Source organism: Wyeomyia smithii, chromosome 1 (assembly GCF_029784165.1).
Source record: "Wyeomyia smithii strain HCP4-BCI-WySm-NY-G18 chromosome 1, ASM2978416v1, whole genome shotgun sequence".
Lineage (NCBI taxonomy): Eukaryota > Metazoa > Arthropoda > Insecta > Diptera > Culicidae > Wyeomyia > Wyeomyia smithii.
The window spans coordinates 85,106,350-85,250,528 of record NC_073694.1 but is presented as its reverse complement, the minus strand read 5'-3'; the positions used below and the strand labels follow the sequence as shown (position 1 = coordinate 85,250,528).

General features: G+C 41.1%; 1 protein-coding gene and 1 long non-coding RNA gene across 3 annotated transcripts in view; both read right to left on the bottom strand.

Annotated features, from left to right (window-relative positions):
• Nucleotides 1–1,217, bottom strand: part of LOC129725713 (uncharacterized) — a 3,481-nt gene extending 2,264 nt beyond the window's left edge. Inside the window, exons 1-2 of the long non-coding RNA XR_008728150.1 lie at nt 1,078–1,217; nt 633–1,004 (exon numbers count right to left, since the gene is read on the bottom strand). This is a non-coding gene — a long non-coding RNA (uncharacterized LOC129725713). The remainder of the gene's footprint in view (nt 1–632; nt 1,005–1,077) is intronic.
• A 39,479-nt stretch (nt 1,218–40,696) lies between these two features.
• LOC129725682 (run domain Beclin-1-interacting and cysteine-rich domain-containing protein) lies at nt 40,697–132,986 on the bottom strand. 2 transcript variants are annotated; one of them, XM_055681756.1, is made up of 8 exons: nt 132,925–132,986; nt 132,198–132,456; nt 131,521–132,143; nt 130,450–131,445; nt 63,870–64,037; nt 63,615–63,812; nt 63,364–63,517; nt 40,697–40,946 (listed from the first exon to the last, which is right to left on the bottom strand). In XM_055681756.1, the coding sequence occupies exons 1-8, from the start codon at nt 132,969–132,971 to the stop codon at nt 40,770–40,772; spliced, it is 2,622 nt and encodes an 873-aa protein (XP_055537731.1). In that variant the 5' UTR covers nt 132,972–132,986; the 3' UTR covers nt 40,697–40,769. The 2 variants fall into 2 exon arrangements, with proteins under 2 accessions (XP_055537731.1, XP_055537741.1); XM_055681766.1 differs by lacking the exon at nt 132,925–132,986 and adding an exon at nt 132,516–132,787.
• Between the last annotated feature and the right edge of the window lie 11,193 nt (nt 132,987–144,179).

Genomic DNA, 144,179 nt, shown 5'->3' with positions numbered 1-144,179 from the left:
TGCGCTATCCCCGTTGCCACAGTAGTGGACGCTTCCGTTGCCATTGGTATCCGCTGCCCTGCATCACCTGGTCCTGCTTCCGATGCTGAGACGCGCTCAGCTATCCGTTGCCATACCACAGCTGTGGCCGTTATCCGGTGCACTGCTACTGCTGCTGTATCCACTGCTGCTGCAAGGGAGGACTGCTCCTGTTGCAGTCTAGAATTATAATGAGCGGCTTCGAGTGGAACAGGCTCTTATATAGGCCAAATTGCACATTTCAAATGGCAAGGTCTATGATTCAGTCGACCGTGCTTGGGAAGCAATCATATAACGACCAATCAGAGGCCGAATTTTTCGTTTTGACAAGGCTTGACCATTTTCAATAGTACAATAGTTTGAATAATAAAATTACAATTATCTGCATTTGAGAAAAATCTTAGAAGATTTTCCAATCTATTGCTGCAAGAACGAAGGAAATCCATCGAATACTAACCGATTTATTAGCATTTGAAATTGGACATATTTTTCACTTTTTTCGGTTTTAGATTTTCATTTTACATCCCCATGTAGCCGAACTTCCTGAGAGAAGTATTCTACTTCAAAACTTATCTCGAATATAATATACCTATCTAAATTTCAAGGCTTCTTACCGAAAGATTTCGCAAGATATTGATTGAAGTCCATGTCACTTTTTATAGGATTCGTTTGATGATTGAATTGATGTGTGCGTTTCAAACGAGGTTTTTTCGGGATTGAAGGGCCAGCATCGGAAACATCTGTTGTAGCACCGGATAAATTTGCTGCTGCCTCTTCCGCTTCAAAAAAGTTATTTATGCGTCGCTCCTTTACTGAGCATACTATTTTATTCCAGCTGGAAGCCGGACGGGATGACGGGTCTTTGTTTAATTTTTCAGCATTGCGATCTGGCCAGAATAAATACTTTCCCTGCACCCATCTCTGAGGTACAACCGAAAGAACTGGTTTACCTGCCTCAATGGTTTGCAGTACGCTGAAAAAGTTCTCTGTAAATAAATTATGATGTGAATGTATATAGTTGTTAGTATTATTAAACAGAAATGATTATAGAGAACTGACCTGACACGGTTCCGCAGTTTTTTTTCATTCTTCACTGTTTTAAAATCACTTTCAAACCTACAAAAGAACAACTGAAAAGACGCGATAGTTGGCTTCTCAGGGAATTTTCATTCTTCTAATGAAACATTTTTATTTTTCGTCAAGCCCATCAAGCCGTTTGTCAGTGTTGCCAAATATATTCAGAAGAGAAATTATTTATATCTAGAGTATTTTCAAGTCGAAAATTGAATATAATTAATTTGTTTGATATTGCTTGTTCATTAAATCTTGCCTGTCGAAGAAAAAAAAAACAAATCGGCAACTAACGTTGATTTTAACGTGTGCTTTGACAAAATTTCGAACGATGCTATGTCACGTTCATCCTCTATAGTATATGTATCATCCACAATAAGATTTCAATTCAATTTCATTGATCAACCGGCACATTGTTTCGGATGAATACCTTAATGCGACAACGACCACAAACACCCTAGAACTTTATATTGCGTAAAATTAACATGGCAACGGAGAAAATGGGCAAAATTTCTAGAATCAATCGTAGTTCATCCACGTCGCATAAGAAACAAACTTTGCAAACTTTTGCAACACGGCCAGCTGTATGTACTATAAATGAAATTAAACAGGGCGCTAAATTGTAGCGCTTGTTCAGCTACAATTCAGCATATGTACAGCCAATGTAAAATTGTTTATGGAATAAACTGGAAATAGATGTACGGGTTAAATCGATACGTATGCATGTATGTCAAGATAGACGAATCGGCAACGCGTTCTACCGGCAACCTCATGAGCATGAGTTCGAGATTCGAGACTGGCAGTAAAGTAATTGGATACGAAAATTACCTTTAATTTTCACTAATAATATAAAAAAAACGATGAAAATACACACAAAAGTGCAAAAAAAAAAAACAAAAGATTTACATGTGTTCGAATCGCCTAAACAAAAAATGTCTAATTTAAGACTATTATATATTTTGAATCACATTTATCATAGCTGTTAGAAAGCTGAAAAAGCACTTATTTATAAGCCAGCTACTGTTGACTGTAAAAGAATTTTTCTACAAGCTGTACAAAGAATGAATAATCGCTTCTACAGAACCGATCAGCATGTATAAAAGCTGTTCAAATGGCTAAGTTATTTCTAATTAAGCCCTTGTTCGGCTATTTAGGAAGCCGAATGTAACAGGTAGCTGATTTAGTTCTCCAAAACCGACTGATTAAACACTTAGAAATACATTATTCGTCCTATGTTCAGCCGTCAGCTGAATAAGATTAGTTATAAAAGCGCTTATTTAGCCAAAAAATGTTTCTTGGGGAGTATTGGCCTATACTCAACATCCATGAATACAATTACATTTAACCAATGGTTATTGGGATCTATGGTGGAAAACAAAAACTCAGAGATTTAACTACTTTTCTTGGACAATTCGTCGTAAAAATGTCTGATGTCTGTGAAAACGGTATAGTAGTAAATGGGCATAAAATCACCATTTTCTTCCGCTGCTTCGTATGTGATTCACCAGCTAGAGCTTTTGTGTAAGGTGAGAATGAACCCACACGATTTAAATTTCAACTTAGCGAAACATTCGTTATCTTTCATGGGTTGCAAATTTGAATGCTCAGAATGGAAGCCAAAAACGGGTAACGCAAGGTGAATATTCATATGTGTCAAGACGAGATTAACTCGTCTGAGTGTATTTTTTGAAACACCAATCCGATCCAGTGTACTAAATATATTTCAGTCTGGTTGTAATAAGAGTGCTGCTGAGACATACGGCCTTCAAAGAGTCAAATGTAAGATGGTGAAAGTTGCACTTGATAGTTCTTACTCTGTATTTTTATCGTTACTTTATACCTTGTAGCCATAGCTTTTCCAGAAATTAAATACAAAATTAGCAGACTATAACACATGGTCCAATTTTATTCAGAAAACAAAACGTCTTAGATCTAAAAAAAAAAACAATCAACAAAGTTTTTTGGAAATACAAGTAGAGTTCATACATCATCAATCTTTTTCTTGTCGCGGATTGTATTTCAGATTTTTCGATCGATTCTTGTGCTTAGACACGGATTTGGATAGCAGTCGTTGTTTACTGTTTTTGAGAACTCTTCACATTTTATTGCCGTGAAGGTATTGTCTGCCAGTAAAATTGACTTCAAAAAAAGGTTGCGAATATTCCTGTGGATTACAAAGGGAATTTTCGTGTGAAGATCAGATTCTCCGCTCGACAAATCTGATGTGCGATTTTCTCTCGATATCCCTATCCATGTGCATGTTGTTAAAAATTGCCGCGTGAAAAGGTTGTCAATAAGTCGATAGCAACAATCGACACCATCCTCTCTGCCACTAGTGCCGCAGATGTGGCTCATTATATATATTTAACCACAATTGCCGGATCCTTCAAATGTTGCTCTAAATCATGCAACATCGCCAATGAATCAACAGGCAATAAAAAATCTGCCTGGACAACAGGTACACTTTCACGATTAGTAAATTCGATTTCATGCACCTTTTCATGATAATCAATGCTCGCTTTCAATTGGGCAAGGATAGAGACAATTTTTATAGATTTCCAATTATACGTGTTTGATTGGCAGCAATCATTTCCATTGATACCGGTTCACAGTAACTTTCCTGGACGGACTCGATCAATGTTGTACCATCATTCACGGCTCCTCTGGAGACTTGATCTATCTGTGGGATAAAAACGAAATCCTCAATATTTCCATCTGTTAAAGCCACTATGACCTGAAATCAAATTACGGGTTATAATTATTTATTATGCCAATGCAAATATTTTTTCAACGCACCGCGGTTTGATGACAGTCCCATTTTTTAGTGCATGGCATCAATTGCCACTTTGAATTTGGACGCGAATATTCATACCGCAGCAATTTTGCAGCGCCTGTTGCTTTTGGCCACCACAATACACCGTCCTTTTCCCACGCTGAAGGCACAATGCTAAGACAATGCTCACCATCTTCGTATGTTTGAACTATTCTGTAAGGCATTTTACAAATGCAACAGTCACAAAGAAATTCAAAGTCGATTGAAGTCTAGCTTTTTTCTTTTTATTCGATAATGTATGTTTCAGAAATTGTGCCTGTCAAATCGATAACTACAAGTATACCAGAGCTGCCAGAATAAATTACAGCAAGAGTGGAAATGGAAACGTTCATTTGCCTGTTGCTGTTTACCCGCGCAAAGCATAAGGGTTGTAGACCAAAGATGTGTTTATAGATTTTATTTGTATTATAACAATATAACAACATAAAAATAATTTATAGAAATTAGAAACACAAAGTATTTTCCGTTGTCATAAATATTATTCAACATACAAAAATAAATCTGCACTGTAAAAAATCGACACGTTACTGCCATGTGGATTCCACTTACTTCTGTGTGTGTAAAGCTGGCATCTCTAGTTTAGAGTTAAACCACAGAACGGAAGGTCATCTGTGATACGAAAACTGCTAAGTGCTCAGTGAATTTTGCAGCGCTCCCTAGGAGTGGAAAGAACGCTTTTTACACGGAAAATAAACAGAATTTATACTACTTTTATCGAAATCAATCAAACGCACTGGTATAAATCTGTCGGCGGAAACACACAGGTTAACCCTGCTAAGCATCTGTGAGAAGGAAAACACATTATTTCTAGGGGCTTGACAACTTTATTTCATGAAAAATATTTCGGTAATATTACACGATATTGGTTATTATATTTATTAATATCTATCATTAATTTATTTATTTATTTACATTAACTTCCCAACCATAGCGACATGTTGAAACGGTTTGATCAACAAGTAGGCACGAGCGGGGAAGCGTTTTTTTGTTTTGTACGGTTGGAGACGAAGCATCACCAAGCGACAGCAAATAACTTTTTCTACTTGTTAATAGATTCTTACTAACTAAGCAAATGAAAATCGCAAATTCATGTGTTTCAAGCTGTGAATTGCTTCTAAAATGAATGAATATCAGTAGCAAGGTATGTAGCTTTACCGGATTTATAATTTGAATGCATCGAAATAGTATATTATAAGATGCGATGAATTTTGGTCATCGGTTGTTTTAATAAACAACTTTAGTCATTGGCTTTTTTTTTTGCAATATTGTACTTTTGGCATACCGTTTTACTATGTTTCTATACACCAACATCACAACGACGATAATATGACTTCAAAGAGTTTTGATGTAACTAGAGGTGTGTCTGAAAATGCAACGATAAACACTTAGTAACAATGAATACAATCGAATTTTGCTAGTTGCACTAAATTCGTAGCCCAACTAGTGAAGGACTTTCACGCGTTGGGTTGAGCTATCCAGGTTGCAAGATGACACCGGTTGTTTCTTTTTGTTAGGATTACTAATCACCTATTGGGTTACGCAGTGTCTTGCCCCTAGCATCCTTCAAAACAGCTGACTCAGATAGCGGCATAGATAATTGTAGAACTGTTCCTTTATTGGTTTTTTAGTAATCTACTCCTTTTAACTGTGAAAATAATCAGATTATTAACACGAGTTACATAAAGTGAGAGTCGCATCTTTTGTTTCAAGTCTCTAATTACCACCTCGTTCAGAGTCCTCTTGAAGAATATTCGTATATTACGTAACGTGAAGTTCGGAAATTTTCAAAACCCCATCAACTAAGTAACGCAAATTTGCATGGTGGTCTTATGCAGTTTAACACTTCGCTGGATACCTTTCTTCCACCTCTCCCCTGAGCGCGTTATTTATTATACGAATGTTTCCATATATGAACGAACGCTAGGGGTAAGGCACTATTGATATAAAATGGTGATTCGCTTACCGGTTGCTCATTAGTCGGGGGTTTGTTAGTTGGGCCCTCATCCATCTAAAAAGCGCTCTTATGTCAAAATTGAACGTCATTCAAATGCATGCAAGAAACCCGAAAAGTGAATAAATAATAAAATAAATTTTGACTACTCGTACTTGAGTTTATTTGTCATTGATTGTTGATGGTTACCTTGGATTACTCGAAAAAAATGACATTGATTACTTCGGAGTAATCTCAGGTTACGACGCATTTCGAAACCTCTTGAAACGAACCTCTTGAGATCCTTTTTCAGTGTTCTGTAAGGTTGTCAATTTCGGTTGTCAGCAGGGATACCAGATTTGTTAGCAAAACGCTGATTTGTTTTGATTCGCAGGTATGTGCGGTTTTTTTTCAATCTCCATCCCGCATAATCAATAACCATAAACGGATGATAATCCATATGGTTTAACGATACCCCATACAGTCGAAACTATATCCCGAACTAGTTGTTAGGCACGTTCTATGGTTATTGATTATGCGGGATGGTTAACTACATTTTTTTCCCTATGACTTTCTCAAAATGTGTGCAGATTTTTACAGACTTCTGCCTGCTCGAGCGCATTTTTTCGAATCACGATTAGATTTTTATCAGATTTCAAAAAAAAGACTGCACAATGGAACCAGTACCTCTTACAATCGCATTATTCGTTGCCCTAGAAGCTAACCTGATTTTACTAAACCTTATCCTGCTTATATTTATTTAAATGGCATGTCGCATGTCGCATCAATGAGTAGAAAATCTATATTCTCCAGAATGGACTAGAGTCAATCGGCAAAATATTTAATATAATCTAATAAGAGGATGAAACTAGTTTAAAAATTTTATTTCCGAATAAAGATGTGATTCATTTATTATAAATATTCGGAAAATTTGCGTTAAAAAATCCATCTGTGCCATGATTTTTAAAAACTCAAAGTACTTTCTCGAGTTGAAAAAAAAACTCACGAGCTGCATTTTATATTTTAACAATTTTCAAAAATAACCATCAATAATACATGGTACAATTGTAAATGGAAGAATTGCAACATTAACGGTTTAAAACGCACGATTTTTCAATAACATTGATTGTTGCTCGTGTTTCAAATCAACACTTGTCGATTACAATACCTTCGTTACACTATTGTAATATGACAAACTCCACAAATGTGAATAATTGCGAATTTTTCCCAAAACGTTTTTGCATCGAACGTAATAGATTGTATTAAACGGGTTAAACTGTTGAAATAACCGTCAATTCAAAACATCGAATAAATTTTGCCACATTATACCACTGGCAAAGCGGCATAAACGTACACGACAAATATATATTGCCCGAGAGCACAGAAAATTCAATTGTCATTTTCAGTCCTTTTTGTGTGCACTTTCTGTTCGATCATATACCTGAAGTTGACCTTCCGTTCTGTGGTTAAACCTAAGACGAACAATAACCAGACCGATGTCATGACAACTGTTTCCTGAAGCCGCCGCCGATGATGATGGCGCTAGTGTTGAAAATATGATCATAAGCTCTGTTCATTGTGCCGCATGTGTTACTGTACGGATTTTTTGCGTGCTTCTAACTATATTGAATGTAGGGCTCTCCAGAACGTGTTAAAACATGTTTGAACGTGACCATTTATGTCCTGCACAAAATCCATAAAACGTTCAAAACGAAACAGTCGTTCTTCGCTTTATGCATTTCTACACACCACTTGCAGCCACAGTTGATCTCGCATGGACGGAGCTTATTCGGCTGTTTCGCAAGCATTGACAGCCTCTTGACGTATAATTGAGCCAGAGAGCCAGAGAAAAACGGCTTCGAGCAAAATGTATGGGGATGATGTCCGTGACAGGGATGTGACAATAACAAGACACACAGCTCCCTGAGTGTGACAGTCAACAAGGTCAAAGCGCCCTCAACGCGTCCTAGAAACTAGGGATGGGAAACCTATCGATAATTATCGATAGTATCGATAGTTGCCGGCTATCGATAGAATCGTTGAGCTTTCCGCGTTATCGATAGTTATTGATATTTTCCTCGCATTGGCATTTATACTCCACAATGATGCCAGAACTGAAAAAATATATTGGCCTAGACTTTGTCTAAAGAGAATTCGATGATTGTTTGCTTTCACATGAAATCCTCTTTAAAATTGTTAGAAAATTGAGGGATACTCATTTTCGCTCACTCTACCTTATACGGACAACGACAAGATTTCGCCTAAGTGCGAATTATGTGTGCGAAAAAACTTTTAAATATTGTTCCTGTCCACAACAAGAGCAACATTTTGTTGTTTTTCTTCATCAGGTTCTAGTTGTCAAACTATCGATAATTATCGATAGTTATCGATGGCATTAGGGAATTTATCGATAATTATCGATAGCCTTTTTAGTCGATATTTCCCATCCCTACTAGAAACATCAACTGTGTCTGTGTGCGTGTTGTCGATTCGAGACGTTTGACAAGACATTTTCGTAGTTGTTATTGTTAAGCTTGTCTTTTCCGAAATAGAAAAAAACACAATTAAAAACATGGGACGTAAAAACTGTTGCGTACCAGGATGTTTTAGCACCTCGGTTTCCGGAAAAAAATCATTCTTCAAAATAATCGAGACACACAGGTATTAAAAAGTAATTTATTGCATCATGGCAAAACTTAATTTATTTTCGCACAGAGATACGAATACTTGGAAACTCTTTTGTGGAGCCGATAACCTCTCGGATAGCAGTGTAATCTGCGAAGATCATTTTTTAGACGATGATTTTGCTAATTGTGCAAACAAAAGCCAAGGGTAATTATTAGAATTTGTTGAGCATGAGCATGAGCATGATTGACCGCCTGCGGTTGCTACTCCGTTATTGCCAGATCAGCTGTAATTACACAGAGAACCAACAGATGATGCTTGGGACCAACATGCATCCTCAATGTGTAAAAACTGGTGACCTTAATCTTTATATTAGGCAATACCAGCGCCGGCCGCATCCGAATGCAGGTCAAAAAAGGAATTTGTATAGGAAAATGTTGACGTGACACTCGCTTATTGGAAGCCGAGAACACCTCTGCACTTCCACGAGAAATCACTGGGATGTTGGAGAAAGGGCAAGGTACACAGCAGGGTTCGTTTTGGTAAACGATGCGCTGGTTTCGAGTGTCGGGTTCTTTAGAACAAGTATCGCGCGAACAGGTTCATTATATCCGCCACGATGATCATAATGCGATTCGAACTTATTCAGTTTAACAATGTCACACCGCAACAATAAATCGTACGCAAGGATACTGGACCTTTGATCGAATTGGGACAACTTCAAATGATATGATATCTCCTCGCAAGGTGATCCTCTTTACACCGGAATCAATTGCGCGATGTTGATCTATCTGTAGATAATTCGACCTCATAAAGGCATCGACGCAGAGTCTCTAGGGGTTCGGTCAACCGGACATTTTCTACCTAACAGATCGACCAACGACGTTTCTCGTACCGCTTTGTCTGTTCTAAAAAAAGCGATACGATCCCGCGAAAAACACATCTGAAAAACAGAATATAACAATGTTGCGCGCTTATCACGGAAACTAACCATGAGTATATTTCTTGCCAAACGTCGCGATCCTCTGCGTACGACGCACACGATGTAGCCTATGTTACTCGTAGCAATAAGCTATTTGTCAATCCCGAGTACTTTCGAAGAAACGAACGCACGTCGGCCGACGCGATTCTTTGGAAGGTATACGCGTTTTCGTTAATCGCGATATTTATCGACCGGACGAAATCTTCGGTTAAACAATGACAGTGAGACATGAACAAGTATCTGGGTATACCCCTCGAAATCATTATATTCCGAAAACGTTCATATAAGTAAAATTCTCCCGAGCCGGAAACGCGGTTTACATTGAAGCACTATGCACGACCGCTCTATTTCCTCCTACCGACGCAGGTACTCGGGGACACGACATTTCACGCCGATTCTCTCTTAGTTGTCGATGTGAATGTTGCCTATTAAATAGAAAAATTGGCAAAGTTTCATGCATACAAAGCCTTAATAATTTAAAAATGTAAATTTCCATACTGTCCAATATATAGTCTTGAGTTTGTTAACAAAATGCCAACCTAGTCATTATTGGGACATAGTATACAAAACATGAACAACCCAAAAGCTAGGAAAATCGAAAAAGTGAAGCATAAGTTTTAGGTGCAAACATCAGGTGTAGATGTACATACTAATCAAAAGTCTTAAAATTATTGACAAAACCAAACCAATCATGGATATTTCAGGCTGACTCAATAATCTTCGAAAGTCAAACTCAACTCCATTGAACTTTCTATTACCTGTCATGCGAGAGTCAGTGCGTTCAAGAATTCATGGCACTCGACACATCAGTAAATACAACTCAATTAATCTATTCCACCATAAATTCTAATAAACAACACTGATTGCTACACCTTTCTAGGAGAAAGGCAAAACTATATAAGTGTACAACATAATAACGTTACTTCGTTATTTCATAACGATTGTGTCCAAACGTCATGGTAGTCAAAACCGGAATTAGAATTTTAGACAAAGTCAGGATTAAAGTCAGGGTGGCAGTCAATCGACGTATATATTCAGAGCCAAAATTAGTATGGAAGTCAGATTCAAAGTTAGAATAGTAGGGTTTCATGATCAAAATCAGAGCAGCAATCGTACAATTCAACGGTAAATAGTTCGGAAATTCCAGAAAAACGAGACGAAAAAAATGTTATTGATTTCAAGGAAAATTAGTATTTATTTTCGATTAGAGGGCAGATGATTTTTCCCTATGAGTATGAATGTATTGTTTTCTAAACAATATTTTATTTTTTTAAATACATTGTCGGTTACTTATTTTCCGCGAAATCGCCCAATTCAAATCTAAATCGAAATCAGAATCACAGTCAAACTGATAGAACACCTATATTCATATCCTTTTTGAGAATTGAGTAATTTTAAAGATCAATCGAAAACTTTGAATTTATCACTTTCTACCAACGTTCCTGGCCCGGATATGTCTCATTAGTCACAGAAAATATATTTGTAAATTATAAGCTGAATGCAACACACACACGGACTCGCAAGTTTAAATTTTATTTGCCATTAGTCACGGAATAACCAGCGGCGATCGAACTTGGTAGCGGTTCCAAGGGTAATTATTAGAATTTGTTCTATAATAACAGCTCTTACACATGGGTTATGTTTAGATTGCGCCGATATGCTGTACCGAGTTTGCGAAGTGCTCTCTCTAGACAGCTTGATGTAGAGCCAATGGATCTAGAAGGCAACGAGCACATCCATGTTGACATTGAAACCGAATGTGCGGATGACGGTTGCTTCCTAGAAGTGGTAGGTGAGGTGGAAGTTAGTTCAAGTCGAACACAAGAGCTTCCAGAAGTTTCCGTCACCAACGCGAAAAGTACCAAGACCACGGATGTTACGGACCACGATTATTTACACGATCCAATTCGATGTGTACTAGTGGCGGAAAAAAATTGTTGAGCAAGAGGAAGTAATCATTGGATTGAAGAAGGAAATGCGAAAGAAAAGCCAGGAAATTAGTAAGCAAACATTAATCATACGAAATCTTAGCACCGAGTTAAGGAAACTCAAAGATACTCTAAGTCATAATACAACGAAAACATTGGTGGGTCCAATTTTGTTAAAAATACAGGCCAATAAGTTACGAAAACATGGCGGTGCTCGGTATTCGGATAAAATAAAAAATTTGGCCATTGTTCTGCAATACTGCTCAAAGAAAGCTTACAAACAAATGCGACAAGTGTTCGCATTGCCTTCTATTAGTACGCTGCGGAACTGGTTAGCCAATGTAGATGTACAAGAAGGCTTCTCTATAACTGTCTTGAATATTTTGAAGATCAAAGCCAAATCGCTTCCGGAAATGAGAAACTGGTTTCAATTTTTTTCGATGAAATGACGATTACAGAAAGGGTATCTTATTTTGGCAACAGTCAACCTGATTACTTTACTGGTTTTCCGACCAAGTTGCCCGGTATGTCACAGGTAAACGTAAGCTCACGAGCCTAGTAAGTTTTGGTTTTAATGATCAAATCGTTGAAATCGGGCTTTAAACAGGCAATTGGGTATTATTTCTGCCACGACCTTAAAAGCAATGACCTCAAAACTATAACGGATGAAGCCATTAAACATGTGTTTGATGTTGGTCTAGTTCCTAAGGTATTAGTTTGTGATCAAAACTCGGTTAATCGTGCTTTATTTCTCAAAGAATATATGATAACACAAGAGAAGCCATATTTCGAAGGATCATACAATCAGAAGGACTACCGAATATACTGCATGTACGATGCGCCACATTTGCATTAATCTGCCCGGAACAATCTTCTGAAACACAATGCGATATATAATGGCCAAGTATGCAGTTTTTAAGATGTAGTCAAATTATATTGGGAGGATAAAAAACACACACCGCGTACAGTTCCTTATCTATCGTACAACCACATAAATTTATCTCAATTTTCGGAAATGAATGTAAGTTTGGCGGCATAAACATTAAGCTGGTCCGTAGCTGTTGGAATCAGAGCCTACGTACACACAGGAAAACTTCCAGAGGCAGTATTGAATACTGCATCGTATTGCGAGGATTTCGACAAGCTGTGGTTTGTAGGTCCATTTCATATGATTCATAAGACAATGCTTGAAACAGAATTAACGACCAAAATATGGTTTACTTACCCTATTGGAGTCTTGCTATAGTCATATAAAAATGTAATTATCTTAATTCTCCTAGGCACACATGCGTCCTTTGCAACCGAGTCGGTACATTGGAGTTTTCTCGAACAAATGAAGATGCGCCTGAAGACCATGCGGTTCATTGATAGGACATGCGAGGATGTATCAGCAGTAAGGCATATAAATCTCAACTCCCTTCTTATCATTTAATTTTTCTTTTTTTCTCTACGAAAAGGATTTCAAAGCATTGCCGAAAAACTCTCGAACACCTTTTTTCATTGATGGTTGGATTTTATACATATCTGCTCTTAAACAGTTGTTTGAGGAATTAATTCAAGTTCACGGATTCGCCTTTCTTAGAACTCGTAATCTATCGCAAGATTGCCTAGAACATTTTTTCTCCGTAATCAGATGGAAAATGGAAACAATAATCATCCTGATGCATCGTTTTTTTAATTCTGCGTATAAGTCGTTAATAATTAACCATATCATACTGCCCGACAAGGTCGGAAATGTTGATGCAGATTTGAGTAAATACATAGGGAATCGAGAAGAACTATCTAAAATTCAAATTGTGAAGCCAGTGCATAAACGCCCCGAATATGATGAAAGCTTTTCGGTAATACCAATTGAGACTTGTGAACTTAACAAACTTGCTAACATCCATTACACGACGGGATGGGTATCCAGTAAGCTTACTCATAAAGATTGCATAGAGTGAGTTACATCTACAGGCAATGAAACATTGGAAGCGTCATTCTTGATCCAACTCAAAAAGTATCGCGTTTCTTCGAGGCTTGTTATCCCTGGGCAGAAAGTTGTGGAATACTTTGAAGGCGTTTGCAAAGTATTTGATGCACATTTGATGGCTCTACTTTCTCGTGATACAAGAGGAGTCAAGAAGGAACTAGTTGACATTGTCCAGGCACTGTTTGAATTCCCAAGCGTGGTAGCCTACGAGATGCTGGAAGAAGACAGCAACGAATTGTTCATTGAAGAACATCAAAAACTAATAATGGATGTGTTGTGTGAGTCTTGTGCATTAAAAATTACGAACAAGTACATTAATATGTTAATAGCATGCAAATTGGGAATTATGAATAACTCCTTTCAAAGCGAACGCACCACGAAAAGGAAGACAAAGAGGAACAATAAAGCCAGAAAATTGAACATCGTTACGCTATCGACATTGTGACTCCATCTATTAAGGAAGAGCAACCTGTTTTGGAAAAGGTAATGTTTTACCACAGACTAACAGACATAACACGTCGAAGAAATTTTCAATAAAATCATCGTTTGGATGATTCCCGTACTTTACTTTAGTAACACTAGCACCATCTGCTGTCGTGTTCGCGCTGCGTCATGTATTTCAACATCAGCGACAGCGTTACTGCATGTGTCAAATGGGGAACTACAAAATATGTATGAGATTGCATGACAGCGCCCCAGGCGACGTTTTCGCGCGATGAGTGTTATTCGACTGAAAATTTGAAATGAACGTTTTTTGTGGCGATGGAGCTAGGTTCCAGTGTTACGTCTGTTAGTCTGTGGTTTTACGTTCTAACCTTACTTGAAGCTATTTTATAATCATGTTTCAAATTTCAGAAGTAAAAGTGAACGACAGAGTTGCTCTTTTCAACGAATCTATGTTATGTACAACCTCAAAATGAAATGGAAACACAGGGAAATGTTAAACCGGTAAATTGAATCTATCTTATGCACATCTTTCTCTATGTATCTTCATTACTTTTTGTATGATACTCTGGAAAATTGTTCTTCTTTTTACACCACAATACAATAAATAATCATAACACTGATGATTCTATTTGTGTGTTTGTTAACAAACAAAAATTACCATTGTCACACAAGAAAATGTTCTTTGCGTCCTTTCTTTTTTTCTCTGTGTGATTTTTCGTACGAGCGACGAGCTTTTTCTACGCGGTGAATAGAGCGCCACCAAGAGCATTACGGGCTGGTTTCCATCACGGAAGCAACAGCCGCTTCCTTTTATAATTATCCTTATCCTATGAGAGAGTTGCCCGACGTCCAGCGGCCAGATCGTCCAGGACCATCTTGCGATTTCAATACATTTTCAGTTTCACTATCAGGCATTTGAATGGTTGCACATCGTCGTACACTTGGCCCTCTTGTATTGGATCCGTTTCATGTAGACGACGATTTTCTTGCATAACGCTATTACCGATCGGTTGCACTTGAAATAGCTGCAAAAGCACATTCATCGTTCATGCAGATTGTCATCGAACGGTTGGTATACTTCTGTCGCATTAGACGACGGTGACATCTACTTCTTACGGATGACTGGGAGATTGAAAGTGCCACTTGTGGCTCCTGCGCCGCGATAAAGAAATTTTGTTTCAGTCCCACCTTGAATGTTTAAGAAGCTTCCACGGAAAAACCTGTTTTACGTCGTTTATATCGTCAGGGTAGTTGTTGTGTTGATAGCCGCTATTACTAAAACACTTTTCCGTCCGAAAGTATCAGGCAATGATGAATATGCAATAACACCCGCCTTATCTCTATTCTACCTATCGGCAAACGGCGGCACGGCAGAATCCGAGTGTAAAGTTGTGGTGATTCACTGGAAAACTTCCTAGGACGGCAACATCCTTCGAAACAGCAGACTGAGTTTTCTATTGTTGCTGCTAGAACGAAGTGAAATATAATTTAATTGATTTGATGATTGAAGGGTGCGGGAAATAATTCTACTATACCTACTTACATCATTAATAAATAGAAAAATGTTTGTCTTGCTACTCCTTCATTCGTTTTCTTCTTCTTCTTCTTCGGTTTGATTTTGTTGGCCTGAGGGACAGTTGCCTCATATTATCCAATACAGCTTCATTCGTTTTGATCCATCACAAATCTACCTGAAATTTGGAAAGAACTATCCGTAGCTCGAACAAAATTCGCTTCCAAAGGCAAAAGTCTGCAAATATCTGCACACATTTTGAGAAAGTCTGGGACACCAACAATAACCGGCAGAAAATATAAAAAAACTGCAAATATCTGCGAAACAATAAAACTCTGCAAACGAACTCCGAAAATAAGCATTTAGCTGACAAATCTGCACATCTGGTATTCCTGGTTCATGCACATTACACACACACACACATTCAACATCATTGTTTCTGGGAGTCGTGCGGGGGCGCCACATTACTTTACGTTTACAAAGTATATGAGAAGATCTGACACTTGTGTATCTTGTTATCTGGTCTTTGCTTAAACGTAGGTTTAACGTTGTCGGTGTATAATACTGAAATAAAAATAATGCACCCTTCCAATTATCTGAATTGAGTTTCGCGGTAGGCTCTAGCACTCTTGTTTCCAAATCTTCTGGATAAATGAGACGTAATCAGGCAGAGTTTTATTTACAAGCGAACATCAATGGTTTTGAAGGCATTGTGTGTAAATGTATATCGTTCAAAGAGCCGTTAACTTTTTTAGCCGTTCTTTTGAAGTAGAATACTTCTCTCAGGAAGTTCGGCTACATAGGGATGTGAAATGAAAATCTAAAACCGAAAAAAGTGAAAAATATGTCCAATTTCAAATGCTAATAAATCGGTTATTATTCGATGGATTTCCTTCGTTCTTGCAGCAATAGATTGGAAAATCTTCTAAGATTCTTCCCAAATGCAGATAGTTGTAATTTTATTATTCACACTATTGTACTATTGAAAATAGTCAAGCCTTGTCAAAACGAAAACTTCGGCCTCTGATTGGTCGTTATATGATTGCTTCCCAAGCACAGTCGACAGAATCATAGACCTTGTCATTTGAAATGTGCTCCCTAGTAACAATACTGGTTTTATCAAAGTTTTATAGCGCCTAATACAGCCAAAACAGCGCTATAAAACTTTGATAAAACCAGTTTTGTTACTTGGGCTATTAGGCCTATATAAAAGCCTGTTTCACCCGAAGCCGCTCATTATCAGGGTTGCCACATTTAAATCTGTGTTTTCCCTTGAAAAAATCTGAGCATCTGTATCTGGAACAAAAATATCTGTAAAAAAAATCTGTATTGTTTGAACTTTGTATTTTTTAAGTTTTTATGGTACATAAACAAAATTTTTAGCTTAAAACGTGTGAGGAGTTGAAAATATGTTCAATTTGCTTAATATTTATTGAAATAAAATTTGGAGTGTTTTTAAAAATTAATGTCAAATTCGAAAAATCTGTAAATCTGTACTTTTCGACGAAAATCTGTATATCTGTATATACAGATTCTGTACCGTTACTTCGGCCAAAAATCTGTAAAATACAGATTAATCTGTACATGTGGCATCCCTGCTCATTATAGTTCTAGACTGCAACAACAGCAGTCCTCCCTTAGCAGCAGCAGTGGATACAGCAGCAGAAGCAGTGCAGCGGACAACAGCCACAGCTGTGGTATGGCAACGGATAGCGGAGCGCGTCTCAGCATCGATAACAGGACCAGGTGATGCAGGGCAGCGGATACCAATGGCAACGGAAGCGTCCACTACTGTGGCAACGGGGATAGCGCAGCGGTTGACGTTGGTCTCAGCATCTATATAAGCAGGGCCAGCTGATGCAGTGTGGCATTTTAGTGAAATGCTGTCTCTGAGCGATAGCAGGCACACTAGCAAATGCATCCAATGAAAAGAACGTTCTGGAAAACTTTTCACTGTTTTTTTCTCCAAGGAATACATTATTCGCACTGCCAGTGATAACGCAAAGATGTGATCGACATCTTATCAAACATTGAATTACACAACAAATTGTCCTTTTCAGGATGAAATAAAAACCTAATTGAAATGTTAATATTTTCTCTTAAATCAATTTACACTTTCAAGAAATTTGGAACAGATATATATTTGGCTTCATCTCCGTATCTCAGAACGTACTAAATTATCTTTTCCTTCAGTCATGAGCACCGAAAAGCTTTCATTATCAGCATAAAAATCAATTTTTCGCATAATCAAAATTTAAAAATTATCCAAATCATGACAAGCAACTATATTATTGAGAATGGTCAATCCTTGTTGAAGCGCGAAATTTGACTGATCTGATTAGTCGTTAATATGATTGCTTCCCAAGTACGGTCGACAGAATCATAGACCTTGCCATTTTGATTTGCTATTTGTCTGTATAAGAGTAAGGAAGGGAATTATCGACTGAAATGGCTATCGATAGTTATCGATGATTTCCTACTACTATCGATAGGTTTTTCATCCCTATATAAGAGCCTGTTTCAGTCGGAGCCGCTCATAATAGTTCTAGACAGCGACAACAGCAGTCTTCCCTTAGCAGCAGCAGTAGCAGTGCAGTGGATACCAGGCGAATAGCGGCCACAGCTGTGGCATAGCAATGGATAGCAGCGGATCTCAGCATCGATAGCAGCTGGGACAGCGGATACCAATAGCAGCGTATAGCGGCCTAAACATTAGCATGGCTACGGATAGCGTAGCAGTTGCAGCGGGTTTAGCATCGATAGCAGCTGATGCAGTAAGGCACTTTAGTGAAATGCAGTCTCTGTGCGATAGCGGGCACTAGTAAATGCATTCAATGAAAAATTGACTCATTTTGACAACACATGAGCCGTCTAGTTTTGAGTGTTAAATCAGCTTTTCACTGTTAATTTTATCACAAGGAATACTTTATTCGCACGGTCAGTGAGAACGCCAAGATGTGATCGGTATCTTACCCGATATTGAATTGAATAACAAATTAAAAAATGACTGACACGCAAACAGCCGGGTTTCCTTGTAAATGTATTCTACTTCATCCTTGCGGTCGTGGCTTTGCACACAACCCTCCTGTGATTTTTTTTTTCTAAGGGTTTCAGTTTAGACGATGCTGCATGACTGAACAAGTAGGAGGTTGTCAACGCAGTTGAATAAAACTTAGAAGTTTTAACACAAACTAACAAATCCTTCCTCGAGACCTTCAAGTTTTAAGTCGTCATCCGAGTTTCCCAACCATGAGTTTATTTTTAACGAAGCATTCATAGAGCGGTGCAGATTGTAACAAAAAAAAAAATCAAATGTCGTCCAAGACTAATGATATTCTCCAGACACTGAGCGACAGCTTAGTCTGATACCAGCTAGCACAAACAAATTTGGTGATCAGTTAAATCGCTTATGGCATGTTCCTGAATTTCACAACTATATTTCCACAGTTCATAAAATAATATATATATATATATATATATATATATATATATATATATATATATATATATATATATATATATATATATATATATATATATATATATATATATATATATATATATATATATATATATATATATATATATATATAGACCGCACGCAAGGATGAAGTAGAATACATTTACAAGAAAACCCGGCTGCTTGCGTGTCAGTAATTTTTTAATTTGTTATTCAATTCAATATCGGGTAAGATACCGATCACATCTTGGCGTTCTCACTGACCGTGCGAATAAAGTATTCCTTGTGAAAAAATTAACAGTGAAAAGCTGATTTAACACTCAAAACTAGACGGCTCATGTGTTGTCAAAATGAGTCAATTTTTCATTGAATGCATTTACTAGTGCCCGCTATCGCACAGAGACTGCATTTCACTAAAGTGCCTTACTGCATCAGCTGCTATCGATGCTAAACCCGCTGCAACTGCTACGCTATCCGTAGCCATGCTAATGTTTAGGCCGCTATACGCTGCTATTGGTATCCGCTGTCCCAGCTGCTATCGATGCTGAGATCCGCTGCTATCCATTGCTATGCCACAGCTGTGGCCGCTATTCGCCTGGTATCCACTGCACTGCTACTGCTGCTGCTAAGGGAAGACTGCTGTTGTCGCTGTCTAGAACTATTATGAGCGGCTCCGACTGAAACAGGCTCTTATATAGGAATGAAAAACCTATCGATAGTAGTAGGAAATCATCGATAACTATCGATAGCCATTTCAGTCGATAATTCCCTTCCTTACTCTTATACAGACAAATAGCAAATCAAAATGGCAAGGTCTATGATTCTGTCGACCGTACTTGGGAAGCAATCATATTAACGACTAATCAGATCAGTCAAATTTCGCGCTTCAACAAGGATTGACCATTCTCAATAATATAGTTGCTTGTCATGATTTGGATAATTTTTAAATTTTGATTATGCGAAAAATTGATTTTTATGCTGATAATGAAAGCTTTTCGGTGCTCATGACTGAAGGAAAAGATAATTTAGTACGTTCTGAGATACGGAGATGAAGCCAAATATATATCTGTTCCAAATTTCTTGAAAGTGTAAATTGATTTAAGAGAAAATATTAACATTTCAATTAGGTTTTTATTTCATCCTGAAAAGGACAATTTGTTGTGTAATTCAATGTTTGATAAGATGTCGATCACATCTTTGCGTTATCACTGGCAGTGCGAATAATGTATTCCTTGGGGGAAATAAACACTGAAAAGTTTTCCAGAACGTTCTTTTCATTGGATGCATTTGCTAGTGTGCCTGCTATCGCTCAGAGACAGCATTTCACTAAAATGCCACACTGCATCAGCTGGCCCTGCTTATATAGATGCTGAGACCAACGTCAACCGCTGCGCTATCCCCGTTGCCACAGTAGTGGACGCTTCCGTTGCCATTGGTATCCGCTGCCCTGCATCACCTGGTCCTGTTATCGATGCTGAGACGCGCTCCGCTATCCGTTGCCATACCACAGCTGTGGCTGTTGTCCGCTGCACTGCTTCTGCTGCTGTATCCACTGCTGCTGCTAAGGGAGGACTGCTGTTGTTGCAGTCTAGAACTATAATGAGCAGGGATGCCACATGTACAGATTAATCTGTATTTTACAGATTTTTGGCCGAAGTAACGGTACAGAATCTGTATATACAGATATACAGATTTTCGTCGAAAAGTACAGATTTACAGATTTTTCGAAATTGACATTAATTTTTAAAAACACTCCAAATTTTATTTCAATAAATATTAAGCAAATTGAACATATTTTCAACTCCTCACACGTTTTAAGCTAAAAATTTTGTTTATGTACCATAAAAACTTAAAAAATACAAAGTTCTTTATGTTTAAACAATACAGATTTTTTTTACAGATATTTTTGTTCCAGATACAGATGCTCAGATTTTTTCAAGGGAAAACACAGATTTAAATGTGGCAACCCTGATAATAAGCAGTAGCAGTGCAGTGGATACCAGGCGAATAGCGGCCACAGCTGTGGCATAGCAATGGATAGCAGCGGATCTCAGCATCGATAGCAGCTGGGACAGCGGATACCAATAGCAGCGTATAGCGGCCTAAACATTAGCATGGCTACGGATAGCGTAGCAGTTGCAGCGGGTTTAGCATCGATAGCAGCTGATGCAGTAAGGCACTTTAGTGAAATGCAGTCTCTGTGCGATAGCGGGCACTAGTAAATGCATTCAATGAAAAATTGACTCATTTTGACAACACATGAGCCGTCTAGTTTTGAGTGTTAAATCAGCTTTTCACTGTTAATTTTATCACAAGGAATACTTTATTCGCACGGTCAGTGAGAACGCCAAGATGTGATCGGTATCTTACCCGATATTGAATTGAATAACAAATTAAAAAATGACTGACACGCAAGCAGCCGGGTTTTCTTGTAAATGTATTCTACTTCATCCTTGCGGTCGTGGCTTTGCACACAACCCTCCTGTGATTTTTTTTTCTAAGGGTTTCAGTTTAGACGATGCTGCATGACTGAACAAGTAGGAGGTTGTCAACGCAGTTGAATAAAACTTAGAAGTTTTAACACAAACTAACAAATCCTTCCTCGAGACCTTCAAGTTTTGAGTCGTCATCCGAGTTTCCCAACCATGAGTTTATTTTTTAACGAAGCATTCATAGAGCGGTGCAGATTGTAACAAAAAAAAAAATCAAATGTCGTCCAAGACTAATGATATTCTCCAGACACTGAGCGACAGCTTAGTCTGATACCAGCTAGCACAAACAAATTTGGTGATCAGTTAAATCGCTTATGGCATGTTCCTGAATTTCACAACTATATTTCCACAGTTCATAAAATTATATATATATATATATATATATATATATATATATATATATATATATATATATATATATATATATTTATCTATATATATATATATATATATATATATATATATATATATATATATATATATATATATATATATATATATATATATATATATATATATATATATATATATATATATATATATATATATATATATATATATATATATATATATATATATATATATATAGATATATATATAGATATATACATACATATATATATATATATATATTTGTTTTTTGTTTTGTTTTTTTTTGTTTCAGGTGAAGGGGAAATTTGCATCCAAACCCCTGAGGTGACCAACCTCAGGGAGTGTGGGGTTGGTTTGAATCAGTGACCGGGCCCACTAAAACCCCTTCAGTCTCCAGCCCATAATACTCCCCGGGACCACCGCTAGGTATTGCTTCGGGGAGCGGCTTTTGTGCTCTGTGCACCCTCTTGGTTCTTTAGGTCTTTTTGCTAGCTTAGCTAACTAACCTGGAGACTGGCCGTTAGCTAACACTGCTGCTAAGTAGCACTCCTGCTGCCATCTGATCATCGAGAATGATCTTCTGGTACCTCGTATGCCCCTTGTGTCACGTTGATCGAAGCATTCTACGTCCTCCTTAATGGCTATGCTGATAGGCATCATGTCGGACAGGACGCAGATTGCGTCGTATGACACAGTTCGATACGCGCTCGCAACCCTCAGGCACATGAGCCTGTAGGTACTATCCAACTTACTCCGATGTTTACTAGTACCTAGTGCTTTGGACCACACTGGCCCGCCGTATCTCAGTATGGACGAAGTCACGCTAGCTAGAAGTTTCCGCTTGCTGCCGTACACTGCTGAGCTATTGGACATCATGCGAGATAATGCTGCAATAGCCATTGAAGCCTTCTTACAGGCATATTCGACATGGCTGCCGAAGGCGAGCTTGTCATCGATCATCACCCCCAGCAGCTTCAGGGAGCGCTTAGAGGCGATGGTGCAATTCCCGACACTGATCAACGCCTGTTGCTTCGACTTGCGGTTATTGACAACTGAAATCTCCGTCTTATGATGCGCCAGCTCCAGTTTTTTGGAGCGCATCCAGTCCTCGACGACGCTTATAGAGTGCGAAGCCGTCAACTCAACCTCCTCGATCGACTCGCCGTAGACCTCAAGTGTGATGTCGTCCGCAAACCCAACGATCACAACCCCTTGGGGGAGCTTTAGTTTCAGCACTTCATCGTACATGATATTCCACAGTACCGGGCCCAGGATGGAACCTTGTGGAACCCCTGCGGTAATTGGGACACATTTTTGACCCTCGTCTGTGCTGTAAACTAGCACATGATTCTGGAAATAATTTCCCAGAATCCTGTACAAAGACACCGGAATGTCTAGTTTCCGAAGCGAGTGGGCTATGGAATCCCAGCTAACACTATTGAACGCATTTTTCACGTCCAACGTGACGATTGCGCAATAGCGAATGCCCCATCTTTTACGCTGGAGTGCTACCTCTGCTGTTTTGGTGACGGACAGAATAGCATCCACCGTAGACTTGCCTTTTCGGAAGCCGAACTGGTTACTCGACAGACCGTTTGCACTTTCGGTGTACCTAACCAGTCTATTGAGAATAACCTTCTCGAGCACCTTACCCGCCGTATCGAGCAGACATATCGGTCTGTATGCCGACGGGTCACCAGGTGGTTTCCCTGTCTTCGGCAATAAGACCAGCTTCTGTCGCTTCCATCTCTCTGGGAATGTACAGTCATCCAGGCACTACTGCATGACTTCCCGGAATAGTCTGGGGGCCTCTTTGATGGCCTTCTTCACAGCCAGATTCGGAATCCCATCCAATCCCGGTGCCTTGCTCACCTTCAGGGAGTTGGCGATCGCGATGAGTTCCTCATTCGTAACCGTTTCCGCCTCCTCTGCCTCGGCACGGCTAACGCCGTCACTCATATATTGGGTGTTAGGCAGGTTGGCCGACCACCTCTGGTCTGAGTTTGAGATACTGGAACGTCGGTGAAGTGACTCGCCAGCCGGAGGCCAAGGATTTGGCTCGTGGCGTGGAAAGAGTCCCTCTATGATCCGCTCAAGCATCGCTGGTGATTTTTCTGCGGGCGCCATCGCACCCTTAGTCTTGGCCATCACCATCCTATAGGCGTTACCCCACGGGTTAGTGTTGGCACTAGCGCACAGTCTTTCGAAGCACGCACGTTTACTAGCTTTTATTGCTCTCTTAAGCGCCGCTTTTGCGGAACTGAATGCCCCTCGACGATCTTCCCTTTCTTCGTCGGTTCGCGCACGTTGAATCCTTCTTCTCGCTTGAAGACACGCTCTGCGGAGGTCCGCTATCGCGTCGGTCCACCAGTAGACTGGTGGCCTTCCATGCCTAGGCTGGCGGTTCCTAGGCATAGTGGCGTCGCACGCCTGCGAAAGTAATGCAACAAGTTGATCAGCGCTCAGGTTACGAGTTCTGCTCGCCTCGTGTTCTAGTCTAATTGCTTCCGCAAATACCTCTTCGTTGAAGTGTGATATCCTCCACCCGCGAGGAGCTGGAGTGTTGATTCTACTCGCCACATGCGGTCTCGTTTTACAGTCTACGCTATAACAGACCGCCAGATGGTCGCTATGAGTGTAGCCATCGTCTACCCTCCAGTTCGTGATCAATCCTGGACTACAGAATGTCACATCGATGATCGACTCCGCGCCGTTTCTACTGAAGGTGCTCTTCAAGCCGACGTTGGCCAGATCTATGTTGAGCTTCGCCAAAGCCTCCAACAAGATCCGGCCTCTCTGGTTTGTGCGTCGACTTCCCCACTCAGTTGCCCATGCGTTGAAGTCGCCCGCCACTACCAACGGTGATAGACCGATCAGCTCCCCGGTGGCTCGGTCGATCATCCTTGCGAACTGCTCGGTAGACCAACGAGGCGGAGCATAGCAGCTGCAGTAGTACACTCCGTTCACCTTGGCAACCGCGTATCCTTCGTTTGAAGTTGACACTATCTCTTGAACCGGGAACCTGCTCGTCGTCCATATTGCCGCCATACCGGACTCGTCCGAAATCCAGTTACCGTTTCCGGAAGGAATTCGGTAGGGGTCCGAGATTATGGCGATGTCCGACAACGACTCAGTGACTGCTTGGTATAGCAGTTGCTGAGCCGCGAAGCAGTGGTTCAAATTTAGCTGTGTCACTCTCACGCCCGTGGCTTGCTAGTCGGCTTACCGGCCGTGCACCTCGGGCCTCCCATTATGTGCTTTGCGTCACGCTTCCCGGCGCACGCCAAGCACTTCGGGGGCTCTCCGCAGTCTTTGCTTTTGTGGCCTGCAGCACCGCACCGCCTGCATAGGGAGCTCCTGTCAGGCCCCTTGCAGCTAAAGGACTTGTGTACTTGCTCGAAGCATCGAAAGCAGGCCTCCGGCGGCTGGTAGATGCTGAGTGGGCACATTGACCAGCCCACTTTGAGCCTCGCTACCTTTAGCGCCTGGTTTGCGTCTACTGACGGAAGCCTGACAGTGGCGGTCTGGGTTCCTACTGGGCCTTTGCGCAGTCGAACTGCCTCTGGTGCCACAACCACTTCGCACTGCTCCTTGAGGGCATCCACGACTTCGCATGCCTCGGTGACTTCGTCCAGGTATTTAAGTTGTAGGGTTACCTGCGACGTGAGTGCCTGAACCTGCACTCTATCTCCAAGCGCCTCTTGGGCCAATGCCCGATAGGCTGGGCCCTTGTTTCTGGCTTCCTTGCGGAGCTCGACGATCATTTCTCAATTGCGGGATCGGCGGATGCTACGCACATCTGCCCCCAGATCTTTGAGCTTCGCATCGCCTCTCATTGCCTTAAGGACTTCCGAGTACTTTGACTCTTCTGTCTTAAGTTAAGCGGTGTTTGACCAATAAATAGTTAATCGGTTCAATGATGGCAATTTCGGTCACGGGTTTCTTTAAAACACGTTTTATTATGTCGTTGGCTTTGACATAATAAAACGTGTTTTAAAGAAACCCGTGACCGAAATTGCCATCATTGAACCCATCTTCTGTCTTAAGGATGAGTGCGTCGCCCTTATTTTTAACTTTCTTCGTCGCAGGATTTGTAACCGGGTGCGGTTTTTTGGCCACCACTTTTTGGTTCCTACTCCTTCCCGGAACCGTTACCCACGGGTTACCGGGAGCCTTCTGCTCCTTGGCTGCCACCGTGGGCGTTGCTTGCGCCACTCCTACACCGGTCTGAGGGCTGTTTGCGATTAAACGCTTCTTGGTGCCCCCGGGGGCCGTCTCTCCCGGGGACTGTCGCGTTCGTTTGGCAGCTGGTCCTGCCGCGCAAACCGCCGCAAACGTGCTGGCGTCCGTTTGGACCGACTTCGTCGCCAGCTCGGTCACCTTCGTCTCCTCTTTCTCCGCAGCCGCAGCTTTCATTTCGAGCTCGGCATGCTCCTTTTTCGCATCGACGGAGGACCGAAGCATGTAGAGAACATGTTCGCATCGACGGAGGACCGAAGCATGTAGAGGGCCTGCTTCAAGTACTTCGTTGTATTGCTGCGACTTTTCGCAAACTCGATTATACCATCGAGCTGCTCAGACAGGGCCACTACCCTCGGTAGCGTGTCCCGCTGTCTTCCGACCGCCTTTAATAGCTGTGGACCAGCCACCGCGATGTCTTGCGTAGATCCGGTAGGCGTACTGCCTTTACCGTCTTCGCAGGCGACCTTCACTGCATCCGTCTCCACTTTTGTAGGCGGAGACCGCTGGATGCCATAATGGAGTAGTCGCCTAAATGGTCCCAAGGTAGTCTATGCCGGAGCAGTGAGGCCATGGCTAGGGACGGCTGCCATAGCGCCTTATGGGCAACTATGACACCCTCGACCGGCGCAAGTCAGGAAAAGACATCTGATACTACTCCTGCCGGGTTCCCACCAGGCAATGGACTCGGAACGTACTGGAAGGCCTGCCAGGTTTTACGGGACGGAGACCCCTGCACCGGTTGTACTCTCGCCGTTTCAAGCCGTTATCACACGACATTACTAAGGGAGCTCGGCGCAGGTGCCAGCCCAAAATCATGGTACGAAAACGAAATCCGACTCTTATCCTATAGTGATGCGACCAGTTGCCGTAATTGGGAACATTACTGGCATCAGTCCCAATGGGCGGTATAGTGCATTTGGGTAGTGGGAGCGGCACTACTCGCTCCGTCGGAGCTGCTTCCGGCCAGTGTGGCTTTTGCGAGAATTCAGCGGCCCAGTGCCTGAATCTCGCCACGACCTAGGCTAGCTCCCGCTGATGGTCCGGGACTGCTTGCTAGCAGTGAGCACTTCCGTGGCCTTCGGTAATCGCCAATTACCGACCCGTGGTGGCATACAGCTCTGCCATAATATATATATATATATATATATATATATATATATATATATATATATATATATATATATATATATATATATATATATATATATATATATATATATATATATATATATATATATATATATATATATATATATATATATATATATATATATATATATATATATATATATATAATATATATATATATATATATATATATATATATATATATATATATATATATATCCGCAGTTGTTAAAATAATAACGCAATCATTATATTCTAATATTACAGAGGGGCGTTAATTTTGAGTAAATATTTTGTACAATATACACAGAAAATTTTAAATGGCATACTCGAGGACACATAATGTTATACAGATAATATATTTTTTTAGAACAAGTTTGTTCATCATTCTTCTCATTTTGAATACATGGCTAGCATCCTTTTAATAAAACTATTTTGTATCTGTATCGCGTGACAACAAAACAAAAGAATGAAAGCAAAATAAAACCTTGTTCAAACATCATATCATTCGCTTCTCAGCTACCGTTGCGAAAGGAAGCATTTGAACACAGCTCCGTTATTCTTTGCTCGCTCGAAAAAAAAAATACCGTTTGGTGTGCGCGTCGCTTGTTTTCTCGTTACAGTGCTAAGTATACAATAGACGCCCAGCAGTCGGAGCAAATCCACGCGCCGCCGGGCGCTGGTTACCCCTTGCGGCACAGGAGACTGTGCATTAGGGTGGGGCTTATTTTCAAAAATGTTCGTGGGACCTGTTTTCCCAGGCAAAAAGACCTTCTTCGGGTTAAATAAGCAACATATAAAAAATTGGTTGAATTTCATTAAGGTCTAGAGGTGGCGCAGAGGGCCTAAAGGTCAAATTTTGAACGAAAGCAATTATAAAACAAAACATATGCCTATATAGGTGAACAGGTGATTTTGTGACCCTGTTGGGCGTGAATTTCGTCCGTTTTGCGTTAAATTCAACCGTTTTTGAGATATTCGTAATTTCAGTGTACACTCTTGCAATCTCGGGGTACGTGATTATAAGGAAATGCACAAGGTGCCTGTATAAGTTAACACATCATGTTCATGAATATATTCTCGCAATAGACATCATTGTTCCTCCGAAAAGAGTGCAATAGAGAAAGAAAAAGAATAGGGAAAGCGAAAATATGGAACGTCACAAACTTGAAATTTACTTGTTTCTTAAGATCAAATACAAGCAATACACGCATTTGACTTTTCTTAGAGGGCCTAAGCCCACCTCTATACCTTAATGAAATTCAACCAATTTTTTTTATGTTGCTTATTGAACCCCAAGGAGGTCTTTTGCCTGGGAAAGAGGTCCCGCTAACATTTTTGAAAATAAGCCTAACCCTACTGTGCATTGTCTCCAGACGATACACGTGCTACATGTGTTTTCGGAGCCGGTACTGTGAGCTAAATCAAAAGCCGTTCTGTATTTTGAGCATACTCCCCGCGCCGCTGGACGCCGGCTATCCCCTAGTGGTGTGGTTATTGTGAAGACTGTGCATTGTGTGTAGACGATCACATGTTGTTTGTGCTACCAGTGCAGTACTATATAAACCGTTCAGCTGCCGAAGGAAACTTCCCGCACCACCAACCGCTGGTTAGCCCCTAGTGCTGGCTCAGCTGAAGGAGACTGATTGCTATTCCTGCCAGGCCACCTACTGGATTAACCCAACTATCAGTCAGAGGGGCGCGTAGGCCAAAATTCAAAAAGTCTGGTGAAGTATTCACATTTGTTTTAATTATTATTATTATTTATATATATTTCTTTCTCAATACAATTGTCATTTTTTTATTCAAAACACCTTATTCTGGAAAATTGTTTTCACATTTTACAAACATTGTTCGATCCCCCCCCCCATATACGCATATTTATAGTCTGCGTGCGGTAGAGCAAAACGCTCCCGCAAAAAAATGGACAACATGCAGGTGGAATTATTCCTGGATGTTGAAACAAATAGGGAAGAAATTGAAATCTCCCCCACCACATCCCCTCTACCGTCCCCTATACCTTCCCCTTTACCTAGCCCGTTACCAAAGGCTACGGAGGTACGGGTGAAAGCTTACCCAGATGCCGCTATAGGTCCATTTTTTGTCTTTTATCGGCCCCTAACGAAGCCAACATTATACAAATTGGCAAGGACCTGGCAAAATAGTTTTCGGCCGTAACCGAAATAACCAAGGTGAGGCCGAATAAACTGCGAGTTGTTGTGGGATGCTTGAAGCAAGCAAACGCGATTGCTAGCTACGAGTTCTTTACGTGAGAGTATCGCGTATACATTCCTGCCAAGGACGTGGAGATCGACGGTGTTATTACCGAAGGGAATCTCACAATCGATGACATTTTTCGTAATGGGGTTGGCTGTTTCAAGAATCCCTTAATGAAAAATGTAAAAATACTGGATGTCATCAAGCAATTGCATTCAGTATCCATCGTAGATGGGAAGAAGAAATTCTCCCCTTTAGATTTTTTTCGGATAACCTTTGCCGGATCTGCACTGCCGAACTACGTCCTTTTGGACAGGGTTCGTCTGCCTGTATGCCTGTTTGTATCGCGTGTCATGCATTGCTAGAACTGCAAGCAGTTAGGTCATACAGCCACCTACTGTTGCAACAAGGCCCGCTGCAGCAAATGCGGAGGCAATCATACTGAGATCGCTTGCAATGAGGACACTGAAAAGTGTCTTTACTGTGAAGGACCTCGGCATGACCGTTCGTTCTCTCAAGGAACGATCAAAGCGCTCTTTTGCAGAAATTCTAAAGAGAGCTGAGCCACCCTCGACAGGAAACATCTTTTCCTTTTTGCCAACCGATGAGGATACATCTGACGATTCCGTCTTATGCCATGCCAGAAGGATCTAGGAAGGGGAGAATAGTGAACTCTCCTAATCTTTCGCGCAAAGGTCGTAAGATAGCCCCAAGCGGAATGACCAATAAGCCTACACAAATAGTAGGAGGGTGGTATTCAAGACACGACCGCATGACGTTGACTACCGTATTCTTATATTCCATTAAAATAAATAGTAGAGGGAATTGCAACGCTTCTGTAACAAAACTTCGAGTCACCAAAAGGTACCAGTTGCCGATTATTCTTGTTTACTGGTTAGTCCGTCCAGAATTTCAGACATTTCAATATTTTGCAGTAGCCATGTATTACTAACAGCCACCAGCATTACGGGTGAAATCGGCCCGAGATGACTGGTACTATTTTGTCTTTTCTCCTTTCAGTTGCTAACACCTAGCGTCCGTATGTAACGGGTACGGTTTAGTAATGAAACTGATGGGGTTTGATTGATTGGTTTCTTTTGAAGGGACTTTAACCCCAAACGGTCATTCGTCCCTCTGCTTTGCTTGAGGAGAAACAGTCTCTTATATAGCCCAAAGACATACGCTGGATGATGGTGGCTTCTCAAACCTGGCGGTGCCACACGCAGTGATGCCACATTTTCATCTGTATTTTGAAGCTCAAAAAATCCTATCACCTTGGTAAAATTTGAAAAAATCTGTAAAATAAAATCTGCATACAGCCGAATTTCTCAATTACGACAATTTATATAGCAACAAATCTCTCTATAGCGACATTCTCAATGATCCCTTCTACTCTATATTCATAAAAATTATTCGTTTTATTGCGACATTTCTCTATAACGACGGTCCCTTGCGATGTCGCTATAAAGCGATTCAACTGTATGTACTGGACATATCCTTCTCGAAAATAAATGCAATATAGCTTGTTTAACATTTTTTCCGCGAATTCATGCATGCACACGTTTATGCGTAGCATATGAATATAATAAAACCTCCGACACGTTTCACCGCATTTGAGTTAATTTATATTTTTCAGCTATATAAAGAAGTTTAATTTACGACCCCATGAAAACCAAAAAAATCTGTATAAATCTGTATTATTTACAGAAAATCTGTAATCTGTATATGCAGATATCTTTATGAAAAATACGCAAAAAATTTGTATAAATGCAGATAACTCTGTATATGTGACATCACTGGCCACACGCGCTATAAACATGCACACACGCGCTACAGACATGCATACACGCCATAAACATACACACACGCTATATAGCAAGCCACACACCTTATATATTAGGGGCACACGCTACAGATATTCACACACGTTATGTGCATACACCCTATATATATACATACGCTGGATGATGGTGGCTTCTCGAACCACCTGGCGGTGCCGGTGGTGGTGGCGGTGCAACACGCGCTATGAATATGCATACACGCGCTACAGACATGCATACATGCCATTAATATACACACACGCTATATAGCAAGCCACAGACGCTTTTATATTAGGGACACACGCTACACATATTCACACCCTATATATGCATACGCTGGATGATGGTGGCATCTCAAACCCCCTGACGGTGCGAGTCTCTTTCAGTTTCGGGTTGTATTCACCCAACGATATCTGAATCGGATTACCGCTGGTGGAGTCCAACTCAGATCGAAGGGAAGCCGAACTGAAAGAGGTAAGAACTGCAGCCAACCACTACCACCGCCGCTGTTGCCCGCTGCTGATCCACTTCGCCTACTGCCATCGGTGTTGATGTCCGCTGCTGCTGCCTGCTGCTAGTAAACTTAACTGATGGGGTGAAATGTTCGAACGGTACCTTTATACCAAGGCTTCGTCAGTTAGTTAGAAAGGAGGGGCTAAGTAGCTAATGGAATGACAAGGAACGTAAATAAGCATCGGAAACAGAAAGTGACAACAACAATAACAACAAAGTCAGATCGATTGTATCCGTTAGTGTCGACTGTGCTTGGGAAGAGAGGTAGTGATTAGCTGCGCGGTTTGATTTAGACAATCGATATTAATTACCATTTTTTCAATAGTGTATCTCAAACAATATTTTGTTTTTGTTACATGAATTGAACCGTAAAAGAATTTCTGATCGATTGATGCTAAAACTTCGAAAACCTTATTATAAATGACTGGAAAATAAGCGCTCAACACCTGACCACTTTTCCCGGGTTTATCCTGGTTGAATTACTAGATTTTCAAATTCAGGTGCCTAACTTCGATATAGACGTTAGTCAACGTCAAAAGGGAGCGGTGAAGAAAAACCGAAGCAAGTACCTCGGTTTTAATTTCAAATCCAACCAGGAGTACCCACCGCTTTCTGGGGTACCAAAAACCCATTGTGTACCCATTACTCGATCAGAAGATAAAAAAGAAACAGGGTTCATTAAATTTTTTGACATCGTGGGCTGGATATTTACAACGTTCAACCTACCAGATCCCCTTCAAAATATTCTTCTTGCCCTTCTACCTACAGTAAAAACATTTTTAAAGCAACTTACTACAACTTGGCCCCTCATTTCAGCCATCATATCTTTCGACGACTAATACGTCGAAAGAGGTTAGGGATTTGATCACTGTATTACAGTGGAACTGCAAAAGTATCATCCCCAAATTCGATTTATTTTCTCATTTAATAAACACTTATAATTGTGGCGTTTCTGCACTTTGTAAAACTTCTTATAATCAACCCAATTTCCACGATTTTAACATAATCCGTCGAGACCGAGACTCACATGGTGGAGGGTTACTTTTAGGAATCAGAAAGTGTTACTACTTTTTTAGAATCAATCTCCCTCGGATCTCGAATATTGAAGTCGTTGCCATTCAAACCAATATGAATGGAAAAGACCTTTGCCTTGCTTCGATATATATCCCTGCGGAGGAAGAATACGCGTTTCTTTCTGGCTTGATCATCGACGCCGCGACTCTGTACCGGAACGGAAGACCTTTCGCGACGCGTTATTAGTAACAACGGAAGAGCCTTCATTTTCGATGTTGAAATTTTCAATGGCTCTCCTTTCGTGCAACAATAACGCTCCAGGGTTAGATAGAATTAAATTCAATTTGTTGAAGAATCTACCCGATTCTGCAAAAAGACGCTTGTTGAACTTGTTCAACAAGTATCTTGAGCAAAACATTGTTCCGCATGACTGGAGAGAGAAAAGTCATTGCTATTTAAAACCCGAAAACCTGCCTCTGATCACAATTCTTATAGGCCAATTGCGATGCTCTCTTGTCTCCGAAAATTAATGGAGAAAATGATCCTCTCAAGGTAAGGCAAATGGGTCGTAACAAATGGTTTACTTTCAGATACTAAATTTGGCTTCCGCCGGGGAAAAGGAACGAACGATTGCTTAGCGTTGCTTTCTACTGAAATTCAACTCGACTTTACTCGAAAAGAGCAAAAAGCTTCCGCATTCTTGGACATAAAGAGGGCTTTTGACTCTGTCTCTGTAGAAGTTTTAAGCGAAAAACTTCATTCGCAGGGACTTTCACCAAATTTGAATAATTTTTTGCTCAATTTGTTGTCAGAAAAGCATATGTATTTCTCACATGGTGATTCGACAACTTCCCGAATTAGTTACATGAGTCTTCCTCAGGGCTCATGCTTAAGCCCTCTCTTATATAATTCTTACGTCAATGACATTGATGAATGTCTTGCAAATTCATGCACGCTAAGGCAACTTGTAGGCGACAGTGTTGTATCCATTCTTGGAAGCGAGGCTATAGATCTGCAAGGACCATTGCAAGATACTTTAGACAATTTGTCTGAATGGGCCCTTAAGCTGGGTATCGAATTCTCTCCGGAGAAAACTGAGCTGGTCGTTTTTCTAGGAAGCATAACTCAGCCCAGCTGCAGCTCCTACTAACAAGTAAAACGATCTCTAAGGTTTTAGTCGCTAAATATCTCGGGGTCTGGTTCGACTCTAAATGCACCTGGGCTTGTATCTAACACAAAAATGCCAACAGAGGATTGATTTTCTTCGTACGATTACCAGAACCTGGTGGGGTGCCCACCCAGGAGACTTTCTAAGGTTATACCAAACAACGATACTGTCAGTTCTTGAATAAGGTTGTTTCTGCTTTCGCTCCGCTCCAAAAACACACATATAAAACTAGAAAGAATACAATATCGTTGTTTGCGTATTGCCTTAGGATCATGCAGTCGACCTACACGATGAGTCTTAAAGTGCTAGCGGGTATTCTTTCGTTGAAACATCGTTTTTGGAATCTCTCGTACCGGTTACTTATGCGATGTACGGTCATGAACCCGTTAGTAATTGAAAATTTTGAGAGGTTGGTCGACCTTCAATCTCAATCCAGATTTATGTCTTTATATCTTGACTCCATGGCTCAAGATATTAACCCTTCTTCATACGTTCCCTTCAATGTCGCTCCTTTAGATACTTCTAACAATGCTATATTCTTCGACACCACCATTAAAGAAGACATTATTGGTATCCCGGATCAATTGCGATCGCAAAAGATTCCCAAGATTTTTCAAAAAAGTTTAGACATGTGAGTTGTGATAAAATGTTTTATACTGACGGATCTAATCTAGATGAGTCCACTGGCTTCGGTGTTTTCCACGAAAATTTTACTGCCTCCTACAAACTCGATGCTCCTGCTTCTGTGTACACCGCAGAACTTGCTGCTATTCAGTACTCTCTTGGGATCATCGAAACCATACCCATAGACCACTCCTTAATCTTCACAGATAGTCTCAGTGCCATTGAGGCTCTGCGATCGATGAAGACTGTGAAGCACACCTCGTATTTCCTGGGGAAATACAGTCGAATCCCTATATAGCGACATCGCAAGGGACTGTCGTTATAGCGAAATGTCGCAATAATACGAAGAATGTAGAACAGAAGGTACCGTCGAGAATGTCGTTATAGATTTAGCAATGTCGTTATAGAGAGATTCGACTGTATTATTGTCGCAATAAAGAATGACAAGTATTAGTTTTGTTATGCCGTTATAGAGGAAGTTCGTTATAGCGAAATGTCGCAATAAAACAAAGGATTTTAGTATAAAACAGAAGGGACTGTTGAGAATGTCGCTATAGCGAGATTTGTCGCTTTGAAAAGTGTCGTTATAGAGGGATTTGACTGTACGTCGGTTTTTAAGTGCTTTAACAGATAAAAATTATCAGGTTACCTTAGCGTGGGTACCTTCTCATTGTTCCCATTCCGGGCAATGAAAAGGCTGACTCTTTAGCCAACGTGGGTGCTATTGATGGCGATATTTATAATAGACCAATTGCTTATGATGAATTTTTTATTGTTTTGCGTCAGAGAACACTCAATGGTTGGCAATTATCATGGAATTCAGATGAACTGGAACGGTGGCTACATTCCATTTTTCCTAAGGTATCGACGAAAGCATGGTTCAAGGGGTTGGATGTAAGTCGGGACTTCATTCGCGTGATGTCAAGACTTATGTCCAATCACTACACGTTAAACACGCATCTCTTTCGAATAGGAATTGTGGAAAGTAATCACTGCGTTTGTGGCGATGGCTACCACGACATCGAGCACATTGTTTGGCCGTGTGCCGAATACTCTGATGTTAGGTCCAAGCTAATAGATTCCCTTCGGGCCAGAGCAAGACAAGCAAATGTACCCGTTAGAGACATTCTGGGAAGTGGTGATCTCCAGTATATGTCAGAGCTATACTGTTTTTTTGAAAAATGCGGATATTAAACTCTAAAATAATTTTTTTTTTGTATCTTATCAGATTACCCATCCTTCTTACACTAAGTGGCTGATGTACTTTGTGCTGGAGACACAAAAACTCGAAACCTGATTGGATACAGTGCTGTACCTTTTTCGAGATCATGATAATTCGGTGCAATGGTGTCACTAGTAATTAGAAATTAGTTTTGATTTATCTCAGAATAGTTATAGTTAATGATTACTTAATAACACAAACAAACTCAAGTTCCGACCCAACAACCCCCAACCAGAAAATTGTAAAACCATACTAACCGTAGTAAATCGAGTGTAGCGATGACTCTCTGTAACAAGTTTGTTTTTAGCCTGTAAAAATAAAATGTATTGTAAACACTGCTCCGTCAAGCTAACGCAAATGAGCTAGAAAATAAACAACTTAAAAACTTAAACATCATATGTATGATGTGCATAAGTTTTTGTCATATAGCTTCCCCAGGAGGGGAATCAGAAGGTCCGCTATAGTTATATAGCTTATTTCAATCATTTGTTATAACCTAACTACTAGCATGAGTAATGCGACGGTTTCAATAGGTCATTGCTAAATCTTTTTTAAAACCATCGCTCCTAAAACGGATCGCTTGCAACTTTTTATTGATTGCAACAAAACTGGGCCAAATTATTATAACGTGGTTTTGTAGTGGTTGGTGAATATTTGTTATAATAGTGTAGTCGTCAAAGGCAGTTTTAAAAATTGTTTCTAGCATTCGCTTCAAAACCAAAATAGAGATAAAAATGTTACTTGGGACCGGACCACCTACTCTGCGAATGCAGAGTATTAATACAACGCAGATGACGTATCCTCAGTAAGAAATTTCTAAATCCTTCGGAAATATGGAACGAAGGCTCTTCTCAGATATAACACTTCATTCGGATTGTGATACCTGACTGGGATACACAGGCAAATCAAAATTGGACATCAACTCAATAATAGCTATGCACCAAAATTGAATGGACCTAGATTAAGGCGAAGTATACCACAATAGATCTACTATCAATGCTTGCAGTTGTTCAGTCTCCTACAGGAAAAAAAACCTAATCTAATCCACCTAGCGGTCATACTCAGCCTTTCTCATTCAAACTTATTATTTGTAAAAATAGATTTACATGAATGCATAAATCCAATAAAGATATATTCACTCTTTGAGTTCTAAAATATTGATGTTGTAATTAAAGTATAAAATAAGAAATTTGACGTAATGTTAGTGCTTAAGAAATAGCGAAATAAAAGAAATGACTCTCAATTTCGAACAATTTAATCACGAGCGATACCGGGAACGTTCAAATAGTACGATGCCACATTTAAATCATGTTGAGGCCATATATATTGATCAAAGCAGGTATAGTATTGAATAGTCTTTGATTTTCTTTTCTTTCCAAAACTTTTGAACAGCATTTCAAATTGTTAAGAAGTTTGTTATTTGTAAGTTTGAGAGATGACTCGTTTGTATGACACTAGTTATGTTCAAATAAGTCGTGTTATACTTGAGATAATAGACTTTCGTTGTTTTACAAATTGAAACATAACGGTTGCTTAAGTTTGATTACAATCAAATGAAAAGGTAACGTATAGGACAGCCAAACTTTGAAACCACGTGTTCAATCATAATTCATCAGTTAACCCTTAACAAGCCCGTTCATCTGATTTCAATATTGTTAAAATCGGTTGTGTAGTTTCAAAGATAATGAAATTTCAATAGGGTGTTATGAGGCAGCTAGACCTTTCATTTGTTACTAATCATTTGATACTAACACACACACACACACATACACACACATACAGAAAATGCTCAGCTCATCGAACTGAGTCGAGTGATATACGACATTCGGCCCTTTTGAGCACTTTTATTCTTTTAGTTTTTGCAGTGATTGTTATACCTTTCTAGGAGAAAGGTAAAAAGGTATACACACGTACACACCCACACCCACACACACATGTACACCTCTACATGCATACGTGTAGAAAATGCTCGGTTCATCGAACTGGATCGAAATTTGGATCATTTTTCTACCTTTTAATTAGCCAGTGATCGTTAGGAGAAAGTCAATATGTTTACTTTCATTATGTGATTTCACATTTTTATGAACAACGTACCAAGTTACAATCCGATTGCACTGAAATTCAATAGCAACCTATAGGGCAACTAGACCTTTCATTTGACACTAATTTTGTGAAAATCGGTTCAGCCATCTCTGAGAAAAATGAGTGAGTATAAATAATCTCAGGATAACTTTTCTTTACATAACTTTTGAACCATATGTTCAATCATAACGAAATTTAAAAGTTAAGGGTTTTGGAGACAGCCCGATCACTTGAAACCAGTTATATTGAAATCGGTTGTGTGGTTTCTGAGATATTGATGTTTCGTGATTTTTACATTTTGATACATAACCTCTAAACTAAAAGTCCGATTACGATGAAATTCAATAGCAACCTATGGCGCAACAAGACCTTTCATTTGCAATTAATTTTATGAAAATCGGTCCAGCCATCTCTGAGAAAAGTGAGTGAGAAAAAAATAGTTGCACATACACACACACACACATACACACATACATACATACATACAGAAAATGCTCAGTTCGTCGAAAGGGGTCGAGTGGTATATGACCTTCGGCCATTGGGACCACTTTTATACCTTTAGTTTTTCCAGTGATTGCTATACCTTTCCAGGAGAAAGGCAAAAAAACCTAAATTAATCCACCTAGCGGTCAGACCCAGCCTTTCTCATTCAAACTTTTAATTGTGAAAATAGATTTACATGAACGCTTCAATCCAATGAATGTATATTCACTCTTTAGGTTCTAAAATAATTTTTGGATGTTGTAATAATTTAGGATGTTGTAATAATAATTGTAATAATTTAGGATGTTGTAATCTATACATAAAAAAATGCAGTCCGGTCTGTCTGTCTGACTCGAAAACTACCGAACCGATCGACGTAAAGATTTGTATGTAGGGGTAGGGGTCCCCCTCTTCTGGAAGGGAGGGGTCCCTTACAAATGAAACATAAATTTCTGCACAACTTAATAACAAACCAAGCAAATAAAACCAAATTCGACATGTGGTTGCTTTAAGGAGTAACAAATATGTCCATAATAGTTGGACGCCCTTTCCTTTTCTGGAAGGGAAGGGTTCCATACAAATTAAACACAAATTTCTGCACATCTCGAGAACTAATCAGCTAAATGGAACTAAATTTGGCTGGTAAATGTTTTTAGTGGTAACAAATATGTTCCATAATCGACCTCAGGCAAGATTTTGGATTGTAAGATGGCAACTCCCGGTTTTTGGAAAACAGCCAAAAATGGCCGATTTCCACTCAATATAATAATATCCGGATCTAGAATGATACACAGGAGCTGAAATCGACCACAGATACCATTTTGAATTGTAAGATGGCGACTTCCGGTTTCTGAAAATCAGCTGAAAATGACCAAATACCACCCAACATCAGTGTTTCTTTAACCAGTATGACGATAACAATCCAGAAATTGTCTCCAAATGCGGTTATGAAATTCAAAATGGCGACTTCCGGTTTCGAAAAAACAGCGGTAAAGCCATTCAATATGAATGCTTTCGGAACCAGAATGCGCCCAGATGATAGAAATTGATTTCACAGGCAATTTCGAAGTCCAAAATGACGACTTTCGGTTTCTGAAAAACAGCCTAGAATGACCAAATACCACCCAATATGAGCATCTTCGGAGCCAGAATGATGCAATTAGCTAACAATTGACCTCAGGCACCATTTCAAATTGCTAAATGGCAGCTTCTGGGAAACAGTCGAAAATGACCGAATAATACTCAATATGGATATTTCCGTAATCGAGATGATGGCACTTAAAGAACGCCGCGAACTTTCAATGTTTTATTTTATCAATGACATTATTTCTCAACGCGTGCAATCTTTTAAATTATCATCGCAACTAAATTTTTATGCACCCAGTCGTCAATTAAGAAATCGTAAAATATTTTCGGAAAACTCTCACAGAACTGACTACTCAAAAAATGGCCCAATAAATCGCATGATGCGTCACTATAATCAGCACTGCGAAACAATCGACATCACTATGGGCAGAAATCAAATCAAAAAACGACTAACTACTGGAAATAATGTATAGAATATAAGAAAACATTGTATTATCATAACTGTAGTCAACATTTGCTTGACGAAATAAATAAATAAATAAAAAGGAGCGCAACGTGCGGGATGTCCCGGTAAGGTAAGTAACCATCGAATATAAGTGTTTTCAAAACCAGAATGTGACCTTAGAACAAAATTTCACACGGACGCCATTCTGATATCCAAGATGATGGCTTTTGGTTTCGGAATGATACTCAAAAGCCGAAAATGGAATGTGATGTAATATTCCCGAAGTGAGTTGTGCTAGTATGTGAGAAATGATTCTTAATTTTGAATCCTTTGATCCCGAGTAACGCCGGACACGTTCAACTAGTATTCGATACAAAGAACTATTAAAATATATCTATAAACGCAAAAGTTGCATGTTTGGAAAAAATTTCACCAACACAAGTATCGTTTTATACGTTTGTCTATGCAAAGTCAAAAATTTGGAAAAAACTGTCAAATCAGCGTTGAGCTTGTTTACTGTATTTGCTGAATAACTATTGCGTCATGTGTAAGAAATCAGATCATCGCTTGTGCGAATTGAAAGAACGCGATTATTGCTCAGACTACAACTTTTGCTTGTATATATATATAACATTCTTAGAAAAGCTGAAATAATAAAAAACTCAAGGGAACTTAAAATATTTATAGTTGTCTGTCATAAAATTTTGCGAATATTGGATGTATAATAACAAATCTAATATGAAGTTTTGTAAAATTGTATTTTATGAATGTTTCTGTTCAACCCAGCGTCATGAGACAATTTTTTTAGGACAAAGAATATCAGTCCAAAAACAATTGTCGTGTAGTTTGAATGTGCATGTGTCATTTAAACCGACTGCAGTAACATAGCTGTTCTGTGATCAATATTGTTTCCACAAATCACTTCTATAAACTATATATTGAAGCCCCACAAAACCTGAGCAATCGTGTCGGATTTTCGGATATTTTTAAATTTTAAAAACGCTATAAATATGTCAATAATCGTTTATATAATAATATAACTAGAAAATACTGAGAATATGGATAAAATTTTAAGTTAAATTCTACTTTCTCGACAATCGTCTCCTCAGCAAACGATCACATTTAACACAGTCGGGGAGCCAGCATGTTTCATGGAAGCATGCGCCGCACTTGCTACATTTAACTACACGATTTTGCCAAGGAAATATAATCTCCTTTCGATCACAGTTTTCGCATAAAAACCCATGTGCAAGGCAAAGCTGTAAAAACAAAAACAAATATTAAAAACCTAAATTAATCCACCTAGCGGTCAGACCCAGCCTTTCTCATTCAATTTTTTATTTGTGAAAATAGATATACATGAACGCTTCAATCCAATAGATGTATTCACTCGTTAGGTTCTAAAATATTGATGTTGTAATCTTTACATATAAAAATGCAGTCAAGTCTGTCTGTCTGTCTGATCCATGTAGGCCTGAAACTGCCGAGCCGATCGACGTAAAAATTTGTATGTAGGGGTTTTTGGTGCCGATAAAGGTTCCTATGATAGTTTGAGACCCCTCCCTCTTCTGGAAGGGAGGGGTCCCATACAAATGAAACATAAATTTCTGCACAACTCAAGAACAAACCAAGCAAATGAAACCGAATTTGGCATGTGGATGTTTTAAGGGGTAACTAATATGTCCATAATAGTTGGATGAAACACAATTTTGTGCACATCTCGAGAACTAATCAACCAAATGGAACAAAATTTGGCAGGTAAATGTTTTTAGTGGTAACAAATATGTACATAATGGTTTGACACCCGACTCCCTCTTCTATAAGGGAGGGATCCCATGAAAATAAAACACAAATTTCGCATAGCTCAAGAACCAATCAAGAAAATACAACCAAATTTGGTATGTGAATGTTTTTAGAGGTAACAAATATGTCCATAATGGTTTGACGCCCCTCCCTCTTCTGGAAGTACATGTTTCTTCACAAATTTCTGCACATCTCGCGAACTAATCAACTAAATGGAACCATATTGGCAGGTGAATGTTTTTAGTGGTAACAAATATGTTTCATAATCGACCTCAGACAACATTTTGGATTGTAAGATGGCAACTTCCGGTTTCTGGAAAACAGCCGAAAATGGCCGATTTCCACCCAATATAATAATATCCGGATCTAGAACAATACACAGGAGCTAAAATCGACCACCGATAGCATTTTAAATTCTAAGATGGCGACTTCCGGTTTCTGAAAACAGCAGAAAATGACCAAATACCACCCAATATGAGTTTTTCTTTAACCAGTATGCCGTTCAAAATCCAGAAATTGTCTCCAAATGCCATTATGAAATCCAAAATGGCGACTTCCGGTGTCGGAAAAACAGCGGCAAATGACCAAATACCACCCAATATAGGTATTTCCGGAACCGTAATGATGCACTGGAGCCACAAATCGACTTCAGACAACATTTTGAATTGTAAGATGGCAACTTCCGGTTTCTGGAAAACAGCCTGAAATGGACGATTCCCATTAAATATTAGTATTTCTGGAACCAGAAAGATGCACAGAAGCTAAAAATTGATCACAGACACAATCTTGAATTTTAAGATGGTGACTTCCGGTGTCTGGCAAACAGCCGGAAATGACCAAATACCATTCAATATGAATGTTTTCGGAACCAGAATTACGCCCAGATGACAGAAATTGATTTCACAGGCAATTTTAAAGTCCAAAATTACGACTTTCGGCTTCTGAAAAACAGTCCAAAGTAACCAAATATCACTCAATATGAGTTTTTCTTTAACCAGTATCCTAAATACCATTTTGAAATCCAAGATGGCGACTACCGGTTTGTGAAAAACAGCCTAAAATAAACAAATACTATCCAATATGAGTATCTCTGAAACCAGAATTATGCAAGGAGCTAACAATTGACCTCAGGCACCATTTTGAATTGCTAAATGGCAACTTATAGGCAACAGTCGGAAATGACCGAATAATACTCAATATGGATATTTCCGTAAACGTGATGATGCATAGTAACCAAACATTGACCCTGGACACCATTTTGAATTTGAAGACGACCACTTTTAGTTTCTGGAAAACAATCAAAAATACCTCCCAATATGGGTATTTCCGGTGTCAGATTGATGTCAGAAAGTCTGCTGATAATGACAGAATACCACCCAATATGAATATATTCAGAATTAAGGCGATGTACAGAAGCCAAAAGACGAGGATGATGTCATTTCGATAAAACCAATTATTTCAAACGATTTGTTATTTGACTTTGATCATATCCTATGGCCGATTCGTCGTGCATTTGCAGACTTCAAACGAACCGCAAGGAATCAATGAACTTGGAACGTTTAAATAGTACGACACCACATTTAAATTATGTTGAGGCCACATATATCGATCAAAGCAGGTATAGTTTTAAATAGTCTTTGAATTTCTCTTCTTTCCATAACTTTTGAGCCACATATCAAATTGTTATGAAGTTTGTTATTTGTAAGTTTGCGAGTTGACTCGTTCGTATGACACTAGTTATGTTCAAATAAGTCATGTAATCTTTGAGATAATAGACTTTCGTTGTTTCATTAACAATTTAATACATAACGGTTGCTTAGGTTCGATTATAATCAAATGAAATGGGAACGTGTAGGGCAGCCAAACTTTGAAGCCACGTGTTCAATCATAATTCATCAGTTAATCCTTAACTAGCCCGCTCATCTGATAATAATAATCAAATCGGTTGTGTAGTTTCGGAGATAATGAAGTTTCGTGATTTTCACAAGTCGGCACATTGGAAATGAAATTACAGTTCGATTACAGTAAAATTCAATAGGGTCTACTGAGGCAGCTAGACCATTCATTTGACACTAATTTTGTGGAAATCGGGTCGGCCATCTCTGAGAAAAGTGAGTGAGTCCAAGTAGTCTTCGGAATATGTTCTTTTGCATAGCTGGATTTCACATTTTTAAACATAACAGGCAAAGTTATAGTCCGATTGCAAAACAAATCAATAGGGTCTTATGGGGCAATTAGACCTTCCATTTAACACTGATTTTATGAAAATCGGTACAGCCATCTCTGAGAAACATGAGTGAGATTAAACAGTCTTCAGAACACGTTTCTTTTCATAACTTTTGAACCACAAGTTCAATCTTTATGAAATTCAAAACTTAAGGGTTTTCTAGGTAGCCCGTTCTTTTGAGACCAATTTTGTTCAAATTGTGTAGTTTCTGAGATATTGATGTTTCATGATTTTCACATTTTCAAACATAACCTCTAAACTAAAAATCCGATTACAATAAAATTCAATAGGGTCTTATGGGGCAACAAGACCTTTCATTTGCAATTAATTTCATGAAAATCGGTCCAGCCGACTCTGAGAAAAGTGAGTGAGAATAAAAATCTGCACATACACACACACACACACACATACACACACACACACATACAGAAAATGCTCAGCTCGTCGAGCTGAGTCGAGTGATATATGCCATTCGGCCCTTTGGAGCACTTTTATACTTTCGGTTTTGCAAGTGATTGCTATACCTTTCTAGGAGAAAGGCAAAAATAGATACAAAGCGTGGGTCAAATACATCATTATCACATATCTTAAATCATCATCCTGACTATATTGAATTTTAACACTTCTTTTGTTTTATTGCTTAAGAGCACCGCAAGTAGGGAAAGGGGGAGGGGGGAGGGTGATCAAGACCGACTCCCTAGATATTATTGCTAATAGAAAGACGGAAGCAAAAATAACAAACGACTACTATTACTACCCTTCCAAGCATAGTTGTCCCAGTTTGCATAAGGTTTGTGTAGAACATGGGACTACTATGATTGGAACGGCAGTATACCGCAAAAGGTTCTACAGAGCTCAATCAATATCTGTAAAATATCAGATTCCTTAACAATTGCACCATGTTTCACGATTATAGATTTGTTTTGTCACATTAGGTGGCATACTTTAAACCCGGAAAGAAGCCATACTTAGGGGCCGTTCTATAATTATGTAACCATATATTTCCAGTTTTTGTAAGATATTCCTAATTATTGAACAGCCCCTTATACCGGATTCTTTCCATGAAGCTAGCAAACACCACTAGAACACGGTCACCAGCCGTTTTATAAAAGTTGGTCAGAGCTTGCTTATATTAGCATTAGTCATCCGCTTGGCTTGAGTGTCGAAAACAGCAAAAAGTCACCCGTAAGCGCAAGTAGAATAAACAGTATGATGTTTATTCGCCGTGTAACTCATCACCGCAGGTGCGAGGATGATATATATATATATATATATATATATATATATATATATATATATATATATATATATATATATATATATATATATATATATATATATATATATATATATATCTATTAAATAAAAATAAGTTGGTGTCTGTTAAACGGCGTTTCACTCGAAATAGAATCAACGGATTTGAATGATTCTTTTTGTGTTTGTATTGTCTTGATTTTCGACGAGTTAATAAGCCATAAAAATTACAATAATCAACTGATAAAGTTAAAAAAAAATATATATATATTTTCGCCTTTTCCCGCCTTTTACTCCAAGAACAACGTCATTAGATTACTATGATTGCAGGCTATGAGCGGTAGACAAGCTGTTGTAGCGTCGTTAACGAGGCGTCGTTGTTGAGTAAACAAGCACCTTTTAATGATTCACATATAAAGTGATATTCGTTTTCGCTGCCTGCAATGCAAAAGAACTATAGCGTGGTAGCAACAAACTCGACATGCATGTGAATACTCTCAACGTGGCTTCGATTTTATTCAAGGGCATATGCTTGATAATGTAAATTAAATTACTGGCTTATTTGAACAAAGTTGCAAATAATTGTTTTATTTATCTGATAAATGAAAAGAAAGAACAAGAATAACACTACATGTGCGATGATTTAATTTACCATTGCTCGGATCTAATCAATCTGTTCAATTTTCTCTAAAATGCACACTGGCTTAGATCATTGACATTTGCTCATGCTGCAATGATTCTGTTAGCTGGTAAAATGAACGTGTAATTTTTGCTTCTCAAAAACATTGATTTCCGTTCATGTTTCGTTTAATAGGCACTTTTGCATTCCTACAAATCTCTGGACAGACTTGGTTTTCTTCTCCGGGCGACCGAAGAGCAAAGTGTATTTTTCACTTGCACTACGCGGGAATCAAAGGACTCCGCGCGCGCGATTCATTTACGCTGAACCTGACAAGCAACTGCTCACTCCTATGCATTCTGCACGGGAAAAAACGAATCGTTTACACTTCAGCAAAAGAGAAAGCCGAAGTTTTACACCTAAAACCAAAGTTTTACTCCGCAAAGCCGAACGATGGCACACGGCGTCCGTCATATAATTGCCATGGCTAGTGCGATTGATTTTTAAAGCCACTGTAATTTTTCCCAGCATTCAAATGAATATTCTAAGCATTTTTACTGCCTGATGAGCCGACAGTAGCAAAATGACTCAAGAGATAACATGTTGGTCGCAAATGCAACTGATGTATGACGATAAATGTATATATGGGTGCTTATTACGGGAGTCACTTCACGGTGAAATATATTTCACTCTCACGCTCACTTCACTTTTTTAGACCTAATCCCGATTCCACCTCAAGTGAGGTAACAAAAATCACCTCCGTGGAGTGAGATTGACAGTGAAGTGAAATTGAGAATAGAACAAGTGAAATGAGATTGATTCCCAGTTCAAAAATGTCTAAGTCCCAGAAAGTCGTTTTTTCCCGTTTTTTTCTAGATAACACCAGATCTTGACGTGTTCTGCATTTCTAAGACATTCGGCATCAAAAAAAATGTTTTTTTCGGTATCGAAAATTTCCTGAACTAGTTTGAATTTTTTTCATCGGGCAAAAAAATGGAAAATTTACCGCTTTAAGGCACGGATCAAACTCTGATTCGCTTCGTTACTGAAGAATAAATCCAATATTTACCATTAGATCACAAATCAATCAACTTTAAGACAGGCAGCTTCGTGGAATCATTTCACCGTTCAAAATGGTCGTAAAATAATTTCACGCGAAACGTCGCTTTTTCCGTTCTCACTTCACTTATATGACACTCATAATAACCCAGATTTCACGCAGATGTCACTTCGCGACGTTTTTCTCACTTACGTGAGTCCCGTAATAGGATTCCCATGAAAAATGAGTACTGAACTTTGATTAGCCACTCTAGTTTTTCAGCTTTTTACAGCCTTTTGCAAACGATCGCAGCTTTTCTTTGCCAGTTCTTCACATCTCTTATTTTGTTCAATATGTCCTTTTTTGTATTCTCAGGTCAGTGTGACACTTGGTGGTATAAATAAAAATATAGTGATTGTAACGAAGGAATAAGCACGTATGGTCCAGATGCTCATCCACTACAACAATAGTGAATATTCCTAATTGCTACTTATTTCAAACAATTTTTTAAATTTATTTCTAATAATTCCTACAGAAACCAGATAAATCCTATTTCGAGGATGTCTTATAAAGGCTAAACAAATTAGAACTAAACCTAAAACTAAAACTAGCATGTTCTTTTTTAATTACCGCGCGGTTAGATTTGTTGTTTGATGACCCCCCCTCCCCTGCTTTTCAAATACCGTCAGGCGGGATCAAATTGTGAGGTTGTGACTTCTAACCCGTGACTATTCAGTCATCTTACTTATTAACTTATTAAAAAAAAGTTTGGTCGTTTGAGCGCCATGAGATAGCTAACAAACAATGGGTTTGTATGGCACAATTTCACCCCACTGGCACAATCCTACTCCGATTTACGGAAGTCATAAATCAGTATCGTTCATGCCTTGTTTCCTTGGTCCAGGATACCACAAACTGGAACATGGGTATCCAAAAGTAACGATCTGGTGCCTCGGAGTTCAGCACCACCAAAACCACCAAAACGTACATATTGTCATGATGGTTCAATCCACAAACGCATTGATTACTATCTGTGAGCCTGATTCGCAGTAGATGTGCGTCTTTGAAGGCGTACTCTGACGAGAAAATTGCAAAAGCTTATTGTAGGCAATCGTAGGTCTATCATAAATATCATATTTGTTGCGCCTACCTAAGCCAAAGTGTCCACCTTCTTATTAACCGGAATGGAACAACGAAAAGGGATCCACACTAGGGTAACCTAATAAGATTTTTCGGATAAAACATTCTGATGTTCCTGTGCGTGTACGGAGAGTGCTTCATCGTTTTCATCGACGAAGAGCCTGAATAGAACTGAGACTGTCCGTAAAGATGAAATAATGGTCCGGGGGCATTTTTTGCGGCGTAAAATCTCTGTAATACTTCTGTTTTCTAGTCATTATGGCACGAAAATCAAATACTCAACAAGTGTGACTGAACTTTTTTTCCAATATAAAGTAGACAAAGCGTAGGTTATTAGTTTTCTCATTCGGTTTCATTCATCTACACGGTGCACCCGCCGTGTACTCGAGAAATAACACACGCGCACCTCCGAACTAATGCGTGTTCACGGCGTGCGAAAAAAATTCTCTTCGCGCGAATCGAGTAGTCTGCTCCTCGTGCGAGTCGACGGATACACCTGGTGCAGAGAAATGCCAAGTCTGTCTCTGGATTTACAATTAATTGTTGAATGTTGAATTGAAAACTTTAATGTTGCGAAGTTTCAATTGCACTGTGCTTAGGCAGCAGATCTGCCTAAAAAAACATATGAAATATTAAGATATTACCTACCAATTTACCATTAAATTTCAAACGTCTGTATGTACCTTCGCGCTCCGCAGTTGCGTGATATTCAATAATGCCCTAAGCCCTGATAACTGGTGGCATTAAACCTCAAACATGCATATTCTCGCATAAACAGCTTTATGTCACATGGTCACGTGAAAAACAATTGGTATCATGTATGTTTGAAAAAAAAAAGATACCCGAAAAATGGTTGGCCATTAGCTTTTGCGAGAATTTTTGGTCAGGACAAAACCAAATTGTCACTATGCCATGGCAATAACGAAAATCAACTGGAAAGGTTATTAAACGTTAAAAACCAACCCTTGATATTTCCCGCCCTTCGTTGCAAGAATTGCAAGATTGCTGTGAAACTGGGTCACGCGAGGTAGTCAACAATATTTTATATTTTATGGAATAGTTCTAAGCGATTTTCGGATTGGTTTCTGTAGATTAAATATAATAATGTGTGTTTGCAAGAATTCTGAGGAGTATTCATGCTGGTTTCAGTTGGTTTCGATAAATTTTCTTCCACATGTAGTGGGAATGATTCCTAACGAAGGTGCCGCTAAGGGTATGTTATAAAAGGAATGTTTCCTAATCTATATGATCAAACTGATTCTTGCATATCTTCCAGTTGACTTTGAAAATAACAGGAGGGATGTTACAAAGGCACAACCGCAAGGTTGAAGTAGAATACTTTTACTTTTTTTTCGGATGTCGTGCTCATGACTGAAGGAAAAGATAATTCAGTACGTTTTGAGACACGGAAATAAAGTAAAATTTTCAACTTTTACAAATTTAAAATGTAAATTAATTCAAGAGAAAACATTAACGCTTTATCATCAGGTTTTTATTTCATCCTGAAAAGGATTTGTTTGTATTGTATTTGTTGTTCAATTTAGTATCGGATAAGATGCCGATTACATCTTTGCGTTATCACTGACAGTGCGAACAAAGTATTCGTTGTGATAAAGTAAATAGTGAAATGCTGATATAACACTCAAAACTAGACGGCTCACGAGTTGTCAAAATGAGTCAACTTTCCATTGAATGCATTTACTAGTGCCCAGTATCGCACAGAGACTGCATTTCACTAAAGTGCCTCACTGCATCAGCAGCTATCGATGCTGAGATCCACTGCAACTAGTGCGCTATCCATAGCCATGCGACAGTTGTGGCCGCTATACGCTGCCATCAATATCCACTGTTCCTGCATCACCTGGCCCAGCTGCTATCGTTGCTATCGTCCGCTGCAACTAGTGCGCTATCCATTGCTACGCCACAGCTGTGGCCGCTTTTCGCCATCGCTGGTATCCACTGCACTGCTAGTGCTGTTGCTAAGGGAGGACGACTGCTGTTGTCGCTGTCTAGAACTATTATGAGCGGCTTCGGCTGAAACAGGCTCTTATATAGGCCAAATAGCATGTTTTGAATTGCAAGGTAAATGATTCTGTCGACAGTGCTTGGGAAGCAACCATATAACGACCAGAGGTCAAATTTTTCGTTTTGACAAGGCTTGACTATTTTCAATAGTACAATAGTGTGAATAATAAAATTACAATTATCTCATTTTGGAAAAAATCTTAGAAGATTTTCCAATCTATTGCTGCAAGAACGAAGGAAATCCATCGAATACTAACCGATTTATTAGCATTTGAAATTGGACATATTTTTCACTTTCTTCGGTTTTAGATTTCATTTCACATCCCTATGTAGCCGAACTTCCTGAGAGAAGTATTCTACTTCAAAAATTTCTGCTGTGGTCGAAGTGTTTTTTCTTCAGATGAAGTTGTTGTAAGTGGAATGTTCAAATACTTAACATGCCGTTGAATTAAAATTAAATTCGTTGTTTTTGTTCCAGTTTTGCGAGTTAAGACACGAGTAGTAGCAGGTCAATAAAAGTGTTAGGCTTCGCAACACTGAAGATACAGTATTAGAAAGTCAGGCAATATACGAGTCCCGAAGGGAAGTTGATCGGTTAAGAACAAGACGATCTCGAAATGTGCCGACGTTCGACACCCCATATATCTCAGAATCGTCAGTTACACACTTAGTTTCCATAGTCTTTAAACGAGTCTTGAACAAAAGAAAAATAAAGTATAGTAACCTAAACACTCAATTAAGAGAAAAATGCCAATCAAATATTTTCAAATACTACTACTTTATAGATTCAAGGTCAAATTTACCACCGAACAGGTGCATTGCTGCCACTACCCGATGGCAAATGTCCTTGAAGCGACAATTCTGACAGGAAACTACAAAGGAGAAGTCGTAATACTCCCGCGTATCCCGATTACTCCTACCGATGTGCCGTTCAATTTCAAACGTCTGCAATTTCCCGTGCGTCGCGCATTCGCGATGACTATTGATAAACCCCAAGAATAGACACTGAAAATTTGTGGCATAAACTCCGAGTATTCATGTTTCTCACATGGACAGCGCTGTGTTGCATGTTCACGTGACCCGGACCCCGACATTGTGGAATATATAGAATTGAGTGGCTACGACCGACTTGACCACTTTCACATGTTTCGTATATTCCGAATTTTGAGCTTGAATTATTTAGAATTCTGAAGCTTTTTATAAACTCTGTTCCAGTGAGATTGGCCAGGCAGAAGGGTATTACTATATTTGCATTAAGCCAAGATTTTGAATAATTGAATAAATAACGTAATAATTTCCTTCAGAATATTTGAAAGAATGACTGTTTATTTTCAGAAATGTATTGCAATAATTTGATTATGGTTGAAAGGTGCTTCATAATGTTCAATCAAATAAAAACTCAGAATTGTACTAGCGCTGGATTGAAAAAAAAACTAAAAACAAATCAGAGCTAAAACATATCTTGGGTATGTTTTTTTTAGCAGAAGTTAGATATTTCAGTTTTTGCAATACAACAATCAATAAAACTCAAGGCGGCGGTACGAAGTTTGCCGGGTCAGCTAGTATATATATATATATATATATATATATATATATATATATATATATATATATATATATATATATATATATATATATATATATATATATATATATATATATATATATGTATATATATATATATATATATATATATATATATATATATATATATATATATATATATATATATATATATATATATATATATGTATATGTATATATATATATATATATATATATATATATATATATATATATATATATATATATATATATATATATATATATATATATATATATATATATATATATATATATATATATATATATATATATATATATATATATATATATATATATATATATATATATATATATATATATATATATATATTTGGCAGAGCTGTATGCCACCACGGGTCGGTATTTGGCGATTACCGTAGGCCACGGAAGTGCTAACTGCAAGAACGCAGTCCCGGACCATCAGCGAGAGCTAGCCTAGGTTGTGGTGAGACTCAGGCATTGGGCCGCCGAATTCTCACAAAAGCCACATTATCCGGAAGCAGCTCTGACGGAGCGAATAGTGCCGCTCCCACCACCCAAATGCACTAATTCGCCCATTGGGATTGATGCCAGTAAGTTCCCAATTACGGTAACTGGTCGCAACGCCATATGATAAGAGTCGGATTTCGTTTTCGTACCACGATTCTGGGCTGGCACCTGCGCCGAGCTCCCTTAGTAAGGTCGTGTGACAACGGCTTGAAACGGCGAGACAACAACCAGTGCAGGGGTCTCCGTCCCGTAAAACCTGGCAGGCCTTCCAGTACGTTCCAAATTCATTGCCACCGGGCAGGAGTGGGATCAGATGTCCTTTCCTGACTTGCGCCGGTCGGGGGTGTCATAGTTGCTCATAAGGCGCTATGGCAGCCGCCCCTAGCCATGGCCTCACTGCTTCGGCATAGACTACCATGGGACCAGATAGGCGACCACTCCAGTATGGATAAGGATAGCGGCTGGAAGGGGGACCCAATTAACAAGAATGAATATTGAAAAAAATGAAGATCAACAATTGGGCGCAGATGGGTTGAAAAACCCGTTTGCACGAGGAGGCATCCAGAGGTCTCCGCCGAGAAAGGCGGAGATGGATACAGTAAAGGACGCCTGCGAAGACGGCAAAGGCAGTACGCCTACCGGATCGACGCAAGACATCGCAGTGGCTGGTCCACTGTTGATAAAGGCGGTCGGAAGACAGCGAGACACGCTACCGAAGGTAGTAGCGCTGTCGGAGCAGCTCGATGCCATAATCGAGTTTGCGAAAAGTCGCACCAACACGACGAAGTACCTGAAGCAGGCTCTCTACATGCTTCGGTCCTCCGTCGATGCTGCGAAGAAGGAGCACGCCGAGCTCAAGGCAAGAGCGGTGGCTGCAGAGAAGAATGCAACGGAGGTGACCGGAAGGGCGACGAAGTCGGTCCAAACGGACACCTGCACGTTTGCAGCGGTTTGCGCCTCCGGGTCAGCCGCAAAAAGAGCAAGGCAGTCTCCGGGGGAAGCCCCCGAGAACAGCAAGAAACGGTTGGTTGTGCTAAGCCCGCGAGATAGCACACCAACGGCCTCCAAGTCCGCCGAAAAGTCTGCCGAAGTGGCAGCTACGGGAAACCCTTGGGTTACCGTGGGAGGAAGGAAGCGCCAAAAAGACAGCAAGCGCAACGACGAGAAGGCGACAAATCGTCCAAAAATGGGAAAGAAGGCGCGAAGCAGGGGCGACGCCCTCATACTCAAGACGGAGGGGTCCAAGTACTCCGAAGTCTTGAAGAAAATGAGAGGCGAAACCCAGCTCAAGGATCTGGGAGCGGATGTGCGGACCATCCGTCGTTCTCGCACCGGCGAGATGATCCTTGAGCTCCGTAAGGATGCTAAAAACAAGGGCGCTGCCTACAAGACGGTAGCCGAGCAGGTCCTCGGGAAAGATGTGCAAATTCGGGCACTCACCTCAGAGGTGACTCTCCAGCTCAAAAACCTGGATGAAATCACCGAGAGGTGCGATATTGCACAGGCCCTCAAGGAGAAGTGCGGAGTGGAAGTAGCCACTGAGGTAATTCGCCTCCGAAAGGGTCCAGCGGGACCCAGGTGGCCACTTTCCGGCTTGCATCGGCCGATGCAACTCTGGCCCTGAAGACAGCCAAACTTAAGGTTGGCTGGTCAGTATGTCCCCTGAGCATACTCCAGCAGCCGGACGTTTGCTTCAGGTGTTTCGAGGGAGGACACAAGTCCTGGACCTGCAAGGGGCCCGATAGGAGCCAGTTATGTAGGCGTTGTGGTGGTGCTGGCCATAAAGCTAAAGACTGCGGGGAGCCTCCCAAGTGCTTGGTATGTACTGGAAAACGGGACGCCAAGCACTTTATGGGAGGCCCACGGTGCCCAGCCGGTAAGGCGGCCACGAAACCACGGGCGTGAGGGTGACACAATTGAACCTGAACCATTGCTATGCGGCACAGCAGCTGCTATACCAAGCAGCGTCTGAGTCGCGGTCGGACATCGCAATCGTATCGGACCCCTACTGCATTCCTCCCGGAAACGGTAATTGGGTTGCAGATAAGTCCAGTACGGCGGCCATATGCACGACCAGCAAGTTCCCGGTTCAGGAGGTTGTGTCAACCTCAAATGAAGGATACGCGGTTGCCAAGGTGGACGGAGTGTTCTACTGCAGTTGTTATGCTCCGCCGCGTTGGTCTATCGAAAGGTTCACCCAGATGGTCGATTTGTTATCTATGGAGCTGACGGGACTAACACCCTTAGTAGTGGCGGGCGACTTCAACGCTTGGGCTGTTGAGTGGGGAAGCCGCCGCACGAACCGGAGGGGTCAGATCTTGTTGGAAGCTTTGGCAAAGCTCAACCTAGATCTGGCCAACGTTGGAACCAAGTGTACATTCAGCAGAAATGGTGCGGAGTCGATCATCGACGTGACGTTCTCCAGCCCAGGACTGATCGTGAACTGGAGGGTAGACGATGGCTACACCTATAGTGACCACCAGTCGGTCTGCTATAGCGTAGTCCAGAACGTGAGGCGGCAGGCGACGGGTAGAGCCAATACTCCGACCGTCCGCGGGTGGAAGACATCGCATTTCGATGCCGAGGTATTTGCAGAAGCAATGAGAAGAGAGCGCGAGGGGGGCAGTTGGCTCCGCCCTAGTGCTGACCAATTAGTTGCCACATTATCGCGGGCGTGCGACGCCACCATGCCTAGGACCCGCCAACCTAGGAATGGTAAGTCACCGGTATACTGGTGGACCGACGCGATAGCGGACCTCCGTAGCGCGTGCCTCCGTGCAAGACGGATGTTGCAACGTGCACGTAACGATGCACAGAGGGTAGAGCGCCGTGTAGTATTCGGATCTGCAAGATCGGCGCTTAAAAGTGCGATAAAGGCGAGCAAAAGGGCCTGCTTCGATAGGCTATGCGCGAGTGCCAATACGAATCCGTGGGGCAACGCCTACAGAGTCGTAATGGCGAAGACCAAAGGCGTGTTGGCGCCTGCAGAGCGATCACCAGCGATGCTGGAGCGCATCATCGAGGGACTCTTTCCACGACACGAGCCAAATCCTTGGCCTCCGGTTGCTGAGTCTCACGTCCGACGTTCCAGTATCTCAGACACAGACCAGGGATGGTCGGCCAACCTGCCGGGCATCCAATCCGTGAGAGACGGCAGCCGTGCAGAGGTTGTGGAGGAGGTAAGGGTTACGAATGAGGAACTCATCGTGATCGCCAACTCCCTAAAGGTGAGCAAGGCACCGGGACCGGATGGAATCCCGAACTTGGCCATCAGGACGGCCATGAAAGTGGCCCCTGATCTATTTCGAGCAGTCATGCAGAAGTGCCTGGATGACTGCCTCTTTCCGGACAGGTGGAAGCGACAGAGATTGGTGCTGTTGCCGAAGGCTGGGAAACCGCCAGGGGACCCATCGGCATACAGACCTATCTGTCTGCTGGACACTACGGGCAAGGTGCTTGAGAGGATTATCCTCAACAGACTGGTGAAGTACACAGAGGGTGTAAACGGTCTGGCAAGTAACCAGTTCGGCTTCCGGAAAGGTAGATCCACGCTGGATGCTATTCTCTCTGTCACCAAGACGGCAGAGGTAGCACTCCAGCATAAGAGTTGGGGCATTCGCTATTGCGCAATCGTCACGCTTGACGTGAAGAATGCATTCAATAGCGCCAGTTGGGACTCCATAGCGCTCGCGCTTAGGAGCATCCACGTACCGGTGTCGTTGTACAAGATTTTGGAAAATTATTTCCAGAATCGGGTACTAGTTTACAACACGGAGGAGGGTCAGAAGTGCGTCCCAATCACCGCAGGGGTACCGCAAGGTTCCATCCTGGGCCCGGTGTTGTGGAATGTCATGTATGACGGGGTGTTGAAACTAAAGTTCCCTGTAGGGGTTGTGATCGTCGGTTTCGCAGACGACATCACGCTAGAGGTCTACGGCGAGTCGATCGAAGAGGTCGAGTTGACGGCCGCGCACTGCATACGCAAGGTCGAAGACTGGATGCACTCTAGGAAACTGGAGTTAGCGCACCATAAAACGGAGGTTACGGTTGTGAACAACCGCAAATTAGAGCAACAGGCGGTGGTCAGAGTCGGTGACTGCACCATTACCTCAAGGCGTTCCTTGAAGCTCTTGGGAGTTATGGTTGACGATAAGCTCACATTTAAGAGTCACGTCGACTATGCCTGTAAGAGGGCTTCAACGGCCGCTGCAGGACTATCTCGAATGATGTCCAATAGCTCAGCGGTATATGGCAGCAAGCGTAAACTTCTTGCCAGCGTGGTTTCGTCCATACTTAGGTATGGTGGGCCAGCGTGGTCCAAAGCGTTAGGTACCAACAGTCATCGTCGAAAACTGGAAAGTACCTACAGGCTCATGTGCCTGAGGGTTGTGAGCGCGTACCGTACAGTGTCATACGACGCAATCTGCGTCCTGTCCGGCATGATGCCTATCAGCATAGCCATTAAGGAGGACGTAGAATGCTTCGATCAACGTGACACAAGGGGTATACGAGGCACCAGAAGGTCATTCTCGATGATCAGATGGCAGCAGGAATGGTCCAATTCCGCAAAGGGTAGATGGACGCATCGACTTATTCCGGACGTATCCGGATGGGTCGGGAGGCGCCATGGAGAAGTTAACTTCCACTTGACACAGATTCTGTCAGGTCATGGTTGCTTCAGGCAGTATCTACACAGATTCGGGCATGCGGGGTCCCCCATGTGTCCCGAGTGCGCGGATGCGGAAGAAACTGCTGAGCATGTCTTCTTCGTGTGCCCTCGTTTTGTGCATGCGCGGAGCGACATGATGGTAGTGAGCGGGCCAGACACCACTCCGGACAACCTAGTTCGGAGGATGTGTAAAGACCCAAACATTTGGAGGGCGGTTTGTACAGCCGCCTCTCAAATAGTTTTAGAATTGCAAAACAGGCGACAGGTTGATCACCGACACGCCAGTGTTAGCTAACGGCCAGTCTCCAGGTTAGTTAGCTAAGTTAGCAAAGAGATCTATAGAACCAAGAGGGTGCACAGAGCACAAAAGCCGCTCCCCGAAGCAATACCTAGCGGTGGTCCCGGGGAGTATTATGGGCTGGAGACTGGAGGGGGTTTTAGTGGGTCCGGTCACTGATTCAAACCAACCCCACACTCCCTGAGGTTGGTCCACCTCAGGGGTTTGGATGCAAATTTCCCCTCCACCTGAAAAAAAAAAAAAAAATAAAATATATATATATATATATATATATATATATATATATATATATATATATATATATATATATATATATATATATATATATATATATATATATATATATATATATATATATATATATATATATATATATATATATATAAATATATATATAAATATAGTATATATATATATATATATATATATATATATATATATATATATATATATATATATATATATACATATATATATATATATATATATATATATATATATATATATATATATATATATATATATATATATATATATATATATATATATATATATGTATATATATATATATATATATATATATATATATATATATATATATATATATATACTTACTTTGAGAGCGACAGACCGATTATCGATCCAGTGCCGAATCCAGAATACGTCGCCATGTCCTTCGGTCTTGGGCTGCTATCCTCCAATCGCCCCTAACACCTATTTCGCGTGCATCCTCGTCGACAGCACACATCCAACGAGTGCGGGGTCTACCTCGAAGTCGACGACCTCTATCGGGATTCCTGCTAAATATAGCCTTCGCTTGACGCTCATCCGGCATCCTCGCTACATGCCCAGCCCACTGAAGCCTGCCGTGTTTTATCCGCTTTACTATATCCGCCGATTTGTATGCCTGGTACACTTCATGGTTCATGCGTCTGCGCCAAACACCATTTTCTAGTTTTCCGCCAAGGATTGAACGCAAAATCCTACGCTCAAAAACACCAAGAGCTCGCCGATCAGCCTCTTTCAGCGTCCATGATTCATGGCCGTAGAGAGCCACCGGAAGAATCAGTGTTTTATAGAGTGCAAGTTTAGTACGGATTTGCAGACTGCGGGACCTTAGCTGGTTACGTAGTCCGTAAAAGGCCCTGTTTGCGGCTGCTATCCGCCTCTTTATCTCACGGCTAACCTCGTTGTCACATGTCACTAATGTTCCCAGGTAAATAAATTCGTCGACTACTTCAAATGTTTCCCCATCTAGCACCACCGCAGCACCAACATCCGACGGACTACCACGCACTCTGCCAGCCACCATGTATTTCGTTTTGGCAAAGTTTATGACGAGCCCAAATCTCGCAGCTTTCCTCCTGAGAGGTCCGAAGGCCGCTTCCACAGCTCTACGGCTGATACCAATGATGTCGATATCGTCCGCAAAACCGAGAAGCATGTGCGACTTCGTAATGATGGTGCCGCTTCTCTGCACACCAGCCCTCCGTATAGCACATTCCAATGCGATGTTGAACAATAAGTTCGACAGCCCGTCGCCCTGCTTCAAACCATCTAACGTCACGAATGAGTCCGATATCTCACCGGCTACCCTGACGCTTGATGTAAAACCTTCAAGCGTGGCACGAATCAGCCTAATCAGCTTTGTTGGGAAGCCATGTTCAATCATAATCTGCCATAACTCATTTCTCTTGACTGAATCGTACGCTGCCCTGAAGTCTATGAACAGATGGTGCGTCTGCAAGTTGTATTCTCGAAATTTATCGAGGATTTGTCGCAAGGTAAACATTTGGTCCGTCGTGGAGCGTCCCCCTCGAAAACCGCATTGGTACTCGCCAACAAAGGTCTCCTGCAACGGCCTCAGTCTGTGGAACAGGATGCGGGAGAGAATTTTGTACACGGTATTGAGAAGAGTTATGCCCCGATAATTGCTACAGTCCAGGCGATGGCCTTTTTTGTAGATCGAGCATATGAGACCCTCCAACCAGTCCGAGGGCAATTCTTCATTAGACCACACTCTTAGCATGATCCGATGGATGGCACGATACAGCTGTTCGCTCCCGACTTTGAAGAGTTCGGCGGGAATGCCGTCCTTCCCAGCTGCTTGCAGTTTCTCAGCTCTTTCACTGCTTTCTTCACCTCGTCCATGGATGGTGGATCCACAGCTTGACCATCATTCTCAATAGTCATCCAACAGCACACTGAAGTGTTCCTTCCAACGCCTGGCCACCTCTGTTTTATCGGTTATCAGGTTCCCCTTCCTATCGTTGCACATGACAGGGGCTGACACGTTTCGATTCCTGATTCCGTTGACCTTCTTGTAGAAGCTCCTCGCATCGTGCCTGGAGAAGCAACCTTCCGCCTCCGCAAGAATACGCTCCCAATGCTGTCGTTTCTTCCGGCTATGGAGTCTCTTTTCAGCGGCTCTTGCATCTCGATATCTACCCATGCTCTGACGAGTCACAGCCGTGGCCAACATGTGACCCCTGGCGCGGTTCTTCTCTTCCGTCACTCGCTGGCACTCAGCGTCAAACCACTCATTGGGCGCAGCTGCCGCAGTTGTACCCAACACTTCTAGCGCTGTAGTGCTGATCGAACTGTGGATGTGCCTCCACTGTTCATTCAGGTTCCCTTCAAATCTTTCCTCAATCCGTTCATCAACTTTCTGCGAGTACTCTGCAGCCACTCCTTCAGTTGATAGCCGCTGGATGTTCAACTGCATCCTCCTCGTTGCCTTGGATTTCAGCACGTTGGACAGCCGGGCGTGGATTTTGGCTACTACGAGATAGTGATCCGAGTCAACGTTCGGTCCTCTGAACGACCTCACGTCTGTAACGTCTGAAAAGTGCCGTCCATCAATCAGAACGTGGTCAATTTGAGAGCAAAGCTCTCCATTCGGGTGCATCCAGGTGTGCTTACGTATGTTCCGGCGTGCAAAATAAGTGCTACATATAGCCACCCCCCTAGCTGCAGCGAAATTAACAAGCCTCAGGCCATTGTCATTCGTAGTAGAGTGGAAGCTTTCCCTACCAGTTACGGGGCGGAAGAAGTCTTCCTGCCCGACCTGTGCATTTGCATCTCCGATGACAATCTTTATATCGTGTCCTGGGCACTCATTGTATGTCTTTTCCAGGAGCTCATAGAACTCCTCTTTTTCGTCATCGGGTTTCTCGTTGGTCGGTGCGTACACATTTATTAGGCTGTAGTTGAAGAATTTGCCCTTAATTTTCAACACGCATATACGGTCACTGATCGGCCTCCATCTAATGACACGCTTCATCTGTTTTCCACTTAGCACGAAACCGACTCCTCTTTCTGCTTTCACGCCGCCGCTATAGTAGATGTGGTACTTAAATGAAGTGTCCGCAATAGGATCTACTGTTCGGAATTCGCGTTCTCCCGATTTCGGCCACCGCACCTCTTGGATAGCTGCAACCTCCACATTCACCTTCCGCAGCTCTATAGCCAGGATACTACCCTTACTAGGGCTGCGATACCTAGTCTCGCGACGGGGCTGCCGTCTTTGATATAGCTGGCGAGACACCGCGTTTCATGATTCAGCCGCCCGCTCCGGATCAGACGCTGTTGTACGCCGCCCCTAACATGGGGAAAAAGCCGCGTACGTTCCCCCTTCCCAGTCAGCATACGACCAAAGTTTCCACCGGGGTTGGTTACCCGATCTCCGCTAAGGTTACTCGTATCCCTGTATATATATATATATATATATATATATATATATATATATATATATATATATATATATATATATATATATATATATATATATATATATATATATATATATATATATATATATATATATATATATATATATATATATATATATATATATATATATACTATATATATATATATATATATATATATATATATATACTATATATTTTTTATATACTATATATTTTATATACAGTCAGGTTTTATTTTACGCGGGGGATACGTACCTCGTAAAAAAACCGCGTTAATTCGAAAATCCGCGTAAAAAAAAACGCGTTAATTCAAAAATCCGCGTAAAAAAAACCGCGTTAATTCAAAAATCCGCGTAAAAAAACCCGCCGTAATTCGAAAATCCGCGTAAAAAACCGCGTTAATTCAAAAATCCGCGTAAAAAAAACCGCGTTAATTCAAAAATCCGCGTAAAAAAACCGCGTTAATTCAAAAATCCGCGTAAAAAAAAAACGTTTTTTTTAAAATCCGCGTAAAGTAGTCCACCAAGAAGGGCTTTAGAAAAAACCCTAGACGCTCTAGAACCAGTATTAAAAATTGTCCTCTTCGACGGTCATTCCGGATCTTTCGGTGGGCGGAGAGTATTTTTTGGACTAAGTCTTTAACTAGATAAACATTTAAACGTTTTTGGTTCCAACCCACGTTAATTCGGAAATTCGTGAAAATTTTTTTGAATTAGCGCGGTATCGCGTAAAAAAAAACCGCGTTAATCCAAAAATCCGCGTAAAAAAAAACCACGTTAATTCAAAAATCCGCGTAAAAAAAACCGCGTTAATTAAAAAATCCGCGTAAAAAACCTCGTAAAAAAACCGCGTATAAAAAACCGCGTAAAAAAAACCTGACTGTACTATATATTTGATATATACTATATATGTAATATATACACTAAATTCGCTTTTTACGCGGGGAATACGTGCCGCGTAGAAGAAAACCGCGTTAATTACGGAATCCTCGTAAAAAAAACTAGTAATTTCCGGAATATGGAGAATCCGAGCATAAATTCTGCAATCCGAGTGAAGAGAAACCGAAATCCGCGCAAAAAAAATACCGCGTAAATTCCGGAATTCGCGTAAAAAAACCGCGTACATTCCGGAATCCGCGTGAAAAAAACCGCGTAAATTCCTGAATCCGCGTAAGAAAAAATCTGCGTATAAAAACGCGCAAAAAGCGACCTTAGTGTATATACATATGTGATAGTGTTGATATGTCACCGTTTGTGGAAGAACACACAATATAAATTCTTAAGAAATATAAGTAAATAATTAATTCATCACAAAACATCCCCCTTATTAAAAAAAAGTGGAACCAAGCCCACAAGTAGAGTACTAGAATAGAGAAAGGCCGAGAAGAGGCCATTAGGATAACAGAGATAGGTAGTGGTTCTGCGAGGGGAAATCGTCTCTCGCGAAATGCACACTAGGGCTAGCAAGTTTTTATTATTATTTAATCTTAAATTAAACGCGATTCCGTGTGGTCCTTCTGGCCGCACTTACGGGATCATTAGTTTCGCATCGGAAAATATCACAAGTTCCCGGTAGAGGGTCCGGAGTAACCCCTACACAATAACCAATGTTATCATTCATGCACGTCTCGCATATAATATTATAATTTTCAAGCGCGGAAAATAAGAGTTTTTGATATTTTAACAGTTCAAATGAATAATGCAGTGTTTTTGATGAAGCATCATTTTACAAACAGTTTTTTTTTTTTCATGAGTATTTCTCATTGGGTAGGTTGGGCACTGCCGGTAGATGCATAACCTAAAAAATCAGAAAGTGTTGTCAGAAATGTAACATCCTACTAGTAGCAGCACATAGTAAAAAGCTACGTAAATATAAACGATTGTCAGGGCGCAAGTAGTGGCAACAATCATCACTGGCCGCTACTATAGAAGCGTTTTTTCGCATCAAATGTCGTTAATGAATAGTGAAACAGGAAAAGAAAACTCTGTTTTGGTTTGACACATTGCACATTGTTCGTTATTTGCTTAGAATTGAATTGAAAAACATGCCCTCTTGCCCCGTACCGCGATCAGCATCATGTTTTTAGCTTATTAAATAATTCAAATATGACAAAAGAATCATTTTCTTAAGTTTCTAATGCAGTAACTATTGAGTATTGTTCTCACTCCATGTAGTTAAAATGTTTTCAGTAGGTTTTAAATATTTCTCGTCAGGTATGGGAGAGTTACACGATTTTTTTCATGCAATTATGAGTTACTTTTCTCGTGGTGTGGGATTTTGGAGAGCGAATTGTGAATTTTGGAGAGTGAATTGTCCTGCCGAAATAAAAATGGTCAATTTACTCCACACCCCGTCCAACTTATCGCACCTTAGGGGTTAGTTTATTATTTTGACATCCTTTCAAAAAACATAAAACATCCGCAAAATTGCAAGCTGTTCTGAGCAGATCATATTTTTTATAGAAGCTATATAGAGTTAACACAACATTATCATGTACATAATGAGTTTTTGACATAATATTTCCACAGGTCACAGAACATTATGACCAGAAATGATCAACTAGCCCCACATTACCCTAATACAAACTTGTCAAATATTTTATCTATCTAACGTAATATTGATAAATATTATCTATCATGTGGTTATTCGGTTATTATCGTTTGAAATCATTGTTTCCAAAGTCTGATTAAGCTAAAATATTGTATGAGGACATTTTTCAAAAGAGGAAACTTTTGAGCCCTTCTATCAATCAAAATTCGAAGGTCAATTTTTTCCGAGGATCAAAGAATACTTACCTCACATTCCAAAATATGCGTTTCGCAGCACCTTATCAAATTTGTTTTTTCCCTTTGAAACGAACCATTTCTAACTGAAATAAAATCCGTCATGGACCAACTATCTACATCAGATGTTAAATGATCTGGTATTGTGTTTAATAAGAGTTTCGCGCTGCAAAATAAAATAACATTATTTTGAAGAAAAAGTTTGTCTACCGTAACCGAATATCATAAGTTATAAACAAAGAACAAGCAATTGTTGTACTTACTCTTCAGCAAAACGACAATTAATAATAAAATCTCGTATATATTTCAAGTTTATCCTTACGGACCGTGCAGCATATAAAATACGAACTTTCTCGTATAACTTTGGGTTTAGATGATTAATTCTGTACAGCGGACATGCCGCAATATCATTTAGCAAATGGTATGAGAAACTACTCACAGGATGAAATGTGAAATCCCACCTACATTTTTACAATACGTGATGAAAATTCATTAACTGGATTAAAAACACAAATTACCGTTCGATAACTTTGGCCGGAATTGCTGACATTTGGTTTTTATGGCAACCAGAGCAGTTGTATTTACCCAAGTAATGGCAGTATCTAAATCGATTAGAATAGGCAGGGGCTACCTTCATACCACATCCAGTACAACGAAAATTTTGCTTTGCCATTTGTGTTCGACGGCTAAAATGAAAAAAAAAAAAACACGTAGTTCAAACAAAAAAATGTATAATTTATATTACAACAAATAAAAGGCTCTTCTACAACTCTGGCTAGCGTAGTTCAGTTAACTATTTCATCGGTATGGCTAGCTATAACATAAGCAACAATATTTATGAAAACTACAGTTTTCGCGGATTTCGACTCAGAAAGCTTCCATTTACTTATTGGTGATTCAATATCACTATAATGAATTGCTTATATGTTGATGCGGGCATCAACTTATTGGTTGTAATAATTTTTTATATACACCAACAACAACAACAACATTTATTTAAAATTAATTTTTTTTAAATATTTAATTTTTAAAACTCTGACGATTTTATGTCGATATTCCGAAATATCTTAAATCAAAACAGTTGATCAGATTTTACACAATGTTTAAAAGTAAAGACCAACAGCATTATTACTACGATTTGGGGGTAAAATATGTGCAGCATGTCTGTGTACGTTAAATGTCTTATTTATTTTTCAAAATTGAAAAAAAAAAATATTGCTCTATCTTGAAGTACAACTTCTTGAGAACATTTTTGTAAATTTTCCTAGAGCCTGATGCTCAAATCAGGGAAAAAGTTGGATAGATTCCAAGTGCACCTCGTCACGGTTGCCATTAGCCAAACTTGAAACTCGATATGGTGTTTTGCAAAAAAATGGCTTTGCCGAGTTATAGCTGGTTTTCCTCATTTTTTTTATAAATGATCGTTATTAACGTTTTCGGTCGTAATCGATATTTTTAATCAACAAATAACTTTTCGTTATCGAATAACTGTACTTTTAGAAAACTACAATTTCAATGCATATGAAAATTGCTACACACTTTTAAAAAATCCAAACTGCTTGTTTTCTCGAGCAAAAAGGTTTACAATCCCCATCATGTTTTTGAGCTTTTCATAGTCTATCCTTAATGAATTACAACGGGTACTGCCTTACTCCATCACTTGACAACCTAATTTTAATGGCAATGCCATGACATTACAGAACTTATTGTAGCTATAAAGAAACGTTCATAATCAACGGACAGTGGATATTATGTCTTTCTTACATCTCAAAATTGCCTGGCGCCCTTCATTACGTTTTTGTCGATGCACCTGCATCAGAAGTTCTTCAGAACCTTTAGCCATGTGCTAATTTAACACGTGTGGTAACTTGTAGTCAGAACAGGAGTGTTTGCGTTGCCACACACAAAAAAATAACAAACTTTAGCGTACTTTAGGTTCAGAGTTTGCTTGGTAAAAAGACAATTTGAGTAACTTTCGATTTTCGTGCGCGTGACTGAAAGACAAGCAAACTATATATATATTCCGATAATATAATATATGAATAATATGAAAAATGTAAATTTTTTTTAAAACTTGAAAGTTTTTAAAATTCATTGATATAGCCAAAACTGGTGCACTTGCCATAACTGGCCCACCTACCCTGACTATAAATTAATTATATCAAGATGGACGTTTTCTTAAATCCTAGCTTTTTTATGAATTCTGCAAATATATTTAGCTAATATTGGAATTCTGCAAATATATTTAGCTAATATTGGAGGGAGAAAACACCAGATCTCGACATTTAAATCACTTTAAGACATTTGGCATCAAAAAAATTTCGATATCGACAATTTCAAGACAGTGTTGAAGATCTGAACCACACATTCTGCGAGTGCCGACGAGTAACTGCATTATGGACTTACCTTCAGCGGCAAATAACGATAATCTTTGGCAACTGGTTGAAACTTACTTCCAATCTCTTTCAATCAGTGGATCATACATACAATATATATATATATATATATATATATATATATATATATATATATATATATATATATATATATATATATATATATATATATATATATATATATATATATATATATATATATATATATATATATATATATATATATATATATATATATATATATATATATATATATATATATATATATATATATATATATATATATATATATATATATGTATATATATATATATATATATATATATATATATATATATATATATATATATATATATATATATATATATATATATATATATATATATATATATATATATATATATATATATATATATATATATATATATATATATATATATATATATATATATATATATATATATATATATATATATATATATATATATATATATATATATATATATATATATATATATATATATATATATATATATATATACGTTACACCACGACCGACCGGCCTAGGCGCACCCGGAGCCGAGACGTCAGCAAAAACCCAGCTGAGGCCCGTAGCAACAAGCGGAGGAACCAAACCAGCAACGAAACCATAAATTGACAATCGATGACGACTGCAGGATTCGATCGAACCACGCGGACAAAGGCTGCATCAGAATTGAACCACCGGAGGAACGACGAGTCAGCGGATTTAGTTTATTTAAGCTTTCTAGATTTAATTTTCAATTCAGTCTTGTGTGTAATTCAGTAGTGATCGGACATTAAAGTGTTAATCGTAGTAATAAAGTTTTTTTTAGTTCCCGCGATAAATCACGGAATAATTGGCGCAGTCGCAAGGCCAAGTGGTTAGACAAAGTGAACAGTGTTAACAGAGTGAATATCTAGTATCACAGTCACCGAGTTCTACAAAGAGGAACAGCCCACGTCTATGGCAGACAACTGATACACCCAGCAAGAACAACCCCTGAGTGAACATCAAGGACTTGCGGATATCAGAGGACCGATCCCGCCATTTGGAAACCTACCCCATCCATCCGTCACTTCACACCAAGACTCCAGGAGATGAAAGCAGTAATCTTCCTGTAAGTAACCACAATCATTTTTCTAAGATTAACACAAACAAAACCATACTAATTCAGAGGTGCGAGCCCCCACCAGCGGTAAGCGGACACCTGAAATATCACAAAGTGAAAAAACAAAACTAACAACTAACCGTGAAAGTGCAGTGTAAGTGAATACTGACAACAAATCTATACGCAATACAAAGCAAACGAAGTTAATTTATTATAATGGCCGAGCGCGACTTAATGATCTCACCAGATCTCGCAGCCCCAGAACTTTATGAAGAAGAGCCACAACCAGCTCCTCAACCAGCCCCACAACCGGCAATCACAATTGAGGGTTTACTTCAGCACATAAGAAGTTTAACCCAGAACCAAAATGAGTTGATTGAACAACTCAGAAATTTAAAAGAGAAGGCGGATGATCCTTTTATGCAATTCAGGACTCCAGACCCAATCAAAAATCTAACAACATTTAGTGGAAATAAAAAAGAGACCCATGCATGGCTGGAAGACGCGGAAAATACTCTCGAACTTTTTAGAAGATACCGAGATGAACCAGTGTATAGCCAATTAGTCAGGGCAGTGAAAAATAAAATTACGGGCGAAGCCAAAGAGATTTTGATCGCTGCTGGCAACCCGAACAGCTGGCTAGAAATTAAAGAGGTGATTTTGAATTCCTACGGGGATAGACGTGACCTTACGTCACACATCCAATCATTATTTTACATAACACAAGGGAAAAAGACAATTCCTGAGTATTATAATAAAATCAAAACCATCGACACCGCTATCAAATCGACAGCGGCGACGATGGAAGATTATCAGAATGCAACTAAGGCAATAAACAATTTAGTAAGCTTGATGACGCTTACTAGATTCATAGATGGCCTCACAGACGAATTGTCTATGCATGTGAGGAGCTATCGACCAAAAACATTGGAAGAAGCCTACGCTATAACAACGCAATACGCGAATGCCGCGTACAGGCAAAAATTTAACAAACATTCCAGTTCAACCTCTAACAATTCATTCAATTCAAAACCGTTTTCAAATTCCAACAACGGTAATCAGACGAATACAAAACCCAACTACACGAACAACAACAACAACAGCAACAACAAGCACGGTAACACGTTCAACGCGAAACCGAACGGATCAGGGAAATTTAAAACCCCTAGAGGTCCACCGGTGGACGACGACGTTTCAATGAAAACCGCAAAGTCCCGTACGGAGGTGAACAACCACGAAACCAAACCAAAACAAGAAAGCGAATTCAGCAAAAACCACGAGGAGGAGTACGACACCTCTAATCAGCTGGAGGAATCAGCTCTGAACTCGGAAGACGATGATTACTTCATCGGCGAGGAGTTGAATTTTCACGTGGTAGAAGAGCCACGTCGAAAAATATAAAAAGCGATAACAATTTTGTACCTTATATAATAATTCAAACCTCGAAAGGTGAGATGAAATTTTTGATCGACACGGGAGCGAACAAAAATTATATTTCACCCGAGCACGTAAACATTGAAAATTGCAGAACTGAGAATGGAATCAGGGTAACGAATATAAGTGGAACACACATAATAAACAAATCAGCTTCTTTTGATCCATTTCAGATCAAGAAGAAATTGAAATTTTATATTTTTAAATTCCACAAGTTTTTCGATGGATTAATAGGTTACGAGTCATTAAGAGACTTAAATGCTCAAATCGACATTCGTAATAATTCCTTGAAAATCGGACGAAAAACAATAAAAATGCAAAAAAAATTCCCTGAAGAGCAAGCATTTAACATAAATGAACAAGAATTTCAGTACATCGCACTGAAAACCAAAAAGAACGGTGATTTCATAATAGCGAATGAAAAGAAATACAATTCATTCACTATTTTACCTGGTATCTACAGAAGCAGCAATAATAAAGCTTTTGTAGCGATTCAAAATTTCTCAAAATCTTCACAAGAAATAAATTCGAGTGAAATCGAAATGGATTAGGATCCGTTCGATTTAACCGAATTGCCAAAGCAAATAAACATGACAAACTATACCTTTCGTGACGACCACATGAATAGGGAAGAAAAACAAGCCCTCGAAACGGTGATCGATCAGTACAGAGATGTTTTATACGTGGAGTCCGACAAACTGTCATTCACACACAAAATAAGACATAAAATTCGAACGGTAGATAGTATCCCAGTCCATACGAAATCATATAAATATCCCTACGTTTATGAAAGCGAAGTACAAAAGCAAGTTAAAAAGATGCTAAACGATGGAATTATAAGAGAATCAATCTCACCATACACCTCACCCGTATGGATAGTCCCGAAAAAGGCAGATGCATCTGGTCACAAGAAATTTCGTTTAGTGATCGACTACAGAAAGCTAAATGAAAAAACTATCAACGACAAGTACCCCATACCCGAGGTTACCGACATCTTGGATAAACTGGGAAGGGCTACATATTTCTCAACTATTGATTTAGTTTCTGGCTTCCACCAGATCCAGCTGGCAGAAGAAGACACAGAGAAAACAGCATTTTCTGTGAACGGAGGAAAGTACGAGTTTACTCGCATGCCATTTGGGTTGAAAAACGCCCCGGCAACTTTTCAAAGGGTAATGGACTGTATACTAAGGGATTTAATTGGAGTATGTTGTTTCGTCTATATGGACGATATAATCATATTTTCCAGTTCACTTCAGGAACACAAGAAAAATTTAGCACAAGTTCTAAAAAGACTTAAAGAAGCTAGACTAAAAATTCAGCTAGACAAGTGCGAATTTTTTTAAAAAAGAAACGCAGTTTCTAGGTCATACTGTCTCTGAAGATGGAGTAAGACCAAACAGTGACAAAATAGAAATCATAAAAAAATGGCCAATCCCTAAAACAGAAAAAGAAGTTCGTCAATTCTTAGGAACGCTAGGCTATTATAGGAGATTTATAAAAGACTTCGCTAAAATAGTGAAACCGTTGACAGCACTTCTTAGAAAAGACGCGGAGTTTGAGATAACACCCGAAATAAACGCATGCTTCGAAAAGTGTAAACAAATTCTAACGCTAGATCCTGTGTTAATTTACCCCGATTTCAGCAAGGAATTTATTCTTACTACCGATGCAAGCGATTATGCAATAGGGGCAGTACTGTTGCAAGGGCCCGCAGGCAATGACAGACCCATAGCATACGCATCGCGAACTTTAAGTAAAACAGAGGAACGATACTCAACAACGGAAAAGGAATTTTTGGCAATCGTTTGGGCGGTCAAACATTTCAGACCGTATCTATACGGACGGAAATTCAAAATGTTTACAGATCACCAACCACTTACCTTCTCTATGACTAATGCAAATCACCGAATCATAAGAGGTAAACTGGCTTTAGAAGAATTTGACTACGAATTAATCTATAAACCAGGGAAACAAAACGTCGTCGCAGACGCGTTGTCTCGGATAAACCTAAAAAAACATAATCAAGTAAACGCACATTCACAATCATCGATGTCTTTAAACGTGGAACCCTCCGAACGAGAAGAGGAACTTTCAGATGATGAAAGTGACGACATGACAGTACACTCAGCGGATACAAGCGATGATTACTTTATTCCGTGCACTGAGAGACCAATCAACACATTCAGGACCCAAATTATTTTTAAAATCGGAAAAATAGAGATTACGGCATATGAACAGATCTTTCCCAAATTTCACAGGCACATAATAGTCAAACAAAGTTATACGGAAGAAGAAATAGTAGAAATATTAAAGCGGACTCTTAACCCCAGAGGTTCAAGTTGCCTCAAAATTCCAATCTCTTTAGTTCAATTAGTTCAAGAAACTTACCGGAAACATTTTTCAACTAATAGCCCCTACAAAGTTTTTATTTCAGAAACCCTTCTAGAGGACATACGCCTAGATGAACAACAGGATGAAATTGTGGCCACAGAGGAATCAAAGAAAATAAGAACCAGATAATGCAAAAATATTTCTTCCCACAACTTGATCGAAAGATTAAAATTTTGATAGATTCCTGTGATATCTGCAAAAAAGCCAAATATGACAGGAAGCCACCGAATTTGATAAGAAAAAGCATTTTCGGCAATAACCCTTTCGATCGAGTCCACATTGACATATTCTTTTTAAAAGGTCAAAAGTGGCTCACCATAGTCGATTCGTTTTCCAAATTTGCAAATGCCATACCTTTGGAAACTAGAACAATAGTGGACGTAAAAAATGCTATTACAGAACACATTAGACAATTTGGCAGACCGAAGACTATTGTGAGTGACCAGGAACCTTCTTTCAGGTCTATTGATTTCATCGGATTCCTTAACGACCTAGGAGTCGAGTTACATTTCGCGAGTAGTTCAAATTCAAACGGTATTGTAGAACGGTTTCATTCTACCCTAATCGAAATTTATCGAACAAACAAAATTAAATTCAACGATTTGTCTACAAGAGATCAAATTAATATCGCCGTCGATATTTATAACAACAGTTTTCACACCGCTATAAAAAATTTACCGCGTAATTTGGTATTCAATCATTCGGGCTCGACAAACATGGAAGAAATTTCGGAAAAATTTAAAAGCTTGCAATCAGCGGCTAAAATCGAACTGGATAAAAGGAAAGCTAAATATGAACAACAAAATAAAGATAACGAACAACCTGAACAATACAACCCAGGCGATGCTAAATACATTAAAATTTCCCAACGAATAACTAAAGACGTAAACCCTTACAAAATAACTACCATAAAAGAGAATAACGATCTTACATTTAAAGACATCAATGACGTAAAAATACACAAAAACAGAATAAAAAAATAATCGTTTAAATCAATAACTTAACTCTCGTTACAGATTAACTTACATCATCCTAATACACGGCACAAAATTTAAAGAAATATCATATAATAATGGCATAATTGCCATAAAACTAAAACAAGTTAGGATAAGAATAGGGTTTGAGAGAGTTATACACAAAATCAATATTAAATCCATTGCAAACAACATTGACTACATAGAAAAAACGACAGAAAACCTGAAAATAATAGATCATCTCCCTTGATAGATCACCCTTGATTACAAAATCCAATACGCAAGAGGAAAATTGTTGAGTTTATATCCCCGCAGAAATAGAAGAGCATTAGTTAACGCTTTAGGATCAGTAATTAAACTTATTGCAGGCAATCCAGATAACGATGATATGGAAATTATAAATCATAATTTAGAAACGTTAGAAAAGCAGGGAAACTTACTCTCTCAATCTTTATCAAGGCAAATAATTATAAACGAAAGAATTCAGAATAAACTGAATAATATTACAGATATTCTCAAGAAAATAAACAAACAAATTGTAGACCAAAATAATAACTCACTTACGACCAATACGGACTTGGAATACATTAATCTTATTATGAACCTTGACATGTTAATTCAAATTCTCACTAGCGTAGAAGAACAAATCGAATTTGCAAAGCTAAACATTTTGAATAGAAACTTATTTTCATTAGATGATAAATTGTACATTTATAACAGACTTAAAGCACAAAAATTGAATCTGGATTACTTAGATCAAATATTCCAATACAGCTCAGGAAGCGTAATTGTAAAAGGCGACGAAATCCTAATTTTGGCGAAAATACCCATCCTAGAAGACAACGAGTTCGACCTGATCAACATCCAGACGCTCAACTTAAACAACACACGAATCAGTACAGACATCAAGCTGGTGGCAAAGCACAGAGACATTATCTATAAACAAGAGCACATTTGTGACATCTGCGAAGCAACAACTCTTATCGAAGACGACTGTATCAACAACCTTTTGAATCATTTGACACCAAAATGTGTCCTAAAACCCGTCAGGCAACATATCAGAATACAAGAAATCAAAAAAGGAATCATACTATTGGATACGAATCAACAAGTATTGATTTCCGACTCATGTAATAACTCGAGATTAGTCAACACCCCGACTATTGTCGAAACAGACAATTGTACGATTAAGGTGATGAATCTCACATTTAATGGTCAAAAGCATCTAACAGACCACGAAGAATACCTCATACCAATCTATGGAAGGAAATTCATTCAACTCAACTACTCGGAAGAGCGGAATGAGATCACCCACATCAAACTGGAACACTTAAACAGTCTTCAAGAGATAAAGTTGGACCTGCATCGCTCGAAGAGGACAACAACCATCGGAGGAGGAATTCTCCTCACACTAACCTTTTTCTGCTCTTTTGCAATTTATATCATCAACAGAAGAACCAAATCTAAGGAAGATACCATCCTGAAAATCCATAAGCATGCTGAAACCACCACGGAACCTAAAGGAACCATTAGAAAAGGAGAACCCGCAACCTTACCGAGGCTCGTCTTTTTCGAAAAATCGTCCGAGGACGGACGACAATCTAAGGGGGGAGACGTTACACCACGACCGACCGGCCTAGGCGCACCCGGAGCCGAGACGTCAGCAAAAACCCAGCTGAGGCCCGTAGCAACAAGCGGAGGAACCAAACCAGCAACGAAACCATAAATTGACAATCGATGACGACTGCAGGATTCGATCGAACCACGCGGACAAAGGCTGCATCAGAATTGAACCACTCCAATATATATAGCCGACTAGCAAGCCACGGGCGCGAGAGTGACACAGCTAAATTTGAACCACTGCTTCGCGGCTCAGCAACTGCTATACCAAGCAGTCACTGAGTCGTTGTCGGACATCGCCATAATCTCGGACCCCTACCGAATTCCTTCCGGAAACGGTAACTGGATTTCGGACGGGTCCGGTATGGCGGCAATATAGACGACGAGCAGGTTCCCGGTTCAAGAGATAGTGTCAACTTCAAACGAAGGATACGCGGTTGCCAAGGTGAACGGAGTGTACTACTGCAGCTGCTATGCTCCGCCTCGTTGGTCTACCGAGCAGTTCGCAAGGATGATTGACCGAGCCACCGTGGAGCTGATCGGTCTATCACCGTTGGTAGTGGCGGGCGACTTCAACGCATGGGCAACTGAGTGGGGAAGTCGACGCACAAACCAGAGAGGCCGGATCTTGTTGGAGGCTTTGGCGAAGCTCAACATAGATCTGGCCAACGTCGGCTTGAAGAGCACCTTCAGTAGAAACGGCGCGGAGTCGATCATCGATGTGACATTCTGTAGTCCAGGATTGATCACGAACTGGAGGGTAGACGATGGCTACACTCATAGCGACCATCTGGCGGTCTGTTATAGCGTAGACTGTAAAACGAGACCGCATGTGGCGAGTAGAATTAACACTCCAGCTCCTCGCGGGTGGAGGATATCACACTTCAACGAAGAGGTATTTGCGGAAGCAATTAGACTAGAACACGAGGCGAGCAGAACTCGTAACCTGAGCGCTGATCAACTTGTTGCATTACTTTCGCGGGCGTGCGACGCCACTATGCCTAGGAACCGCCAGCCTAGGCATGGAAGGCCACCAGTCTACTGGTGGACCGACGCGATAGCGGACCTCCGCAGAGCGTGTCTTCAAGCGAGAAGAAGGATTCAACGTGCGCGAACCGACGAAGAAAGGGAAGATCGTCGAGGGGCATTCAGTTCCGCAAAAGCGGCGCTTAAGAGAGCAATAAAAGCTAGTAAACGTGCGTGCTTCGAAAGACTGTGCGCTAGTGCCAACACTAACCCGTGGGGTAACGCCTATAGGATGGTGATGGCCAAGACTAAGGGTGCGATGGCGCCCGCAGAAAAATCACCAGCGATGCTTGAGCGGATCATAGAGGGACTCTTTCCACGCCACGAGCCAAATCCTTGGCCTCCGGCTGGCGAGTCACTTCACCGACGTTCCAGTATCTCAAACTCAGACCAGAGGTGGTCGGCCAACCTGCCGAACACCCAATATATGAGTGACGGCGTTAGCCGTGCCGAGGCAGAGGAGGCGGAAACGGTTACGAATGAGGAACTCATCGCGATCGCCAACTCCCTGAAGGTGAGCAAGGTACCGGGATTGGATGGGATTCCGAATCTGGCTGTGAAGAAGGCCATCAAAGAGGCCCCCAGACTATTCCGGGAAGTCATGCAGAAGTGCCTGGATGACTGTACATTCCCAGAGAGATGGAAGCGACAGAAGCTGGTCTTATTGCCGAAGACAGGGAAACCACCTGGTGACCCGTCGGCATACAGACCGATATGTCTGCTCGATACGGCGGGTAAGGTGCTCGAGAAGGTTATTCTCAATAGACTGGTTAGGTACACCGAAAGTGCAAACGGTCTGTCGAGTAACCAGTTCGGCTTCCGAAAAGGCAAGTCTACGGTGGATGCTATTCTGTCCGTCACCAAAACAGCAGAGGTAGCACTCCAGCGTAAAAGATGGGGCATTCGCTATTGCGCAATCGTCACGTTGGACGTGAAAAATGCGTTCAATAGTGTTAGCTGGGATTCCATAGCCCACTCGCTTCGGAAACTAGACATTCCCGTATCTTTGTACAGGATTCTGGGAAATTATTTCCAGAATCGTGTGCTAGTTTACAGCACAGACGAGGGTCAAAAATGTGTCCCAATTACCGCAGGGGTTCCACAAGGTTCCATCCTGGGCCCGGTACTGTGGAATATCATGTACGATGAAGTGCTGAAACTAAAGCTCCCCCAAGGGGTTGTGATCGTTGGGTTTGCGGACGACATCACACTTGAGGTCTACGGCGAGTCGATCGAGGAGGTTGAGTTGACGGCTTCGCACTCTATAAGCGTCGTCGAGGACTGGATGCGCTCCAAAAAACTGGAGCTTGCGCATCATAAGACGGAGATTTCAGTTGTCAATAACCGCAAGTCGAAGCAACAGGCGTTGATCAGTGTCGGGAATTGCACCATCGCCTCTAAGCGCTCCCTGAAGCTGCTGGGGGTGATGATCGATGACAAGCTCGCCTTCGGGAGCCATGTCGAATATGCCTGTAAGAGGGCTTCAATGGCTATTGCAGCATTATCTCGCATGATGTCCAATAGCTCAGCAGTGTACGGCAGCAAGCGGAAACTTCTAGCTAGCGTGACTTCGTCCATACTGAGATACGGCGGGCCAGTGTGGTCCAAAGCACTAGGTACTAGTAAACATCGGGGTAAGTTGGAAAGTACCTACAGGCTCATGTGCCTGAGGGTTGCGAGCGCGTATCGAACTGTGTCATACGACGCAATCTGCGTCCTGTCCGGCATGATGCCTATCAGCATAGCCATTAAGGAGGACGTAGAATGCTTCGATCAACGTGACACAAGGGGCATACGAGGTACCAGAAGATCATTCTCGATGATCAGATGGCAGCAGGAGTTGTCCAATTCCGTGAAGGGTAGATGGACGCATCGACTTATTCCGGATGTATCCAGATGGGTCGGGAGGCGCCATGGAGAAGTGAACTTCCATGTGACACAGATTCTGTCAGGCCATGGTTGCTTCAGGCAGTATCTACACAGATTCGGGCATGCGGGGTCCCCCATGTGTCCCGAGTGCGCGGAAGCGGAAGAGACTGCTGAGCATGTCTTCTTCGTGTGCCCTCGTTTTGTGCATGCGCGGAGCGACATGATGGTAGTGAGCGGGCCAGACACCACTCCGGACAACCTAGTTCGGAGGATGTGTAAGGACCCAAACATTTGGAGGGCGGTTTGTACAGCCGCCTCTCAAATAGTTTTAGAATTGCAAAACAGGCGACAGGTTGACCACCGACACGCCAGTGTTAGCTAACGGCCAGTCTCCAGGTTAGTTAGCTAAGTTAGCAAAAAGACCTAAAGAACCAAGAGGGTGCACAGAGCACAAAAGCCGCTCCCCGAAGCAATACCTAGCGGTGGTCCCGGGGAGTATTATGGGCTGGAGACTGAGAGGGTTTTAGTGGGTCCGGTCACTGATTCAAACCAACCCCACACTCCCTGAGGTTGGTCACCTCAGGTGTTTGGATGCAAATTTCCCCTTCACCTGAAACAAAAAAAAAAAAAAAATATATATATATATATATATATATATATATATATATATATATATATATATATATATATATATATTGGCAGAGCTGTATGCCACCACGGGTCGGTATTTGGCGAATACCGTAGGCCACGGAAGTGCTAACTGCAAGAACGCAGTCCCGGACCATCAGCGAGAGCTAGCCTAGGTTGTGGTGAGACTCAGGCATTGGGCCGCCGAATTCTCACAAAAGCCACATTATCCGGAAGCAGCTCTGACGGAGCGAATAGTGCCGCTCCCACCACCCAAATGCACTAATTCGCCCATTGGGATTGATGCCAGTAAGTTCCCAATTACGGTAACTGGTCGCAACGCCATATGATAAGAGTCAGCTCGCCTTTATCGCACTTTTAAGCGCCGATCTTGCAGATCCGAATACTACACGGCGCTCTACCCTCTGTGCATCGGTACGTGCACGTTGCAACATCCGTCTTGCACGGAGGCACGCGCTACGGAGGTCCGCTATCGCGTCGGTCCACCAGTATACCGGTATATACCGGTATACCGGTATTTCTAGGTTGGCGGGTCCTAGGCATGGTGGCGTCGCACGCCCGCGATAATGTGGCAACTAATTGGTCAGCACTCGGGCGGAGCCAACTGCCCCCCTCGCGCTCTCTTCTCATTGCTTCTGCAAATACCTCGGCATCGAAATGCGATGTCTTCCACCCGCGGACGGTCGGAGTATTGGCTCTACCCGTCGCCTGCCGCCTCACGTTCTGGACTACGCTATAGCAGACCGACTCGTGGTCACTATAGGTGTAGCCATCGTCTACCCTCCAGTTCAGAACGTCACGTCGATGATCGACTCCGCACCATTTCTGCTGAATGTACACTTGGTTCCAACGTTGGCCAGATCTAGGTTGAGCTTTGCCAAAGCTTCCAACAAGATCTGACCCCTCCGGTTCGTGCGGCGGCTTCCCCACTCAACAGCCCAAGCGTTGAAGTCGCCCGCCACTACTAAGGGTGTTAGTCCCGTCAGCTCCATAGATAACAAATCGACCATCTGGGTGAACCTTTCGATAGACCAACGCGGCGGAGCATAACAACTGCAGTAGAACACTCCGTCCACCTTGGCAACCGCGTATCCTTCATTTGAGGTTGACACAACCTCCTGAACCGGGAACTTGCTGGTCGTGCATATGGCCGCCGTACTGGACTTATCTGCAACCCAATTACCGTTTCCGGGAGGAATGCAGTAGGGGTCCGATACGATTGCGATGTCCGACCGCGACTCAGACGCTGCTTGGTATAGCAGCTGCTGTGCCGCATAGCAATGGTTCAGGTTCAATTGTGTCACCCTCACGCCCGTGGTTTCGTGGCCGCCTTACCGGCTGGGCACCGTGGGCCTCCCATAAAGTGCTTGGCGTCCCGTTTTCCAGTACATACCAAGCACTTGGGAGGCTCCCCGCAGTCTTTAGCTTTATGGCCAGCACCACCACAACGCCTACATAACTGGCTCCTATCGGGCCCCTTGCAGGTCCAGGACTTGTGTCCTCCCTCGAAACACCAGAAGCAAACGTCCGGCTGCTGGAGTATGCTCAGGGGACATACTGACCAGCCAACCTTAAGTTTGGCTGTCTTCAGGGCCAGAGTTGCATCGGCCGATGCAAGCCGGAAAGTGGCCACCTGGGTCCCCGCTGGACCCTTTCGGAGGCGAATTACCTCAGTGGCTACTTCCACTCCGCACTTCTCCTTGAGGGCCTGTGCAATATCGCACCTCTCGGTGATTTCATCCAGGTTTTTGAGCTGGAGAGTCACCTCTGAGGTGAGTGCCCGAATTTGCACATCTTTCCCGAGGACCTGCTCGGCTACCGTCTTGTAGGCAGCGCCCTTGTTTTTAGCATCCTTACGGAGCTCAAGGATCATCTCGCCGGTACGAGAACGACGGATGGTCCGCACATCCGCTCCCAGATCCTTGAGCTGGGTTTCGCCTCTCATTTTCTTCAAGACTTCGGAGTACTTGGACCCCTCCGTCTTGAGTATGAGGGCGTCGCCCCTGCTTCGCGCCTTCTTTCCCATTTTTGGACGATTTGTCGCCTTCTCGTCGTTGCGCTTGCTGTCTTTTTGGCGCTTCCTTCCTCCCACGGTAACCCAAGGGTTTCCCGTAGCTGCCACTTCGGCAGACTTTTCGGCGGACTTGGAGGCCGTTGGTGTGCTTTCTCGCGGGCTTAGCACAACCAACCGTTTCTTGCTGTTCTCGGGGGCTTCCCCCGGAGACTGCCTTGCTCTTTTTGCGGCTGACTCGGAGGCGCAAACCGCTGCAAACATGCAGGTGTCCGTTTGGACCGACTTCGTCGCCCTTCCGGTCACCTCCGTTGCATTCTTCTCTGCAGCCACCGCTCTTGCCTTGAGCTCGGCATGCTCCTTCTTCGCAGCATCGACGGAGGACCGAAGCATGTAGAGAGCCTGCTTCAGGTACTTCGTCGTGTTGGTGCGACTTTTCGCAAACTCGATTATGGCATCGAGCTGCTCCGACAGTGCTACTACCTTCGGTAGCGTGTCTCGCTGTCTTCCGACCGCCTTTATCAACAGTGGACCAGCCACTGCGATGTCTCGCGTCGATCCGGTAGGCGTACTGCCTTTGCCGTCTTCGCAGGCGTCCTTTACTGCATCCATCTCCGCCTTTCTCGGCGGAGACCTCTGGATGCCTCCTCGTGCAAACGGGTTTTTCAACCCATCTGCGCCCATTTGTTGATCTTCATTATTACTGTTCATTTTTGTTAAGTGGGTCCCCCTTCCAGCCGCTATCCTTATCCATACTGGAGTGGTCGCCTTTCTGGTCCCATGGTAGTCTATGCCGAAGCAGTGAGGCCATGGCTAGGGGTGGCTGCCATAGCGCCTTATGAGCAACTATGACACCCCCGACCGGCGCAAGTCAGGAAAGGACATCTGATCCCACTCCTGCCCGGTTCCCACCGGGCAATGAATTTGGAACGTACTGGAAGGCCTGCCAGGTTTTACGGGACGGAGACCCCTGCACCGGTTGTTGTCTCGCCGTTTCAAGCCGTTGTCACACGACCTTACTAAGGGAGCTCGGCGCAGGTGCCAGCCCAGAATCTTGGTACGAAAACGAAATCTGACTCTTATCATATGGCGTTGCGACCAGTTACCGTAATTGGGAACTTACTGGCATCAATCCCAATGGGCGAATTAGTGCATTTGGGTGGTGGGAGCGGCACTATTCGCTCCGTCAGAGCTGCTTCCGGATAATGTGGCTTTTGTGAGAATTCGGCGGCCCAATGCCTGAGTCTCACCACAACCTAGGCTAGCTCTCGCTGATGGTCCGGGACTGCGTTCTTGCAGTTAGCACTTCCGTGGCCTACGGTATTCGCCAAATACCGACCCGTGGTGGCATACAGCTCTGCCAATATATATATATATATATATATATATATATATATATATATATATATATATATATATATATATATATATATATATATATATATATATATATATATATATATATATATATATATATATATATATATATATATATATATATATATATATATATATTGGCAGAGCTGTATGCCACCACGGGTCGGTATTTGGCGAATACCGTAGGCCACGGAAGTGCTAACTGCAAGAACGCAGTCCCGGACCATCAGCGAGAGCTAGCCTAGGTTGTGGTGAGACTCAGGCATTGGGCCGCCGAATTCTCACAAAAGCCACATTATCCGGAAGCAGCTCTGACGGAGCGAATAGTGCCGCTCCCACCACCCAAATGCACTAATTCGCCCATTGGGATTGATGCCAGTAAGTTCCCAATTACGGTAACTGGTCGCAACGCCATATGATAAGAGTCAGATTTCGTTTTCGTACCAAGATTCTGGGCTGGCACCTGCGCCGAGCTCCCTTAGTAAGGTCGTGTGACAACGGCTTGAAACGGCGAGACAACAACCGGTGCAGGGGTCTCCGTCCCGTAAAACCTGGCAGGCCTTCCAGTACGTTCCAAATTCATTGCCCGGTGGGAACCGGGCAGGAGTGGGATCAGATGTCCTTTCCTGACTTGCGCCGGTCGGGGGTGTCATAGTTGCTCATAAGGCGCTATGGCAGCCACCCCTAGCCATGGCCTCACTGCTTCGGCATAGACTACCATGGGACCAGAAAGGCGACCACTCCAGTATGGATAAGGATAGCGGCTGGAAGGGGGACCCACTTAACAAAAATGAACAGTAATAATGAAGATCAACAAATGGGCGCAGATGGGTTGAAAAACCCGTTTGCACGAGGAGGCATCCAGAGGTCTCCGCCGAGAAAGGCGGAGATGGATGCAGTAAAGGACGCCTGCGAAGACGGCAAAGGCAGTACGCCTACCGGATCGACGCGAGACATCGCAGTGGCTGGTCCACTGTTGATAAAGGCGGTCGGAAGACAGCGAGACACGCTACCGAAGGTAGTAGCACTGTCGGAGCAGCTCGATGCCATAATCGAGTTTGCGAAAAGTCGCACCAACACGACGAAGTACCTGAAGCAGGCTCTCTACATGCTTCGGTCCTCCGTCGATGCTGCGAAGAAGGAGCATGCCGAGCTCAAGGCAAGAGCGGTGGCTGCAGAGAAGAATGCAACGGAGGTGACCGGAAGGGCGACGAAGTCGGTCCAAACGGACACCTGCATGTTTGCAGCGGTTTGCGCCTCCGAGTCAGCCGCAAAAAGAGCAAGGCAGTCTCCGGGGGAAGCCCCCGAGAACAGCAAGAAACGGTTGGTTGTGCTAAGCCCGCGAGAAAGCACACCAACGGCCTCCAAGTCCGCCGAAAAGTCTGCCGAAGTGGCAGCTACGGGAAACCCTTGGGTTACCGTGGGAGGAAGGAAGCGCCAAAAAGACAGCAAGCGCAACGACGAGAAGGCGACAAATCGTCCAAAAATGGGAAAGAAGGCGCGAAGCAGGGGCGACGCCCTCATACTCAAGACGGAGGGGTCCAAGTACTCCGAAGTCTTGAAGAAAATGAGAGGCGAAACCCAGCTCAAGGATCTGGGAGCGGATGTGCGGACCATCCGTCGTTCTCGTACCGGCGAGATGATCCTTGAGCTCCGTAAGGATGCTAAAAACAAGGGCGCTGCCTACAAGACGGTAGCCGAGCAGGTCCTCGGGAAAGATGTGCAAATTCGGGCACTCACCTCAGAGGTGACTCTCCAGCTCAAAAACCTGGATGAAATCACCGAGAGGTGCGATATTGCACAGGCCCTCAAGGAGAAGTGCGGAGTGGAAGTAGCCACTGAGGTAATTCGCCTCCGAAAGGGTCCAGCGGGGACCCAGGTGGCCACTTTCCGGCTTGCATCGGCCGATGCAACTCTGGCCCTGAAGACAGCCAAACTTAAGGTTGGCTGGTCAGTATGTCCCCTGAGCATACTCCAGCAGCCGGACGTTTGCTTCTGGTGTTTCGAGGGAGGACACAAGTCCTGGACCTGCAAGGGGCCCGATAGGAGCCAGTTATGTAGGCGTTGTGGTGGTGCTGGCCATAAAGCTAAAGACTGCGGGGAGCCTCCCAAGTGCTTGGTATGTACTGGAAAACGGGACGCCAAGCACTTTATGGGAGGCCCACGGTGCCCAGCCGGTAAGGCGGCCACGAAACCACGGGCGTGAGGGTGACACAATTGAACCTGAACCATTGCTATGCGGCACAGCAGCTGCTATACCAAGCAGCGTCTGAGTCGCGGTCGGACATCGCAATCGTATCGGACCCCTACTGCATTCCTCCCGGAAACGGTAATTGGGTTGCAGATAAGTCCAGTACGGCGGCCATATGCACGACCAGCAAGTTCCCGGTTCAGGAGGTTGTGTCAACCTCAAATGAAGGATACGCGGTTGCCAAGGTGGACGGAGTGTTCTACTGCAGTTGTTATGCTCCGCCGCGTTGGTCTATCGAAAGGTTCACCCAGATGGTCGATTTGTTATCTATGGAGCTGACGGGACTAACACCCTTAGTAGTGGCGGGCGACTTCAACGCTTGGGCTGTTGAGTGGGGAAGCCGCCGCACGAACCGGAGGGGTCAGATCTTGTTGGAAGCTTTGGCAAAGCTCAACCTAGATCTGGCCAACGTTGGAACCAAGTGTACATTCAGCAGAAATGGTGCGGAGTCGATCATCGACGTGACGTTCTGAACTGGAGGGTAGACGATGGCTACACCTATAGTGACCACGAGTCGGTCTGCTATAGCGTAGTCCAGAACGTGAGGCGGCAGGCGACGGGTAGAGCCAATACTCCGACCGTCCGCGGGTGGAAGACATCGCATTTCGATGCCGAGGTATTTGCAGAAGCAATGAGAAGAGAGCGCGAGGGGGGCAGTTGGCTCCGCCCGAGTGCTGACCAATTAGTTGCCACATTATCGCGGGCGTGCGACGCCACCATGCCTAGGACCCGCCAACCTAGAAATACCGGTATACCGGTATATACCGGTATACTGGTGGACCGACGCGATAGCGGACCTCCGTAGCGCGTGCCTCCGTGCAAGACGGATGTTGCAACGTGCACGTACCGATGCACAGAGGGTAGAGCGCCGTGTAGTATTCGGATCTGCAAGATCGGCGCTTAAAAGTGCGATAAAGGCGAGCAAAAGGGCCTGCTTCGATAGGCTATGCGCGAGTGCCAATACGAATCCGTGGGGCAACGCCTACAGAGTCGTAATGGCGAAGACCAAAGGCGTGTTGTCGCCTGCAGAGCGATCACCAGCGATGCTGGAGCGTATCATCGAGGGACTCTTTCCACGACACGAGCCAAATCCTTGGCCTCCGGTTGCTGAGTCTCACGTCCGACGTTCCAGTATCTCAGACACAGACCAGGGATGGTCGGCCAACCTGCCGGGCATCCAATCCGTGAGAGACGGCAGCCGTGCAGAGGTTGTGGAGGAGGTAAGGGTTACGAATGAGGAACTCATCGTGATCGCCAACTCCCTAAAGGTGAGCAAGGCACCGGGACCGAATGGAATCCCAAACTTGGCCATCAGGACGGCCATGAAAGTGGCCCCCGATCTATTTCGAGCAGTCATGCAGAAGTGCCTGGATGACTGCCTCTTTCCGGACAGGTGGAAGCGACAGAGATTGGTGCTGTTGGCGAAGGCTGGGAAACCGCCAGGGGACCCATCGGCATACAGACCTATCTGTCTGCTGGACACTACGGGCAAGGTGCTTGAGAGGATTATCCTCAACAGACTGGTGAAGTACACAGAGGGTGTAAACGGTCTGGCAAGTAACCAGTTCGGCTTCCGGAAAGGTAGATCCACGCTGGATGCTATTCTCTCTGTCACCAAGACGGCAGAGGTAGCACTCCAGCGTAAGAGTTGGGGCATTCGCTATTGCGCAATCGTCACGCTTGACGTGAAGAATGCATTCAATAGCGCCAGTTGGGACTCCATAGCGCTCGCGCTTAGGAGCATCCACGTACCGGTGTCGTTGTACAAGATTTTGGAAAATTATTTCCAGAATCGGGTACTAGTTTACAACACGGAGGAGGGTCGGAAGTGCGTCCCAATCACCGCAGGGGTACCGCAAGGTTCCATCCTGGGCCCGGTGTTGTGGAATGTCATGTATGACGGGGTGTTGAAACTAAAGTTCCCTGTAGGGGTTGTGATCGTCGGTTTCGCAGACGACATCACGCTAGAGGTCTACGGCGAGTCGATCGAAGAGGTCGAGTTGACGGCCGCGCACTGCATACGCAAGGTCGAAGACTGGATGCACTCTAGGAAACTGGAGTTAGCGCACCATAAAACGGACGTCACGGTTGTGAACAACCGCAAATTAGAGCAACAGGCGGTGGTCAGAGTCGGTGACTGCACCATTACCTCAAGGCGTTTCTTGAAGCTCTTGGGGGTTATGGTTGACGATAAGCTCACATTTAAGAGTCACGTCGACTATGCCTGTAAGAGGGCTTCAGCGGCCGCTGCAGGACTATCTTGAATGATGTCCAATAGCTCAGCGGTATATGGCAGCAAGCGTAAACTTCTTGCCAGCGTGGTTTCGTCCATATTTAGGTATGGTGGGCCAGCGTGGTCCAAAGCGTTAGGTACCAACAGTCATCGTCGAAAACTGGAAAGTACCTACAGGCTCATGTGCCTGAGGGTTGTGAGCGCGTACCGTACAGTGTCATACGACGCAATCTGCGTCCTGTCCGGCATGATGCCTATCAGCATAGCCATTAAGGAGGACGTAGAATGCTTCGATCAACGTGACACAAGGGTTATACGAGGCACCAGAAGGTCATTCTCGATGATCAGATGGCAGCAGGAATGGTCCAATTCCGCAAAGGGTAGATGGACGCATCGACTTATTCCGGACGTATCCGGATGGGTCGGGAGGCGCCATGGAGAAGTTAACTTCCACTTGACACAGATTCTGTCAGGTCATGGTTGCTTCAGGCAGTATCTACACAGATTCGGGCATGCGGGGTCCCCCATGTGTCCCGAGTGCGCGGATGCGGAAGAAACTGCTGAGCATGACTTCTTCGTGTGCCCTCGTTTTGTGCATGCGCGGAGCGACATGATGGTAGTGAGCGGGCCAGACACCACTCCGGACAACCTAGTTCGGAGGATGTGTAAAGACCCAAACATTTGGAGGGCGGTTTGTACAGCCGCCTCTCAAATAGTTTTAGAATTGCAAAACAGGCGACAGGTTGACCACCGAAACGCCAGTGTTAGCTAACGGCCAGTCTCCAGGTTAGTTAGCTAAGTTAGCAAAGAGATCTATAGAACCAAGAGGGTGCACAGAGCACAAAAGCCGCTCCCCGAAGCAATACCTAGCGGTGGTCCCGGGGAGTATTATGGGCTGGAGACTGGAGGGGTTTTAGTGGGTCCGGTCACTGATTCAAACCAACCCCACACTCCCTGAGGTTGGTCACCTCAGGGGTTTGGATGCGAATTTCCCCTCCACCTGAAACAAAAAAAAAAAAAAAAAATATATATATATATATATATATATATATATATATATATATATATATATATATATATATATATATATATATATATATATATATATATATATATATATATATATATATATATATATATATATATATATATATATATATATATATATATATATATATATATATATATGAAAAATGTGACCTAAAGAACCAAGAGGGTGCACAGAGCACAAAAGCCGCTCCCCGAAGCAATACCTAGCGGTGGTCCCGGGGAGTATTATGGGCTGGGGACTAAAGGGGTTTTAGTGGGTCCGGTCACTGATTCAAACCAACCCCACACTCCCTGAGGTTGGTCACCTCAGGGGTTTGGATGCAAATTTCCCCTTCACCTGAAACAAAAAAAAACAAAAAAAATTGTATATATATATATATATATATATATATATATATATATATATATATATATATTTTTTTTTTTTTTTTTTTTTTTTTTCAGGTGGATACGCAGTGTAGCTGGAAACTCATAACATAGCTGTTATAAATGTTCATTGTCCATCAGAGATGATGTATTAACGTCGCAGCACTAAATCGAAATCGCGACTTTCGTTGCGCGCGACTTTTCGCTGCGGCTTTAAATATCCTTACGTGGGAAGTAGTTCGCTGATAGCACATCAGATGTGCTATACAGCGCACTATTTGCGACGTAAGGTATAATGTGCGGCATGAGAGTAAAATCAATTGTCGCCAGTCAGCAACTACAATTTTAAACTAAATGGATAATAAGACTATGCGAGTGTATTCATGGTTCATTCGTAGACTTTTGTATCGTGCGGCCGGCAAAGTTTATTCGTAATTTTGTGAGAGAATAATTTTTTTCCTACTTAAGTAGTTTTTTTTTGTGAGAAAACGAAGAGTAGAAATCCAGAGTTTCTAAATATATTCAATCTAGCAACAACGCTGTGGAACGTTTCAAAACATTTCAACAGGGATAGCGACTGTTACGAAATGAAATACACCACTTTTACTATTCGCGACTACGAAGTTCAAAAAGATTTTAAAGGCTGCTCACACTTACGTAAACTCTCATATAGATTGTCAACTATCTTCGTCAAATTTTACCATCAATCAAAAATTTCATCAAATGTTACCTAATCAAAAATTTCACCACCAAATAATGCACTGTTGTGTAATTCCGCAAAAAACGGGCAACCAATTTAATCGACAATTTTTGATTTGGTTAAAACTGTGCATAGACGTTTCAATTGGCAAAAGATGCCTTTTGTGCTGTTGGTTTTCATTTTTTGAAGCACGACTTATTTTTGAAAAGCTGCCGTCAGCCGAGGGGTGAAATTGTGTCATCCAACCCGTGACTTGTCAGCCATCTCTTCCGGGTCCGAAGACTAGTGTTTCTTGGTTAAGTATTCGAGAAAATTTATTCAAAAAAGTTTGGTCTTGTGATCGCCAAGAGATGGCTGACAAACAATGGGTTTGTATGGTACCGTCTGCCGGGGTGAGATTAAGCCACGGGGGTGAGATTGAGCCAAAACGGGAAATGTTTGTATGTTAAATTACTTGAGATTCCTAGAACCTAATACCTCAAATTCAATACTTTATAAAACATGACATTCACAACTTCAAATGGTTTATAGATTATATCAGTGAACTGTTTCACTTAAATAATGTTTCAACGTACAGGGTGAAAAACATGCGCAAATAACGTTATCTAAAAATGTCCCAGGCAAACCAACCCGATGGTACGTTAGGATGTCGTCTCGAATGTATTGAGGAAATATCAATATCATTGAATCTGTGTTGGCTCAGGAAATAATGTTTTTCCAAACTATACACTTTTCGAGCACTTTTGGGGTGAGATTGTGCCAAGCTATAATGAACGGTACAGTGTGCGGAATTCACATTCACGACAAAATTTTATCAGTATACACCAAAACACTTGCATTGTTTACATAGGGTATGTTGTCTAGCTATGGTATTATTTAAAATAATGACTTAAAGCTTGAGAACAGTAAGCTAACAACAGTTAGCTGGAAATTTACAATTGTCGCCAGTCGGCAACTACAATTTTAAACTAAATGGATAATAAGACTATGCGAGTGTATTCATGGTTCATTCGTAGACTTTTGTATCGTGCGGCCGGCAAAGTTTATTCGTAATTTTGTGAGAGAATAATTTTTTTCCTACTTAAGTAGTTTTTTTTGTGAGAAAACGAAGAGTAGAAATCCAGAGTTTCTAAATATATTCAATCTAGCAACAACGCTGTGGAACGTTTCAAAACATTTCAACAGGGATAGCGACTGTTACGAAATGAAATACACCACTTTTACTATTCGCGACTACGAAGCTCAAAAAGATTTTTAAGGCTGCTCACACTTACGTAAACTCTCATATAGATTGTCAACTACCTTCGTCAAATTTTACCATCAATCAAAAATTTCATCAAATGTTACCTAATCAAAAATTTCACCACCAAATAATGCACTGTTGTGTAATTCCGCAAAAAACGGGCAACCAATTTAATCGACAATTTTTGATTTGGTTAAAACTGTGCATAGACGTTTCAATTGGCAAAAGATGCCTTTTGTGCTGTTGGTTTTCATTTTTTGAAGCACGACTTATTTTTGAAAACTTGCCGTCAGCCGAGGGGTGAAATTGTGTCATCCAACCCGTGACTTGTCAGCCATCTCTTCCGGATCCGAAGACTAGTGTTTCTTGGTTAAGTATTCGAGAAAATTTATTCAAAAAAGTTTGGTCTTGTGATCGCCAAGAGATGGCTGACAAACAATGGGTTTGTATGGTACCGTCTGCCGGGGTGAGATTAAGCCACGGGGGTGAGATTGAGCCAAAACGGGAAATGTTTGTATGTTAAATTACTTGAGATTTCTAGAACCTAATACCTCAAATTCAATACTTTATAAAACATGACATTCACAACTTCAAATGGTTTATAGATTATATCAGTGAACTGTTTCACTTAAATAATGTTTCAACGTACAGGGTGAAAAACATGCGCAAATAACGTTATCTAAAAATGTCCCAGGCAAACCAACCCGATGGTATGTTAGGATGTCGTCTCGAATGTATTGAGGAAATATCAATATCATTGAATCTGTGTTGGCTCAGGAAATAATGTTTTTCCAAACTATACACTTTTCGAGCACTTTTGGGGTGAGATTGTGCCAAGCTATAATGAACGGTACAGTGTGCGGAATTCACATTCACGACAAAATTTTATCAGTATACACCAAAACACTTGCATTGTTTACATAGGGTATGTTGTCTAGCTATGGTATTATTTAAAATAATGACTTAAAGCTTGAGAACAGTAAGCTAACAACAGTTAGCTGGAAATTTACAATTGTCGCCAGTCGGCAACTACAATTTTAAACTAAATGGATAATAAGACTATGCGAGTGTATTCATGGTTCATTCGTAGACTTTTGTATCGTGCGGCCGGCAAAGTTTATTCGTAATTTTGTGAGAGAATAATTTTTTTCCTACTTAAGTAGTTTTTTTTGTGAGAAAACGAAGAGTAGAAATCCAGAGTTTCTAAATATATTCAATCTATTTATAGAATGTAACAAAATTTGTAGACATATTCTAAATAAACTGATGAGTTTTGAAACGAGGAAGGAGGGTTGTGGGTACGTTTCCAGCGGTTTTAAGATCTCCAATGGAATATACAGTGGTCAATGACACATAATAATTGAAACGAAAAGTTTTTTCAGGCCTTATGTCCTAACGTTTTCCTTTTCTAAGCTACCTGGAGACGCCACTATGTGTTTAGAGACTGTCTATAAACCACGTTCTCATAACTGGTTACTCCAGATATCGATTTGATCCAGTCATACATTTTTCCCTAATTCATATGAAACGTAGTTTCTGGTCAACCCCCTACAGCCCCTTAATAGTCCACGTTGTTTATGGTCGTCCCTATACTTACTGTTTTATCATGTTATTCATGTGAACTATTCGTAGATACACTACTGTTCATTTAACAAGTATTAAATTCAACTTTTTGTTTTTGGCACAATCTCACCCCATAGAAGGGGTGAGATGAGGCCAAAGTTCATTTAATTTTAGCAAAATTATAGTTTATTGTAACTTAACCATATTTGCGGCAGTCGTTAACTAAACATTTAAGTGTGCATTGGTGTGATTTGGATGAAAATCATTGCCATAAATGAGTGCATTACAAGCTAAGGAACAAAAACGTATCCTTTTTTGGCACAATCTCACCCAGGCAGACGGTAACCTCAACACTACTGGCACGATCTTACCCCGGTTTACGGTAATACGGTATGCAGTGCGCGGCCGTCAACTCGACCTCTTCGATCGACTCGCCGTAGACCTCTAGCGTGATGTCGTCTGCGAAACCGACGATCACAACCCCTACAGGGAACTTTAGTTTCAACACCCCGTCATACATGACATTCCACAACACCGGGCCCAGGATGGAACCTTGCGGTACCCCTGCGGTGATTGGGACGCACTTCTGACCCTCCTCCGTGTTGTAAACTAGTACCCGATTCTGGAAATAATTTTCCAAAATCTTGTACAACGACACCGGTACGTGGATGCTCCTAAGCGCGAGCGCTATGGAGTCCCAACTGGCGCTATTGAATGCATTCTTCACATCAAGCGTGACGATTGCGCAATAGCGAATGCCCCAACTCTTACGCTGGAGTGCTACCTCTGCCGTCTTGGTGACAGAGAGAATAGCATCCAGCGTGGATCTACCTTTCCGGAAGCCGAACTGGTTACCTGCCAGACCGTTTACACCCTCTGTGTACTTCACCAGTCTGTTGAGGATAATCCTCTCAAGCACCTTGCCCGTAGTGTCCAGCAGACAGATAGGTCTGTATGCCGATGGGTCCCCTGGCGGTTTCCCAGCCTTCGGCAACAGCACCAATCTCTGTCGCTTCCACCTGTCCGGAAAGAGGCAGTCATCCAGGCACTTCTGCATGACTGCTCAAAATAGATCGGGGGCCACTTTCATGGCCGTCCTGATGGCCAAGTTCGGGATTCCATCCGGTCCCGGTGCCTTGCTCACCTTTAGGGAGTTGGCGATCACGATGAGTTCCTCATTCGTAACCCTTACCTCCTCCACAACCTCGGCACGGCTGCCGTCTCTCACGGATTGGATGCCCGGCAGGTTGGCCGACCATCCCTGGTCTGTGTCTGAGATACTGGAACGTCGGACGTGAGACTCAGCAACCGGTGGCCAAGGATTTGGCTCGTGTCGTGGAAAGAGTCCCTCGATGATACGCTCCAGCATCGCTGGTGATCGCTCTGCAGGCGCCAACACGCCTTTGGTCTTCGCCATTACGACTCTGTAGGCGTTGCCCCATGGATTCGTATTGGCACTCGCGCATAGCCTATCGAAGCAGGCCCTTTTGCTCGCCTTTATCGCACTTTTAAGCGCCGATCTTGCAGATCCGAATACTACACGGCGCTCTACCCTCTGTGCATCGGTACGTGCACGTTGCAACATCCGTCTTGCACGGAGGCACGCGCAACGGAGGTCCGCTATCGCGTCGGTCCACCATTATACCGGTGACTTACCATTCCTAGGTTGGCGGGTCCTAGGCATGGTGGCGTCGCACGCCCGCGATAATGGGGCAACTAATTGGTCAGCACTCGGGCGGAGCCAACTGCCCCCCTCGCGCTCTCTTCTCATTGCTTCTGCAAATACCTCGGCATCGAAATTCGATGTCTTCCACCCGCGGACGGTCGGAGTATTGGCTCTACCCGTCGCCTGCCGCCTCACGTTATGGACTACGCTATAGCAGACCGACTGGTGGTCACTATAGGTGTAGCCATCGTCTACCCTCCAGTTCACGATCAGTCCTGGGCTGGAGAACGTCACGTCGATGATCGACTCCGCACCATTTCTGCTGAATGTACACTTGGTTCCAACGTTGGCCAGATCTAGGTTGAGCTTTGCCAAAGCTTCCAACAAGATCTGACCCCTCCGGTTCGTGCGGCGGCTTCCCCACACAACAGCCCAAGCGTTGAAGTCGCCCGCTACTACTAAGGGTGTTAGTCCCGTCAGCTCCATAGATAACAAATCGGCCATCTGGCTGAACCTTTCGATAGACCAACGCGGCGGAGCATAACAACTGCAGTAGAACACTCCGTCCACCTTGGCAACCGCGTATCCTTCATTTGAGGTTGACACAACCTCCTAAACCGGGAACTTGCTGGTCGTGCATATGGCCGCCGTACTGGACTTATCTGCAACCCAATTACCGTTTCTGGGAGGAATGCAGTAGGGGTCCGATACGATTGCGATGTCCGACCGCGACTCAGACGCTGCTTGGTATAGCAGCTGCTGTGCCGCATAGCAATGGTTCAGGTTCAATTGTGTCACCCTCACGCCCGTGGTTTCGTGGCCGCCTTACCGGCTGGGCACCGTGGGCCTCCCATAAAGTGCTTGGCGTCCCGTTTTCCAGTACATACCATGCACTTGGGAGGCTCCCCGCAGTCTTTAGCTTTATGGCCAGCACCACCACAACGCCTACATAACTGGCTCCTATCGGGCCCCTTGCAGGTCCAGGACTTGTGTCCTCCCTCGAAACACCTGAAGCAAACGTCCGGCTGCTGGAGTATGCTCAGGGGACATACTGACCAGCCAACCTTAAGTTTGGCTGTCTTAAGGGGCCAGAGTTGCATCGGCCGATGCAAGCCGGAAAGTGGCCACCTGGGTCCCCGCTGGACCCTTTCGGAGGCGAATTACCTCAGTGGCTACTTCCACTCCGCACTTCTCCTTGAGGGCCTGTGCAATATCGCACCTCTCGGTGATTTCATTCAGGTTTTTGAGCTGGAGAGTCACCTCTGAGGTGAGTGCCCGAATTTGCACATCTTTCTCGAGGACCTGCTCGGCTACCGTCTTGTAGGCAGCGCCCTTGTTTTTAGCATCCTTACGGAGCTCAAGGATCATCTCGCCGGTGCGAGAACGACGGATGGTCCGCACATCCGCTCCCAGATCCTTGAGCTGGGTTTCGCCTCTCATTTTCTTCAAGACTTCGGAGTACTTGGACCCATCCGTATTGAGTATGAGGGCGTCGCCCCTGCTTCGCGCCTTCTTTCCCATTTTTGGACGATTTGTCGCCTTCTCGTCGTTGCGCTTGCTGTCTTTTTGGCGCTTCCTTCCTCCCACGGTAACCCAAGGGTTTCCCGTAGCTGCCACTTCGGCAGACTTTTCGGCGGACTTGGAGGCCGTTGGTGTGCTGTCTCACGGGCTTAGCACAACCAACCGTTTCTTGCTGTTCTCGGGGGCTTCTCCCGGAGACTGCCTTGCTCTTTTCGCGGCTGACCCGGAGGCGCAAACCGCTGCAAACGTGCAGGTGTCCGTTTGGACCGACTTCGTCGCCCTTCCGGTCACCTCCGTTGCATTCTTCTCTGCAGCCACCGCTCTTGCCTTGAGCTCGGCGTGCTCCTTCTTCGCAGCATCGACGGAGGACCGAAGCATGTAGAGAGCCTGCTTCGGGTACTTCGTCGTGTTGGTGCGACTTTTCGCAAACTCGATTATGGCATCGAGCTGCTCCGACAGCGCTACTACTTTCGGTAGCGTGTCTCGCTGTCTTCCGACCGCCTTTATCAACAGTGGACCAGCCACTGCGATGTCTTGCGTCGATCCGGTAGGCGTACTGCCTTTGCCGTCTTCGCAGGCGTCCTTTACTGCATCCATCTCCGCCTTTCTCGGCGGAGACCTCTGGATGCCTCCTCGTGCAAACGGGTTTTTCAACCCATCTGCGCCCATTTGTTGATTATTTTCAGTTGAATCCATTTTTGTTTAGTGGGTCCCCCTTCCAGCCGCTATCCTTTTCCATACTGGAGTGGTCGCCTATCTGGTCCAAGTCTATGCCGAAGCAGTGAGGCCATGGCTAGGGGCGGCTGCCATAGCGCCTTATGAGCAACTATGACACCCCCGACCGGCGCAAGTCAGGAAAATACATCTGATCCCACTCCTTCCCGGTTCCCACCGGGCAATGAATTTGGAACGTACTGGAAGGCCTGCCAGGTTTTACGGGACGGAGACCCCTGCACCGGTTGTTGTCTCGGCGTTTCAAGCCGTTGTCACACGACCTTACTAAGGGAGCTCGGCGCAGGTGCCAGCCCAGAATCGTAGTACGAAAACAAAATCCGACTCTTATCATATGACGTTGCGACCAGTTGCCGTAATTGGGAACTTACTGGCATCAATCCCAATGGGCGAATTAGTGCATTTGGGTGGTGGGAGCGGCACTATTCGCTCCGTCAGAGCTGCTTCCGAATAATGTGGCTTTTGCGAGAATTCGGCGGCCCAATGCCTGAGTCTCACCACAACCTAGGCTAGCTCTCGCTGATGGTCCGGGACTTGCAGTTGCTTGCAGTGAGCACTTCCGTGGCCTACGGTAATCGCCAAATACCGACCCGTGGTGGCATACAGCTCTGCCAAATATATATATATATATATATATATATATATATATATATATATATATATATATATATATATATATATATATATATATATATATATATATATATATATATATATATATATATATATATATATATATATATATATATATATATATATATATATATATATATATATATTGATTTCAACTATTGTTTAACATGTGTCACTACGCCTGTTATACACCGTGTATCTCCAACAGTTATAAGGGCCCCACTTGCTATCGTGTTAAGAACAAGAATGAAGTTGAATTTGCTACACGCAATCTTTTGTATCGAGTTCAGCGTAAATTTTTGCAATGTAGGCGGGGCGACGCAGACTCGAGAATAAGAAACGAAACAAAACGCTTTGCTGAGTCAAAATATGTGTAATTTATTCCGTCCGTGTTACTGTTATCCGTGCTCGGGAAGCAAGGTAATAGCGAGGAAAGTGTTTGGAAAAGCTCGACTTCGGAACTTTTCACCTATTTTCACCCTTAAGCAGTAAAACAACAATGATAAACATTATATCAAACAGATGTCACACATTTCATCTATCCACCGACATATAAATGACGAAGGTGCATTAAGTTGTTCGCTTGCTATAATCGTTTGAAATCTGACGCAACAGTTTCATTTTCAATTTCACAGAATGTACTTTACCATAGAAAATAAAGACGTTGTCCTACGTCAAAATAGTTTTGCCGTCCGTTTCTCGATTTGGACAAACTGTGCGACGGCAGAGTATTTAGGAGAGTACCTTTCAGGCGGCGTTCAGCAGAGAGACTGCCCGGTAATTGCAGCACTTTAGCTTGTTGCCCTTTTTGTAGATGGGACACACAATCCCTTCCATGCACTCCATGCACTTGTTCTTACTCCCAAATCTTGACAATGACCCAGTACAGAACTCTATCCAGTGTTTCTCCACCGTATTTCAATAGCTCGCTGGGGAGTTGGTCAACTTCAGCAGCTTTATTGTTTGTCAGCCGGCCAATCTCCTAGCATTTACGGGAGCTGGCCAGCTTCTCGTAGAACTTCCGAGTGGTCCTGTTGCTTGCTGGTCCTTCGGAGGACTGAGTTTTGGTTGTTCCGTGCCTGTCGGTATCGTTCCACGTTCGCTCTCGTACGATGTTGCAGCATTCTCGCCGTGCCGCGTTCTTCTCCTCGACTAACTGTTTGCATTCACCGTCAAACCAGTCATTTCTATGATTCGGAGCACTTGTACCTAGTAGCGCTACAGCAGTGCTACCTATGGCGGATCGGATTCTCCTCTAGCCATCTTCAAGGGTAGCTGTGCTAAGTTGCTCTTCCGTGAGTAACGCTATCTCCAGCTGCTGCGCGTATTCCTGTGCTACCCCGGCGTCGCGCAGTTGCTCTATATTTGGTCGCGGTGTTCGACTTTGGTGGGTGTTAAACACCGTCGATAGTTTTGAGCGCATGTACCCAGCTACTAGGTAGTGGTCCGATCGATATTCGCACTGCGATAAGTGCGGACGACGATTATGTCGAAGAAGAACCTGCCGTCGATTAGAATGTGGTCGATATGATTCTCTGTCTGTTGGTCGGGTGATCTTTAGGTGGATTTGTGGATGTCTTTGCGTTCACGCACCGATGACCGTTATCATTAGAAACGGCGTGCAGCCTATCAGACCCGATTAACGGTCTGTACATTGCCTCCCGCTTACCTCAGCATTCATGTCCTCAATGACGACTTTCACGTCCGGTCGCGGGCAGCTATCGTAGATCTGCTCCAGCTGCGCGTAGGACGCTTCTTTCTCGTCATCGAGTCTTTCTTCATGTGGGCGGTGCTGATGATGCTATAGTTGAAGAGCCGGCCCTTTATCCTCAACTTGCACATCCTTGCGTTGGTCGGCTGCCATCCCATCATGCGTTGGCGCTTCTTGCCCAGTACTATGAAGGCTTTTCCCAGCTCGCCGGCGGTGCCACAACTCTGGTAGGAAGTAGCCGCCCGGTGCCCACTTTTCCATACCTACTGTCCTGTCCAACAAAGTTCCTGCAGCGCTACGACTTCGAAGTTACGTGGATGTAGCTCACCGTAGATAATCCTGTCGCTTCCTGGAAAACAGAGCGATTTGCAGTTCCATGTCCCAAGGTTCCAATCGTAGTCCTTATTTCATTGCCTAGGTCCATGCCGATTTTTCCGATCCGTATTAACTCTAGTGTTCGACGTCGGACCGGGTAGAGTCCGGTAAAAGTCCGGTCCGGTCCGGTCCGAAGTCCGATTATTTTCCGGACCGGACTAGAACGGAGCCATCCGGACTTCGGAACGGACCGGGTAATGCTTTCTGGACCGGAAATTGTTAATGAAAAAAAAATACAGTAGGTTTCCGTTTTTGGCATGTTCCGTTTTTGGCATGCTCCTTTTTTGGCACACTCCGATTTTGGCAACAAACAAAACAACAATATCGCACGCTTAGCCTTGGGGTTAATAGCGGTCTCGATCAACTAGATTAGTTGAGAGATTTCATTATCGATATTGTTTTTTTGGCACATTTTGCATGTGTAGGATAAGTACAACGATACACCGTGCCCCAGTGCTGAGTCGAGAAAATTTCCAGCTCGAAAAGATCCTCGACTCGATATCACATTGTGTGGGACAGCTAGCCAACCGACATCGCTAACCACAGAGCCACGGGGACAAAGGATTCCGTTTTTGGCAACATTTTATAGTACATAGTATACAATGATTTACACAACAAACTGAGCTGATTTTGACACCCGTTCTAGGTTGAAACTGATTCAACTGAAACTGAAAACATCTTACGCCTGATGGTTTCTAACGAGCATAACTACCAACACTATTGATATGCCGCACAGTGGAACACTTAGAACATCAAACCTGATCATAATTATTTTAATATTTTTTTGCACTGAAAACATATCATATTGTGATAACCAGGCCCGGATTTGAGGGGGGACCAAGGGAGCAAATGCTCCGGGCCTCTCGACTCGGGACCCGAAATATTAGCACTTTTACGTAATATAAGCCGTTCAACCGGATATTATCGGAAACATAACTTATTTCATTTTAAGTTAACTTGTAAAAACAAATATTTTTGATTTTATAACATTGATCTTGACGAACACCAGAGTATTTTGAGAGAAAAACTTACGCGCTAAGTACCCATTTCTGTTCGAATCACCTTCTTTAACAATCTCCATCGTTGTTATATTTAGAAATCGCTTGTTTATCTTCGAAACGGTATATATTAGCTAACGGTATCAAAGCGTAACTATCATCCACAAAAAACAGTTCAATTGCGGTCGGTTCAAACCTCTCGTTACGATCGTAAACATAACTTTTGGATGTTGACAAGCTGTCAAATGATCAAGCAAACATCACACTTCAAAATAAAACACTACACAACAAAGTTGACTTACTTTGAGTTTTTCACTTCTGCTCAGGTTTGAAACATATTTACTTCTATGTGTTCCGTAGACATATGCTTAGTTATGTGGGGACTGTTCTGTCAATAATTTTGTAACGATGGAATTCCTCCACGAGGTCTTTTGTCTTGTTTTTTATGTTTGTTTACACGCAAAGTATATGTTTTTCATAATTTATTTCAAATAAAGCAAGCGTGATTAATTGCAGTTCCCTTAGAGTGATATTTCACAAAGCGCAAAATTCAAATTTTGAAAATCAATTAAAAATTTATCAAAAAACTAATTGGTAGCTGTTACTCATCAATTGGGTAAAAATTTTACTCAATAAAAAATCGTGCAACTTTTTCAAATATGGGTGAAATTTCTCTTATTTTTGGGTAACTAAAATTTAACGTGTATTTGACTCCAACTGTAAACAACGCACTGTCGTATATAACAGGTCTGGCAATTTAAAACCAGCCGACTTTTACACTCATTTGCTTTAAAATGGAACAGAGAGTTTGACGTGACAGACACTGTTGTACAAGCGCTGCAAGAGAATAAAAGTGACGACAAATTGGAAATTTTTTATTACTGTACGTTATATAAGACGAATTATGTTGAAAACCCATTTTTCATATGGTTAGAATAATTAATTTTCATAATAATTTAAAAGTTTCAAATTGAATTTACCGTCAACTCCCTCTATAACGACACTTTTTATAGCGACAAATCTCGCTATAGCGACATTCTCAACAGTCCCATTTGTTTTATACTGAAATTCTTCGTTTTATTGAGACATTTCGCTATAACGACCTTCCTCTATAACGGCATACCAAAACTAATACTTGTCATCCTTCATTGCGACAATAGTACAGTGGAATCTCTCTATAACGACATTGCTAAATCTATAACGACACTCTCAACGGTACCTTCTGTTCTACGTATGCAATAATTCTTCGTATTATTGCGACATTTCGCTATAACGACAGTCCCTTGCAATGTCGCTATAAAGGGATTCGACTGTATTGATGACAAAAAAGGTTTCCTTTTTTGGCACGGTTCCAGTTTTGGCAACTGAAATTTAAAATTTTGTTGCCAAAAACGGAAACCTACTGTATTCAATTTAGGTCATAGAACGCATCAAGTTGTACATTTTTTTTTATTTTGTTCGCTGCTTTTACCAAAAGTCAACCCATATAGCCTTGCTCGCCTTTTTAACCTGTAATATATGCTTTAATTGATTACATGGTTCATATAAAACTAGTTGGCCCGTAGTGGCTAGCCACTTTCAAATGCATTTTGGACAATGAAAAGTTGGTATTTAAATGATAGTTTTTTTTTTTTTGAAATATCAAGTTGAAGTGAAATATGTAAGTATGACACTATCGATAATTCGATGAAGATGGCGAGCGCTGGTTAAAACCTAATTAATTATCTAAACTGCGATGAATCCTTCGTTCAGTAGATCATGAAAACGCGTGGATTGATTGCTTACTCGAGAACGGATCTGAACAATTGTTTTCTAACGATTTAGTATTTTTTTTAAATTTCATAACTTGAATAATAGGTAATAATCTCAATTGTTCAATGTTACATATGTTATATTTGAACTAAACTTACCAAATAAATAAAAATGAATGTGATTGAAAAAAAAAAAACAATTTACAAAAACCATTGCTCATGAAGAAATACTGGATTGCTCAAAAAAGTATTCACACATGCAAAAGTTTGTCTCTGCAATTTGTTATTAATAATAGCAAAGCTTGGAATAACTAAGTACTGTCCTCTTTTAACCACTGATGGGTAGTTAAGATTACTCTCTAATACCCCGATATAACATCGCACATGATGAAGGACGCGCATGAAACATCTGTCATCTGCGTTCCATCACAGAAACCTTTTCTAGTGTTGCGTTACAACATAACAAACCTCATCCCATCACCACCACCTTTTTCTACTGCTTTGTTTTCGTCTTCTTCTACATAAACAAACAAATAATATTTGAGAAATAAAAAAGTTGGCTTACTGTAGCGCATTTGCAGGATAGAAGATAAACCTATTTAACTCAGTCTCTGACAATAAAATAGAATTTCTCGACAGCTTGCCAATAAGTGAGCTTTCGAAAAACCGTACGAATTTGACATCGAGCCTTGAGCTTACAGGTTTCACACATATTTAGTTCGTAATTCGAGGAGTTTCCTATACATAAACAATTGCAGCTTTACAATAGTAATCGCCGGCAAACGTCGTAATATTTGTCCGTTTTTATGTCGTTTGATTTATTTACGAATCGGCGATTTTGCATGGCCGTGCGATTTATCAAGCAACATATTTCTATAATTTCTAAAAACTATTTGCCGTCTTTTAAGAATTGGGGAGACAAAATTTGGAAATTTTACGTTTTATCAAACGTAGTAGCTAGCAGATAATCGAATGCTTTCCATTTTACCGGTAGTTGAATTCTACGTGAAATTCACATAAAATGCATATGTCTGCTGTATGAGATTCATAGGATAAATCATCTCACCAGATCATGATGAACTCAGATGACAATCACGTAGAATCTACGTGAAAATGACAATGGAAAATATTCACATAACTTTTCCGATAATTATGACGTGAAAATTATTTTGAGTGTACCAGGCGAGAGGAGGTGAGTGGAGGACTAAAAGCAAAGGTAACTTGTAGCCAGAACAGAAGTGTTTGCGTTGCTACACACGAAAAATAACAAACTTCAGTGTACCTCAGGTTCAGAGTTTGCATGGGAAAAAGACAATTTGAGTAACTTCCGTTTGTCGTGCGCGTGGCTGAAAGACAAGCAAACACTCGAAATATTATTCACATTATTGTTACGTGAAATTTCCTGTACTTATTCATTTTCTGTCATTTTGCATGATTTATGTGACAAACATAACATCTACGTGAAAATCACATGCATACTATGTTTTATCACGTAGTATCTACGCGAACTTGGCAACGTCAAACAGAATGTCATAGAAGAAGTATCGCGTGAACTCTCTATGTGAAAATACACAGAAATCAAAATGGCGAAGCTGTTGTCTAACTCAGTCTCTGACAATAAAATAGAATTTCTCGACGGCTTGCCAATAAGTGAACTTTCGAAAAACCGTACGAATTTGACATCGAGCCTTGAGCTTACAGGTTTCACACAGATTTAGTTCAAAGGTCGAGGAGTTTCCCATAGATAAACAGTTGCAGCTTGCAATAGTTATCGCCGGCAAATGTCGTAATATTTGTCCGTTTTTATGTCGTTTGATTCATTTACGAATCGGCGATTTTGCATGGCCGTGCGATTTATCAAGCAACATATTTCTATAATTTCTAAAAACTATTTGCCGTCTTTTAAGAATTGGGGAAACAAAATTTGGAAATTTTACGTTGTATCCAACGTAGTAGCTAGCAGATAATCGAATGCTTTCCATTTTACCGGTAGTTGAATTCTACGTGAAATTCACATAACATGCATATGTCTGCTGTATAAGATTCATAGGATAAATCATCTCACCAGATCATGATGAACTCAAATGACAATCGCGTAGAATCTACGTGAAAATGACAGTGGAAAATATTCACATAACTTTTCCGGTAATTATGACGTGAAAATTATTAGATTAGAAAGACATTGAATGTTACATTTTTTTTCTATTTCAATTTTGCTCCTGCTATTACTTCGAAACGTGAACAGCTGATAGACTCGCACAACATGTTCTGAGTTTGTGCTTAATTGAATGTCATCGGCATTTATGCTGATTCAGTTTGAGAATTGAACATTGAGAAATAGAGTTACCGGTAGATAGCATCGAATTTTTTTTCGATAGAACTCTATCGGCACTCGGCAGAATACCGATGCCTGACGATCGACGTTTTTCCGATATCAGCGCGGCAGTCTTCAGTTCGGCGTTTGTAATCTCTGCTATCAGTGGAACGTTGATTTCATTATATTGTGGCATTGTTTTCAAAGGTTTCGATCTCATTTCGCTTCGCTGCTCTTTCGTTTACTGTCAGGTTTTTTACGCGGTGGATACGTACCTCTTAAAAAACCGTGTAAAAAAAAACCGGGTTAATTAGAAAATCCGCTTATTTAAAATGGTCCTCTCTGACGATTATTTCGGATCTTTCGGAGGGCGGAGGTTTTTTTCCTGACTAAGTCATTTACTCAATAAATACTCAGAAATTCTTGGTACTCAACCCGCGTGAACTCGAAAACCCGTGAAATTTTTTTTTGAATTAGCGCGGTATCGCGTAAAAAAACTGCGTTCATTTGGAAATCCGCGTGAAAAAACGCGTTAATTCCAAAATCCGTGTAGCAAAAAACGCGTAATTCAAAGATTAGCGTGAAAAAAAACCTCGTAGAAAACCGCATTAAAAAACGCGTTGAAAAACCTAACTGTTTTCAATTCAATTCAATTTATTCCAGGTTATTACATAACAATATAACAATTTCGAACTTACCCTACTGAACTTAAAGTTCTTTTAAAGGGATTGCTCTAGCTTAAGACTAAGTGTTTTTTGATATTACTGTTTTAATTGGATGGTTTCATGATTTTATCAGAGACCGTTAATGAAACATGAAATTTCTGACATTGCCCTTGATGAAAGCTTTCAATTGCCGCTTGAAAGCATGAATCGAGGAAACTCCTTTCATGATATCAGGCAATCCATTATAGACTGAAGGTCCTACGTTCGAAAATCTCCGTTTACCTATTTCTGTTCTATCCTTCCTATCCTATTCTTTGTATATGATGAGCATATCTTGTTCAATAGTGGTGAAGAGCGCTTAAAAATGTCCAATTATGATGCAGGTCCACTTCATGGGTTACATTGTACATCAGAACACTTACTTGGAATTTGTGTAACCCTTTTATAGGCAGAACATTATGTTTACGCAATTTGTACAGATCCTCTATAGGAAAAAGAAACGGCAACCAAAGTATTGCCTTAAGACATCGGTTTTGTGGACTTGCATTGGCTTTAGGTATACGTTTCTGCTAGTTCCCCAAGCAGCAATTCCATACTGATACCGGCTTTGTCACCACTCGCTAAATCAGTCCAGCAGTTAAAAAATAATCAAAATAATATAAAATATAGACCGTTCCGATAATTATAAATACACTTACGATCAACCGTCATTTCAAATAACGTGCAGTATTCAACCAAACGTTGGCTGCGTCCTGTTGTTTACATCCAAAAGAAACAGATGCTGTCATTTTTTCTAACATTTAGTGCGAAATTTTGAAAATGCGTGGCCTTTCTCCCGAGCAAAGAAAGCGAATTGTGCACAAATGGGGCACCGTGAGTGGTCTTTCTATAAGAAAATTAGCCAGAGAAGAAGGTATAAGTGTCGGAGCAGTTCAAACCGCATTGCGGAAGTATTGTGAAGAGTGCACATTTACTGATGCCCCAAGACGTGGTAGAAAACCCGGGCCTGTTGATCCCACAATGGACAAAAAGGTTAAGGAATACTACAAGCGGCATCCTTCAGTATCAGTACGAGATGTGGCGAGAAAGCTTGGAACCTCGGCGAGTAACGTTATGCGTGCCAAGGGAAGAATGGGTCTGCAGACCCGTCGGAAGCAGAAGCAGCCAAAACGAAATCTAAAACAAGCTGAATCTGTGAAACCGAGAGCTCGGAAGCTTTATGACAAACTTCTGACCAAAAAATGGGGTGTGTTATCATGGATGACGAAACCTACATAAAATTGGACTATAAGACTCTGCCAGGGCCGCAATTTTATACATCACCGAAGGGAAAGGATGTCCCTGGACCAGTGAAAGCCATTTACACCGAAAAATTCGGCAAGAAGGTAATGGTTTGGCAGGCCATTTGTGAATGTGGGAAAATATCTCGTCCATTCATTACGAATGACACAATGAATGGTAAAATTTACGTGAGAGTGTTTGCAGAAAAGGTTGTTACCCATGGTTAAGCAGCATAACAATCCTCCAATCTTTTGGCCCGATCTTGCTTCCTGCCATTACTCTATGGATGCACTAGGGTGGTATAAAACAAATAATATCACATGTGTCCCAAAGGAGATGAATCCTCCAAACTGCCTTGAAATTCGCCCTATTGAAACTTTTTGGGCTTTGACCAAGGCAAAGCCGAGGAAATATGTCAAACCAGCGGACAATGTTAGAAAATTTAAAAAATATTGGCTTAAAGTGGTAAAGATGGTCGGAGAACACACTGTGCAAAAGCTTATGAGTAGTGTTAAGAGAAAAGTTAGAGGACTCGCGTATCCTACGAAAAATAATCCCAACTTGAATTGAAACTGGAAAGAAAACACTTATTATCTATATTTCAGAATAAAATGAACCGAAAAATCCTGTATTTTTTGTTTTATTCAAGAAAGAAGATGTATTTATAGTTTTCGGAACAGTCTATAGTTGAATTAAGAACAAATTCAGTTGACACAAAGAAACATGACGAGTTTCCAGTTCAGTCGTTCAAGACTAAGTTTCGTGAAGCTCTAATGATCAGGAGATCATCTATTTTAAAAATCATGACTCTGCGTCAATAACGTCAGAGTAAAAAATAGCAGATTCGATTATTTATTGACATGGTGTTTATTCTAAAAAGGAACATGTTTGGTAAATTTACAACGATTTTTCATTTCTACAAAGTGCACTCTTTTTATAAAAACAAATAAAATTTTCAATGAGTGAATATATTTATTTTTCGCAGCTAAGTACAGGTCGGACTCGATTATCCGGATTTTTTTTTACGTTGACTAACCTCTATATAGAAGTTAGGCGCCTGAATTTGAAAATCCAGTAATACAACCAAGGAGAACCAGGGATAAGTGGTCAGGTTTTGAGCGCTTATATATCAGTCATTTCTTTTCAGAGTTTCGAGGTTTTGGCATCAACCGGTCAGAAATTCTTTTACGGTTGAATGTATGTAACAAAAATAACCTATTGTTTGAGATACACTATTGAAAAGTTGATAAATAACATCGATTGTCTAAATCATACCGAGCAACCAATCACCACCTCTCTTCACAAGCACAGTCGAAACTAACGGATACAACCGATCTGACTTTGTAAACGATTTGTTGTTGTTTTTTTTTTCTTCATCTATAGTTTATTTGACACGGCACAAATACAATTCAATGTTTAACGGCGCCAATTATATCTGGTAGCTTACTTTCTAAAGTATCTTAATAACTAAAAGCAAATTTTTTATCCTCGCTGCCGACTACGAGCTGAAACTAAATCTAACTTAAAGCTAAAATATTTTGCATTAAAAGCACAGGTTTGCTGTTTGATGGTTTTCATTGCCATAGGTAAGCAGCATATTAAATTTGTTCCGCTGCTGGGCCAAGATATTACGGACTGGCATATTGGGTTGTTTTCATCGGGCCTTGAGAGTATCGTGCGGGTCTGATTGCTGTTTCCGGATCCGGGGTCTTAACGTGTTCTTGTCGTTTGGTTGGATGTAGGCGGAAGGGGATAGGACTAAACTGGGGCGTGGATGGATTTCAGGAAAACGTATATAAGGGACATGTAGGATAGGTCACGGCTCGCCAAGACATCACGAACAGGAACAGCCGGCTGCCTACCTTCGGCCTGCAGGGAAGCTATTAATCTAGACCTGGCGTCAAGGTGTACAGGGCATGACCAAACAACGTGCTCTATGTCGTGATAACCTTCACCACAGGCACAGATACCACTTTCCCCGAGCCCAACACGACGGAGATGCGCGTCAAATCTATAGTGATTGGACATAAGCCGGGACATCACGCAAATGAAATCCCGACCTACATCCAACCCCTTGAACCACGGGTTCGTCGACACCTTGGGGATTATGGAATGTAACCACCTTCCCAGTTCCCCCTTGGTCCAAGAATTTTGCCAACTGATGATCGTATTCTGACGTACAAATGCGAAAAATTCATTAAAGGCAATTGGTCTTTCATAAATATCACCGTTTGTAGCGCCCACCTTAGCCAAAGAGTCCGCTTTCTCATTACCCGGTATCGAGCAGTGAGAAGGGACCCACGCTAAGGTAATCTGAGTAGATTTTTCGGATAAAGCACTCAGATGTTCCCGTATTTTCCCCAGGAAATACGGAGAGTGCTTAACATCTTTCATCGATCGGAGAGCCTCAATGGAACTGAGACTGTCCGTAAAGATGAAATAATGGTCCGTGGGCATTTTTTCGATAATCCCTAGGGTGTACTGAATTGCAGCTAATTCTGCGACGTAAACAGAAGCAGGATTATCGGGCTTATGGGAGACGGTTAAATTGTTATTGAAGATACCGAAGCCAGTGGACCCATCAAGAAGTGATCCGTCAGTGTAGTACATATTGTCGCAGTTGATGTTTCGATATTTATTGGAAAAAATTTTAGGGATCTGCTGCACGCGTAAATGATCCGGGATTCCACGAGTTTCTTCTATCATAGATGTATCGAAAAACACAGTAGAATCAGAAGTATTTGATAAGTCGACACGATTTGGAATATTCGAAGAAGGGTTAATATTTTGGGACATGTGATTGAAATACAATGTCATAAAACGGGTTTGAGAATTAAATTCGATTAACCTTTCAAAATTTTCAGTCACGGGACGGTTCAAGACCTCACATTTGATTAGAATATGAGAAGACAGGCTCCAGAAGCGGGTTTTCAATGGTAGTACTCCAGCTAAGATCTCCAAACTCATCGTATGGGTCGATTGCATGCAACCCAAGGCGATACGCAAACAACGATATTGTATTCGCTCCAGTTTGATCAAATGTGTGTTTGCTGCGGAGCGCAAGCAGAAACACCCGTACTCAATAACAGACAGTATCGTTGTTTGGTAAAGCCTTATAAGGTCTCCTGGGTGGGCTCCCCACCATTGTCCGGTTATTGTACGAAGAAAATTCACTCTTTGTTGACATTTTTTCATCAGATACCTCACGTGACAACCCCAGGTGCCTTTAGAGTCGAACCAGACACCAAGATATTTGTGTACCAAAACCTGAGAAATCGTTTTACCCATTAATTGTGTTTGAAGCTGAGCAGGTTCATGCTTCCTAGAAAAAACTACTATCTCAGTCTTCTCCGGAGAGAATTCGATACCTAGCTGTAAAGCCCAAGCAGACAAATTGTCCAAGGTATCTTGCAATGGTCCTTGCAAATCGGCAGCTTTGGCTCCTGTAACAGAGATTACACTGTCGTCTGCAAGTTGTCTTTTCGTGCATGAATTTGCCAGACATTCGTCGATATCATTTACATAAAAGTTGTAAAGAAGGGGGCTTAAACATGAGCCCTGGGGAAGACCCATGTAGCTAATGCGAAAAGTTGCCAAATCGCCGTGCGTAAAATGCATGTGCTTTTCGGACAACAAATTGTGCAAAAAATTGTTCAAAATTGGAGAAAATCCTTGTCGGTGAAGTTTACCCGAAAGAATGTCAATAGAAACGGAATCAAAAGCCCCCTTAATGTCCAAGAACGCAGACGCCATTTGTTCTTTGCGAGCATACGCCAGCTGAATATCTGTTGAAAGCAACGCAAGACAATCATTCGTCCCTTTGGCGCGGCGGAAGCCAAATTGAGTATCTGATAGTAGACCATTTGATTCGACCCAATGGTCTAAACGACGGAGTATCATTTTTTCCATCAATTTCCGGATACAGGATAGCATTGCAATCGGCCTATAAGAGTTGTGATCAGAAGCTGGTTTCCCTGGTTTTTGGATGGCGATCACCTTCACTTGCCTCCAATCCTGCGGTACAATGTTTTGCTCCAGGAACTTATTGAACAAGTTCAACAAGCGCCTCTTGGCATTGCCGGGTAGATTCTTCAACAAGTTGAATTTGATTCTATCTAACCCAGGCGCGTTATTGTTACAGGACAGGAGGGCAACTGAAAATTCTGCCATCGTAAAAGGTGATTCTATCGCGTCGTGACCCGGAGACGTATCGCGAACAAAATTTTGCGCAGGAACAGAGTCCGGACATACTTTCCTGGCAAAATCAAATATCCACCGACTTGAAGACTCCTCGCTTTCGTTGACCGTTACGCGATTCCGCATTCTTCGGGCTGTGTTCCAAAGAGTGCTCATCGATGTCTCCCTCGACGCCTCGTTCACGAACCGACGCCAATATCCGCGTTTCTTTGCTTTGGCCAGGCTTTTAAGCTTGGTATTAAGCTCCGAATACCGTATATAGTCGTCGGGTATACCTCCCTTCTGGAAGGCCAAAAACGCGTAACGTTATGCGTGCCAAGGGAAGAATGGGTCTGCAGACCCGTCGGAAGCAGAAGCAGCCAAAACGAAATCTAAAACAAGCTGAATCTGTGAAACCGAGAGCTCGGAAGCTTTATGACAAACTTCTGACCAAAAAATGGGGTGTGTTATCATGGATGACGAAACCTACATAAAATTGGACTATAAGACTCTGCCAGGACCGCAATTTTATACATCACCGAAGGGAAAGGATGTCCCTGGACCAGTGAAAGCCATTTACACCGAAAAATTCGGCAAGAAGGTAATGGTTTGGCAGGCCATTTGTGAATGTGGGAAAATATCTCGTCCATTCATTACGAATGACACAATGAATGGTAAAATTTACGTGAGAGTGTTTGCAGAAAAGGTTGTTACCCATGGTTAAGCAGCATAACAATCCTCCAATCTTTTGGCCCGATCTTGCTTCCTGCCATTACTCTATGGATGCACTAGGGTGGTATAAAACAAATAATATCACATGTGTCCCAAAGGAGATGAATCCTCCAAACTGCCCTGAAATTCGCCCTATTGAAACTTTTTGGGCTTTGACCAAGGCAAAGCCGAGGAAATATGTCAAACCAGCGGACAATGTTAGAAAATTGAAAAAATATTGGCTTAAAGTGGTAAAGATGGTCGGAGAACACACTGTGCAAAAGCTTATGAGTAGTGTTAAGAGAAAAGTTAGAGGACTCGCGTATCCTACGAAAAATAATCCCAACTTGAATTGAAACTGGAAAGAAAACACTTATTATCTATATTTCAGAATAAAATGAACCGAAAAATCCTGTTTTTTTTGTTTTATTCAAGAAAGAAGATGTATTTATAGTTTTCGGAACAGTCTATAGTTGAATTAAGAACAAATTCAGTTGACACAAAGAAACATGACGAGTTTCCAGTTCAGTCGTTCAAGACTAAGTTTCGTGAAGCTCTAATGATCAGGAGATCATCTATTTTAAAAATCATGACTCTGCGTCAATAACGTCAGAGTAAAAAATAGCAGATTCAATTATTTATTGACATGGTGTTTATTCTAAAAAGGAACATGTTTGGTAAATTTACAACGATTTTTCATTTCTACAAAGTGCACTCTTTTTATAAAAACAAATAAAATTTTCAATGAGTGAATATATTTATTTTTCGCAGCTAAGTACAGGTCGGACTCGATTATCCGGATTTTTTTTTACGTTGACTAACCTCTATATAGAAGTTAGGCGCCTGAATTTGAAAATCCAGTAATACAACCAAGGAGAACCAGGGATAAGTGGTCAGGTTTTGAGCGCTTATATATCAGTCATTTCTTTTCAGAGTTTCGAGGTTTTGGCATCAACCGGTCAGAAATTCTTTTACGGTTGAATGTATGTAACAAAAATAACCTATTGTTTGAGATACACTATTGAAAAGTTGATAAATAACATCGATTGTCTAAATCATACCGAGCAACCAATCACCACCTCTCTTCACAAGCACAGTCGAAACTAACGGATACAACCGATCTGACTTTGTAAACGATTTGTTGTTGTTTTTTTTTTCTTCATCTATAGTTTATTTGACACGGCACAAATACAATTCAATGTTTAACGGCGCCAATTATATCTGGTAGCTTACTTTCTAAAGTATCTTAATAACTAAAAGCAAATTTTTTATCCTCGCTGCCGACTACGAGCTGAAACTAAATCTAACTTAAAGCTAAAATATTTTGCATTAAAAGCACAGGTTTGCTGTTTGATGGTTTTCATTGCCATAGGTAAGCAGCATATTAAATTTGTTCCGCTGCTGGGCCAAGATATTACGGACTGGCATATTGGGTTGTTTTCATCGGGCCTTGAGAGTATCGTGCGGGTCTGATTGCTGTTTCCGGATCCGGGGTCTTAACGTGTTCTTGTCGTTTGGTTGGATGTAGGCGGAAGGGGATAGGACTAAACTGGGGCGTGGATGGATTTCAGGAAAACGTATATAAGGGACATGTAGGATAGGTCACGGCTCGCCAAGACATCACGAACAGGAACAGCCGGCTGCCTACCTTCGGCCTGCAGGGAAGCTATTAATCTAGACCTGGCGTCAAGGTGTACAGGGCATGACCAAACAACGTGCTCTATGTCGTGATAACCTTCACCACAGGCACAGATACCACTTTCCCCGAGCCCAACACGACGGAGATGCGCGTCAAATCTATAGTGATTGGACATAAGCCGGGACATCACGCAAATGAAATCCCGACCTACATCCAACCCCTTGAACCACGGGTTCGTCGACACCTTGGGGATTATGGAATGTAACCACCTTCCCAGTTCCCCCTTGGTCCAAGAATTTTGCCAACTGATGATCGTATTCTGACGTACAAATGCGAAAAATTCATTAAAGGCAATTGGTCTTTCATAAATATCACCGTTTGTAGCGCCCACCTTAGCCAAAGAGTCCGCTTTCTCATTACCCGGTATCGAGCAGTGAGAAGGGACCCACGCTAAGGTAATCTGAGTAGATTTTTCGGATAAAGCACTCAGATGTTCCCGTATTTTCCCCAGGAAATACGGAGAGTGCTTAACATCTTTCATCGATCGGAGAGCCTCAATGGAACTGAGACTGTCCGTAAAGATGAAATAATGGTCCGTGGGCATTTTTTCGATAATCCCTAGGGTGTACTGAATTGCAGCTAATTCTGCGACGTAAACAGAAGCAGGATTATCGGGCTTATGGGAGACGGTTAAATTGTTATTGAAGATACCGAAGCCAGTGGACCCATCAAGAAGTGATCCGTCAGTGTAGTACATATTGTCGCAGTTGATGTTTCGATATTTATTGGAAAAAATTTTAGGGATCTGCTGCACGCGTAAATGATCCGGGATTCCACGAGTTTCTTCTATCATAGATGTATCGAAAAACACAGTAGAATCAGAAGTATTTGATAAGTCGACACGATTTGGAATATTCGAAGAAGGGTTAATATTTTGGGACATGTGATTGAAATACAATGTCATAAAACGGGTTTGAGAATTAAATTCGATTAACCTTTCAAAATTTTCAATCACGGGACGGTTCAAGACCTCACATTTGATTAGAATATGAGAAGACAGGCTCCAGAAGCGGTTTTTCAATGGTAGTACTCCAGCTAAGATCTCCAAACTCATCGTATGGGTCGATTGCATGCAACCCAAGGCGATACGCAAACAACGATATTGTATTCGCTCCAGTTTGATCAAATGTGTGTTTGCTGCGGAGCGCAAGCAGAAACACCCGTACTCAATAACAGACAGTATCGTTGTTTGGTAAAGCCTTATAAGGTCTCCTGGGTGGGCTCCCCACCATTGTCCGGTTATTGTACGAAGAAAATTCACTCTTTGTTGACATTTTTTCATCAGATACCTCACGTGACAACCCCAGGTGCCTTTAGAGTCGAACCAGACACCAAGATATTTGTGTACCAAAACCTGAGAAATCGTTTTACCCATTAATTGTGTTTGAAGCTGAGCAGGTTCATGCTTCCTAGAAAAAACTACTATCTCAGTCTTCTCCGGAGAGAATTCGATACCTAGCTGTAAAGCCCAAGCAGACAAATTGTCCAAGGTATCTTGCAATGGTCCTTGCAAATCGGCAGCTTTGGCTCCTGTAACAGAGATTACACTGTCGTCTGCAAGTTGTCTTTTCGTGCATGAATTTGCCAGACATTCGTCGATATCATTTACATAAAAGTTGTAAAGAAGGGGGCTTAAACATGAGTCCTGGGGAAGACCCATGTAGCTAATGCGAAAAGTTGCCAAATCGCCGTGCGTAAAATGCATGTGCTTTTCGGACAACAAATTGTGCAAAAAATTGTTCAAAATTGGAGAAAATCCTTGTCGGTGAAGTTTACCCGAAAGAATGTCAATAGAAACGGAATCAAAAGCCCCCTTAATGTCCAAGAACGCAGACGCCATTTGTTCTTTGCGAGCATACGCCAGCTGAATATCTGTTGAAAGCAACGCAAGACAATCATTCGTCCCTTTGGCGCGGCGGAAGCCAAATTGAGTATCTGATAGTAGACCATTTGATTCGACCCAATGGTCTAAACGACGGAGTATCATTTTTTCCATCAATTTCCGGATACAGGATAGCATTGCAATCGGCCTATAAGAGTTGTGATCAGAAGCTGGTTTCCCTGGTTTTTGGATGGCGATCACCTTCACTTGCCTCCAATCCTGCGGTACAATGTTTTGCTCCAGGAACTTATTGAACAAGTTCAACAAGCGCCTCTTGGCATTGCCGGGTAGATTCTTCAACAAGTTGAATTTGATTCTATCTAACCCAGGCGCGTTATTGTTACAGGACAGGAGGGCAACTGAAAATTCTGCCATCGTAAAAGGTGATTCTATCGCGTCGTGACCCGGAGACGTATCGCGAACAAAATTTTGCGCAGGAACAGAGTCCGGACATACTTTCCTGGCAAAATCAAATATCCACCGACTTGAAGACTCCTCGCTTTCGTTGACCGTTACGCGATTCCGCATTCTTCGGGCTGTGTTCCAAAGAGTGCTCATCGATGTCTCCCTCGACGCCTCGTTCACGAACCGACGCCAATATCCGCGTTTCTTTGCTTTGGCCAGGCTTTTAAGCTTGGTATTAAGCTCCGAATACCGTATATAGTCGTCGGGTATACCTCCCTTCTGGAAGGCCAAAAACGCGTCGGATCTTTGCGTGTAGACATCGGAGCACTCTTGGTCCCACCACGGAGTGGGAGGCCGTTCTTTGATCGTTACGCCGGGATATTTCTTCGTTTGGGCTTGCAACGCGGCGTCGAGAATCAAGCCCGCGAGGAGGTTGTATTCTTCAAGTGGTGGATGATGTTGAATCGACTCGACCGCTTTTGAAATCATTTCCTCGTATAACTTCCAATCGACATTCCGTGTGAGGTCATACGGAATGTCAATTGGTCGCATGCGAGTTGACCCGTTTGTAATTGAAATAAGAATAGGCAGATGGTCGCTATCGTGAGGATCGAGGATTACCTTCCATGTGCAATCCAACCGTAGCGACGTCGAACATAAGGATAGATCCAAAGCGCTTGGGCGCGCTGGAGGTTTCGGGATACGTGTCATTTCACCGTTGTTTAAAATAGTCATGTCGAAGTCATCGCAAAGGTTATAGATTAAAGAGGAGCGGTTATCATTGTAAGGGGAACCCCAAGCCACACCATGAGAGTTGAAGTCTACCAAAATCAAACGTGGCGAGGGAAGAAGTTCTATTAAATCAAAGAGCAGCCGTTGCCCAACCTGTGCTCTGGGAGGAATATATATTGAGGCAATACAAAGCTCTTTACCTTGTATTGTCATTTGACATGCGACAACTTCGATGCCTGGAATCGAGGGGAGGTTAATACGATAGAAAGAATAGCACTTTTTAATCCCTAAAAGTACTCCTCCATATGGGGTGTCTCGATCAAGGCGAATAATATTAAAATCATGGAAGTTGAGATCAATATTTGAAGTAAGCCAAGTTTCACAAAGGGAAAATGCATCGCATTTGTTTTTATTTATCAAAACTTTAAACGAATCAATTTTTGGTAAAATACTTCTACAATTCCACTGTAAGACAGAGATAGAATCCTTCATATACGCGGTTGAATTAGGCATCGAAGGATACAATCGCTGCAAGGAGGGGCCATTGGGCAGTCAACTGCTTCAAAAATGATCTAACTGTTGGGAGGAATGCTGTAAGAAAAATTTTAATTGGATCGGGTACATTGAAATTTTCAAAAATCCAGTCCACAATGTCAGAAAATTTCACTAATCCAGAGTTTGTTTCATCAACTGGATGTGCAAAAGGAACAACTGGGGTTTTAGATGTTCCTGGCAGTGCTGGGAACTCCTTCTGGGACTTTAAATTTGCAAGCCCAGGAGGAGTTTGCTTCGGTTTTTCCGCAGCACTGTTTGGTTTGTTCGTACTTTTCATTACACTTTGGGAAATCTTAAGACCTTTGAGGGGAAGTTTAGGAGAAGAAACATTTTTCCTCTTCCTAGACTCCCCAGGATTGGCATAAGATGTTCCCGCTGATGAATCGTCAGAATCGGTTTCATCAGAGGACAACAGATCAAAGAGGTTCGATGTTATGGTAGAAGTGGTCACGGTCTTCTTCAGCATCTCAGCATAAGAACGCTTTGAACGCTCCTTAAGTGACCGCTTGATTTTATCTCTGCGCTGCATGTACACCGGGCATGTGGAGAGCTCATGCTGGTTTTCCCCACAGTGAATACATTTTTCAGCATTAACACTGCAAGAATCTTCCGCATGAGTCTCCCCACACTTGCTACATCGTGCCTTATTGCAGCAGTAGGCGGCTGTGTGGCCTAACTGCTTGCAATTGGTGCAATTCATAACACGGGGTACATACAATCGCACAGGCAGACGAACCCGATCGATCGAGACGTGGCTAGGGAGTGCAGATCCGGCAAACGTAACGCGAAACGAGTCTGACGGAGTGTAAACTTTTTTACCGCCGACGAGAGACATGGACCGCAATTGCTTACAATCCAAAATCTTCGCCTGTGTTTCGGTATTTTTGAAGCAACCGGTTGCGCTTTTTAGGATACACTCGACAGACAGACTCGAATCGGTTATAACACCGTCGATCTCCACGTCTCGTGCGGGTATGTAAACGCGATACTCGCGTGTGAAGAGCTCAGAGCAAGCGATAGCATTGGCCTGTGCCAGATCACTGACCACGACACGGAGCTTGTTAGGTCGGACCTTGGAAATTTCGGTCACGGCCTTGTACCCCTTCGTCAGGTCTTTAGAAATTTGCAGTGTGTTTAATCGCTTTGAATTCACTCCTGCCTTTGGACGAAAATAAACAGTATAGCTGCCCTGTTGAGATCCGTCCGGGTAAAGCCTGGGGCGAGGGAGGACTGGAGAATGAACAGGGGAGGGGGTAACAGAAGGGTCAGGGTCAGGGGGGTTCGGGGATGGTGGCACGGGAGGCGAGGGATCTATATCCATCGCGCTAAATGTAGCGCACTAGCGCACTAGCGCCGACAAGAACACGTACCTATTTACTTCTTCCTTCCAGCAGTGGTTGTCCGATCGTTCGAAGCTGCACCCAAAGCAGCCAGCAGCACCAGTACAGCAGCACCAATACAGCCAGCAGCAGTGAGCCGGGTGTGAGATCACTCAGCACACTCGACTGTCAACTGATGGCCTTGAATTAGAAAGATCTATTCACTGTGCACAGATCAAAACTGCAGCTGGTATTTTGCACCAATACAGCCAAAGTTGCGAGCCGGGTACAGAACGTAGCGACACAACTCACAATCTAGTTGGCATTTAGCGCGAATAATACACTCTTTTGTTTGGCTATTCGTACACACGGACCGGATTGTAATAGAACGACCACTTTGCACGTCCGTTTCTGTCGAGTGTTCGACGCGGAATGATTTGTTGTTATTGTTGTTGTTCACTCGAGGTCGCTTTCTGTTTCTGATATTTTTAGAGCTATGTTGTAACTTACGAACCAGAGACAAACTGGAAAGAACTTGTAATAAAAGCGTAGTCTTACAGGTACAAGACTCCGCCTGTATTTCAAGTTTCTTCCTGTCTCTGGTTCGTAATGCGAATGCACAAAATATTAATTTCATTTCATGTTGGCAGCCGGACCGATAGAGCTCTCGCACACGCAGCATTACACCTAATACGCACAGTTTTGTGTTTTGGAAGACAATCGAATTCTTCTGACGGAGAAAGAAAAGCCGGGTTTCAATTTTTGGCCGATCGCGCTGGGCGAGTTGATACTTAAGCACCTGTCTATCCGGCGGCTGTTATGGAGTTTTCGGTAGCTGCAGAATTATTAGAAGTGGCAGGCAATTCTACTAGAGAAAAAGGCAGAACTAGAATCATCGGTGAATGGTTATCCGAAATAATGATAATTGAACAAATTTGTCAGTGTTGTTACTGTTGTGAAATATAATAGCACCTTTTGGTGCTCTACAATTATGTGATTGAAGTAGTTGAGATTTTTCATCATGTGTAACAGACGGAAAACCGCAAATTTCAGCATTTGCAAGCCAAGAAAAATTCAACATTGCCTTAAGAACGTGTTGGTGGCCCTGAGAAGGGATGGTTGTAATTTATACTTGTTCTCGTGCTGGATGGTAGCAGATAACAGAAATGCAGCACTTACGCTATTACGTCTTAAAACAAAACGTTTATAGTTTGACATCACAGCAGAATTTCCACCTTCATACTCATGTTTACCATAGGCAATATCAAACACGCAACAATCTGCTTCTATTCGACACGGAGACGGAAACATTTTCTTCTTCCAAGCCGCACAACACGACACAATACATGTTATTTCGTTGCCTCTATGAGAGCTTTATCGGTCCGGCTCGACAGAAAGTTCACAAGAAATCATTTTTGTACATCCGTGTAACGAAACTGAAAAAATCTGTAGAAACTAAAAATAAATATGGGGCTTATCGGAAAATCACACTGAGCCAGAATAAATCTGATGTACTTTTCGTACATTAGTATTACGACGTACGAAATAAATATTTTCGTACGTTGTAGAATGGCATAACCGGAAATAATTAAGTCACATATATTTTTCCAGCTATCCCATTCCACAACGTTCGATAAATTTGTTATGTCAGAACGGATTTCGCGCGCTATCTGACGATGAAGCAGTTATGCAATCATTTAATGAGAATTGCAACTACAGCAACCAGCCATTTTCAAGGCTTCTAAATGTATTTGGAAGAATATAATGAATGGTTATTACTAAACTGCAACTGTGGTTTGATGCTGCTGCAATTGCGCAGCAGTGTGATGTTTATTACGATTCGTTGATACTGTGCATCAGTGTCGGTATATGCGAAACAAATCCGATTCCAAACAGAAAAGTTCGGCAAGTTCTGCTCACGGTGCTGAGTCCGTTTTAGAAAATTCATAACACTTCATTAACAAGGATGTAACGTCTTGAAGAAGACGGTTATAGTTTGAAATCACAGCAGAATTTCGACCGCTTCACACCATTAAATTGATTAACCCTAATCGAGTGTATTTCCAAAGCTATCGCAAAAAAATTATTGACACAAGACAGGCTGCCGTAATTCTACGTTAACTTGCGGTCGTATATTATAAACAACCTCTTCCACTTTTTTTAAAAAAAATGAAGTTATAGGCTGGGCTGGAGCTAACCTAATATGAGATTTATCGATTTAATGTCAAACAATTTTTAAATTTAAAATTTTCGCTTGAATCGTTCTGGTCTCCAATTTCAGATAGTTTCGTTGAGTTTGCTTTTTGCTTAGATAGGAAAATTTTACCCAATTCGCTAAATTAAATTATTGTCTTGGTAGTGCAGCTACGAACAAAGGTTTGATTCGAATATGTATGAAATGACAGCGATTAAATAAGAGAGATCCATTCTTTTAGTATATATTATTATTTATAACGTTTTAACGTCTCAGCATTCAAAATGCACTGTTAGATAAAATTGCAGCAAATACAGGAGTAGCAATTCCCTCTACTATTTGTTTTAATGGAATATAAGAATACCGTAGTCAACTCCATGCGGTCGTGTCTTGAATACCACCCTCCTACTATTTTTGGTGTTCGTTTCTAACTTTTCTTTCTAAATCTTATCCTTTACCATCTCTCCTGGAATATTTGTTACCATTCATCTCTCTTCTGGCATGTTTGGGACATGTTCGAATTATGTAGAAATAAACAATGTTCAATTTTTTTTTTGCTTCTCAAGATTTTACCCTTTTTCGCCATAGAAATAATTTCTGGTTACGCCACAGCATCATACAAGAAAAATAAAAGAAGAAAATCGAGTGCGTCTTGAACTGTCCTACAGATCAGACGTTTTCTCGGTTGCTTGTGGACTGGTCTTTGACTGCCTATAGCTTCAAAGTTTGTGTTTTGTCAGTGTGTCTTTTAAAGACTACCTGAAAGTTATTTCCCATCAGTCTTTCTCAAGACTACCTACTTTTGAATTTAACATTTGTTTTAACTTTTTTCGTATCACCTGAAATGGCTGGACGGAAAAAGAAACCTCGCATCGCTGCGGGGAGGAAAAGAGAGGCATCTCTTTCTGACACTTCGAGTGTCTGTAGTGACAATCCTTTTGATATTTTGCCTGAGCAAGAAACTGGTGAAATGGAAGTTACCAATAATGAAACTATACAGAATATAAAGCTTTAAAAAAGTAGAAAGTTCTATTGTGGTAACTATTTCTTCTGAATTTAATATATTCAAAAAGGAACTTTCAACGTTTGTTTCTGACGTTAAAGTTACCTATCAAATTGGCCGTAGAGGTGAATGCCGCTTATTAGCCGACTCAGTAAAGGGTCGTGATCGTCTTGTTCAGTATTTAACTGACAAGATGTACAAATTGTTTACATATGACACCAAGAACGCCAAGCCGTTCAAGGTTGTCTTGAAAGGTCTCACCAACGATCAAACCGTTGATGAGATCAAACTTACTTTAACAGAATTACTTGGCATAGCCCCTACCCAAGTAATTCTAATGAAACAAAAATCACGAGGCGAAAACAGTCAGAGAACTGAAATTTCCCTTGTTAATTATTTAATTCATTTCAACCGCAATGAGGTTAACAACTTAAAATTTTTTGAAAAAGCACATGCTTTGTATAATGTGCGTGTAAAGTGGGAAATTTATAGGAAGTATGGCGGAGGTGAAAAGCATATCACCCAAATGCCGTACTTGCCAACGTTATGGCCATGGTTCCAAATTCTGTAACATGGACCAAAAATGTCTTAATTGTGGAGACTCTTCTCACAAAAAGGACACATGTCCTGTGAAAGAGAGTAAAAATTTTCGCTGTGCGAATTGTAACGGCAACCATATGTCAAATTTTTATCAATGCCCAGTCCGTTTAGCAATTGTTAAGGCAAGGCAAGGTAAACAAAATTCAATTTCTCAATTAAAACCAACTTCAAAAAAAAATTCTCCAAGCGTACCGGTGACGCATAGTTTACCTACTCCTTTGCATACCCGTTTAACTTATGCACAGGTTACAGGTAGTTCGAACATTATACCGCCTAGTGTTGGTAGTTCGAAAATGACCGTTAATATGGGTAAGCAAAACACGCTAGAAAATAATTGTACACCTATTACTCCAGCTAATATTGCTGCCGAAAATATTTTTTCTAATGTCAACTGCCTGGGGCCTATTACGGCAGGTAAACTTTCTTTTTTGCAACAGGCAATGTTCGATCTTATGAACGCCATGTTGCAGGCAAAATCAATGTTTGAAGCCATTCAAATAGGCACAAATTTCACTATTAAAATTGTTTCTAATTTAAAATTTAGCAATGATTTGAAATAAAACAATTAAAATATTAAATTGGAATGCTCGCTCATTGAAGGCCAATGAGAATGAGCTTTTTAATTTTTTAACAGTAAATAATGTGCATATTGCAATTATTACTGAAACATTTTTGAAACCTAACATAAAATTAAAATATGATCCCAATTACGTGGTTCATAGATATGATAGGATTCAGGGTTCCGGCGGTGGAGTTGCAATTGTTATTCATCGCCGAATCAAACATCGTGCTCTTCCCCATCTTGAGACGAAAGTTATTGAAACTTTGGGAATTGAAGTTCAAACTGAACTTGGGATTTTATTTATTGCCGCAGCATATTTACCATTTCAATGCACACGCGAGCTCAAAAATTATTTTAAAGGTGATTTACAAAAACTCACCAGAAATCGTTCGAAATTTTTCATAATCGGCGATTTTAACGCTAAACATCGTTCATGGAATAATTCTCAAAGTAATTCCAATGGCAAAATTTTATTCAATGATTGTTCTTCAGGATACTATTCTATTTTGTCTCCGAATAGTCCTACATGCTTTTCTTCTGTAAGAAACCCTTCAACAATTGATTTGGTGCTTACAGATCAAAGTCATGTATGTAGTGATTTGATCACACATGCTGACTTTGATTCTGACCATCTTCCAATAACTTTTTCTTTATCACATGAATCAGTTTTAAACCCTATGAGCTATGTTTATAATTATAACAAGGCTAATTGGGAAAGATACAAAACTCATATTGAGAGAAACTTCAATAATGAGCTTGATTTGCAAAACGAAGTGAATATTGATTCCGCTTTGGAAGCATTAAAATGTGCAATTGTTGATGCCAGGAATTATTCTGTTCCAAAGGCTCAAGTGAAATTTGATTCATCAATAATTGACGAAAATCTTCAACTTCTAATTCGTTTGAAAAATGTCCGCAGACGTCAATATCAACGTTCTCGTGACCCTGTTTTTAAAACTATTTATAAAGATTTACAGAAAGAGATTAAACATAGATTTACTCTTCTGAGAAATCAAAATTTTGAGACTAAAGTTGAAAAATTGAAACCATATTCAAAACCATATGGAAGCTGTCGAAGATTCTTAAGAAACCTTCAAAGCCTATTCCAGTTTTAAAAGATGGTGAACGTTTTCTTGTATCCAATGAACAAAAGGCTCAAAGACTTGCTCAGCAGTTTGAGAGTGTTCATAACTCAAATTTGAATTTTGTGAGTCCAATTGAAAATGAAGTCACACGTCAATTTGATTTAATTTCTTCCCAAAATTTTTTACCTGCAGAAATAATTGAAACTAACTTGAATGAGATTAAATCAATTATTAAAAATTTCAAAAATATGAAAGCACCTGGTGACGATGGAATCTTTAATATACTAATCAAACATCTCCCTGAGAGCACAATGAAATTTTTAGTGAAAATTTTCAATTGCTGCTTCAAAATTGCATATTTTCCCAAATTATGGAAAAATGCAAAAATTACTCCCATTTTAAAACCGGATAAGAACTCAGCTGAAGTTTCAAGTTATCGACCAATCAGTTTGCTTTCTTCAATAAGTAAACTGTTTGAGAGAATTATTCTTAACAGAATGATGTCACACATCAACGAAAATTCAATTTTTGCAAATGAACAGTTTGGATTTCGCCATGGGCATTCCACAACTCATCAATTGCTCAGAGTTACTAATATGATACGAGCTAACAAATCTGAAGGTTATTCCACTGAAGCTGCTCTTTTAGACATAGAAAAAGCATTCGACAGTGTTTGGCATAAAGGTTTGATTGCGAAATTGCAAACTTTTAATTTTCCAATTTTCCTAATCAAAATTTTAAAAAATTATCTTACTGATCGATCTCTGCAGGTTGCTATCAGAATTCAAAATCTGATAGATTTCCTGTCAGAGCAGGTGTACCTCAAGGTTCAGTCTTGGGTCCAGTCCTGTACAACATATTCACTTCAGATCTTCCTGATTTGCCTCCAGGATGCACAAAATCATTGTTCTGCGATGACACAAGCATTTCCGTAAAAGGAAAAAGTCTTCGTGTCATATGCAGTCGATTGCAGAAAAGTTTAGATATTTTTTCTTCCTACTTGCAAAAGTGGAAAATCTCTCCCAATGCTTCTAAAACTCAAATGATAATTTTTCCGCATAAGCCTAGGGCTTCTTTCCTCAAGCCAAACAATAATCACGTTGTCAAGATGAATGGGGTTATTTTAAGTTGGTCCGACAAGGTTAAGTACTTGGGACTAATTTATGATAAAAAACTTATTTTCAAAGAGCACATTGAGAGTATACAAGCCAAGTGCATCAAATATACGAGATGTTTATATCCTCTCATTAACAGGAATTCTAAACTTTGTTTAAAGAACAAACTTTTGATTTACAAACAAATTTTTAGACCAGCAATGCTTTATGCTGTACCGATCTGGTCAAGTTGCTGTTCAACAAGGAAGAAAACGCTCCAAAGGATTCAGAATAAAATTCTGAAAATGATTTAGAAGCGTCCTCCTTGGGTTGGTACACTCGAATTACATAGACTTACTGGTGTTGAACCATTAGAAGCTATGTCAAATAAAATTATTAACAATTTTCGACAAAAATCGTTGCAATCCTCAATTGCTACGATAAGCTCTCTTTATAGCCAATAAGTTAGCAATTAAGTTAGTTGTAAGTTTACTTCCCCTTTTCTGACAAGTAGGTTTAAATCCCTACGAATGATAAGTTCTAATTGCGAAAGCAAACAAATCCTAACAATTAAAATTACAAATTTCTAACAGTGTTGAGAAGTCACCATTTGTGATTGGACACACATACTCATTATTTACTAATATTTATCATAAATACTTAAGCTACTAACAAATCTCCCCTTAAAAAAAAAAAAAAAGAAGAAAATATTTTTTTCATGTTCGTTAATCGCACATTCGAATATTTTTTCTGTGATTCGATTATCCGGAATGATTTTTTTTTACATTCCGGATAATCGAGTTTGATAATCGAGTGTATTATACAAAAAAAAAAAACAATTTTCATTTGATTTATAATTAATGTTTCAGAAAAAAATAAAAGTACATATTCAGTGGTTGAGAAACAACGTGTCACTCTAAATTTGACTAACACAACACTTTAGGAAGTCAAGTAAAATTTCACAACAAAACTCGTTTTGCATTGTTTTAATTCAATCAAACTGTTTCTAACATGCATAATAGACTTTATGGTTTATTTTCATTAAAATAACGCTTGCTCGAAAAAATTGACAATTTTCGTTCCGTTCGTTTAGTGCGCCGAACATTCAAATTATTATTGTGGTTTGAATTTTGTTTTTTTTTGTTCTTTTCGCTCCCACATTTGGCGCCCTTCAATGATTGACGAGCAGGCGACCGCCTGTTTCGCCTTCACCTTAATCCGCCCTGCTTGGTGCTCCACTGCATTGAACTTTTTACCAGTTTCTAAATACCGATAAAAGAGTATCGCACTTTTAACGATCTTTTAACGATAAATTACTCAATACTTTTGTACCGAGTATCGATATAAGTCTCACCATTGCTCAAACAATAACCTGAGTGTGAAACTGTTAGATATAATTAAAAATGAAACGTGCCGTGTTTCTGTGGATCTCTTGCTAAAAACCGGAAACTCCTACGAACTCGGAAGTAAATTTGGTTGCCACTGACTTAGTGGCACAGATGATGAAGAGAAGACCAACAAATAGGAACGAACTAGATGTCTATCTAGGAGAGGAAGCAATCGTTTTACCACATGATAAGTCTGTGGAAAGTGAGTTACAATATACATAATTTTTGTTTCATTTATGGTATTATCGATTTACTTTTCATCATCTGAACCTGTCGTTAATGGCGAGAGACGTCCTGTGTGTTTCTGCGCCGAGTGTTCCACTTGAAAACAAATTTCCTTCGGAACAGGACGTCGTCACATCATGCAGAAACAGACCAAAGGCCTAAACACAATGGATACGGTGCGGCTGCGTTTGCGGCAATTTGACAGTTAGCCCATACATTTTCTGTCAAATTAACATCAACGCAACGCAAACGTATCCATTGGGTTTGGGCGTTGAATAGGAAAAAAATCCGGCAGCTGCTTTTACTAATATATTGACTCAAATAAATGTTCCAAAACTATGAAAATTGTAGAACCAGCCTTTTTTGTTATTACACTCCCAATTTTTCAATCAGAAAAAAATATAATAAAAAAATAAAAAACAAATTGCAAAATTTAGTTTGTATTGTTCTGATTTAGTCAAACACTTTCCAACACGCATAAAAGTCTTTATGATAATTTATTCACTAAAATAACGCTCTCGAAAAATCTGGCAACTTTTGTTCCCGGACTTTGGACCGGAACCGGAACGAAGCCAATCGGACCGGAACAAGCTAGTTCCGATTTTTTACCGGACCGGAACGCGGACCCAACGTTTTCGTTCCGATGTCGAACACTAATTAACTCTTACGTTGTTTGTAATATATTGTTATCCGATGCGGCTCGTTAGGCCTTCCTTGACCCCCTGTCTCACCGGAGGACCATCGTGTCAGCTCTGTTTAGAGTCCTACGCTGACAGTAGGACGTTGATCAGCCGCTCCTAACATGAAGATCAGACACTGTTTTGAGTCGCACCATCTTGGTGAACGGGCGCTCTGGTTGGGATTAATTCATGATGTACATGGTAGGTGAAATGGTGTTGAAGCCACAACTGACCGACTTCAAACCAACACTTCAAATTTTCAAAGGCACAAAACACGGTAATAGTTAATGCTTCACCTGTAAAAATGCTACTCTATGCTTGCTGTGGTGAAGCGAACAAAAAAGAGCGATATCACAGGGAACGCAATAACAATTCCCGAATCATGTGCTTTTGAAAGTTCGAAGTGGTAAAAAGTGGTATCTATGACAAACCGGATCACTTCACGACGCTATTCGCGCTTATTACGTCATAGGCATAAAACTTCCTACAAAATTCGTTAAAATATTTTTAAAAAAATCAAAATACAATACAAACTAAAGATTTCAAAGTATCCGGCGAAGATTGAAAAAACACCGAGCGAAAAATATCACTCAAAAATACCGAAGGGAACGATAGCGCGGATCCCTACCGTACGTTCGATCAGGAACGTGTATGTAAATTTATTGTTCCTAATCTGAGCTGCCGGTACCCGGATAACTGTCCCATAATGAAAAACAACATGTTGAGAAAACGGCGATTCAACACTATCCGCGAATTTTCGGATTTCCAGCAATTACATCCAGAACCAATGACCATAACAGTTTCATGGCACCACAAGTATATCGCTGAGAACAAAAAACCTTGGATGGAATTGGTTTTACGTTATATAATTGAAAAAAAAAGACAAAATGGGACAAAATATGCGGGTACATTTCAAAAGTACTCGCATATTTTGTCCCATCACATATAAATTCAACCAGCAACCGGCAGTATCATTGGCAACTCAAAAGTGACCAAAATCAGTATGGGACAGTTATGCGGGTACCGGCAGTGAGCAGTTCCACAAAAAATGTCCCAGTTTTTATAATTTTTTTTAAATTGTCATTTTTGATTTGGCTGAAACTTTGCATAGAAGTTTCTATAGGCAAAAAATGCCATTTTATGCTGTTGGTTTTATTTTTGGAACACGACTTAGTTTTGAGAAGCTATTGAAAAATAATATTTTTAGAAGGTATTCATGATTACAAATATTTTTAGAGTCAAAACGATATGTTTGATCTGTGTGACGTCCTCGGTAAAGTTGTAGATAATATTTTTTTCTTTCCGAAAAAATATACACTTTAAAAAAAATATTTATTTTTTGAAAAAAAAATTAAAGGAAAAGTTATATACTACAAGGTATACAGCCCTAGGGGTTGTATGAAATGGTGACGTAGGACTAAATGTATATATTATACGCTGCGATAAATAGGCAACACTACCGTCTATATTTGATGGTCGTTATTGTAAAACTAACGATGCATGAATACATGAAACTTTTACATTAGTAGTAGTTGCGAAAATTCTCATAACTCTTATCTTCAAACATTCATAGTTCTGAAAAGAACCGATTCCATATTTTTCAACTCGAAATGTGTGCTACAGAACGCTGATGATCGCACCACCACCGGTAGCATTGAATATTTTGTTGGCCGCGCATAAAATTTGCTCTCCGCTGATCTCCTCAAAATATCATGCAGCGTACGATCGTGCCTGTTGCTGCCGTATGCAAAATAAAACCAAACCGATTCCAAAATCACGTGTGCTACAGAACGCTGATGATCGCACCAACAGGAGCTTGAATATTTTGCTTGGCCGCGCATAATAAAATTTGCTCTCAGCTGTGCCAGCAAAATATCCTGCAGCGTACGATGGTAACTGTTGCTGCCGTATGCAAAATATAGGTAAGGCGTCGTACACAAATTACGTAACGCATGAAGGGTGGGGGGGTAAGTCTGCGTTACTTATTGTTACATAGGGGGGAGGGGGGTAGTTGAGATCGTTACGTAACTGTGATGTTTGCTCAAAATTGAAAATTTGGAAGGGGGACAGGTTGTCCAGCGTCACGTAATTTTAGGGGGGAGGGAGTTATATCGAACGTTACTTATCGCTACATAGGGGGGGAGGGGGTCTGAAATCTAGGTTTTTAGCGTTACGTAATTTGTGTACGACGCCTAACATGCTCCGCAGTGCCTGGAAGTTGACTCGTATGCAGCTCTCGTTTCTCAATGTCGCGTGCCTCTAACAGCTATACTCCACTCGCTATTGTGTGACAAACTAGACTGAAGCTGAATTTTCTACACGCAGTCTTTTGTATCGAGTTCAGCGTGGAATTTTGCCATTAGGGCGTGGCCAAGCAGCTTAGAGAAAGACAAACAAAACAAAACACCTTCGATACAACTGAGTGATTTTCATAAGCATCGAATAAAAGTTTTTGCTTTCCCGATGCGAAAATCACTCTGGTTCATAGATTAACCAATTTTCGTTACTAATATTTGACTGATAACGGTGTTCGAGTGGGCACAAACGAACAACTAAACCGGAAAATCACTCAATTTACAAGTGAAAATTCTTGAAATGAGGGTTATATCTTGCTATGATAAACTACAGTCGAATCCCTCTATAACGACACTTTTTATAGTGACAAATCTCGCTATAGCGACATTCTCAACAGTCCCTTCTGTTTTATACTAAAATTCTTCGTTTTATAGCGACATTTCGCTATCACGACCTTACTCTATAACGGCATACCAAAACTAATACTTGTCATTCTTTATTGTGACAATAGTACAGTCGAATCTCTCTATAACGACATTGCTGAATCTATAACGACATTCTCAACGGTACCTTCTGTTCTACATATGCAAACATTCTTCGTATTATTGCGACATTTCGCTATAGCGACAGTCCCTTGCGATGTCGCTATAAAGGGATTCGACTGTATTCATAGGCAACACTACCGTTTATCTTTGGTGCGCCCTGGTCGTTATTGTAAAAATGATTATTGAGAAATAGATGAACATTTTACACTAGCAGTAGTTGTAAAAAATTCTCATAACTCTTATCTTCAAGCATTTATAGTTCTGAAAAGAACCGATTCCATAATCTTCAGCTCGAAATGTGTGCTACAGAACGCTGATGATCGCACCACCACCGCACAGTGGTCGGAAAAGGCAATTAGACGAACTTAATTCATTTGTGCTTAAACGGTTGATGTTAGCCAAAGACAATGTTCAAACGAATTGTTTACAAAAAGTTCGTAAGTTCGTCAAATTGCCGTTTCCGACCACTGTGCACCGGTAGCATTGAATATTTTGCTTGGCCGCGCATAATAAAATTTGCTTGCCGCTGTACCCTCAAAATATCCTGCAGCATTCTTTTGTATTGAGTTCAGCGTAGATTTTTGGCATGAGGGCGTGGCTACGCAGTTTCGAGAAAGACAAACGGAACAAAACACTTTGTTGAGTTAAAATATGTAGGCAGTGGAGTTTATTCCGTCCACGTTATTGTTATCCGTGCTCGGGAAGCAAGCCAATAGCGAGGGAAATGTATGGGAAAGCTTGACTTTGGTACTTTTCACTTCTTTTCACCATTAAGCAGTAAAGCAACAATGTTGAATATTATATCAAACAATTGTTACACATTTTATCTATCCACCGACATATAAATGACTAAAATGCATTAAGTCGTTCGCTTGCTGTAATCGTTTCAAATCTGACGCTACATTTTCATTTTCAATTTCACAAAATGTAATCTAGTATAGAAAACAATGACGTAGTCCTACGTCAAAATTAATTATCTAAAACAGTTCATTTTTTAAAAATCTTATTTTTTTATATGCTACGAAAGAGTACCTAAACAATGCAACCGGTCCGATCATAGAGAAATCAAGAAAAAAAAATATTTTTGAAAGAAAAAAATTTTCACAAGGTACATTTTTCATAAAAGGATAAAGTTTTTATCTACAACTTTGCCAAAGAGACTATGCCAATCAAACAAATCGTTTTGACTGTAAAAATATATTCAATTCCTCATACATTGGAAAATCATAACTTTTTTTTCTCCATGATCGGACTGGTTGCATTGTTTAAGTAATCTTTTGTAGTTTCTATAAAAAAAAATAGATTTTAAAAAATGATAATTCATTTCTAATTTTTCTTTTAACTTTTTTTCCAAAAATAAATATTTTTTTTAAGTGTATATTTCTTCGGAAAGACAAAATTATTATCTACAACTTTGCCGAAGACGTCTACCCGATCGAACAAACCGTTTTGGCGCTGAAAATATTTATAATCATCAATACCTTCCCAAAATAGCATTTTTCAATAGCTTCTCAAAAATGAGTCATGTTCCAAAAAATTAAACCAAAAGCACAAAATGGCATCTTTTGCCTATAGAAACGTCTATGCAAAGTTTTAACCAAATCAAAAATGGTCGATTTAATTGGTTGCCCGTTTCTTTTGTGGAATTGCTCATTTATTTTATTTTACATTTTAGTTAATCTAATAAATCTAATGACCCGTTCACACTGCAGCGGATATCATGTGATATCGCCTATACGATGCACACATAAATCGTACCAGTTTAATTATAGTGAAGGTTTTTCAAATGCATCCACAACGGAAATCTGGTTAACAAATTGTCAAATTATAAAGAGAACGGCGAGCTACGCACTTCCTGCCGAAAATCATTGATCATACAGACAAGAGGAGCTGCGAATATGCATGATAAACTCAAAAATATATGTTATTCCAGTCTAAACAAGCCAAAAACTAGCGACAAACAACTGAGCAACGCACCAAAAAACAGTACCCTAGCACCCCCAATGACGCCAAATGTCATCACATTATTTCAATCAATTAGCACTCCGCTACATTTTGTTAATATACAACTTCATTACAACTTCGTTCCCATGTCCAATGATTAACACACAAACAATCACTTATTTTCAAAATGAAACTTCAAATTTTATTCTGATACGCTGTTTTTTTTTGGAAATTTCATTTTAACTCTTACTAATGGCACCGGCGGAGAAACGGTGTTGGTAAATAATATTGGCCCTGACGACTCTGTTGATATTGGTTTGGGTTTTACTTGCGAAAGTGAAGGAAGGAAATATTTTTGCTTTTGTTTTCACACATAAATTGCCAATTGCATATGAAAATTCGCGTAGGTGCGAACAGCCCTAAAAATCTCTTTTAGTTGTGTCAGGGCCAATGAAACATTGGAAAGAATAACAGAGGACCAAGACGGTAGGAGGAACTTCGTCAGCATAGCGAATGAGGGAGTCATACCGCCCCACGATAAGTAAAGTGAAGTGAGAACGCAATCTACAAAGTGCTCGCCATCATCTTTCGCCGTCTCTCGCCGCTAACACGAAGGTTTGTGGGAAGTTATCAAGCTGGTATTTTGAATGAGCGATCGGCAACGGACCAAATCTTGACACTGCGACAGATCCTCCAAAAGTGTCGCGAATACCAAGTCCCCACGCACCACCTATTCATCGATTTTATGGCTTTCTCGCGAAACTAACAAGACTGATTAAGGCCACAATGGAAGGTGTACAATGCGGTGTGGAGATTTCGGGTGCGGTATCAAACCCATATGAAACACGCATGGGACTTCGACAAGGTGTCGGTCTTTCCTGCCTCCTGTTCAACATTGCGCTTGAAGGTGTTATTAAACGTGCGGCCTTTAGCATACGGGCACGATCTTCAATGAATCCAGCCTACTCATCTGCTTCGCTGACAACATGGACCTTGCGAGAAGGACGTTCCAGCCGGTTGCTGAACAGTACACCAAGCTAAAACGTGAAGCAGAAAAAGTTGGATGGAAGGCAGTCTTGTCCACTTACTCATCTTTGTGCATTTATCAACACATAAATTGCATCACATCAGTTTTTTAGTAGGCATTATGATGAGCAAGAAAAAAAGCACAACCTTATTGAGCGATGCCTTTGCGCGTAGGGAGTGTGGAATATAACTACACACATGAGTAGGCGAGCTAAAGCTGCGTGCTGTTGAGTAAATTTACTGTTTCTGAGCTAAATTTACCATAGACCTGCACCGTGGTAGTAAAAAAACGCAGTGAGCATAACACAGTGAGTATAGCGCAGAGCCCTACGTTAACGCTACAGAAGAGGTTAATAAGGAAACAGTCAGAAAAGTTTTCCCAGCTAGAATTTCATCATAGTGCCCTTATCATTGAGCAATAAACGTGCGCTATCTATATTTTATCAGTTGCGATCGAGAAAGTCTCTCTGCGGGAGCTTTATGCGCTTACTCTTTACAATACAAGCTTTCTGATGTTGCGTATTTTAAGACCGATTAAGACCGGTAGTTCCCTACGGATACGAAACATAAACAATGCTCGAGGAGGACTTGCCGTTTTCGAACGACGTGTGTTTTAAGCCATCCTCAGCGGAGTATGTGAGGATGGCATATGGAAGCGAAGAATGAACCACGGACTGACGCAACTCTACGGCGAACCCAATATCCAGAAAGTCGCTAAAGCTGGAAGGGTACACAAAATAAATCTCTATGTAGAATTCATACTACAGATTTTTTCGGTACAATCTAGACACTCTCAATAGTGCATTTTTTTCATTTAGTAAATCAGAATTACAGATATGCACACATAATTTAGTAGATTTTACCAAAAAATTGTTTTTAGCATTATACATGACTAAGAAAACCCCGCAATAGTCTACATGTTAGAATATTAAACATTTCGGGCAAAAAGCTTACCATATTATGTTCCAAATAACCAATATAAAAAAACAAGAACTGAGAAGTTATTGCGGGTAAAAATTATAAAAAGTGTTGATAGCAATACTTACTCTGGCATGGGATTAATGTAGGTGAAAATAATTTGTGGTCTTGGAGGGGCCCACTCTCTTGTTCCACGAATAATCGTATTCATACTGCTTGGTTCATCTGGATTAACTATTTGGACATCTGTGGGCATTGGCAGAATTTGTTGTGGCGCATCCTGCTCGGAAACCAGCCATAGCAAATCACATGCGGATGGCAATTGCTTATCGTTGAACTTGGAAAGCAAACTAAGTGCTACTCCTTCTGCCGAGTATGATTTCACATCGTTCACACATTCATTTGCTTCAATTGCTTCCAAGTCTTCGTCGTCGTAAGAGGGCGAACGACAACCAGTTTTCGCTGTTTTATAACGATATCTGAAGGATGATTCACATGACCCACTGCTATTACTATCGGATAATGCAGATGCCATCGTTGACGTACTATCTTCAGAAGCACTTGACGGACTTACATTGGATACAGCTTCATTTGAAATTTTGAGGTTGCTTGTATCGAACTGTGAACAACCAGGGTAGGATGAACAAATGTCGGATATCGACGAGCGCTGACAATGCTCATTTTTATAGCTTCCAGTAATGTCGCTATCGTTCCATTTAAGCTGCTCGAACGTCGCAATTAATGCTTCCGATAGACTAAAATGAGCGTTTTCTCTGTCCAGTTCAGTATTAGTGCGTGAGAAGTACACAGTTTTCAAAAATGAGGTTAAGCTTTGACCAGGAATAGGACGAGATGGTAGTTCTTTCAGCACACTATTGACAGTATTGTTATCACCAAAATTGTTAATTTTTTCCCCGCATTGCGGAATAAACTCATTTAGCAATATTCTGGGGCTACCGAAAGAAGCTAAATTAAATAAATCAGAACGTGTGTAATTGGCATCACTTTGTTTATCATTTTTTTGCCTATGCCAACAACCCTGCGATTCAGGACTACAGCTGGTCGATTCAGTGTAAATTTTAATATCCTCGCAATTCAATATACTTGGAGCTTGTTTCGGAGCACTGTATAATAGGAAATAATACTTCAATAAATTAGTATTGGTTTCTGGACGAGGTTGTCCATAGTTCAATAGTTACCTGTTAACGGAGTATTCAAATTTTGGAACACTTGGCGCATATTGTATATCCGAAAATAATTCATCAGTCTGCGAGCTTGTTGCTGTAACCGGGTCAGATTGACAATAATACCAGAATGGGATATTTGGTAAACTCTGTGAAATTTTTTTTCTATACGAACTCATTTGAATCCCGGTTCGTTTCGCGTAGTAAAACGTCTGCCTTCGTTTTATTTCCCCTTTTTCGTTTAGCGTTGTCATTGTTACCATATTAGGGTGAGATTCTGAACGTTTCATTGTAGTAAAGAAAGTTCGTTGACTTTGAGCGTATAAACAAGGATCGATTTGAGAAAGTAGTATAGGTTGATCCCGTTCTAGTGCATTGAAACAAACCATCATTGCATCTGCATATCTTTCGTTACGCAGAAATGCATCTTTTTCGTAACACAAACTCATATGCTCCTTATCAGTAATGAGCCAGTTCAAGTTTTCTGATAAACATCGCTGCTGTACGCATTGAAATATCCATAACAGTCCTTTATCTTCGATATTTGATAAGCCCTCAACTTCGCGGCTCACATTTAGAGATATAGCTGGATTCGAAAATTTTAGACTCTTAATTACTTTCCATACATCGGGAACATTCTGTTATAGAATACCTAATTAATAGTAATATTGAAAACATGTTTAGTTACATACCTGATTGCTAAATACTTTTATTTTATGCACAAAAATTTGCTTAATGGTCCGATGTAACCACATCAGTTTGTGCGATGGCCAGACAAAATCACTTTCTTTTGCGGAAATTTCTGCCCTTTCAAAACAATCTTTTTCCTTAAATCGTGTATGGCTTCGTAATTTTTTGATAGCTGATATTAATTCAAGTAATAATTCCTCACATTCCGATGAGCAGCTCGAAATAGATGATTGAGACGGACAATTCATACTTACTATTTTCCTAAAACGAAAACAAATAATAGTGAACCTTTTGAGTCATTGAAATTATAACTCGTTTACAACAGAGTCTATGTGTATATGGAGTCGCGCAAAGAGAAAATCTATCGTTTCGTTCCGTTTTTGTGCCGTTTGTTGCCAAGAACTATACAGTTCTGGTTTTCACCATAGGCCGTATGAATAAAAGAAGTTACTCTGCTTCTCCCGTAAGATTTGCACGGGATGAGTAAAGCAAACGCTTTTATTCATACGGCTTCGCTTAAGCGAATATCGTTTCTCGAAATTCTTCACAAGGTACACAGTTTTGAAAGATCACACCGGTGATGCTTTGTTAAATATAACTGAACCAGTGTACAGGTTTTATATTGGATTTAAAATGTGTAGTCAAAACTTCGGAAAAACCCATATACTTTATCACGCTCAATTACAACACTTTTCATCCACTGCAAACATTATCACCTTGTTTATTTACATTGCTCGATTGGTACCCTTGTTTGACACTGGGGTGACATTGCGCATTTCGTTTCGAGCAACTCGAACAAAACTAAATGATCGCTGGAGGGCGTAATGTTTCATTTTTCGTATTTTTTTCGACTTTGCGGGTTGGATGAGCCGCAGGACAAATGACAATGACAGCTCATTTTAAGCTTAAAGCATAACTGGCAGTATGTGACCTACTCGAAAATAGCGAAAATCGTTCGAATCGAGCTGCGCAATGCCACCCCTGATTTGGTTCTATTGGTTTCATCTTTGCGCGACTCTATATTATAAACATAGACTCTGGTTTACAAAGCATGGGCGATACTTGTATCGATACCAACCATCATTATTGATTAGATATACTCAGAAGAAGAGATAAGCGGTGAGGGCATTGTGAATAGCAATACTCAGAGGAAGAGATATGCGAAGAGAATGTTGTGCACAAGGTAAACCTAAAGCCTGTAGTACACTCTTTGTCTAATGGTCAAATACAGTCGTCGTTCGCTAACTGCAACATGTTTACATTGCAGTTATCGAATGCCGTTCGATAACTGCAACACCTGACACATGCCAAAATTTAGAGGGGGGTCCGTCACTACCATTTTTGTTTTCAATGATGTCGAAATGTGTTTTTTTTTAATAAAATAGTGGCAGAAATAGTAGAAAACTTAAATAGGCAAGCTTTTCGATTAAACAATTTGATATTCATATTTCCGCATCATAATTTATTGCGTTTAAGTAACTACTTTACATAATCAATATGTAGGCGAAAATAAAGTTCATCTCTACAATAGACCAGTTTACGAGACTATCTCAATTCATAAATGAAATTTTGACAGGAAGTTCGGAATCGCTGACATAACGCACGTAAAAGCAACATCAATATGTCAGTTCGTAAAATGGTCTATTTAACGCTAAAAAAGGTTACAAAATATTGTTTGTGATCTACTATGCACTGCCTCACTGAGCAGTGAAAATTAGCCAAACAATGCACAAGGGATATTAATTGATGTAAACTCTCTCTCTCCATCCCCACAACGAAATGTAAACTTAAAAACTATTTTCGATGTACAATCTATTGTATATTTTTCATTTTTCAACACATTGTGAAGTGTTCTAATAATTTTCTTATGTATAGTTGTGGAAAATATCGACAAGGAGTATTATCTCAATTGTGGTTAGGACATTTTGCATTGTTAGGCTGGAAAATTGTCTGAGCAGAGGCAAATATAAACAAACAAAGCTGCTGCTGTTAATAGTTATTCTACATTCAGTGGGATTGAACGTAATTGCTGCAAATTTTGTAAGGTAAGTGCAAAAACGTCCTTTCCTAACATTTCTTCATGTTGATCAACTCACACCGAATAGCTCACAGATGGGCCATGGATCAACGAAGCCAAAACAAGGCAAAACGGAAGCTTCCCAGTCTTATGCTGGAGAAAAAGCTACAGATCGCGGAGAAGGCGGAAACTGGAGAGTGCTCGTTCGAGTCGATCGCGAGAGCTCATGGAGTTTCAACATCGTCTGTAAGCAGATACGTAAAGAAGAAAAATGCCATTCAATCCATGGTTGAACAATATAGAAAACATGGCATTGTGGACAGAAAAACATTAAAAGAACCGTCATCCCGAGTAACAGGCGAAAAAGCCTCCGCGGATCTAGCTGCATATGAGAAATGCAAAGTAGCTTTAATGGCCAGGATTTTGGAAATGGGTCTCCAAAAGTGTCAAGTATGCAATGCGGATGAATCCGCTTTATTTACAAAAATGATGGTGTCTCGCAGCATCATTCTATGGGACGAAAAGTTGGCATTTGGGAGAAAGTTAAATAAAACCCGATTCACGTTCATGCCGTGTTCGAATATAGATGGTTCTATGAAGATGAAATTAATGTTCATTGGAACCGCTGCAAAGCCAAGAGATTTTCCCGATAAATTCGCAGCTACTTTGCCAGGTTCGTACCACTCTTCCAAGAAAGCATGCACATTATGACTCATGAACTATTCAAAAATTGGTTTCATGATGAGTTCGTTCCTGCTGCTTGTGAGTTTTCTGCACAGCGTAACATAGAACCTAAAGCGCTATTAGTCCTCGATAACTGTACAGCCCACCACCAAGGTAATACCAATCTCATCAGTGACGATGGTAGAATTCAGGTCTTCTATTACAAACGCAAACTGATGATCTGGTGATCGAAAACGAAGATGTGCCCTTGGAAGAAAGACTCAAGTGTGTTTCTTTACGGAAAAGCATTGAATGGCTAGCGGAATCATGGGACGAAATAAGCAGTTCCACTATCGAACAGTCATGGAAGAAGCTAATCGATGAATTTCCAGGATGTAATTGGAATCCCTGCGCAATGGACATCGAGGAAGATAACTGCTGGAGTGATATACCTAGACTTATCCATTCGCTCGATATGCTTGCTGGTACACAAACTTCGGAAGAGCAAATGCGTGACTCGATGCAGGATAATGTTCGAGATTGCACTGGAAATTCAGTTTGGACGACCAGTGAAGCTTTTACTTTGAATCAAAATGATGCTTTAAACCAAATCGAAGAAGAATGGCTCGACACTGGAAATACGCCTCCAGCTGTAGTGGACTCGCTGCTATTGCTACTAATGCTTGCGAGGATATTCCAGATTTCCCCACAGTGTTAAAATCACTTGACATAGTGCTCAAGTACGTGGAAAATAATCCGGCCGATGTTTCTAAACTTAAAAACCTGCGTTCGAAGCTGGTGGGGGCTGAATGGAACAGACGTAATATGTAATTCTAATTTTTGCTATGTAATTCAGTAATTTAAAACTGTTCTTTGTTCTGATTATTAGTAATATTATACGAATAAATCCGATACGCTACTGTATATTTCTACGTGCGTAGAATACATAAACTTACATATCACGAAATATTTATCCAAGTATTCGCATAAAGCAGAAATCAACTTAAAACCGAAATGAAAGAATTATTGGATGATATCTAGAAATTATTATCTAAAAAGCCTCTCTTTGGACCGATTTTTCTCATTAGGACCGATTCTCTTATAACAACTAAGGAAAGTGAACCACATAACATGGTGATTTTGCTTCATTGAATAATAGTGGAGATCTATAATCTTCCATCGAGAATAAAAAAACAAAAAAAAAAAAAAACCAAATCGAAAAAAAATCGAGAGAAATGAAAAAGTCCTTTTGAAATGTTTCTAGAGATTGAACAATTTTAATTTTCGAATGCATTGAGAATCCCCCCGCGAGATCTGTCATCTCAATGACAAATATGACTTTGACATCAGATTTGACGGATTGCGGTCCGATAACTGCAAAGTTGTTGCAGTTATCGGTCTTGCAGTTAAGAAGCGTTGCAGTTAAAAGTCTTACAGTTATCGAACGGCGACTGTATTTGACCTTCTGACATAATGGTCAAATTTATTGGACATCATGGTTGTTGTATGCCCGTGTTTGCTCCATGTTAAAATTGGAGAGTGACAAATAATTATCTTTGACCAAATTTTTATCTGTCAAAAAGTGACAAATATTTGACGCTCGGTCAAAGAGTGTACTACAGGCTTAAGACAACCCCGCATAATCAATAACCATAAAAGGATGACAATCCATATGATTAAACTATAGCCCATACAGTCGGGACTATATCCTGAACTAGTTGTTAGGCACGTTTTATGATTAATGATTATGCGGGAGACGCGACAGCTGGCCACTTATTTTTCTTTACGTAACGGCCGTCATTCTCGTTGAATTTTTTTTCAAACGTTCCACACCGTTGATGGCAGAATAATTATTTTTAACAACTTTTGCAGGTCAATGAAAATTAAACAAATTTAAAATGTAACATATATAGGCGAATAAAACCCAATTTTTATTTATTATTTTATGTTCAATAAAGCATCCCGAAAAAAACTTACGATGTATTTTGCGGTGAGAACAGCAAACGGACAATGTTTTTTTATTGTAATCATAAAAACATGGTATTTTTACTGTAAGCTTGCAAACGATTTTGGCATTACCATGTATCAACAACGTTTTTCGTTCTTGCATCTACCACCGACAATATTTTTACCATGAAAAACATTGTCAGTGACTTCTAAATGTATGGGAAAAATGCCTGAAAAAATGCTGTTAAGATACATAACAAACCCCCCTTTTTCATTGTAAAAATGACAAAAACAACATTTTTTATTGTTTTGGACAATGATTTTTTTAAATAGTTTATTTGACACGGCACGATACAATTTATGTTTAACTGAGCCAAGTACATTTTGTTTAAATTCTAAATTAGCAGGGAAAAGAGGGAGGCCTTTTTTTATTCTCGCGGCCGACTACGAGCTAGTGGGGATTTAAGGTGAGAGGAGGGGTGTTACAATTTTGTTTTTAACTATACAGAATGTATTCATTTGTACGTGGCTAACCAGTGATGTTCTATTTGAGCAGTTTTGGTCTGAGGTGTCTGCGTAAACATAGAGATGCCGAGTCTTCTCTTTCAGTTTGTTTCATTCTCTTTCAGTTTGTGACAGAAATTGTATTCTAGCAAATAGATAAAAGAAATCAAATTTTAATGCCAGCATTTTTTATAAACCCGTATAGCTGTGTCATGTACTGGAGATCACCGCTTCCCAGAATGTCTCTAACGGGTACGTTCGGTTGTTTTCCTCGGGCCCGAAGGGAATCTATAAGCTCAGACCTAACACCACAGTATTCGGTACACGACCAAACAACATGCTCGATGTCATGGTAGCCATCGCCACAAACGCAGTGATTACTGTCTACAAGCCCTATATGAAAGAGATGCGTGTTTAACGTATAGTGATTGGACATAAGTCTGGACATCACGTGAATGAAGTCCCGACCTACATCCAACCCCTTGAACCATGCTTTCGTCGATACCTTAGGAAAAATGGAATGTAGCCACCGTCCCAGTTCATCTGAGTTCCATGATGATTGCCAACTGTTGAGTGTTCTCTGACGCAAAATGCTATAAAATTCATCATAAGCAATTGGTCTTACATAAATATCGCCATCAATAGCACCCACCTTAGCTAAAGCGTCAGCCTTTTTATTGCCCGGAATGGAACAATGAGAAGGGACCCACGCTAAGGTAACCCGGTAATTTTTATCTGTTAAAGCACTTAAAAACCGCCGTATTTTCCCCAGGAAATACGGGGTGTGCTTCACAGTCTTCATCGAACGCAGAGCCTCAATGGCACTGAGACTGTCTGTGAAGATGAAGTAGTGGTCTATGGGCAGGGTTTCGATGATCCCAAGAGAGTACTGAATGGCAGCAAGCTCTGCGACGTACACGGAAGCAGGAGCATTGAGTTTGTAGGAGGCGGTAAAATTTTCGTGGAAAACACCGAAGCCAGTGGACTCATCTAGATTAGATCCGTCAGTGTAAAACCTTTTATCATAACTAACATGTTTAAACTTATTGGAAAAAATTTTAGGGATCTCTTGGGGTCGCAATTGATCCGGGATACCAGAAATGTCTTGTTTCATGGTGGTGTCGAAGAATATAGCATTATTAGAAGTATCTAAAAGTGCGACATTGGAGGAATCGTATGAAGAAGGATTAATATCTTGAGCCCTATAGTCAAAATATAAAGTCATAAATCTGGATTGAGATTGAAGGTCGACCAACCTCTCGAAATTTTCAATTACTAATGGGTTCATAACTGTGCATCGAATTAGCAACCGGTAAGAGAGATTCCAAAAACGATGTTTCAACGGAAGAATACCCGCTAGTACTTCAAGACTCATCGTATGGGTCGACTGCATGCAACCTAAGGCAATACGCAAACAACGATACTGTATTCGTTCCAGTTTGATCAAATGTGTGTTTGCTGTGGAGCGGAAGCAGAAACACCCGTACTCAATTACAGACAATATCGTTGTTTGGTAAAGCCTTAGAAGGTCTCCTGGGTGGGCTCCCCACCAGGTTCCGGTAATCGTACGAAGAAAATTAATCCTCTGTTGGCATTTTTGTGTCAGATACCTAATATGACAAGCCCAGGTGCATTTGGAGTCGAACCAGACCCCGAGATATTTAGCGACTAAAACCTGAGGGATCGTTTTACCCGTTAGTAGGAGCTGCAGCTGAGCTGGATTATGCTTCCTAGAAAAAACGACCAGCTCAGTTTTCTCCGGAGAGAATTCGATACCCAGCTTAAGAGCCCATTCAGACAAATTGTCTAAGGTATCTTGCAATGGTCCTTGCAGATCGCTAGCCTCGCTACCAGTAATGGATACAACGCTATCGTCTGCAAGTTGCCTTAGCGTGCATGAATTTGCAAGACATTCATCGATGTCATTGACGTAAAAATTATATAAGAGAGGACTTAAACATGAGCCCTGGGGAAGACCCATGAAACTAATTCGGGAAGTTGTCGAATCGCCATGTGAGAAATACATATGCTTTTCTGACAACAAATTGAGCAAAAAGTTATTCAAATTTGGTGAAAGTCCCTGCGAATGAAGTTTCGCGCTTAAAACTTCTACAGAGACAGAGTCAAAAGCCCCCTTAATATCCATGAACGCAGAAGCCATTTGCTCTTTTCGAGCAAAGGCTAGTTGAATTTCAGTAGAAAGCAACGCTAGGCAATCGTTCGTCCCTTTGCTTCGGCGAAAGCCAAACTGAGTATCTGAAAGTAACCCGTTTGTTTCGACCCATTTGTCTAACCGTAAGAGGATCATTTTCTCCATTAATTTCCGGAGACAAGAGAGCATCGCAATCGGCCTATATGACTTGTGATCAGAGGCAGGTTTCCCGGGTTTCCGAATAGCAATGACTTTTACCTCCCTCCAGTCATGCGGAACAATATTTAGCTCAAGAAACTTGTTGAACAAATTCAACAAGCGTCTTTTTGCAGAGTCGGGTAGATTCTTCAACAGGTTGAATTTTATTCTATCTAACCCTGGAGCCTTATTGTTGCACGACAGGAGAGCCATTGAAAATTCCAACATCGAAAATGGAGGCTCTTCCGTAGCTACTAATAACGCGTCGCGAAAGGTTTTCTGTTCCGGTACAGAGTCCGGACAAACCTTTTTGGCAAAATCGAGTATCCAGCGATCTGAATACTCCTCGCTTTCATTCGAAACGTCACGGTTCCGCATGCGCCTAGCGGTATCCCAAAGAGTGCTCATTGCTGTTTCCCTCGACAACGCGTTTACGAACCGCCGCCAGTACCCGCGTTTTTTCGCCTTTACTAAGCTCTTCATCTGCCTGCCCAGTGCCTCGTACTTTCGAAGCAGGTTGACAGTGCCGTACTCCCGGTAGTCCTTATACGCCGCGGACCTTCGCACGTACAGCTCAGAGCATTCTTTGTCCCACCATTTGTTGGGAGGGCGCTGTCTAATCGTTACCCCGGGTATCGGTTTCGTCTGAGCTTGAGTCGCGGCGTCGATTATCAAGCCAGCTAAGAACGCGTATTCTTCCTCCGGAGGCAGTTCCTCGTGAGTCTCGATAGATTGCGCTATAATAGACTCATAACACTTCCAATCAATATTACGTGTAAGGTCGTAGGAAATATTGATTGGGTTCGGGGGAGTTGAACCATTAGCAATTGATATAACGATTGGAAGATGATCACTACCGTGGGGATCGTTGATTACTTTCCACTGGCAATCTAACGCTAGTGATGTCGAGCAGAGTGATAGGTCAAGCACGCTTTCACGTGCTGGAGGATTAGGTACGCGTGTCGCTTCCCCAGTATTCAAAACTGTCATATTGAAGTCGTCGATCAAGTTACAGATTAAAGAAGATCGGTTGTCGTCGTACAGCGACCCCCATAGCGAACAGTGAGAGTTAAAATCTCCCAAAATCAAAAAAGGTGCGGGAAGCAATTCTGCTATATCAAGGAGTTGCTTCTGTTCAATCCGCGCGGATGGGGGAATATATAACGAAACAAGGCAAAGGTCTTTTCCTTTCATATTCGTTTGAATGGCAACAACTTCAATATTCGAGATCGAGGGGAGGTCGATTCTGAAAAAAGAATAGCACTTTTTGATCCCTAAAAGTACCCCTCCACCGTGTGAGTCTCGATCTCGACGAATGATGTTGAAATCGTGGAAATTAAGTTGGTCATTTGAATTGAGAAAAGTTTCACAGAGCGCGAACGCATCACAATTGTATGTGTTTATCAAATGTGAAAATAAATCGAATTTGGGGATGATACTTCTGCAGTTCCACTGTAACACAGTGACAAAATTCCTAACCTCTTTCGACGTATTAGTCATCGAAAGATACGATAGCTGAAATGAGGGGCCAAGTTGCTGTGAGTTGCTTCAAATAGGTTTTCACTGTTGGGAGAAGGGCAAGAAGAATGTTTTGAAGGGAATCTGGTATGTTGAATGTTTTAAATATCCAGTCCACAATATCAGAGAATTTTATGAACCCTGTTTCTTTTATGTCTTCTGATCGAGAAATGGGTGCACGAGGGGTTTTTGGTGCCCCAGGAAGCGGTGGGTACTCCTGGTTTGATTTGAAATTAGAACCGGGGGGTACTTGCTTCGGTTTTTCTTCACCGCTTCCTTTCTGTGTTGTTTTATTGGTCATTCCACTAGGGGTTATCTTACGACCTTTGCGAGAAAGATTAGGAGAGTTGAGCATTCTCCTCTTCCTAGATCCCTCTGGCAAGGCATAAGAACACCCTACGACGGGATCGTCAGATGTACCCTCATCGGTTGGCAAAAAGGAAAAGATGTTTCCTGTCGAGGGTGGCTCAGCCCTCTTAAGCATTTCTGCAAAAGAGCGCTTTGATCGTTCCTTAAGGGAACGCTTAATTTTTTCCTCGCGCTGTTTGTACGCGGGACACGCCGAAAGGTCATGCCTAGTTCCCTCGCAGTAAAGACACTTTTCAGTATCCTCACTGCAAGCGGTCTCAGCATGATTGCCTCCGCACTTGCTGCAGCGTGCCTTGTTGCAGCAGTAGGTGGCTGTATGACCTAACTGCTTGCAGTTTTGGCAATGCATGACCCGCGGTACAAACAGGCGTACAGGCAGACGAACCCTGTCCAAAGAGATGTAGTTCGGCAGTGCGGATCCGGCGAATGTTACACGGAAGGAATCCGAAGGGAGGAATTTCTTCTTCCCTTCTTCGATGGATACTGAATGTAATTGCTTGACATCCAGTATCTTTACATCTTGAATCAGGGGGTTCTTTAAGCAGCCAACCCCGTGACGCAAAATGTCATCGACCGTGAGGCTTCCTTCGGTAACCACACCGTCGATCTCCACGTCCTTGGCAGGGATGTACACGCGGTACTCCCTTGTAAAGAGCTCGTAGCTAGCAATTTCGTTTGCTTGCTTCAAGCTACTCACGACAACTCGCAGTTTGTTCGGCCTCACCTTCGTAATCTCGGTTACGGCCGAAAACTGTTTTGCCAGGTCCTTGCCTATTTGTATAATGTTAAGAGGCTTCTTTATGGGCCTAAAGTAAACTACGAACGGACCTTTCGAAGCATCTGGGTAAGCTTTCACCCGTGTTGCCGGTACCCTTGGTACGGGGCTAGGTAGCGGGGAAGTTAGAGGGGAATTGATGGGGGAGATCTCAATCTCTTCCCCATTTGTTTCCACATCCAGGAATAGTTGCACCTGCATGTCGTCCATTTTGCGGGAGCGTTACGCTCTACCGCACACAAACGATAAATATTCGAATGTGGGGGGGTGGGAGGATCAAGTAGTTGATATCAGTGCTCTGATCAATCCTTTTTTCTACCGAACACAAAAATATCAGTCATTCAATTTCATCTTATCCGTTTTGTGCGAGACTTCGTACACCGTTCGTCTCTCCGAGCTGTCGCGTTCAATTTAGTTTTCCGATTGCAAAATAAAACGAACAGGCATTGCGATCATCTCTTTTCCTCTCTAGTGTAGAATCCTCGCAATCCTGTTCGCACTACTTTATGACGATTTTTTTCGCATTTTCCTTTTGTTCAATATCCATTGATTTTTAGTGGCAATGAACGACCGGAAAAAAATTCATTTGAGTCGCTGTATGCTTCTGATGCTTATGTTCTGTTACAGCGTTTTGGTGGCTGGAGGCGCTTGTTTTTGTTGTTGTTGTTGTTAATGTTTAGCGATTATGGAAAAGTAAGGTGTTGAAGCTGTTTGATTAATTCTTCATACATCTCTCAAAGCATCCATGGAAATCAAAGCATCGCGTTTGGACATGAGTAGTGTAGTTACATCTGCCAACGCGGCTAGCACTTTATGTTGCGCAGCTCGCGTCGCAGCGGTGCACAGTGGGGCGGCTCCATACAAATGCTGGCCAAGCGAAAAATTATCTTCAAATCATGGAAAATACATGGTTTTTATATAATTTTGGGACGCTGAGTACGAATTTGATATTATTTTTGCATGAAAATGCGTATTTTTGACGCCAGGGAAAATTTCATGTTTTTTATATATATTATATGAGGAAAATTTTACGTCGGCTTCAATCTTTTGGAAAATAAAATGCATGATGCTTGAAAGACTTTCATATGCCATAAAAAACATTAAATATTAATCAGTTATCAAGAAAAAGAAAAAAAAATGAAAAATATGCTTCGTGTTGAAAATTACTTAAGACTTGTTTTTTTGTTTCAAAGTGACTATTGATTCTTTTTATCGCATTCGCATTTTTTCCATTTGCATTTTTTTCCATTCACTTTCACCTTCATCTTTATTTTTGTGTTCATTTTCAATACAGTTTTAATAACTTCAAGAAGGGTTTTCAAAATGCAGTTTCTAACGTCAAAATAACTATTCACTATTTGCTCTGTAGAAATTAACAGGTGATGTATTATGTCATGGTTTATGTTTACACGATTGTTTTTACACGTGACTGGTATGATATAAACTTAAAACATGATTTTGGTAGTCAGTGCTGGTGATCCAAAACATAAACAATGACTAGTTTTTGATACTTCGTAAATTATCGAAATATAGATCAGTTAAACTTGTAAATATGCAAATAGTGTGATTAATTATACTGAAACTTGTTCGAAAACGTTGTTATTATCAGACTAATATGAGCCATTTGTTATTATGTAGACGGTTTGCAGTGTACAATTCAAATTTACATTTTTGAAATCCGACATGTGCCGAACACTCGTTGTTTCTCTTCGAAAGAAAGGTACTCTGCGCAACTCTGCGCAAGATCGGACTAGATGCATTTTAAGGCATTTTTTCCAAGCTATCTTTTAAAACTAGTGCCAATAGTGCCAAACCCTGCCGTTCAAACTTTAAACGCTGTT

Bases quoted from the DNA above. Each gene is read 5' to 3' on its own strand.
- LOC129725682 (XM_055681756.1), bottom strand. From the start codon at position 132,971: ATGCGCAATGTCACCCCAGTGTCAAACAAGGGTACCAATCGAGCAAT. The intron at 64,038-130,449 runs GTAAGTATTGCT...TTTTCATTTTAG, and splicing joins TACATTAATCCCATGCCAGA to CCGTCGAACACAAATGGCAA. The intron at 63,813-63,869 runs GTAATTTGTGTT...GTAAAAATGTAG, and splicing joins CCGGCCAAAGTTATCGAACG to GTGGGATTTCACATTTCATC.